General features: G+C 46.2%; 1 long non-coding RNA gene and 3 pseudogenes across 1 annotated transcript; all 4 read right to left on the bottom strand.

Annotated features, from left to right (window-relative positions):
• Window positions 1-15797: 15797 nt before the first annotated feature.
• On the bottom strand, window positions 15798-18453 carry LOC132807773 (uncharacterized). The gene is made up of 3 exons (XR_009642000.1): window positions 18331-18453; window positions 16562-16645; window positions 15798-16086 (listed from the first exon to the last, which is right to left on the bottom strand). It is a non-coding gene; the product is annotated as an uncharacterized LOC132807773 (long non-coding RNA).
• Window positions 18454-27352: 8899 nt separating this feature from the next.
• Window positions 27353-48523, bottom strand: LOC132807779 (gastrula zinc finger protein XlCGF26.1-like; annotated as a pseudogene).
• An 8200-nt stretch (window positions 48524-56723) lies between these two features.
• On the bottom strand, window positions 56724-86007 carry LOC132807778 (zinc finger protein 345-like; annotated as a pseudogene).
• A 6761-nt stretch (window positions 86008-92768) lies between these two features.
• On the bottom strand, window positions 92769-93897 carry LOC132807777 (gastrula zinc finger protein XlCGF8.2DB-like; annotated as a pseudogene).
• Window positions 93898-104103: the final 10206 nt, after the last annotated feature.

Below are 104103 nucleotides of genomic sequence, written 5' to 3'. Positions count from 1 at the left end.
CACACACACACACACACACAAGTTTGTGGGTTGAATTTGTACTTGCAGAATCGCATTTTATTTTGCACAAAAACGCATACTACGTAAGATTCTGTAATACCACGATAGAAATAGAATCCGTCTGACCTAACATTGGGACACAGACAGACTTTAACTTAACACCTTCAATGCATTATCTGATTGAGATGACACCTATTGTTAAAAGCTATCTTGAGAACGTAACTTTTGAAAAGTTCTGGGATTTACAGACGTAGGAATCAAAACTAACATGGTCATTCTAAAAGATGGTAGAGGTCAGCTGAAGTTGTTTAATATTACATCCCATGACACTGCAATCTGTTGCTATAAAGTCTGTGTGTTATGATTCTGCTCCACAACCAACCGATGATGAAGATGCCACGCTTAGAAAACTAGTGATTCCAAATAAACCTGTTGGACTAAAAACTGGCATTGTGTGAATTTTTAACTTTGAAAATCTGTCAGTAATGCCAACATCTCCGTACTGCGCATGCTACTCGGTGTCAGCAACCCAGTGCCGCATGTTCCACGGTGTCAGCAAAACATTACGCATACTCACGCAAAAGGCGGAAACACTCCGTGATCTTGTTTTGATGGACCAATGAGAAGCTCTGGAGGACCGGATGGCGACTGGTCCTCCTGCAATCACAGCAAACCCATTGTCTGGATGCGGAAGTAGGACCATGAACTTCTGAAGTTGCTGCTGCTGCTGCTCCTCTCTCTCTGAATGAAGATTGAGCTTCACCCAGACTGCAACTTCCTTCCTCTCTCCAACATCTGTGAGTACAGCACGCTCTTTTCTCAAACCCCTTTTCCATTCTTCAGGAACTGAACTGAGGGAAACGGAGTGAATCCAGGAGGGGAGAGACTCTGGGAAAGTTAGTCCAGGTCTTTTTTCAATGGAAAATACAGGAGAATTGACATTTCAGGCTCGAGCCTTGCATCAGAAATGATGTGGATGTACAAAGGAGTCTCTGCGTCCTTCTAATCCAGTCAGTGCAAGTTGTCAGACAAGTGCAGGAAGTAGTGAGCAAGGCAAGTGGGATATTAGCAAGAAGAATTGAGTTGAGAAGTGGGGACGCCTTCCTGCAGTTTGGGAGTAACTGAATATATCCAAGGCTGAGTTCATCTGATTTTCGAACAACAAAGAAGTGATGGTTATGGGGAGGCAAGACCAGTACAAAATCAGTTACAGAAACAGACCCTTCAGTCCAACTAATCCACGCTGACTATGTTCTCAAACTAAACTGGACCCACCTGCCTGTGTTTAACCTATATCCCTCTGAATCTTTTTATATTGGAGTCATAGAGATGTACAGCACAGAAACAAACCCTTCAGTTCAATTTGTCCATGCCTACCATTATTCTAATGTAGTTTATTTGCCAGCTGGGCCCCATATCCTTATCCCTTCTATTATAGACCAATCTAAATGCCTTTTTAAATTCTGTAATTATACCAGTCTCCACCACTTCCTCTGGCTGGTCATTTCATATATGCACTACTCTGTGTGAAAAGGCTCCCCTTAGAGGTTTCACCTACCTCCCAACTCCTTTACTCAGTGCTGTAACCGATAAAGGAAAGCATACCTTCAGGAACTGAACCTGCACTCCAAGGTCTCTTTGTTCAGCAACACTCCCAGGACCTTACCATAAAGTGTATATGTCCTGCTCTGATTTGCTTTTCCAAAATCCAGTGCTTCACATTTATTTAAAATCAACTTCATCATTCATGTACTAATCCAAATGTCTTTTAAATGTTCTAACTGTATCTGCATCCACCCCTTTGTCTGGAAATTCATTCCACACACAAACACTCTCTGGGGGCGGAATAAATGGAGACCGTCATGTCCTTTTAAAATCTTTCTCCTCTCTTTCTTTCAAAATTTGCTCCGTAGTCTGAACCCCCAGCCTAGAGAAAGGATTTTGGCCATTCACCTCATCTATACCCTCACGATTTTATAATCCTCCTCTGCTCCAGTGGAAAAATTTCCAGCCTATTAACCTGAATGTAGGTATATTCATGGCTGGTCACGGCAGCATCCGAGGAGCTGCCTGACCTCTGTGCTTTTCCAGCACCACTCTAATCTAGACTTGGTTTCCAGCATCTGCAGTCCTTGTTTTTTACCTTTAGATCATATCTACTTATGATCTGTTCAATGCTGGTGCAAACCCGACAGGCTAAATGGCCTATTCCTGCTCCCAATTTGCACACTCCTAGTCCAGGACAGCAAGAGACCATAAAACAGGAGCAGAAATTAGGCCTCTCAGCCCATCAGGGCTGCTCCACTATTAGGTTCTGGCTGATCAGTTTTCTCAATCCCATTCTCCCACTTTCTCTCTGTAACCCTCGATCCCCCTTGATACTCAAGAACCATCTATCTCCATCTGAAATCTACTCCGTGACCTGGCCTCCACAGCCTTCTGTAGCAATGAATTCCACATATTCACCACTCACCAGCTGAAAATGTTTCACCTTATCTTTGTTCTAAAAGATATTCCTTTTACTCGGATGCTGTGCCCTCAGGTCCTAGACTCTCCTACCAATAGGAACATCTTCCCCTGAACTCTGTCCAGGCCAGTCAGAATTCTGTCTGTTTCAATTTGATCTCCACCTTCCCCGAGTGAGGTCTGTTAATCAGGATGAACCACACCCTTCAGGATGAGTTACAGCAGGAATTAGGTTCAGCAAAGTCAGAATGGAGGAAGTGTGTGTGGGATGGAGATTCTCAGCTTTTAGGGGATGAGAGAGGAAACAAAGTTCAATATAAATTAGAATTGATCGGTGGGCTGATGGGCCAAGGAGTGGCAAATGAGTTTATTTAGATAAATGTGAGGTGTTTCATTTTGTAAGGCAAATCAGGGCACGACCTACATAGTTAAAGGGGAGTGTTGCTAAACAAAGTGTCCTTGCAGGTTCATAATTCCTTGAAAGTGGAATTGCAGGGAGACAGGATAAGAAGAAGGCATTTGGTACACTTTCCTTTATGGTCAGAGCATTGAGTACAGGGGTTGGGAGGTCATGTTAGGCCACTTTTAGAAAACTGTGTGCAATTCCAGTTGCCGCCCTCTGGAAGAATGTTGTGAAACTTAAAAGGATTCAGAAAAGCTTTACAAAGATGTAGGCAGAGTTGGAGGGTTTGAGCGATAGGAAGATGCTGAATATGCCAGGGATAATTTCCCTGGAGCATTGGAGGCTGATGGGTGGCCTTAAAGAAGTTTATAATGGGTATGGATAGATTGGACAAAAACTCCTTTCCCCATGGTAGGTGACTCCAAACCTAGAGGGCATAGGTTTCACGTGAAAGGGGAAAGATCTAAAACGGACCTGAGGGTCAACTTTTTCACACAGGGAGTAGTGCATGTTTGGAATGAGCTGCCAGAGGAAGGGGGAGGCTGCTACAATTACAATGTTTTAAAACGCATCTGGATGGTATGTGAATAAGAAGGATTTAGAGGGATACAGGCCAAATGCTGGCAAATGGGATTAGATGAGTTTAGGATATCTGGTCAGCAGGATGAGTTGGACCGAAGGCTGTGTTTCTGTGCTGTATGACTTTAATCATCCTGCGTGAAAGCAGAAGTGTTGTTGTGAAGATGGACTTTCAGAGCAGCTTTCAAAGATGTTTTGCCTTTACTGGAAGCAGAAAAGTTACAATGAAATATTTAATTGGTGAGACAGCAACTGAGTACATGAGTACTTCTAGGATTTTGGTGGAATGTGGGAATTATATTGCACTGTGGGGGTGAAGAGCTTTAAGGCTGACCAGCAGTAAGGACAGTGTGCTGATTGGGGTGCCCAGTGAAGGGCTAGGTGGAATTTTGAGTTAAACTGCTCATTCTGTCAGCCCCTTCGATGTTTTGTTTCCAATGCTGTCCATCAGGAGCGGTGAATGAGTAACTGGTATTGTTAGAAGCCTTACGGTTTCAGTACTGCAGGAATGGCATTGTTACATCAGCATGTAAAGGTTACAGGCAGCAGCGGGAGGATGGGCTGTATTCACTAGAAATGATTATGCGTATGTTTAGATAACATACATACAAGAGGGGGGGGGGGACTTGTCTTTTGATTTGCAGAAGGTGGGAGATTCTGGGAGCTGTGATCTGAGGCAAACACAACTGCGGTAAATCATAGAAGTCCTACAGTGTGGAAGCAGGCCACTCAGCCCATCAAGTCCATTCTGACCCCCTCAAAGAGCATCTGCTCCGCCCCCACCCATCAGGGAATCAAGGGTAGTCGGGATAATGCAAGTAAGAGAGCTGAGATGATGGATAGATCAGCCACGATTTTAATAAATGGTGAAGCAGCTCAACAGCCAGGCCAATGGCTACTCCTGCTTCTATTACGACAAAATACCCTGCATTTCCCATTGGCTAAGCCACCTAACCTGTACATCCCTGGGCACTATGGGCATTTAGTAAAGCCAATCCAAATCAAGTAGATAAGCAATGGAGTGATGTGGAAAATGGACATCAGAGAACAATAGAAAGGAACAAGGAGAATAAATGTACCAGCAATTAAAACTGGATTCAAAAGATTACAAACAATAAAACTAAAAGGTCAGTATCTGACTGTGTGCTTGTTATGAAGGGGTAGAGGTACTGTACCTTGAAGAGAGTAAAAAATCGAGCAGAACAAAGTGTTCTAAACAAGATGGGAATGTAATATTTGGTCAACACAAATAGAGCAACTGGGTTGCCATGAGGCACAAACAAATTTAAATTTGGCCAATCAGTTTAAAATTTTGCCCCAAAATACCAAAGTCCAATCAAGTTTGAATTAAGTATTTTGATAATATTAACACACAATAAAATGATCCGATGTTGGACTATAAAAACCGGGCATTTTTGTGAGTTTTAAATTCTCTGTTGGACGTAAAGAGTAAAGTTGTTAAATTTTTACTTTAAATATTTACCTTTGGGATAGTTCTTTGCCTCTCGAACGTTAACATATTACTGCATGGGTGAATTATCTCTATAACTGCTGGTTTAATTTAGCAGAGGGGGTTACCCGTGTCGTAATAGCGCTGCAACGTAACAAAAATGAATGAATTGACTACTCACATTGAAGAGAATAATTATGATCTGAGACTCCTTACAGAGACATAGCTTCAGGGTGACAAGGATTGGATCCTAAATATTGAGGGGAGATGTGGCATTCAAGTCGAATGGGAAGCTAGGTAAAGGTAGAGGGTGACACTGCTAATCAAAGCACTGACCACAGGGCAGTCTGGTGTCAGCTCAGATTTCAGTCCTAGTTTCTTTGTCCTTGGTTGATCTTCCTGTTCCCACACAGTTGTTGTCTGTCTCTCAGCTGTGCTTCATTTCTGCTGAAGCTTTAACCTCTTTGACACCTTCTGGAACAATAAATCATTCACTCAATCAAAGTCCAACCTACAATCTCCCAGCCTGTAAACCATCATCACACACAGTATCATCATACCAGAAAATATAACAGAAAAGGCGAAAAATTAGAATTAAATAGGTGCTTGTGTCTGTTCATTGGCAAGTAAACTAGAAATAGGGGTCTGCCAGGATTCTTATAGTGCCCTAATTGAAGAATTCTCTCTCCCTTACATCTAAGTATTTGTACCCAGCTGTGATTTATAACAATATTTACATCAACAGAAATAAAGCATCTGTTGTGCAATACAGTATGGAACGAGACTTTTTTCTCTCTCATGTGCGCGCAACACCCCCCCCCCCCCCCCACACACATGTCTATGGGGTGAATTTGTATTTGCAGATACATTGTGCATTTTTTGAGCAAAATGCAAATCTGCAGGCAGACAATACATAGAATATTTTATAATTCCACTTTGGAAATAGAATCAGTCTGACTCAAAAACTGGGATACAGACAGACTCTGGCCTCACACCTTTAATGCATTGTCTGAGTTGAGTTGTCATCTTTTCTAATAAGACCTTAAGTTATCTCAAGTAGGTGTCTTATCAGAAGTTCTGGATTTACATATTAATGACACGGCAACTCATTCTAAAAGATGAAAGACTTTACAATCCAGGGTTCTTCAATGTATAATTTCAGTGGCATGACTCTGTAATGTTTTGCTGTAAACTCAGTGTCTTATGATCTTATACTCCACAACCACCTGATGAAGGAGCAGCGCTCCAAAAGCTAGTGCTTCCAAATAAACCTGTTGGACTGGTGTCATGTGATTTTTATCTTTGCCCAGGTTAGGGTGAATTGGCCCTGCTAATTACCCACAGTGTTCAGGGTTTTGCAGGTGTGGGAGAATTGTTAGAAGCGATTTGATTCCATCTTCTCGTGACTGTCTGTGTGAATTTTGGTATGTTCTCCCCCTTCTGTCTGCGCGGGTTACCTCTGGGTGCTCCGGTTTCCTCCCACAGTCCAAACATCTGCAGTTTCAGATGGATTGGATTCTTATGGTACCTAACTTGAGGAATTCTCTCTCCCTTACATCTAACTATTAGTACCCAACTCTGATTTATAACAACATTTACAGAAATAAAGCATTTGTTATCAAAATAGACATAGAGACAAACAGCATAGACATCGACATTTGCTTTCTCTCATGCACGCACACATGCATACAAGTGTATAGGGTGAATTTGTATTTGCAGAATTATATTTAGAGATACATAGAACATTACAGCACAGTGCAGACCCTTTGGCCTTCAATATTGCATCGACCTGTGGGACCAATCTGAAGCTCATCTAACCGACACTATTCCATTCTCGTTCATATGCCTATCCAATGACCATTTTAATGCCCTTAAAGTTGGCGAGTCTACTACTATTGCAGGCAGTACGTTCCACACCTCTACTACTCTGAGTAAAGAAACTACCTCTGATCATCTGTCCTATATCTATCACCCTCAATTTAAAGTTATATCCCCTCGTGCTAGCCATTGCCACCCAAGGAAAAAGGCATTCACTGTCCAGCCTATCTAACTCTCTGATTATCTTCTGAGTCACTTAAGTCATCTTTCAACCTGCTCCCTAAAGAAAACAGCCGCACGCCCCTCAGCCTTTCCTCCTAAGACCTTCCCTCCATACCAGGTAACATCCTAGTAAATCTCCTCTGAACCTTTCCCAAAGCTTCCACATCCTTTCTATAATGCGGTGACCAGAACTGTACGCAATACTCCAAATCTGGCCGCACCAGAGTTTTGGACAGCTGCAGCATGATCTCATGGTTTCTAAACTCAATCCCTCTACCAACAAAAGCTAACACACCGTATGCCTTCTTAACAGCCCTATCAACCTGGGTAACTTTCAAGGATCTACGTACTTGGAAACAGAGATCTCTCTGCTCATCTACACTACCAAGAATCTGACCATTAGCCCAGTACTCTGCATTCCTGTTGCTCTTTCCAAAGTGAATCACCTCACACTTTTCCACATTAACTCCAACTCTCAGCCCAGCTCTGCAGCTTATCTATGTCCCTCTGTAACTGGCAACATCGTTAGTCAGTATCCACAACTCTACCGACTTTAGTATCATCCGCGAATTTACGAACCCACCTTCTATGCCCTCATCCAGGTCATTTATAAAGTGATGAAGAGCAGTGGACCCAAAACAGATCCTTGTGGTACCTCACTAGTAACTGAACTCCAGGATGAATATTTCCCATCAACCACCACCCTCTGTCTTCTTTCAGCTAGCCAATTTCTGATCCAAAAATTTGATTTTGTTCAAAAAATGCGCAATCTGCTGGCAGTCAATGCAGGCAGTACATGCATATAATATTTTGTAAATTTCACTTTGGAAACAGAACCTGTCAGATTCAAAATTGGGATACAGACTGACTGTGACCTCATACCTTTAATGCATTGTCTGAGCTGAGATGTCACCTTTTGTTACAAAACCTTAAGTTATCTCGAGAAGGTGATTTGTAAGAAGTTCTGAGATTTACATATTAATGATACTTACAACCCATTCTGAAAGATTAAAGACTGATGGTTTGCCACGTCTGTATGTTGAGTTTCTCTCTGGTGTTGGTGTCAATGCCTTGACCCCGTGCCTGGTCGTTTCTAAAGACGCTGTATTGAAGGTTTATCCTGAATTTATACAGTTTTTCTTTGCTTCCCAAAATCAGATCTGCTCACACTGAGCAGTATCCCAATGTTGTGAAAGATGTTAACTTTCAGGTAGAGTTATTCTAAAGAGATGTTTTTACTTTTTTGGCCCTGTAAGATCCTGAATTAGCACCCTTCAGGAGAATTAGAGTGGAGTGAGAATGGATTGGGGGGGGGGGTGGGGGGGGGGGTGGGATGGTGCTTTCAATTTTGTGGAATAACAAAAGAAAAGATTTGTTCTGCAGAAAAAGAATTGCTTGTTGTGAATTTCTACCTGGACTGATGTCAAAGTGAAGATTTGAGACCGCCCAGGGAATCCCTTGTGGACTCAGACCTGTAAAGCCTCTCTCTTGGTTCGTCCCGGAAATCGTACTGTTTGGAAGTCTGGAATAAAAACCTGTTATGGACAGTTTAGTATAATTTTAGTTATCCCCTTTATTCACTAATAGCATCACTGTGACAACATAACATTGATACCTATAAGCTAAACTAACTAGGTTCTAATAATCTAGGGAGTAGGTTACCAGCTGTCCAGATGCCCAGCAGGCGACTCCAATGTATTGATACAAAGTGGCTTCCTTTCTACAAAAGTTTGAAAAAGGAATTGCATGTTCTTAATTAGACAGATAACAGTGAAAGACAATAATTCATAAGGAAGAAAAGCTCATTGACAGATCTGTGAAGCTTGACTAATCACTCCTACAGGCCCGAAGCCATTCGCTAGGTGGGAAAAACAGCTGAGTTAGGCGCCTGCGAGCGAGATAAACTCCTCTCATAAAGAGGTCCCAGTCTCAGCTAATTGGAGAGTTCACAAGATAACCTCGCACAGCTCACATGTCAGATACAGTTGTTTTATAAAACGGCTTCTTAGTAAGGAGGGCAAATGTTCAATCATAAAATGGTTTCCCGACACATTGTGCAAGAATCTCTTCAATATTCAACCTAGAATAAATTTCTAAGCTGGGAGCAGACTCCTGCTTTTTAAGCCCTAAATCATTCTGTACCTGAGGCTGAGATGTTACCGTGAGGTTTCATTTCAACTGATTCATTCGTCTTCGAATGGAACATGCCTTCTTTTCAAGTTTGTGATTGAAATTCAAGTAAGACATAAGATCTGATTAGTTAGAATTGATAGTGAGGCAGTCTGTAAGGTCTGTAAAAACAGCAAGTAAGTTAAAGCTTTATCAATATTTCCTTTTAGAGAGTTTGCATTTCATAACCAGAATTGGCTACTCAAAAGCATCAAAAATTCTCAAAATGCAATTAAATTCAATCCATAGCAGCTAAGCACTAAGAGTTAATTTTCTACTGGATTCAACAGCCTCAGCACAAAACTGGTGTCCTTTTGAACTCTCAGGTCAGGGTTTTGTAACAGCAAAGATTTATTTTCTCTGTGACTGCCCTGCTTGCAAGGGGTATAAGAATCCATTATAACTGACAGCAACTGACCGTTAATTACAAAGCTTTTGATAGTACCAAGTTTCGTTTCAGGGTCAGAATCAAACACTCTCATTAATTTCACAAGGGGACGGCTGTGAATGTTATCACTTGGTGTCCTGTTCATACAGATTCACCAATGCTAAGGCAAACATTCTTAATTGTCTTACAGCATCCTGTTATCACTTGGTAAGCCCAGGTGTCCCTGTCTTTTGCATTCTTTAAGATTCCCCCTTTTTTGAGCCTTGCTGTCTATTTTCTAGTGCAATAAATGTGTTCTATAATTCAGCATTACATTTAGTCTAAATGTTTAAAGACAAGTTTTAAGGCTATAGACCGTCTCAGTGACAATGATGACTTTTGTAATCTCTTTTTACAGAGTATTTGATCTGAAAACTGAAGTTTAAAAATCAACAGATGAAGGGCTTATGCCCAAAACACCGACTCTCCTGCTCCTCAGATGCTGCCTGACCTGCTGTGCTTTTCCACACTTTTCAACTCGGACTCCCAAGCGTCTGCTGTCCTCAATTTCACGTCAATGTCTGACAGTCGTTCAGTCCATTGGGCCTGTAATGAGTTTTGACTAAGATTCTGTGAGAAGGAGCAAAGTTTTTTGGTCCCTGTTTCAGTCCGTTTTCAGCATCAGTGGGATGGAATGAGAGATCCTACTGTTACAGCGCACTGAGTGTGGAACCTAAAACAGTTATCCAGCCTGGAAAGAGGAATTCACGGTGGGGAGGGACTGTACACGTGTTTGTGTACCGCTGAAGCTTCAGCCATGGAGAAACCCGAGGAATCCCGCCCCGTGGAGAAATCTTGGAAGTGTGGAGACTGTGGGAAAGGCTTCCATGTCCCGTCTGTCCTGGATGCTCATCGGCGCAGTCACACTGGGGTCAGGCCATTCTCCTGCCCTGAGTGTGGAAGGGATTCAGCAGTTCCTACACCCTGCTGAGGCACCGACGGGTCCACACAGGGGAGAGGCCCTTCAGCTGCTCCGAGTGCGGGAAGGCCTTCAGCAATTCCTCTGACCTACTGAAGCACCAGCGTGTCCACACCGGGGAGAGACCATTCGCCTGCCCAGAGTGCGGGAAGGGGTTCAGCAGTTCCTCTGCCTTGCTGACCCACCAGAGGGTCCACACAGGGGAGAAGCCCTTCAGCTGCCCCAAGTGTGGGAAGGCCTTCACCCAGGCCTTTTCCCTGCTGAGGCACCAGAGTGTCCACACAGGGGAGAGGCCATTCACTTGCCCAGAGTGCGGGAAGGGGTTCAGCGATTCCTCTGCCCTGCTGACCCACCGGCGGGTCCACACTGGGGAGAGGCCTTTCAGCTGCCCTGAGTGTGGGAAGGCCTTCACCCATGCCTCCAACCTGCTGACCCACCGGTGGGTCCACACCAGGGAGAGGCCCTTCAGTTGCCCCGAGTGTGGTAAGGCCTTCAGCAATTTCTCCCACGTGGTGATCCACCGGCGGGTCCACTCCGGGGAGAGGCCATTCACTTGTCCTGAGTGCGGAAAGGCCTTCAGCAATTCCTCTGACTTACTGAAGCACCAGCGGGTTCACACCGGCGAGCGGCCCTTCAGCTGCCCTGTGTGTGGGAAGGCCTTCACCCAGTCCTGCAACTTGCAGAGGCACCAGCGGGGGCACCAGTGCTCCCAACAATCGGATTCTGCCGGTGAGGCTGCTGTGGGTCACCCCCAGGACTGAACCTCCTGCCCAGTCTGATAGTGGGAGAGTTGGTGGGCTTGTTTTGTTTTCTGCTGGACTGCACCCACTCCCAGTGGCTCAGTGGTGAGTAGCATTGCCTCCCAGTGCCAGGGACTCAGCTTTGATTCCACTATTGGGGCAACTATCTGTGTGGAGTTTGCACATTCTCCTCCTGTGCCTGTGTGGGTTTTCTCTGGGTGTTCCGGTTTCCTCCCACAGTCCAAAGGTGTGCAGGTAGGGTGGATTGGCGATGCTAAATTTTCCCAGTGTTCAGGGATGTGTAGGTGTGGTGTATTAGTCAGGGGAAATGTCAAGTAATAGGGTAGGGAAATGGGTTTGGGTGGGTTACTCTTCAGAGGGTCAGTTTGAACTTGTTGGGCTGAAGGGCCTGTGTCCACACTGTAGGGATTCTGTGATTCCATGAACTTTGATCCATTGGGCGCTGCTGCTCGTTGAGCCCAGGACTGCACGTTCCACTGAAACAATCTGCACAAACCTAAGCCTGCAAGGCCATTGGAGCAGAAGTTAGGCCATTCAGCCCATCGAGTCTGCTCTGCCGTTCGTTAGAGACAAAAGCAAACTGCAGATGCTGGAATCCAGAGTAGGCAAGCAGGAGGCTGGGAGAACACAGCAAGCCAGGCAGCACCAGCAGTGAAGTCAGTGTTTCAGGTATTAACCCAAATCATTGACTTCTCTACCAGAAATGATTTACGAGGATGTTGCCGAGAGGTTGAATAGACTGGGGCTGTTTCCCTGGAGTGTCAGAGGTTGAGGGGTGACCTTATATGGGCTTATAAAATCATGAGGGGTATGGATAGGGTAAATAATCTCCCTGGAGGTTGCACAGTCCAGAACCAGAGGGTTTATGGTGAGAGGGGAAAGTTTTAAATGGGATCTAAAGGGCAACCTTTTCATACAGAGGGTGATGCATGTATGGAATGAGCTGCCAGAAGTGGTGGAGGCTGGTACAATGGCAGCTTTTAATTGGCATCTGGATGGGGACATGAATAGGAATGGTTGAGAGGGATATAGGCCAAGTGCTGGAAACTGACCCTTTGGTCCAACTCATTCATGCTGACCAGATATCCGAAATTAATCGCGTCCCGTTTGCCAGCACTTGGCTTGTACCCCTCTAAACCCTTCCTGTTCATACACCCATCCAGGTGCCTATTGATGAGATTCCCTACAGCGTGGAAACAGGCCCTTCGGCCCAACAAGTTCTCACCGACCCTCCGAAGAGTAACCCACCCTAACACTACAGGCAACTTAACATGGCCAATTTCTCCGAACCTGCACATCTTTGGACTGTCGGAGGAAACCCGTGCAGACATGGGGAGAATGTGCAAACTCCACACACAGTTGCCAGAGGCTGGAATCGAACGTGGGAACCCTAGTGCTGTGAGGCAGCAGTGCTAACCACTGAGCCACCATGCCGCCCAAGGGTTTTGCATATTGCCACTGTCCCAGCATCCACTACTTCTTTTGGCAGCTCACTACATCCATACACCACCCTCTGCATGAAAACACAAGCAAAAGAAAACAGAATTTAGAATAGCATCCATTTATAAACCCGACCGTCACAACCTCCCCGCAACTTAAAAAGGAGCTGTTCAGATTTCCTGAAGCATTCTCATAAACACACCCCTACAGCAAAAAAGAACGGTCAGTTCAAACACAGGTTCTTACAGGAGAGACATTAGTGAGAGAGCTGAAAATGTGTTGCTGGAAAAGCGCAGCAGGTCAGGCAGCATCCAAGGAACAGGAGATTCGACGTTTCGGGCATAAGCCCTTCTTCAGGAATTGTAAGTGAGAAACAGTCAGCCAGAAACATTTGTTGAATCAGGGAACCTTTCTTCCCCCAGTAGCTTCAGACAGACTGCTCGCTAAAACTCAAACCAAATCAGGGTTAACAAAAAGGAGACCCGTCCTTTCATTGTCCAAGCGTTTTATAAAAAATGTTTCAAACCCTTTTCCCCGATTGTTGCCCCCCCCCGCCCCCCCGCCACCCTGGCTATCACCTGATTGCCTGCAGAATTTAACTGAGTTTCCATCGACAGTGCCCATCTCTGGAAGTGTCAAGGGGTTTGATGCAATTTTGTTCTTCCAATACTGCTGCTGCATCGTTCTGGAGCGAGAACATAGAACAATACAGCACAGTTCAGACCCTTCAGCCCTCGCTGTTGTACCAGCCTTTTATCCAACTTGAAGATGAGAAGAGCCTGCACACCCCTCAATTTACTGCCGTCCATGTGCTTGTTCAGCAGTCGCTTAAATGTCCTTAAATGTATCTGACTCTCATTCCAACCCTGGAAGTGCATTCCATGCACTCATCATTCTGAGTAAAAAACCTACCTCTGACATCTCCCCTAAACCTTCTTCCAATTAGCTTAAAATTATGCCCCGTCATGACAGACATTTCTGACCTGGGGAAAAAGTCTCTAGCTATTCATTCTATCTATGCCTCTCAACATCTTGTATACCTCTATAAAGTCACCTCTCATCCTTCTTTGTTCCAATGAGAAAGGCCCTAGCTCCCTCAACCTAAGACATACCCTCCATTCCAGGCAGCATCGAGGTAAATCTCCTCTGTGCCCTCTCTCAGCTTACACATCTTCCTGTTGTGGTTCTGTTCGCCGAGCTGGGAATGGGTGTTGCAGACGTTTCGTCCCCTGTCTAGGTGACATCCTCAGTGCTTGGGGCCTCCTGTGAAGCGCTTCTGTGATGTTTCCTCTGGAAATTTTCCCTACACATCTTCCATAAAATTAGGTGACTAAAAGTGAACACAATATTCCAAGTAAAAAATGAGGTCTGCAGATGCTGGAGATCACAGCTGCAAATGCTGGTCAAAGCACAGCAGGCCAGGCAGCATCTCAGGAATAGAGAATTCGACGTTTCGAGCATAAGCCCTTCATGTTTGCCAAGCAGGCTAAGATAAAAGGTTGGGAGGAGGGACTAGGGGGAGGGGCATGGAGGTGGGATAGGTGGAAGGAGGTCTGAGGGTGATAGGCCGGAGTGGGGTGGGGGCAGAGGTCAGGAAGAGGATTGCAGGTTATGAGGGCGGTGCTGCGTTGAGGGAACCGACTGAGACAAGGTGGAAACTGGAGAAATCTGAATTCATACCTTGTGGTTGGAGGGTTCCCAGGCGGAAGATGAGGCGCTCCTCCAGCCGTCGTGTTGTTGTGTTCTGCCGGTGGAGGAGTCCAAGGACCTGCATGTCCTCGGTGGAGTGGGAGGGAGAGTTAAAGTGTAGAGCCACGGGTTGATTGGGTTGGTTGGTTCGGGCGACCCGGAGGTGTTCTCTGAAGCGTTCCGATCTAACCAGTACTCCATACAGCTGCAACATAACCTTGCAGCTCTTAAGCTCAATCTCCCTGCTAATGAAAGCCAACATACTGTACACCTCTGTAACAACCTTATCAACCTGGGTGGCAACTTTGAGCGATCTATGGACTTGGACTCCAAGATCCCTCTGTTCCACCACACTGTCAAGAATCCTGCCTTTAACCCCATAGGTTGAACAAACAAAGGAGTTTGGTGAAATGAGAATCATTAGATAAATGCTATTGAGCGAACTGATAGTGCTATGGGCTGGCAAATCTCTGGGTACAGGTGGACTTCATCATAGAATTTTAAAAGGTGGCTAATGAGTTCATATTTGCATTAATGTTAATCTTCCAAGATTTATTAGATCAGGCAAATTTTCCTCAGACTGGAGAGTAACATATTTAATACTTCTGTTCTAGAAGGGAAAGATACATCATGGAAAATGAATCCCTTGAGTCAATGGCAATTAAACGTTTGTTTTTGAATCAATTAAGGAGATTATAACCACCATGTCAAAAAACTCGTGGTAATTGAAAAGAATCAGCATGCTAATATGAAAACAAAATGCTGTTTCACCAATTTATTCATAGAATTCCGAGAGTGCGGAAAGAGACCATTTGGCCGATCAAGTCCTGCACCAACCCTCAAGTGCATCCCACCCAGATCCAGACTGCCACCCTACTCCGGTAACCCTGCATTTAGCATGGCTAACTCACCTAGCTTGTACATCCAAGGACATTACACAATCCAGCATGGCTAATCCACCCAACCTACACATCTTTGGACTGTGGAGCCCCCAGTGGAAACTCACAAAGACAGACACAACATACAAACTCCAAACAGATAGTCGACTCAAGGCTGAAATCAAACAGGTGTCTCTGGCCGTGAGAGGGAGCCACTGTGCTACCATGCCGTCCTAAAGGAATTCTTTGAAAGAGTATGGAAATTGAAGCCTGTGGATATACTGAACTTGAATATCCTAAAGGTGTTTGACATGTTTTCACGAAAAGCAAATTGCACAGAGGAGCTCATGGTGTAAAGTATAGTTATAGAACATCAACTGACTGGCAGAAAACAGGATATGCAAAAATGGTTCTTTTGTCAAATTGGTTGTATATTTGAAAGTATGGTGGGGTTCCAACAGGCATCTCTGCTGGCTCCTCAACTTTCTACAATTATATAGATGACTTACAGGAGGGGATCAAAGGTATGTGGTTACATTTGCAGGAAACACAAAAATAGATTGAGAAGTACATTGTGGGGATGACATATCAAGGATGCAGATTGTTAGATTGGTTAAATAAATAAGCAAAACTCTTGCAAGTGGTGTACAATATGGTAAAATGCAATTTATTACCTATTTGGAGAACAACCGCATAATTCTGAGATGCAGAGGGATCCAGGGGCCTTGCAAAGTCACAAGTTAGAATGCAAGCGCAGCAAGTGATTAGAAAGGCCAATGACATAAATGTAAGGAGATTATGCCTCAGTTACAGAGCATTGGTGGGACTACATCTTGAACACGGTGCTCAGTTTTGATATCCTTACCTAAGGAAGAATGAAAATGCCTTAAAGGCAATTCACAGAAGGTAAACTGGATTGACACCCACAATGAACAGACTGTTTTATGGGAAATCATTAGTCAGGCAGGTCTGACTTTCAACCAGAGTTTGGAATAGCAAGGGGTGATTTGATTGAAGTTTCTATGAGCCTGAATGGTCTTCAAAAGATGGATGTTGAAGGATGTTTACTTACTGTTGTGAACGAACAATTAGATCACCCATTTATAGAGTCATAGAGATGTACAACATAGAAACAGATCCTTCGGTCCAACCCGGCCATGCTGACCAGATAACCCAACCCAATCTAGTCCCACCTGCCAGCACTCGGCCCATATCCCTCCAAACCATTCCTATTCATATACCCATCCAAATGCTGGGGGATTGAACATTACCAAGAATGACTATTGCAGTGGTCAGAGCTTGAACAGTTCATTTACAGAACAAGTCTAAACGGTCTTTACCCTGTAAAGGTGTTGTGTGCCAGTTTGATACCAGTTGTGCTGTGGGCTACCCTGGTAAGCCTTGCCCTATCCAAATAGGTCACACTGCAAAAGAGAAGATAGGGAAATGTTATCTTTCGGTTACAATTTGTTTCTTCAAAGTCACAATAGAATATTTGGCAGGGATGAAGTGGTCTGTTATGTGCTGACTTCAGCAAAAGACTTTTTGACCCCTAATGGCACCAATGTCTTCCCAATTATGGATGGGTGGAACTGTTCTGGGACAATAACCGCATCTCTTACTGAAAGACCCATCTATTGAACAGCCTCAAGGAAGTCACAAAGATAGGCAGGCCTCTTATTTGCAAGGTCCCTCCCTTACCTACACTAAACTTGGTTATTATTTTGAATAAAGTAAGTACTCCTCGTGCTGTAACTGTAGGAACATAGTCTCCCCTGAGTTTTGCACAGAATGGAAGCATCCAAAAGCTCTACAAAACAGGAATATCACACTTTGGGATATGCAGCTCTCAGTGACTTTTTTTTGTAGAAGGATTTTCAGGAGTTATTAGCCATCAAAACCGTATTGATATTATTTGTGGTCTCACCCTTTTGGGTAATGAGACAACTGCTGCTTTATTGAGATCAGGATTTAAAATTTGAATTTAGGCTGTTGTTAGGAGCAACAGGTGTATGTAGGTTTTTATTAACCACAAAATGGCATTTCAATTTTAAATAATATTTTAAAATAATATAACAAAATGGCTTCAGGTTATGATTTGACATTGAACTTGAATTGCTGCTTTGCTGAGTTGGTTGGATTTAGAAATAAAAGAGAACAATGGAGTTTGCATAATGTGAATCATAAGTAATTTGGTATTCGAACTAATCTTGAACTAGCAAGCATGGGATGATTTTGCACGTAAAACAATCTGTTTCCCAGGAAATATCATTGGACTAACCTGCTGTCAATCATGTCACCTTATTACATTTTATTGGTCTTTTCTTGTCATTAAGGCTGTGCTGTCTCAAAAATAAATAATGAGTAATTTTCAAAAGGAATTGTGTAATTTTGCCACGGAACATAAAGTTTTTAACCTGTGTTGCTGGACAAATCTGTGCTAGGCTGCCTTATTTCATTCAGCTCCCAGTGATTCTTTTGACCGATCTCGGGGGTCCAGACCTTCACCCTAACCTGCAGAACCCCGAACACTATGGATACACTTACCTCGGCCAGTCCACTCTAACCTGCACATCTCTGGACACTGGGGGTAAATTAGCATGGTCAACATACACTAACCAGACCATCCTTGGGCATTAATCAGTAATTTAGCATGGCTGAGCCCCCCTAACCTGCACATCACTACACTGTGTGGGGAATGAAGCTCGGCCAAGGCCGGGGCTGCCACGAGGTTGGAATTCTCTCCCGGAAATGACAGTTGATGGTGCCCTCACCAAGATGGCCGCCCGCGCTCCCCGCCCCAAAACAACATGCGCCTGACCCTCACAAAGATGGCGGCTGGTTGCCAGGCAACCCGAGAGCTCCTTCCCGGTGAAGTAAACACTGGGCCTGTGGGGCTTTTATTCGCGGCCTGCGGCCTCCCCCTAGGAGTTTATAAACTCCCCAGTCTCCCTCCTCCCGCGGTTCCCAATCCTACCCTGTCTCACTGTCTCCTCTCCCCGGGGGCAGGAGCCAGGTCTTGGCGCTCGGACCTGGCGACCTCCCCGGGATGTTTCTGAAACCTGGTCCTGTTCTGAAGAAGGATCCCGGACCCGAAACACGTCCTCACATTTCTCTCAACACGAGCTGCCGGACCTGCTCAGCTTTTCCAGCGGTTTCTGTTCTTGTTCCTTCAGCCGCCGGCGCCATTCCTCTCCCACACTCAGTCACACTGTCTTTGTCCGGCCGCGGGACCTACACTGCACATGCGCCAGCAAACAAGGGGCGGGGTCCAGACAACGTCGTCACCAACTGAGGGGGCGTGGTTGGGGGAGCCCTCCAAACAATCGGAGACAATGGGGGCGGGGCGATCGTTTTTCCGGCCCCCAGCCGCCAGAAAGGTGTTATTTAAAAAAGTTTCAAAGTAGTTTTTTAATAACTTTTCAGCCAGTTGTGAAATGTTATTCTAGACCTCTGGAAGGGTCAAACATTAGGAAAGTTTCAAACATAAACAAAGGGATAGTAAAAACGATAAATAAAAATAGGTAAGTTAACTTACAAAAGAAACCTCGCACTAAATATCAAAAAGGACAGCAAAAGCTTCTGTTGGTATGTTAATGGGAACAGAGTCGCTGAGCTAAGTGTGGTACCTTGGAAGATGAGAACTGTTAGTTCATTGGGGACACTGAAGTGGCAGAGATGATCTCAGTTTTTACGTTGGGAGACAACAGAACTATTCCTGTTAGAATTGGCAAGTCAGAGGCTGTAGAAAGGATAGAACTTAAACAATCAACATTGAGAGGGTAAAGGTACACAGCAAGCTATTTGGATTGAGGACAGACAAGTCGACTGGTGCTGATGGCCTACATCCTGGGTCCTGAAGGAAGTGGCAGTGGAGATAGTGAATTCATTAGTTACAAAATTCCAAAAATCTCTGAACATGGGAAAGATTCATTGCGTTTATTTAAGACTTGATATATATATGTTCTTGATTGTCAAGGGGATCAAAGGTTACGGGAAGAAAGCTGGAGAATGGAGTTGAGAAACATCTCAGCCATGATTGAATGGTGGAGCAGACTCGATGCACTGAATGGCCTAATTTCTGCTCCTGTGTCGTATGATCTTATGGTTCCATTGGTTTGGAAAAATGCTAATGTAACACTTGTATGCAAAATGGGAGGGAGGCCATATGTGGGAAATTGCAGACTAGTTCGTTGAACATTTGTTATAGAGTCATGGAGATGGAGGACCGGAAAATTTGTGGCTGTAAGAGCTGCTCCTTTTTTGAGGTATTTTGAGTTTTGGAGGCGATTTCCTTGAATTCCAGGAACAGCTATTAATGTTTTATATGTTGATGCATTGTTTTGGAACTTTGGAGTAAAAAAAATCAAGACAACAGCAATTTTAAAATGGAGAAAGACAGCCAAAGGCAGTGAGCACATGGTCTGTAAGGGAGAGAGAGAGAGAGAGAGAGAGAAAGAAACGTATATTACTAACGGACACAGCAGTGAATCTGCATAGTTACTGCCTCTGCTGTTTGAAATCATGTCTCTCTGAACATCTTGGAAAAATTTAAAAACAGCAAAATTCACAGCTGATCTTGGAGGAAAATGTGTAGGAGAGCTCACAGCACAGGAACAGATTAGTGCACACTTTTTAACGTGTAACCTTGCTGTAAGTCTGCAGTAGTGAATAGAGTGGGTTTTTTTCTCGATTATATGGTTAGAGATTTTAGAAGTTCACCAGCGAGTCCACAACAGGGGAATGGCCAATCACCTGCTCCAAGCACAGGAAGGGATTCATCAATTCCTCCAGCCTGCAGACGCACTAGCGGGTCCACACCAGGCACAGCATGCTCACCTACTCTCAGTGTGGGAAGGGCATCACCCCCTCCTCTAACCTACGGAGGCACCAGTGAGTTCATGTGCCAGCAAAGGGTGATTGAAGGAACAAGGGCTGAGTGCCATTATCGACTGGACTATCAACCCAGTTCTGGGGACTCCTCGGGACACCTGGGTTTGAATCCCGCCACAGCAGATGGCGGAATTGGAATTCAGTCAGAAATCTGGAGTTCAGAATCTAATGATGAAATCATTTTCTGGGGAAAGAAAACCATCTGATTCACTCATGTTAGAGTCTGTCTGCAACCCAATCTTGAGTCAGACTGGTTCTGTTTCCAAAGTAGGGATTTCAAAGTTTGTGAGAAGATTTGTAGCTCGGGTGCTCGTTGTTGTGGTTCTGTTCGCCGAGCTGGGAATTTGTGTTGCAGATGTTTCGTCCCCTGTCTAGGTGGCATCCTCAGTGCTCGGGAGCCTACAATGACGCACTTCTGTGATGTTTCCTCCGGCATTTATAGTGACAACCAGAAGCGGCAGATACAAATCACTATAAATGCCTGAGGAAACATCACAGAAGCGCTTCACAGGAGGCTCCCAAGCACTGAGGATGTCACCTAGACAGGGGACGAAACGTCTGCAACACAAATTCCCAGCTCAGCAAACAGAACCACAACAATTAGGGATTTATAACATGTCACATGAATTGACTGCCTGAAGATTGTGTGCTTTTTGGGCAAAATATAATGTATCTGCAAATAAAATTCTGCAATTGCAATTTCACCCCAGAAACTGATTGGTGTGCATGTTAGTGTGTGTGTATGTGCAAAGAGCATGTGTTTGCATACGACCGTGCTTGGTAACGTATGTGAGTAATGGGGTACAAGCCTGTGTGAGTGGGATCACTTGTAGTGTGACATGAAACCAAGGTCCCTGTTGAGGCAATCCTCATGGGTTCCGAACTTGGCTATCAGTTATACAACACACATTGGAGAGGGCAGGGTGGGGCTTGTCTTACAATTTGCAGAAGGTGGGATGCCCTCGATGCTGTGATCCAGGGCAAACACATCCTAGAGGACATTCGTTCAGAGAGATGGAGCTGGAAGCCAGGCTGCACACATGTTGAGGGTAAAGTGGGAAAGTTAACCAGGCACTTTATTCTGGGAGATGGTCATTCCCCTCTGGAGAGAGCCTTTTGTTTGCATCAGTGGATAGGGTCAGGAGGGTGTAAGTGCAGGTCTGGCAGGTAAAGGGGATCTGATAGAGGGCTGCAGGTGGGAGGAGCTAACTGGTTGGGCTGTGGGAGTAAAAACAACATTGGGGAGGGGGAGGTGGTGGTAAGGGACAGAACAGTGACAGGGATGGTCTCCGTTCTCTGCAGTTGTCAGGAGGAGCACAGATGGCATTGGTGTCTGTTTGGTGCCAGGATTCAGGAACCGATGTGCTCAGGGCTGGAGGAGTGGGAAAGGGAGGTTGCAGTGGGTGTGGTTCAACAATGTCAGGAGGAGAGAGCCTCTGCTGAGGGCACATGAGAAGTTACAAACTACTGGGACAAAGCAGAACATCAAAGCTCTGGGTGGCTCAGTGGTTCGTACGACTGCCTGACAATGTCAGGGACCTGGATTCGGTTCCACTCTTGAGCAGCTGTCTGTGTGGACTTTAACACGTTCTCATTCTTCTGTCTGCGTGAGTTAACTCTGGGTGCTCCAGTTTCTTCTCACAGTCTATATATCTGCAGTTCAAGGTGGATCGGCCGTGCTGAAGTGTCCACATATGTGCAACTGAGGGTCGGTTAACCATGGGGAACTGTAGGAAAAATGGGTGGGTCTGGCTGGGATACTGTTTGGAAGGTCAGTCTGAATTTTATGGGCCAAATGGCCTGTCGGGATTATATGATTCTACTGCGTTAGCCAAGCATCTATTGAGAAACGATTGCCTCAGGTCTGCTGTGGGTGGAGTGGGTTCCAATTCATGAGACACTGACACCAGTTCTGAGGAAGGTGGGATTTGTGCTGTCAGTCCCCCAACCATTTGGTCCCCATCCACTCTCTCTCCTCACACTCTGTACTCACCAATTCTCTGTCCTCAGCCTTCTTCTCTCTCTTCCCCTCATTTTCTGCACCCGACCCTCTGTCCCCTGTAATTTTCTCTCTCTCTCTCTCTCTCGCTCTACCCCACTCTCCTGTCCATTGTCTCCCCCCTCTACCCGCTCCCCTGTCCATTCTCTCCCCCTCTCTACCCCACTCCCCCGTCCATTCTCTCCTCCTCTCTACCCCGCTCCCCTGTCCATTCTCTTCCCCCTTCTACCATTCCCCCATGCTTTCTCATGCACTCTTTGATTGCTGTATCTCTTTCTCAGGAAAGGGAGAGAATCAGTAGTGATGACTCTACCTGGAAGACAGGGGTGTGCAAGAAATGGCTGATCTTTAAAATTAAGAACAGCTAAAATATATTAAGTGTTTTTAAAAGCTGCAGTCATGTTTCTGAAACTTGCACTGAAATAGACGCATAGAGTCATACAGCACAGAAACAGATCCTTTAGTCCAACTCGCCCATGCCCTCCAGATATCCTAAATTAATCTCGTGACCCATTTGACAGCATTTCGCCCATATCTCTCTCACACCTTCCTATTCATATACCCACCCTGATGCCTTTCAAATGCTGTCATTGTACCAGCCTCCACCACTTCCTCTGGGCAGCTCATTCCATACACACACCATGAAAGTTACCCCTGAGGTCCCTTTTAAATCTTTCCCCTCTCACCCTAAACATATGCCGTCTAGTTTTGGACTCCTCTATCCTGAGGTAAAGACATACAAAGCCGGACGAAATTCAAAAGGAATAAACTGTCGAGCCACAGGGAAAAATAAAATTGTGGCTGCAGCTTTTTTTCTCCTATTCAAATCAGTCGGTAACGCCAGTACCTCCACAGAGCATACTGCGCATGTGCTGCAGTGTCAGCAAAAGCACTGCGCATGTGCTGCGGTGTCAACAAAAGCACTGAGCATGCTCGTCGCTGTCCGCGGAAACGGCGCTTGACTTTCTTCTGAAGGACCAATGGTGAGAGCCGGAGGACCGGAAGGAGCCTGGTCCTCCTGCCAATCAGAACCGCCTCTTTGTCTGAATGCGGAAGTTGGGCCGTGAGTTTCTGAAGTTGCTGTTGTTCCTCTCTCTCTTTGAATGAACTTCACCCCAGACTGCAACTCTGCCCAATATCTGTGGGTACCGCACTCTCTTTTCACCCACTTTTTCATTTCTCTTTCGTTCTGGGATTCAGTTGCTGATTTGCACGAACTGAAGGGAAAGGGAGTGAATCCAGGGAGGGGACAGACTCTGGAAAAGTTGGTCCAGGTCTGTGTCTCCGTTGGCAAACGCACAGCAAATGCAGTACCACAATGTAAAGTTAAAGCCTATTGCTTTTTAAAAAAAATGCAGAAAGGAGGTGCATGGTTTAAATGATAATATATCGGTATGTGGAGAAAGTGAGGACTGGAGATCAGAGTCAAGTGTGGCTGGAAAACACAGCAGGTCAGGCAGCATCCGAGGAGCAGGAGAGTCAATGTTTTGGGCACGAGCCCTTCATCAGGAATGATGTGTGGATGTACAAAGGGGGCTCAGTGTCCTCCTACACCAGTCACTGCCAGTTGTCAAGACAGGTGCAGCAAGTAATCAGCAAGGCAAGTAGCATATTAGCAAGAGGAATTGAGTTCAAAAATGGGGATGACTTCCTGCAATTGTGGGGTGGGGGTGGGGGGGGGGGGGGGGGGGAAGGGGGGGTGTCATTGAATATATTCAAGACTGAGGTCATCTGACTTTTGAACAACAAAAAAGTGGATGGTTATAGGGGAAGGCAAGAAAATGGTTTTGAGACCATTACAGAATCATACAGCACAGAAGTAGACCCTTCAGTCCAACTAGTCCATGCTATGTTTGCATACTAAACTAATCCCATCTGCCAGTGTTTGGCCCATATCCCTCTGTCACAAAGCTGGTCCTTATTCTAAAAGCTGGTCCTTCTTCTCAATGATCCTACCAATGGAAACATCTTCCCAACATCCACCCTGTCCAGGCCAATCAGTATTCTGTATGTTTCAATGAGATCCCCCAAGCGTGGGCTGTAAATCAGCGTAAACCAGACCCTTCAGGATACAGCACGGACTAGGTTCAGCAAAGTGAGGATGGAGGGAGAATGTGTGGGATGGAGTTTTCAGCGTTTAGGAAATAAGAGTTCTGGTCTCCTTCCGATCGGAAAGATGTCATGAAACTTGAAAGGCTTCAGAAAAGATTTACAAGGATGTTGCCAGGGTTGGAGGATTTGAGCTATAGGGGGAGGTTGAATAAGCTGGTGCTGTTTTCCCTGGATGTTGGAGGCTGAGGGGTGACCATATAGAGGTTTATAAAATCATAAGCGGCATGGATAGGATGAACAGACAAAGTCTTTTCCCTGGGGTGGGGGAGTCCAGAACCAGAGGGCAAAGGTTTAGGGTGAGAGGGGAAAGATGTAAAAGAAACCTAAGAGGCAACTTTTTCACTCTAGTTTGTGTATGGAATGATCTGCCAGAGGATGTGGTGGAGGCTGGTACAATTGCAACGTTTAAAAGGCATCTGGATGGGTATATGAATAGGAAGGGTTTGGAGGGATATGGGCCGGGTGCTGGCAGGTGGGACTAGATTGGGTTGGGATATCTAGTCGGGTTGGACCGAAGGGTCTGTTTCCATGCTGTACATCTGTATGACTATGATGTTTCATTTTCATATCATTATTCAGCTTCATTTCCAAGTCATTGTAACCAAATGAAGTTTTCCTCAATACACACTTAAGGCTGTCTGGCTGCCCGATGTGTCCTGGATAATATGTGATCAGCAGGCATCCGGCAATCTACAGGAGTTGTCTTTTTTTTAGATTATTTACAGTGTGGAAAGAGGCCCTTCGGCCCAACAAGTTCACACCAACCCACCAAAGCGCAACCCACCCAGACCTATTCTCCCACATTTACCCCTACACCCAACACTACGGGCAATTTAGCATGGCCAATTCACCTAACCTGCACATTTTTGGACTGTGGGAGGAAACCGGAGCACCTGGAGGAAACCCATGCAGACATGGGGAGAATGACTGCGTGGAGTTTGCACAGTCGCCTAAGGCAGGAATCGAACCCGGGTCTCTGGCACTGTGAGGTAGCAGTGCTAACCACCGTGCTGCCCACATTATATTTATTTGACTGTACTGACCGCGATCACTTATTTTGTGAATTTTGTTGCAGGAAGACATGGGGAAAGAAATCTGAAACCAAATATCACATCAACCTCTGATGGAGCCACTTGATTCATTGGGAAAGGAATCAAGGAAATCATACTAAACATCATCTTCACTATCCTATCTAACTGCAACTCTGAAGGAATTATGAATCTGTACTCCAAGGTCTCTTTGTTCAGCAGCACTCCCTAGGACCTTACCATTAAGTCCTGCTCTGATTGCATTTTTGAAAAAACCAGCACCTCGCATTTATCTGAATTAAACTCCATCTGCCACTCCTCAGCCCATTGGCCCATCTGATCAAGATTCTGTTTTAATCAAAAGTAAACTTCTTCACTGTCCACTATACCTCCAATTTTGGTGTCCTCTGCAAACTTACTCTACCTATGTTCACAGCCAAACCACTTATATAAAAGAAGAAAAGTAATGGACCCAGCACCAATCCTCGTAGCACACACTGGTCACAGGCCTCCTGTCTGAAAAGCACCCCTCCACCACCACCATTCCCTGTCTTCTACCTTTGAGCTAGAACTTTGAAAAAAATAATTGAGGTCAAAATGCCTCCCCTCGTTGTGGTTCTGTTCGCCAAGCTGGGAATTCATGTTGCAGACGTTTCGTCCCCTGTCTAGGTGACATCCTCAGCGCTTGGGAGCCTCCTGTGAAGTGCATCTGTGATCTTTCTGCCGGCATTTATAGTGATTTGTATCTGCCACTTCCAGTTGTCAGTTCCAGCTGTCAGCTGCAGTGGACAGATACAAATCACTATAAATGCCGGAGGAAACATCACAGAAGCGCTTCACAGGAGGCTCCCAAGCACTGAGGATGTCACCTAGACAGGGGATGAAATATCTGCAACACAAATTCCCAGCTCGGCGAACAGAACCACAACAACGAACACCCGAGCTACAAATCTTCTCCCAAACTTTGAATGCCTCTCCTCCTCTTCTCCTGCTCACAGTACGCTGGCTGTAGCCAGCCAGCTGAGAGTCAGTCCTCAATGGAGGAGATTCCAATCTCCTGGGGTTTTTTTTTTAAAAACTGAGGTGGCTAAATCTCTTGGTTAAACTTTTTTTAAAATCCCCTCACTAACACTACTGCGATAGTGCTCATTTTTTCCCCAGCACCCATGTTGTGTGTGGGGAGGTGTGAGATAGCAGACACATTCAATTTTGCTCAAAGCACACAATCTGCAGGCAGTCAATCCATTAATATTTTATACGTTCCAACTTTGGAAGTAGAACCAGTCTGACTCAACATTAGGAGACAGGCAGGCTCTAACCTCACACCTTTAATACATTCTCTGAGCTGAAATGTCACTTTCAAATTACATTGAGAACGTTCCTTATAAGTCATTCTGGGATTTACATAGTAATGAACTGAAACCTGCAACCCATTCTAAAAGATGAAAGACTTGATAGCAATCTAGATTTGTTCCATTCAGTTGTATGACACTGTAATTTTTTAGTTCAAATTCTATGTCATGATCCTGCTCCACAACTACCTGATGAAGGAACAGCACTCTGAAAGCTAGTCCTTCCAAATAATATCAGATTATATTCCAATACCTTTGTCTGATTTTTACCTTTGTTTCTCATGAACACAGCCCACACGTTCTCCCGCAGGCAGTAACCTTTACAATGCTGATGAAATGATGCAGTACCTGCAGAGATGAAAAACTTAACAGTTTTAATTTTAATTCTGTGTCTTATGATCCTGCTCCACAGCTACCCGATGAAGGAGCGGTGCCCCAAAAGCTAATACTTCCAAATAAACCTGTTGGACTGTAACCTGGTGTTGTGAGACTTTTAATCTTTGTTTCGAGCCCACACCTCCCACTGCTGCCAGTAAACCTTACAATGCTGGTGAAACAATGAATCCGCACTCCTGAAAAATTTACAATTTCTCACAATTCTGCCACTCATTCACTTCTGATCCAGGACATTGGAAACTTAGTGCTGGAGGTTGAAAGAAATTAGCAGCTTTAAAGCAAAAAGCAGCTTTCAATGAGTGTCTGAGTCAGACGGTGAATTCCGGTAACGTTTATTGCAACCCTGCTTCATTACAGTTTCAATTTTTCCCAGAAAAAAAAAGTGCACGAAAAGTAGCGTTTTTTTAAATAAAAAGCTCAAGGTCAAAGTGCACACACTCCCCATCCCCCACTTACTTTACTATTGGTCAGCACCAAATTATCCCTTTGGAACTGGATCCCTGGTACAGCCTTCACCTGGAGGAAGTATTGCCTCACTCAGCAGTTTCAGCCTACACCCTGTGTACAAGTTAGTTTCTCCAGCTCATATACAGGAGGGGGATGCAATCAAGAGTCAACCACACTGCTGTGGCTCTGGAGTCAGGGGTAGGCCAGACCAGGTAAAGGACGCAGCTGGAATAACCGAGTGATTCCTTTCCTGCAAAGGTAGCTTCATTCTCTAAAAAAGGACATGAGTGAATAAGGTGGGGTTTTTCTTCCCCTGAAAATGGTTTCATCATTTGATTCTGAACTCCAGATTTCAATTGCGCCATCTACCACGGTGGGATTCAAACCTGGGAGACCCCAGAACGGGGTTGATAGTCTAGTCAAAAATGGTACTTATCTGTCACTCCTTCAATTTCCCTGTGATGGCACGTGAACTCGTTGATGTCTCTGGAGGTCGGAGGAGCAGGTGAAGCCCTTCCTGCACTTGGAGCAGGTGAATGGCCTCTCCCCAGTGTGGATCCGCTGGTGGGTCAGCAGGTGGGAAGAGTTGGTAAATCCCTTCCCACACTCGGGGCAGGTGAATGGCCTCTCCCCTGTGTGGACCCGCTTATGCTGCCGCAAATTGCTCATATGATTGAATCCTTTCCCGCACACAGAGCAGGTGAATGGCCTTTCCCCTGTGTGGATCCGCTGGTGGTTCAGCAAGCTGGAAGAATCAATGAATCCCTTCCCACACTCGGGGCAGGGGAACGGCCTCTCCCCCGTGTGGACCCGCTCGTGCTTCCTCAAGTTGCTCACACGACGGAAAGCCTTCCCGCACTCTGAGCAACCGAACGGCCTCTCCCCAGTGTGGACCCGCTGGTGGGTCAGCAGTGCAGATGAATGCGTGAACCCCTTCCTGCACACCAAGCAGGTGAAGGGCTTCTCTCCCGTGTGGACCCACTGGTGCGCCCGCAGGTTGGAAGAATTTGTGAATCCCTTCCCACACACTGAGCAGATGAACGGCTTCTCCCCGCTGTGAACACGTCTGTGAATTTCCAGCACTGAGGGGGAAGGGAATCCTTTCCCACAGTCCCCACATTTCCACGGTTTCCCCATGGGGAGAGTATTCCTTGTGTCACCTGGGTTTGAAATTACAAACAGAACTGGTACACAGTCTGTCCCCACCGTGAGGGGTGTGATTTTGATTCCCCCAAGCTGAGGAAATGGTTTGAAGCACTTTTTCCACAGTCAGCCCACTGAATCTCCCTCACTCGGGTGTCTTAGTATTCTTCCTGCCACACTAGTGTCCTGCAAAAATAAACTCACAAAATAAGTGATCACGGTCAGTACAGTTAAATAAAGATACATTGATGGCGATTCCTGTAGATTTCCAGGTGCCTGCTGATCACATTATCCAGGTCACAGAAACCTGAAAACCCTCATGCAGCCAGATAGCCTTAAGAGTGTATGGAGGAAAACTTCACTCAGGGGACAATGACCTAGAACAAGCTGCCGACAAAGGTGCTGGATCAAGATATGAAAATAAAATGCCAAGACTGCTTGCAGAAAGAAAGCCAGTGAAGTTGCTGAATGAGTAAGGTGGGGGATGGGTCCCAGGGAAACAGTGAGGAAAGAGACTAACCCGAGAATCGTACAGTTGGGAAAGGGAGTGAATCAAACAGTCAGGGCAGGAAGGAATAATGCAGAGAACAATGTAGGACTGAAGTTATACTGCATTTACGTCAAAGCAAGAGACCTAACAGGGAAGGCAGATGAAATCAGGGTTTATGGTCAGAAACATGGGACTGGGACATCATAGCAACTACAGAAATGAGGCTCAGGGATGGACAGCTCAATGTTCCAGGATACAAATGCCATAGGAAAGATACGGGGGGGGAGGGGGGTGCAAGAGAGGTGGGGAGTGGTGTTTTGATAAGGGATAGTATTGAGGGAGGATATTCCTGGGAATACATCCAGGGGAGTTATTTGGGTGGAACTGAGAAATAAGAAAGGGATGATCACCTTATGGGATTGTAATATAAACCTCTAATAATCAGCAGGAAATTGAGAAACAAAGTTTAAGGAGATTTCAGTTATCTGTAAGAATACTAGGATGGTTATGGTAGGGGATTTTAACTTTCCAAACATTGACTAGGACTGCCAGCGTTCAGGGTTTAGATCAAGAGGAATTTGTTAAGCACGGACAAGACAATTTTCTGAGGCAGTATGTGGATGTTCCTACTAGAGAAGTTGCAAAACCTGACCTACTTTTGGGAAATAAGGCAGGGCAGGTGACTGAGGTGTCAGTGCTGGACCACTTTGGGAAAGGGACAGACCGGATCTCAAAGTAAATTGGAGGGAGGTTAATTTTGATGGTATTGGGCAAAAACTTTCAAAAGTTGATTGGGAGGCAGATGTTCACAGGTAAAGGGAAGGCTGGAAAATGTGAAGCCTTCAAATATGAGATAATAAGAGTCCAGAGACAGTATGTTCCTGTTAGGGTGAAAGAAAAGGCTGGTAGGTGTAGGGAATGCTGGATGACTAGAGAAATTGAGGAGTTGGCTAACAACAAGAAGGAAGCATATGACAAGTATGGACAGGACAAATTGAATGAATCCTTAGAACAGTATAAAGGCGGTAGGGGTATGCTTAAGAGGGAAATCAGGAGGGCAAGAAGGGGACATGAGATAGCTTTGGCAAATAGGGTTAAGGAGAATTAGAAGGGTTTTTATAAATTAAGGACAAAAGGGTAATTGGGAGAGAATACAGCCCCTCAAAGATCAACAAGGGCAGCCTATGTGTGGAGCCGGAGTAGATGAGGAAAATACTAAATGAGTATCAGTGTTTACTGTGAAGGAGGACATGGAAGATATAGAATGTGGGGACATAGATGGTGACGTCTTGAAAAATGTCCACATTACAGAGGAGGTAGAGCTGGATGTCTTGAAACACAAAAGTAGATAAATCCCCAGAAGCTAGGCAAGTGACTCTTGGGCCCCTTGCTGAGATATTTGTATCATCCTTAGTCACAGGTGAGGTGTTGGAAGACTGGAGAGTGGCTAACGTGGTGCCATTATTTAAGAACAGTGGTAAGGAAAAGCCAGGGAACTATAGACCAGCGAGCCGACATCAGTGATAGGCAAGTTGTTGGAGGGAATCCCGAGAAACAGGATTTGCATGTATTTGGAAAGGCAAGGACTAATTAGGGATAGTCAGCATGGCTTTGTGCTTAGGAAATCAATCAAACAAAGTTCCTCATGGAAGATTCGTTAGCAAGGTTAGGGAGAACTAGTCAACCGGATACTGAACTGGCTTGAAGGTAAAAGAAAGAGGGTGGTGGTGGAGAGTTCCTTTTCAGACTGGAGCCTGTGACCAGTGGTGTGCCACAAGGATCGGTGCTGAATCCACTACTTTTTGTCATTTATAAAAATGATTTGGATGTGAACATAGTAGGTTTTGTTAATAAGTTTGCAGATGACACCAAAATTGGAGATTCAGTGGACAGCGAGGAAGGTTGCCTCTGATTAAAATAGGATCTTGGGCTGAGGAGTGGCAGATGGAGTTTAATTCAGATAAATGAGAGGTGCTGCATTTTGGAATTGCAAATCAGATCAGGACTTATTCAATCTCAATGTCATGGAGATATACAGCTTGGAAACAGACCCTTCGGTCCAACTTGCCCATGCTGACCAGATATCCAGAATTAATCTAGCTGCATTTACCAGCCCATCTCTCTCTCTCGACCTTTCCTATTCAAACACCCATCCAGAGGCATTGTAAATGTTATCATTGTACCAGCCTCCATAACTTCCTCTGACAGCTCAATCAATACACGCACCACACTCTGCATGGAACTTTACATCATTCCCCCCTCATTCTCAACCTCTGCCCTCTACTTCTGGACTCCCCTACCCCAGGAAAGAGACCTTGTCTATTTACCCTATCCATGCCCCTCATGAATTTACAGTAAGATCACCCCTCAGCCTCCAACACTCCAGGGAAAACAGCCCAATCTATTCAGCCCCTTCCTGTAGCTCAAACTCTCCAACCCTGGAAACATCCTTGTAAAGCTTTTCTGAACCGTTCCATCCTTGATATTCAAATACTAGTTTTACACAGAGGGTGGTTCATGTGTGGAATGAACTTCCTGAGGCAGTGGTGGATGCCGGTAGAGTTTAAAGACATTTATTTCAGTATATGAATAAGAAAAGGTTTTGAGGGATACAGTCGAAGAGCAGGCAGGAGAGACTGGTTTAATGTGGGATTATGGTTGGCATGGATTGGTTGGACTGAAGGTCTGTTTCCATGCTGTATGACTATGGCAGGCTTTTAGTTCTTGACAGTGGAGTCACAGGTAGACAGGATAATGAAGGTGGTGTTTGGTACACTTCACAGGACATTGGTTAGGCCACTTTTGTAGGATTGCACACAATTCTGTTACCAGTGATCCCACCCTGACACGCCATGCACCAGAGATAATGACTAAAATTGACTGGGACACAATAAAATCATAAGACCCCTACAATGCACAAAAAGGCTATTTGGTCCATTGAATGCATTGGGTATAGGAGTTGGGAGGTCATGATGCAGCTGTACAGGACATTGTTTAGGCCACTTTTGGAATATTGCATTCGATTCCAGTCTCCCTGTTATTGGGTAGGAAGGATGTTGTGAAACTTGAAAGGGTGCAGGACAGATTGATAAGGACGTCACCAGTGTTGGAGGGTTTGTGGTATAAAGAGAGAGGCTGAATAGTATGGGGCTGTTTCCCTGGAGCATCAGAGGCAGAGGGACAACCTTGTCAAGGTTTATAAAATCATGTGGGGCATGAATGGAATAAATAGGGAAGCACATTTCCCCAGGGTGGGGGTGTCCAAAACCAGAGGGCATAGGTTTAGGGTGGGAGGGGAAGATTTAAAAGTGACCCAAGGGTCAATGTTTTCACACAGAGGGTGGTGCGTTTATGCACTGAGCTGCCAGAGGAAGTGGTCAGTACAATTACATTTAAAAGGCATCTAGATGGGTATGTGAATAGGAAGGCTTTGGAGGGATAACAGTCAAATGCTGGCAAATGGACCTAGATTTACATAGGATATCTTGTCTGCAAGGATGTGTTGGATCACAAAGTCTATTTCCGTGCTGTATGTTTCCATGTCTATTTGATAACACGTGCTTTATTTCTGTTGATGCAAATATTTTTATCAACCATGCCTGGGTGGTAATACTTAGTCATAGAGATGTACAGCATGGAAACAGACCCTTCGGTCCAACCTGTCCATGCCGACCAGACATCCCAACACAAGCTAGTCCCACCTGCCAGTACCTGGCATAGATGTAAGGGAGCGAGAATTCCTCAATTAGGGCACTATAACAACCCTGGGAGACACCAATTTCTGGTTTACGTCCTAATGAACAAACATTAAGTACAAGCACCTGTTTATACTCAATTGTGTTTCATTTTTCTTGTTTTATTCCCTGCTATGATGATTCTCTCTGTCTGGATGGTTGACAGGCTGGGAGATTGTGGGTTGGGCCTTGATTGACTGAATGTTTTATTGTTCCGGAAGGTGTAAAAGGTTTCAGCAGAAACCCTGCAGAGCTGAGAACAGACCGACATTTTACTCTGTGGAAACAGGGAAGTCAACAGACGACAGAGAAATCAGGACCTGAAATCCGAGCTGACACCAGACTACCATGTTATCAGTGCTTTGATTGGCAGTGTCTCTACCTTTACCTAGCTTCTCATTTGACTAGAATGCCACGTATCCCTTCAATATTCAGGATCAAATCCTTGGTACCCTGAAGCCATGTCTCTGTAAGGAGTCTTGGATCATAATTATTGTGTTCGATGTGTGCAGTCTATTCATTCACTTTTGTTATGATGCAGCACACCTTCAGACACAGTCTTCAGTTTCAATTTTTGTGATCTTTAGAATCCAGCTTTGATCGCTGGTACATTTACTCTCCTTGTCCCTTTCTGTCATTCTCTGATGTTCATTTTCACATCACAACATTGTTCACCTGCCTTGATTTGGACTGGCCATGCTAAATTGCCCAGGGATGTGCAGGTTAGCTGGGTTACCCATGGGAAATGCGGGGTTATAGTTTCATAGTAATAGAAACAGGAGTAGGCCATTTGGCCTGTCGAGCCTGCTCTGTCATTCATTAAGATCACGGCTGATCTATCCATCATCTCAGCTCCTCCTACCTGCATTATCCCAACTACCCTTAAATCCCCACCATGCAAATACCTACTCACCTGTGTCTTGAATATTCCTAGTGAAGCTGTCTCTACCGATTCCATAGGCAGAGAATTTCATGGAGTCACTATAGTGAATATAGCCCAGACCTCTCACTGCTGCCGGTAATGATTAGATTAGACTACTTACAATGTGGAAACAGGCCCTTTGGCCCAACAAGTCCACACTGACCCTCCAAAGAGCAATACAATGCTGATGAAACAATGTAATTCTTGCAGTACTGAAACCCGTGAGGCTTCTAACGATACCAGTTACTGACTCACTGCTCCTTCTGATATACAGCATTGAAAATACAATGTCGAAGGCTGAATGAAATGAGCAGTTTAACTCAAAAATCCACCTAACCCTTCACTAGGCTCCCCGCTCAGCACACTTTACTTACTGCTGGTAAACCTTAAACCACTTCATCCCCACAGTGCAATGATTTCCCACTTTCCACCAGAATCCTGGATGCACTCAGTTGTTGTCTCACAATTGAAAGATTTCATTGTAACTTCTGCTTCCAGTCAAGGCAAAACATCTTTGAAAGCTGCTCTCAAAGTTCAGTCTTCACAATCACACTTCTGCTTTCATGGAAGATGATTAGAGTCATACAGCACAGAAACTGAGCCCTCAGTCCATCTCATCCGTGCCAGCCAGATATCCTAAATTAATCTAGTCCCATTTGCCAGCATTTGGCCTGTATCCCTCTAAATCCTTCTCATTCACATACCCATCTTTTAAATGTTGTAATTGTAGCAGCCTCCATCACTTTCTCTGGCAGCTCATTCCAAACATGCACTACCCTCTGTGAGAAAAAGTTGCCCCTCGGGTCCATTTTAAATCTTCCCCCCCTTCACGTGAAACTTATGCCTTTCAGTTTTGGATTCCCCTGCCATGGGGAAAAGATTTTGGCTATTCACCCTATCCATACCCCTTATAAGATTCTGTAAGGTCACCCCTCAGCCTCAGATGCTGCAGGAAAATTATCCCTGGCCTATTCAGCATCTCCCTTTAGCTCTAACCCTCCAACTCTGCCAACATCCTTGTAAATTTTGTCTGAACTCTTTCAAGTTTCACAACATTGTTCCATAGGAGGGGACCCAGAATTGCGCACACTATTCCAAAAGTGGCCTAACCAATGTCCTGTGCGGCCATGACAATGACCTCCCACCTCCTATACTCAATGCTCTGACCAGTAAAGGAAAACGTCCAAATGCCTTCTTCACTATCCTGTCTCCCTGCAATTCCACTTTTAAGGAACTAGAACCTGCAAGGTCTCTTTGTTCAGCAACACTCCCCATTAACTGTGTAAGTCATGCCCTGAGTTGCCTTACAAAATGCAACACTTCATATTTATCTAAATTAAACTCATTCTGCCACTCCTTGGCCCATCAGCCCATCCTATCAATTCTAATTTATATTGAATTTTCTTTCTCCCCTCACCCCTGAAAAGCTGAAAAATCTCCATCCAACACACACTCCGTCCATTCTGACTTTGCTGAACGTAATTCCTGCTGTACCTCATCCTGAAGGGTCTGGTTCATGCTGATCAACAGGCCCACACTCGGGAGGGGGTGGGTGGAATCTAGTTGAAACAGACAGAATACTGAACGGCCTAGACAGAGTGCACATGGGGAAGATGTTTCCATTGGTAGGAGAGACTAGCACCTGAGGGCACAGCATTAGAATAAAAGGAAGACCTTTTAGAACAAAGATAAAGAGAAATCATTTCAGCCAGAGAGTGGTGAACATGTGGAAGTCACTGCTACAGAATGCTGTGGACGCTCGTCACTGAGTATGTTTAAGACGGAGGTAGATAGGTTCTTGAGTATCATGGGGGAAATCATGGGTCACGGGGAGAAAGTGGGAGAATGGGATTGAGAAGCTTACTAGCCATGATTTAATGGCAGAGCAGCCCCATTGGGCTGAGACATCTAATTTATTCTCTGTGTTTTATGGTCTCTTGCTTTCCTGGACACAGAGAGAAAGAATTGGGAGCAGGAACAGGCTGTTTAGTCTGTCGAGCCTGCACCAACATAAGTGGATAGGAAGATACCTACATCGAGGTGGATAAGCTGGAAATATTTCCACTGGAGCAGAGGAGGTTGAGAGGTGACCTTATCGAGGATTATAAAATCATGAGGGGTATAGATAAGGTGAATGGCAGATATCTTTTCCCTTGGTGGGGGTTCAATATTAGGCAGCAAATTTGAAGGTGAGAGGATAAAGATTTTAAAAAGGCATAACAGGTACTTTAATTTTTAAAGCACAAAGTGGTTTGTGTGTGAAATGCATGTCCAGACGAAGGGGTGGATGCAGGTACAGTTAGAACATTTAAAAGACATTAGGATAAGTACATGAATGAAGTTGAATTCAGATAAATGTGAGGTGCTGCATTTTGGAAAAACAAATCAGAGCAGGACTTATACACTTTATGGTAAGGTCCTGGGGAGCGTTGCTGAACAAAGAGACCTTGGAGTGCAGTTCATAGTTCCTTGAAGGTAAACCCACAGATAGATAGGACAGTGAAGGCAGTATTTGGTATGCTGTCCTTTATTGGTTAGAGCATTGAGTAAAGGTGTTGAGAGGTGATGTTGCATCTGTACAGGACATTGGTGAGGCCACATTTGAAATATTGCGTGCAACTCTGGTCTTCTTACCATCGGAAGGATGTTGTGAAACTTGAAAGGGTTCAGAAAAGATTCACCAGGATGTTACCAGGTTTGAAAGATTTGAGCTCTTGGGGGAGGCTAAATGGGCTGGGGCTGTTTTCCTTGGAGTGTCAGAGGCTGAGGGGTGACCTTACAGAGGGGCATGGAGAGGACAAATAGAAGAAGTCTTCTCTGTGAGGTGGGGAGTCCAGAACTAAAAGTTTAGAGTGAGGGGGAAAGACATGAGACACCTAAGGGGAGCTTTTTCACAAGAGAGTGGTGCATGTATGGAATGACCAGCCAGAGGAAGTGGTGGAGGCTGGTATAATTACAGCATGTAAAAGGCATCTGGATTAGTCTATAAATAGGAAGAGTTTAAAGGGGTATGGACCAAGTGCTGGTAAATAGGACTAGATTAGGATAATTGATCAGCATGGACTAGTTGGACTGAAGGGTCTGTTTCTGTAACCAATCTATACTGGTCTTAAAACCATTTTTTTTGCCTTCCCCATAACCATCCACTTCTTTGTTGTTCAAAAATCAGATGAACTCAGTCTTGGACACATTCAATGACGTCCTGGCTGCAGGAAGGCGTCCCCACCTCTCAGCTCAATTCCTCTTGCTAATACACCACTTGCCTTGCTGATTGCTTGCTGCATCTGTCTGACAACTGGCAGTGACTGGTGCAGAATGACATCTACATCTGTACATTTACACATCATTTCTGATAAAAGGTTCCTGCATTTGCCCTGGTGTTTTTCAATTGAGACACAGAACTGAACTAACTTTCCCATAATCTGTCCCCTCCCTGGATTCACTCCATTTCGCTTCCGTTTCTGCAAGTCAACAGCTGAACCCGGAATGGAAAATGGGGTGAGAAAAGAGAGCACAATACTCACAGATGTTGGACAGAGGAAGAAGGTTGCAGTCTGCCCTGAAGCTCAATCTTAACTCAGAGAGAGAGAGAGAAGCAGCACCAACCCCAGAAGCACATGATCCTACTTCCGCATCCAGTCTATGGGTTTTCTGTGATTGGCAGGAGGACCAGTCCCCATCCGGTCCTCCAGAGCGTCCCATTGGTTCACCAAAACAAGACCGTGGGGCGTTTCCCCGTGCCGCATGAGCAACACGCGGAGTGGTTGCTGACACCGAGGAGCATGCGCAGTATGGAGATGCTGGTTATTACTGACAGAGTTTCAGAGTTATAAATCACACAGTGCCAAGTTATAGTCCAACCGTTTATTTACTTATTTCCGATTTATTTGGAATCACTAGCTTTCGAAGCGCTGCTTCTTCATCGGGTGGTTGTGGAGCAGACTCATAATACACAGACTCTTGAGCAACAGGATTGCAGAGTCATGGGATGTAATATTAAACAAATTTAGCTGACCTCTGTCATCTTTTAGAATGACCATGTTCGTTTTGATTCCTTCGTATGTAAATCCCAAAACTTTTTAAAAGTTATGTTCTCAAGATAGGTTTTCACAATAGGTGTCATCTCAATCAGATAATGCATTGAAGGTGTTAAGTTAAAGTCTGTCTGTGTCCCAATGTTACGTCAGACTGATTCTATTTCTAAAGTGGGAGGTACAGCGTTTTTGAGCAAAATAAAATGTAATTCTGCAAGTACAAATTCAACCCACAAACATAAATGTGTGTGTGTACAGGCGAAACCAAGTGATTGTGTCTGTGTCTGTGTGCGAGTGTAATGGGGTATAAGGCTGTGAGAGGATGTGTGTGTGTGAGCATTTGAGAGAGAGTGGATGTGTATGAGAGAGGGTCTGCATGAGTGTGTTGGGCTGGGGGAGCATGTGTTTGTGTGAATGCGTGCTTGTGTGCGTGTATGTGTGGGGGAGTGTTTAGTGTCGTGGGGTCACCTGTAGTGTGACATGAACCCAAAGTCCTGGTTGAGGCCATCCCCATAGGTACCAAACTTGGCTATCAGCCTCTGCCCTGCCACTTTCCATTGTTGCCTGTCCTGAAGTTTGCCTTGGAGGATGGTCACCCGAAGGTCCGAGGCTGAATGTCCCGGACGGCTGTAGTGTTCCCCGACTGGGAGGGAACATTCCTGGCTGATGATTGTGCAGTGTTCATTCATCCGTTACTGTAGCCTCCACTCGGTCTCGCCAAGATACCATGCCTCAGGGCATCATTGCCTGCAGCGTATGAGACAAACAATGCTGGCTGAGTCACGTGAGTACCTGCCATACTCATGGTGGGTGGTGTCCCCACGTGTAATGGTGTCAATCGTATCGTCACTCTAACACGTCTTGCATCGTCTGCCATGGCAGGGTTGTATCATGTTGCCCTGAAGACCAAGCAGGTTGTTGTGAACAATGATCTGTTTAAGGTTTGGCAGTTGTTTGAAGTCGAGAAGTGGAGGTATGGGGAAGGACTTGGCGAGGTGCTCATCCGCATCTGTACTATGTTGCAGGCTGCAAAGAACATGACAGAGTGTTTCGGCTCCCAAATAGGACTGGACAACAAAGAGAACCATATTGGTTGCAGCTCATATCTGTCTCCTAAGGAGATCATGACAGTTTCTCGCTGTGGCACATTGGAACTGGCAGTTGATGAGTTGAGCATTGTATCCCGTTCTTATGAGAGCATGCTTGTGTACTTCCAAGTGTCTGTCATGTTCCTCTTCACCTGAACAGATCCTGTGTATGTGAAGGGCTTGTCCATAGAGGATGGCTATTTAATATGTTTCACTAGCGAAGTGTAGCACTGTCAGGTTATCCGTGGGTTTGTGATACAGAGAAGTGCTGAGATACCCATCCTTGATAGAGACGCATGTGTCCAAAAATGAGACAGATATGAAAGAGTAGTCCATGGTGAGTGTGATGGTGGGATGAAACTTGTTAATAACAGTGTCGTTAGTTCAGTGACTCTCGCCATGGGTCCAGAGGAAGAAAGATCATCAATATATCTGGGGTATAGTGTTGGTTGGAGGTCCTGTGCAGCAAAGAAAGACATAAGACTATGGGGTAAATTTGCATTTGCAGAATTATATTTGTAGATACATTCTATTTTGCTCAAAAAGTGCACAATCTGCAGGCAATCACTCCATGTAATATTTTATCAATTCCTACTTTGGAAATAGAACCAGTCTGACTCAAGGCAGGCTCAAACCTCACACCTTTCATGCATTGTCTGAGCTGAGATGTCACCTCTTTTTATAAAACCTTCAGTTATCTCGAGACTGTGACTTAAAAGAAGTTCTGGGATTTATATATTAATGAACTGAAATCTGAAACCCATTCTAAAGATGAAACACTTCAAAGCAATCTAGGTTTGTTCAATATAACATTCAATGTCCTTTTGCTACAAATACTCTGTCTTATGATTCTGCTCCACAGCTACCCAATGAAGGAGCAGCGCTCCAAAAGCTAGTGCTTCCAAATAAACCTGTTGGACTATAACTTGGTGTTGTGTGATTTTTAACTTTGTTTCTAATAAAAACAGCCCACACCTCCCACCGGTGTGAGTAAACTTTACAATGCTGAGGAAATGATGAACCTGCAGTCCTGAAAAATGAACAATTTCGAATAATACGAGCTACACATTGACTGCTCCTTCAATTAGAAACCTCACACTGGAGATTGAAAGAAACAAGCAGCTTTCAAAGAAAAACCTGCTGGATCTCATAGCCTTCCATGTCTGAGTCCTTCGGTAAGTTCAGGTAACCTTTATCGTGGCAAAAGTGAGGATTGCAGATGCTAGAGATCAGAGTTTAGGTTAGAGTGGTGCTAGGAAAGCACAGCAGGTCAGGCAGCATCAGAGGAGCATGAAAATCGACATTTCGGGCAAAAGCCCTTCATCAGGAATCAGCTTTTGCCTGGAATGTCGATTTTCCTGCTCCTCAGATGCTGCCTAACTTTTATTGTGACCCACTTTGTTACAGCTTCAGATCTCCCCAGCAAATAGGCATAGAAAATGTAGTTTATTTGCATTTTTAACAGCTCAAGGTCAAAGCGTACACATTCCCCTACACCCCACTTTCTTCACTGTTGGTCAGCTGAGTTGTCCCTTTGTAATTGGATCCTTGGTACAGCCGTAACCCGGAGGAAGTATTGCTTCACTCAGCAATTGCAACCCATACCTTGTCTCCAAGTAAGATTCTCCCCGCTCATTTGCCGTGGGGCTGTCGCGAGTCAACCAGACTGCTGTGGGTCTGGAGTCACGTGTAGACCAGACCAGGTAAAGCCTGCAGCTGGACGACTGAGTGATTCCTTTCCCACAACAGCAGTTTCCTTCCCTAAAACATGAGTGAATCAGATAGGGATGTTTTTCTCATCATGGGGTTCTGAACTCCAGGTTTCTGACTGACTTCCAACTCCACCGTCTGCTATTCAAACCCAGGAGTCCCCAGAACTGAGTTATTAATGCAGTCGATAATGGCATTCGGCTGAAGCTCCTTCAATGGCAGGTGAACTCACTGGTGTCTCTGTAGGTGGGAGGAGGGGGTGAAGCCCTTCCAGCACGGTGAGCAAGTGAATGGCCTCTCTCCGGTGTGGACCCGCTGGTGGGCCAGCAGTGTAGATGACCGAGTGAACTCCCTCCCGCACATGGAGCACTTCTACGGCATCTCTTCCACATGGACCCGCTGGTGCGTCTGCAGATGGCCCGTCTCACTAAATCCCTGTCTGCACACGGAGCGGGTGAACAGCCTCTCCCCTTTCCTCCATGTGAACGCGTCTGTGGGGTTCCAACATCGATAGGAAAGGGCATCTTCTCCCACAGTACCAACATTTCCACATGGGGGGAAGCTTTCCTTGTGTCACTCTGTGTTTCAAATTACAAACGGAAAGGGTACACAGTCTCTCCCCACCGTGAGGGGTGAGATTTTGATCCTCCAAGCTGAGTAAATGGTATGAAGCACTTTCCACAGTTAGCGCATTGAATCTCCCTCACTCAGGTGTCTCAGTATTCTTCCTGCCACACCAGTGTCCAAAATCTCTCAAGCAAACAAAAGCAAACATGTCTTCTCGATGTGAATGGCTGCTGATATTAAAGTCCCAGTGAATCAAGTGGCTCTGTCAGAAGTTGATGTGTCTTTTGGTTTCAGATTTCTTCCCCATGTCTTCCTGCAAATAAAATCACAAAATAATTGATCACGGTCAGTCCAGTCAAATGAACATAACATCGGTGACAATTCCTGTAGATTGCCAGATACCTGCTGATCATATATTATCCATGACACAAAAACCCGAAAACCCTCACGCAGCCAGGTAGCGTGAAGTATATATTAAGAGGAAAACTTCATTTAGGTGACAATGACCTGGAACAACCTTCCTACAAGGGGCTGGAAATGGAGCCGAGTCAAGGTTTTGAAAATGACATGTCAAGTGCTTCAGAAAAGAAAGCCAGTAAAGTTGCTGAATGACTTCCTGCTGACCAATAAATACAATACAAGGATAAGGAATGTAATTAAATAAAAATAAATATATGATATGACCTATTAAATAAAAATTATTACAAGAAATACAGGATGTAATTCCATTACAACATTAGAAGGTGAACATTCATAGCCATGCAGCCTGTACAACAGTGAATATCAGATATACACTATATGAAGCAATCATAAAATCCCTGCAGTGCAGAAAAAGGCCATTTGGCCCATTGAATCCATTGGGTGTAGGAGTTGGGAGGTCACAGTGCAGCTGTCTAGGACACTGGTTAGGCCGCTTTTGAAATATTGCATTCGATTCTGGTTTCCCTGCTATAGGACATGAAGGATGTTGTAAAACTTGAAAGGGTGAAGGACAGATTGATAAGGATGTCGCCAGTGTTGGTTAATTTGTGGTATAAGGAGAGGCTGAATAGGATGGGGCTGTTGCCCCTGGAGTGTCGGGGCTGAGGGTGACCGGGTAGAGGTTCATACAATCCTGAAGGGTGGGTAGAGTAAATAGGCCAGAGTGGTGGTGGAGGCTGGTACAATTACAGCATTTAAAAGGCACCTGGATGGGTGTGTGAATAGGAAGGGTTTGGAGGGATATGGGCTAAATGCTGGCAAATGGGTCACTAGACTTATATAGGATAGCATGGATGTGTTGGATCAAAAAGTCTATTTCCGTGTTGTATATTTCTATGTCTATTAGATAACAGACGTTTTATTTCTGTTGATGAAAGTATTGTTATAAGTCATAGCTGGGTACTAATACTTAGATGTAAGGGAGTGGGAATTCCACAAGTAGGGCATGATAAGAATCCTGGGAGACTCCAATTCTGGTTTACTATCTAATGAACAACCTTTAAGCATGAGCACCAAATGTGCATTTATGTCTAATTTTCTTTCATTTTTCTTGTTTTATCCCCTGCTATTGTTAAAGTACAGATTTGACATGGCCTAGGGAAGCCCTTATGGACTCAAACCCGTAAGCCTCTCTTTCTTGGTTCGTCCCAAAGATCATACTCTTTGGAGGTCTGGAATAAAAACCTCTTACAGACAGTTTAGTTTAATCTTAGTCATCCCCTTTATTCACTCGTAGCATCACTGTTACAATGTAACACTGATACCCAAACGCTGAACTAACTAGGTTCTAATAACCTAGCAGTGTAGGGTAGCAGCTCTTCAAGTGCCCCAGCAGGCGACTCCAATGTACTGATACAAAGTGGCTTCCTTTATACAAAAGTTTACAAAAACATTGCATGTTCTTAATTAGACAGATAACAGTGAAAGACAATAATTCATAAGGAAGAGAAGTTAATTGACAGATCTGTGTGTGCTTGACTGATCACTCCTACAGGCCTTGAGCTGTCCATCAGGTGGGAGAAACCTACCCAGCTGAGTTAGGTGTCTGGTGCCGAGATAAGTTCCTATAAAGAAGTGCCAGTCTAAACTAAGTGGGAGATGTCATAAGGTAACCTTGCACAGCTCGCATGTCTGATACAATAATTTTTTATTTCAAAAATATATTCATAAAATAATTTGATGGTTTGTACAGTTGGTCATGCCATACATATGTAAACATTTACATACAAAGATCAGAATTTATCATTTTTATATACAGGTCTGTACATTTTTCAATCATATGCCCATATATTGAGCTGAGGTGTCAGCAGAGTCCAAATGACTGCATGGGCCCCCCTGTTCTTCATTAGGCAGGCAGACGTTACACAGTGGTCTTTCCCCACCGTGCCTTAGTGGCAGTTGCCCCAAGCTTCAGCGCGTCCCTCAACACGTAGTCCTGGACCTTGGAATGTGCCAGTCTGCAACACTCAGTCTGGGTCAACTCCTTCAGCTGGAAGATCAACAGGTTTCAGACCACCCAGAGAGCGTCCTTCACCAAGTTGATGATCCTCCAGGCACAGTTGATATTTGTCTCGGTGTGCGTCCCGGGGAACAGGCCGTAGAGCACGGAGTCCCGCGTCACGGCGCTGCTCGGAACGAACCTCGACAAACACCACTTGCATTCCTCTCCAGACTTCATCTGCGTAGGCACATTCCAGAAGGAGGTGTGTGACAGTCTCGTCCCCCCTGCAGCCGCTTCGAGGGCAGCGTGCGGTGCGGCAGAGAGTCCGGGCGTGCATAAAGGATCTCACAGGTAGAACCCTTCTCACCACCAGCCAAGCCATGTCTTGGTGCTTGTTGGAAAGTTCTGGCGATGAGGCATTCTGCCAAATGGCTTTGACAGTCTGCTCAGGGAACCACTCGATAGGATCCGCCCTCTCCTTTTCCAAAGGGTCTCAGGGACACTACGTGCTGACCACTTCCTGATGGACTTGTGGTCAAAGGTGTTTTTCTTCATAAACTTCTCCACGAAGGACAGGTGATACGGAACGGTCCAACTACTCGGAGCGTTCCGCGGCAGCGAGGCCAGGCCCATCCTTCGCAACACCGGGGACAGGTAGAACCTCAGTACGTAGTGACACTTGGTGTTTGCGTACCAGGGATCCACACACAGCTTGATGCAGCCACACACAAAGGTGGCCATCAGGGTGAGGGTGGCATTGGGTGTATTTTTTCCCCCGTTGCCCAGATCTTTGTACAGCGAGTCCCTTCAGACCCAGTCCATCTTTGATCTCCATATAAACTGGAAGATGGCCCGGGTGACTGCAGCTGCACAGATTCTGGGAATAGGCCAGATCTGTGCCATGTATAATAGCAATGACAGTGCCTCACACCTGATGACCAGGTTTTTTTCCGTGATGGAGAGCGACCGTAGCTTCCATCTGCCCAGTTTCTGCCTCACTTTGCTGATACGCTCCTCCCAAGACTTGGCACGCGCCCCAGCCCCCCCGAAACAAATACCCAGCACCTTCAGGTGGTCGGTCCTGACGGTGAAGGGGATCGAGCATTGGTCGGCCCAGTTCCTGAAGAGCATGGCCTCGCTCTTGCCTCGGTTTACCTTGGCCCTCGAGGCCCATTCGAACTGGTCACAAATGGACATGAGTCTGCGCACGGACAGCGGATCTGAGCAGAAAATGGCAACGTCATCCATGTACAGGGAGGCCTTAACCTGCAGGCCCCCGCTACTAGGAATAGTCAACCCTCTCAGGCTTGCATCCTTCCTGATAGACTTGGCAAATGGCTCTATGCAGCACACAAACAAGGCAGGAGAGAGAGGGCAGCCCTGCCTGACTCCAGATCGGACTGGGAAGCTATCTGATTCCCACCCATTGATTGAGACTGCACTGATGATGTTGGTGTAGAGCAGTCTGATCCAATTGCAGATTCCCTCCCCAAAGCCCATTTTGGAGAGAACATCTTTCATATACCTGTGTGATATCCTGTCAAAGGCTTTCTCCTGGTCCAGGCTGATCAGGCAAGTGTCCAACCCTCTGTCCTGCTTGTAGGCGATCGTATTCCTGAGGAGTGCGATACTCTCAGTGATCTTCCTGCCTGGCACAGCACAGGTTTGGTCAGGGTGAATCACCGACCCCAGAGCAGACCTGACCCGGTTGGCGATTACCTTTGACAGGATTTTGTAATCCGCATTCAACAGTGAAATTGGTCTCCAATTTTTGAATTCCTCCCTCTCCCCCTTCCGCTTGTAGATGAAGGTGATGATGCCTTTCCTCATGGATTCACTCATGGTACCTGCTCGAAGCATACTGACATACACCTCCGCAGGTCCTGGCCAATCAAGTCCCACAGAGCGGAATAGAGCTCGACCGGTAAGCCGTAGCTTCCGGGAGTTTTATTCTTTTCGAAGGACTCAAGGGCCTTGGTCAGCTCGTCCAGAGAGTTCAGGTTACCTTCATTGCAACCCAACTTTGTTACAGCTCCAGATCACCTCAGCAAAAAGGTGTTGAAAAAGTAGCTGCTTTTTAAACAGCTCAAGATCAAAGCCCAACCCCCCACTTTCTTTACTATTGGTCACCACTGACTTGTCCCTTTGTAATTGGATCTTTGTTACAGCCTTAACCTGGAGGAAGTATTGCCTCACTCAGCGATTTCAACCCATACCCTGTCTCCAAGTAAGTTTCTCCCTGCCCATCTGCCGGGAGGGAAAGAAGTGGGAGGAAGCAGGTGGAGTCAACTACACTGCTGTAGGGCTGCAGTCACGTGTAGGCCAGACCAGGGAAAGGATGCAGCTGGGACGACTGAGAGAACAACAACAGCAGTTTCCTTCCCTAAAAAGGACGTGACTGAATCAGAATGGGGCTTCCCCCCACCCCACCCAATGGTTTCATTGTTCGATTCTGACCTCCAGATTTCTGACCGAATTCCAAATCCGCGATCTGCTGCGGTGGGATTCAAACCTGGGAGTTCCAGAACTGGGTTGATAGCCCAGTCCATAATGGCACTCGGCAGTCGCTCCTTCAATCCCCCTGTGATGGCACATGAACTCCTTGGTGCCTCCGCAGGGTGGCTGCCCGGGTAAAGCCCTTCCCACACTCGGGGCAGCTGAAGGACCTCTCCCCCGTGTGGACCCGCCGGTGCTTCACCAGGGCGGAGGAATCGCTGAAGGCCTTCCCACATTCGGGACAGCTGAAGGGCTTCTCCCCCGTGTGGACACGCTGGTGCTTCAGCAGGTCGGAGGAATTGCTAAAGGCCTTCCCACACTCGGGGCAGGGAAATGGCCTCTTCCCCGTGTGGACCCGTTGGTGCTTCAGTAGGGTGGAGGAATCGCTGAAGGCATTTCCGCACTTGGGACAGCTGAAGGGCTTCTCCCCGGTGTGGACCCGCTGGTGCGTGCGCAAGTTGCCCTTCTGAGTGAATCCAATCCCTTCCCACACTCAGGGCAGCAGAAAGGCTTCTCACCGATGTGGATCCGCTGGTGGATCAGCAGGACGGACATCTGGGTAAAGCCCTTCCCACACTCGGGGCAGCTGAAGGGCCTCTCCCCTGTGTGGACCCGCTGGTGCTTCAGCAGGGTGGAGGAATTGCTGAAGAGCTTGCCGCACTCTGTGCAGGGGAACGGCCTCTCCTGTATGTGGACCCACTTGTGGGTCTGAAGGGAAGAGGAATCGTTGAAGGCCTTCCCACACTCGGGGCAGCTGAAAGGCTTCTCCCCAGTGTGGACCCGCTGGTGCATCCGCAACTTGCCCTCCTGAGTGAATCCCTTCCTGCACTCGGAACAAGTGAATGGCCTCTCCCCAGTGTGGACCCGCCAGTGGGTCAGGAGGGTGGAGGAGGTGCTGAAGGCCTTCCCACACACAGTGCAGGAGAACGGCCTCTCCCCCGTGTGGACCCGTCGATGGGTCTGCAGGTCAGAAGAATAGCTGAAGTCCTTCCCACAATCAGGGCAGCTGAAGGGCCTCTCCCCTGTGTGGACCCACCGGTGCCTCATAAGGGCAGAGGAATTGCTGAAGGCCTTCCCACACCTGGGGCAGATGAATGGCCTCTCTCCGGTGTGACTGCGCCGATGAATCTCCAGGGCAGATGGAGCACGGAAGCCTTTCCCGCAGTCACCACACTTCCACGATTCCTCCACGGGGTGGGATTCCTCAGGTTTCTCCATGGCCGCAGCTTCAGCTGTACACAAATGCGTGTAGAGCCCCTCCTCACCGTGAATTCCTCTTTCCAGGCTGTAGAGCTGTTTCTGGCTTCACACTCAAGTGCACTGCAACAGTAGGGTCTCTCATCCAGTCCCACTGATGCTGAAAACGTACTTAAACAGGAACCAAAAAACTTTGCTCCTTCTCACAGAATCACAGTAAAAAATTATTACAGTCTCGATGGATTGAATGACTGTCAGACATTGACGACAAAGTGAGGATTGTAGTTACTGGACAGTCGGTGCTGAAACGTGCGGTGCTGGAAAAGCACAGCTGGTCAGGCAGCATCCGAAGAGCAGGAAAGTTGACGTTTCAGGCATAAGCCCTTCTTCAGTTAATTTTGAAACTTTTGTCCTCAGATCGTCAAATACTCTGTAAAAAGAGATTACAAAAGTCATCAGCGTCAGTCCAGGGTAGAAATTCAGAACAAGCAACTCTACTTTTGGGGGAACATTCGTTTCCTTCGTTATTCCGCAAAATTGAAAGCACCATCTCACTCTCTCCCTCCCTCTCCCCCTCTGTTCTCACATTAACGTCCCTGGGAAGTGGGAGGGGGGAAAGCATTAACACCGACACCAGAGAGAAACTGAACATACAGACGTGGCAAATGTTAGTAGAAAGCCAGAGTCATAGAGATAAACAGCACAGAAACAGACCCTTCGGTTAATCTCTTCCACGCCAACCAGATACTCAAAATCAATCTAGTCCCATTTGCCAGCACTTGGTCCATATCCCTCTGAAACCCTTCCTATTCAAACACCCATCCCGATGCCTTTTAAATGCCGTAATTGTACCAGCATCCACCATTTCCTCTGGCAGCTCATTCCTTACACGCATCATACTCTGCATGAAAAAGTTGCCCCTTAGATCCCTTTTAAGTCTTCCCCCCAACCCCGCCTTAAACCTATTACCCCCTAGCCCTGTACTTCCCATCCCAAGGAAAAGACCTTGTCTATTTGACCCTATCCATGCCCCTCATGCTTTTATAAAAAGTCTGTAATGTTACCCTTCAGACTCTGGCGCGATGGGGAAGACAGCCCCATCCCATCCCTCCGTCCCTCCTCACCTGGGTAATTCAGACACAGACCTGAGTTTGCAGAGTCTGCCCCCCGCCCTGGAATCACTCCAGTTGCTACAAGTGAACAGACTTGACCCCCACTCCCTCCCGGGATGAAGAGTTGCCCAGAGGGAGGGAGTTTCACTCTGAAACTGACAGGGCCACTTCCGCGTTGTGACGTCATAGATGAAGCGAGGGGGCGGGGAAAGGCCGACAACAGCTCCGCGCACTGCGCCTGCGCAGCCCTGCAGTTTGCAACTGGGTAATCCCTTCCTTTCAGAGAATTCCCAGAGTGTGGAAGCAGGCCACTCGGCCCAAGGAGTCCATACCGACCCTCCGACGGGTAACCCACCTACACCCATCCTCCTACCACCCTGAATAATGCACCTAACGTGCACATCCCTCAACACTACGGGTAATTTAGCTTGGTCAATCCAACCTAACCTGGACAAAGTTAAAAATCAAACACCCAACAGGTTTATTTGGAAGGACTGGTGTTAACAGCGCGGCTCCTTCATCAGGTGATTGTGGAGAATAAGATCACAAGGCACAGAATTCATGGAAAAAACATTACAGCATCCTGCCATTGAAATTACATATTGAACAGACCGGGATTAAGTCTTTCATCGTTTCGAATGGGTTGCAGGTATCAATAATATGTAAATCCTAGAACATCCTGCCAATTACGTGTGTGCATGCATGCATGAGGGAGAAAAAAGTCTCTCTCTGTGCTGTATATCTCTGTGTCTATATGATAACAGATGCTTTATTTAGGTTGGTGTAAATATTGTTGTAAATAATAGCTAATAGTTAGATGTAAGGGAGAGAGTATTCCTCAAGTAGGGCACTATAAGAATCCTGGAAAAGCTCTATTTCTGGTTTACTTCCCAATGAACAAACATTTGGGGGCAGCATGGTGGCTCAGTGGTTAGTACTGCTACCTCACAGCACTAGGGACCCGGGTTCAATTCCCGCCTCAGGGAGTTTGCACATTCTCCCCGGGTCTGAGCGGATTTCCACCGAGTGCTCCAGTTTCTCCCACAGGCCAAAAATGTGCAGGTCAGGTGAATTGGTCATGCTAAATTTAGATTAGATAACTTACAGTGTGGAAACAGGTCCTTCAGTCCAACAAATCCACCACCGAAGCACAACCCATCCAGACCCATTCTCCTACATTTACCCCTTCTCCTAACACTACGGGCAATTTAGCATGGCCAATTCACCTGACCTGCACATTTTTGGACTGTAGGAGGAAACCGGAGCACCCGGAGGCATCCCACGCAGATACGAGGAGAATGTGCAAACTCCCTGAGGCGGGAATCGAACCTGGGTCTCTGGCGCTGTCAGGCAGCAGTGCTATCCACTGTGCTACCGTGCCACCCACGATGCCCATACTGTTAGGTGCATTAGGTAGGGGTAAATGTAGAGAAATGGATCTGGGTTGGTTACTCTTCGGAGGATCAGTTTGAATTTTTTGGGTGGAAGGGCCTGTTTCCATACTATAGGAATCTAATCTAATTAAGCAGAAGCACCTATATATTTTTAACTTTGTTTCATTTTTCTTGTTTGATTCCATGCAATGACTACACACTTGTGTCTGATTGGTTTGAGAGATTGGGAGACTGTTGGTTGGGTCTCAATTGACTGAATGTTTTATTGTTCCAGAAGTGTAAAGGGGTGGGGGTGGGGGTGGGGGTGGGGGTGGATGGGGTCAAAGCTTCAGCAGAAATCCAGCAGAGCTGAGAGCAGACCCACATCTTACTCTGTTGGAACAGGAAAATCAACAGAAGACAGAGAAACCAGGACCTGCAATCCAAGCTGACACCAGATTCCCCTGTGATCTGTGCTTTCATTAGCACCTCTCCCATTATCCTGCTTTCCATTTGACGACCCCCTCAATGTTCAGAATCAATCCTTGTCATCCTGAAGCAATGTCTCTGTGAGGAATCTCAGATCATAATTATTCTCTTCAATGTGTGCAGTTGATTCATTCGCTTTTGTTACAATGCAGCACACATTCAGACACACCGTTTTTATTTTCAATTTTTGTGATCTTTAGAATCCAGTTTTGATTGCTGGTATATTTACTCTCGTTGTCCCTTTCTATCATTCTCTGATGTTAATTCTCCAGATCACGACATTGCTCACTGGCCTTGATTTGGATTGGCCGTGCTAAATTGCCCATAGATTGACTACTCTCCAGGAAAAGCATCTACCATCAGAAATGACTGGATAGGGTAGGCCTCATCCCCACAGTTCAATGAATTTCCACTTTCCAGGATGTATTCACTCACTCAGTTGCTGTCTCACAAATGAAAGATTTCATTGCAACTTCTTCTGTTCTCAGTCAAGGCAAAACATCTTTGAAAGCTGCTCTGAAAGTCCAGTCTTCACAACCACACTTCTGCTTTCACCAAAGACGATTACAGTCATACAGCACGGAAACAGACCCTTCGACCCAACTCATCTGTGCCAACAAGTCGTCCTAAATTAATCTAAATCATTTGCCAGCATTTTGCCCATATCCCCCTAAACCCTTCCTCTTCATATTCCCATCCAGATACCTTTTAAATTTTGTAGGAATTGTATCAGCCTCTACCACCCTCTGTGAAAAAGTTGCTCCTCAGGTCCCTTTTAAATCATTCCCTCTCACCGCAAACATATGCTACCTAGTTTTGAACTCCCCTAACCTGGGTACTCACCCTATCCTGCCCCTTATAAACATCTATAAGGTCACCCCTCAACCTCCAATGCTCCACGGAAAATATCCCTGGCCTATTTAGCCTCTTCCTGTGTCTCAAACACTCCAACATTGGCAACAGCCTTGAAAATCCTTTCTGAACCCTTTCAAAGTTTCACAACATCTTTCCTGTAGTAGGGAGACCAGAACTGAACACAGTGTTCTAAAAGTGGTCTAACCAATGTCCTGTACAGCCACTCCATGACCTCCTAAGACTCACTTTCAAGGAACTATGAACCTGCACTCCAAGGTCTCTCTGTTCTGTGACACTCCCCTTCACTGTGTCAGTCCTGCCTGGATTGCTTGACCAAAATGCAACACTTCACATTTCTCTAAATTAAACTCCATCTGCCACTCCTCAGTCCATTGGCCCATCCGATCAATTCTAATTTACAGCAAACTCTTTTTCCTCTCTAATTCCCTGGAAGCTGAAAATCTCCATCCCACACAATCTCCCTCCATTCTCACTTTGTTGAACCTAATCCTGCTGCATCCCATCCTGAAGGGTCTGGTTCATGCTGATTAACAGGTGTCACAAAGCTAGTTCCTTTTTTGGACTAAAAGCTTTTCCCTGGCTCAAGGAGACACTGTCCATGACTTTTTTCAGAGAGGTAATAAACCGGCCAGGTTCTGATCAGTCTGGTTTGAACAGAAATGAAAAGAATTTTGAGACGCCTTTTGTTTATATGTAAACAGATGTGACTTCAGGCCAAATTGGTCATGTTTTAGAAGTGACCTGCATAAAGAAAGGGGTTTTAGTTTTAGTTCAGTCTTGAACTGGTTGCAAGTTCAACAGGGAGCTGTGTGGAAACTCTCTCTCTCTTTTCTGTCTCTCAACTTCAACCTATAAGCATGTGTTCCATTTATACTGGTTTTCGAAGGGAGTTGGCTTATTGGGACTGTTGTGTATATTCAGAACAGCATAACTGAGTCTAGTTGGATAGGCTGAGTTCTTTATTCTGAGCTTTGTGTTGCATTGTGTAATTTTGAGAATAAATTTTTGTCTGTTTTAAAATCTAGTAGTCAACTGAGCTCACTTACTCCAGATAATTTTCACTGTACACTTACCAAATCAAATTACAAAGTTATGGTCTGGGGCTGCCTGCTTAAGAATGTTTTGAGTGGTCTGGCTTAGTCCATAACACAGGCCCACACTCTCACTCAGGGGAGATTTAATGGAAACATACAGAACATTGAAAGGCCTAAACAAAGTGGGCATTGGGAAGATGTTTCCATTAGTGGGAGAGACCAGGAGCTGAAAGGGACTAGAAAAGGGAAGACCTTTTAGAAGGGAGATAAGGAGAAACTTTTCAGCCTGAGAGTGGTGAATCCATGGAATTCATTGCCACATGAGGCTGTGGAGGCCAGGTCACGGAGGATTCTTGAGTATCAAGGGTTATGGGAAGGAAGTGGGAGAATGGGGTTGAGAAACATATCAGCCACGATTGTGTGGTATGAGCAGACCTGATGGGCTGAATGGCCTACTTTCTGCTCCTCTGTCTTATGGTCTCTTGCTGTCTTGGACACAGAGTGAGAGAATTGGGAGCAGGAGTAGGCCATTTGGTCTTTTGAGCATGCACCAGCACCGAACAGATCATAACTGGATATGAATATACCTACATCTAGGTGGATAGGCTGGGACATTTTTCACTGAAGCACAGGAAGTTGAGAGGTTACCTATAAAGTTTATAAAACCAAGAGGGGTGTCAATGAGGTGAGTGGCTGGTGCTGTTTCCTTCAGGTGGGGATTTCAAGATTAGGGAGCAAACTTTTAAGGAGAGAAGAAAGATTTTAAAAAAAGACATAAGGAACACCTTTTTTTTGAAAGAGAGTGGTTTGTGTGTGGAATCAATGTCCTGAGGAAGTGATGGATATAGGTACAGTAATAACATTTAAAAGACATTTGGATAAGTACATGAGTAGGAAAGGTTCAAAGGGATATGAGCCAAACTATGTCGGACGAGTTTAGTTTATAAATATAGCCAGCATGGACTAGCTGGACTGAAGTGTCTGTTTCTGTGCTGTATGACTCTGTAACTGTTCTATACTGGTCTTAAAACCATTATTTTTGCCTTCCCCCATCACCATCCACTTCTTTGTTGTTCAGAAATCAGATGAATGCAGGCTTGAATATATTCAATGACTGCCTGATCACAGAAAGCCATCCCAACTTCTGAATTCCTGCTAATATACCACTTGCCTTGCTGATTGCTTGCTACACCCTGTCTGACAACTGGCAGTGACTGGTGTGGAAGGACGCTGAGACCCCATTGTACATCCACACATCATTCCTGACGAAGGGCTCGTGACCAAATCACCAACACTCCTGCTCCTCGGATGCTGCCTGCCCTGCTGTGCTTTTCCAGCACCACACTTTTCGACTCTAATCTCCAGCATGTGCAGCCCTCACTTTCTCCACAGCCCAGTATATAACCATTTAAACAATGACCTTTTTTCTGCATTTCTTCCACAGCAAAGGCAAAATCATCACGTTGTGTTAATGCGTTTGCCAATGGAGACAGACCTGGACCAACGTTTGCAGAGTCTGTTCCCCCAACCCCCGATTCACCCCATTTCCTTTCAGTTGCTGCAAGTCAACAATTGAAGCTCAGAATTTAGAAAAGAAACTGAAAATATAGTAAGAAAAGAGAGTGCCGTACTCACAGATGTTGGACAGAGGAAGGAGGTTGCAATCTGGAGTGAAGTTCAATCTTTAGTGGGTGGCACAGTGGTTAGCACTGCTGCCTCACAGCGCCAGAGACCCGGGTTCAATTCCCGACTCAGGCGACTGACTGTGTGGAGTTTGCACATTCTCCCCGTGTCTGCGTGGGTTTGCTCCGGGTGCTCCGGTTTCCTCCCACAGTCACAAAGATGTGCGGGTCAGGTGAATTGGCCAAGCTAAATTGGGGTAATGTAGGGGTATGGGTGGGTTGCGCTTCGGCGGGTCGGTGTGGACTTGTTGGGCCGAAGGGCCTGTTTCCACACTGTAAGTCTAATCTAATTTATTCAGAGAGACGAGCAACTTCCGAAGCTCATGTTCCAACTTCCGCATTCAGACAATAGGGGCGCTCTGATTGGCAGGAGGACCAGTCTCTTTCCGGTCCTCCAGCGCTTCCTATTGGTTCATCAAAAGAAGGGCGCGAGCCGTGTGCGCAGACACCGAGCAGCTGATGCAGTTTTTTTGCTTGACTCCGAGGAGCATGCGCAGTGCTTGCTGACAGAGAGGCTGGAGATCCTGGGAGCTGGTATTACTGACAGGTTTGAAGTGTCCAAATGCCAGGAGGAGAAAAAAAGGCTGGAGCCACTTTCTTTTCCCCATCTGTGGCTCGACTTCTTAGTCCTACTGCATTTTGTCTGGATGCTCAAATTTTGTATATCTTTTCCCCAGGGTCGGGGTCCTAAGGCTTAGGGCAAAGGTTTAGGGTAAATGGGGAAAAATTTGAGGGACCTCGGATTAGAAATAAAAACAGTGTGAAAGTTCATTGGCCTCAAGAAATGCCCTCCCTTACACCCCAACAAGAATAGATTGTTCACAGCTCTATTGATCACTCAGTGGGAAGAATGTTGAGAAACTTGAAAGGGTTGAGAAACGACTTATAAGGATGTTGTTAGGGTTGGAGCTCCAGGGAGAGGCTGAATAGGCTGGGCCTGTTTTCCCTGGAGTATTGGAGGCTGAGGGGGTAACCTTATAGAGGTTTATAAAATCATGAGGGGCATAGATAATGTAAATAGACAAGGTATTTCCCCTGGGGTGGGGAGGTCCAGAAGTAGAAGACATTAGTTTTAGGGTGAGTGGGGAAAACTTAGTGTCCTATGGGGCAACTTGTTTCATGCAGAGAGTGGTGCGTGTATTGAATGAGCTGCCAGAGGAAGTGGTACAATTACAACATTTATAAGGCATCTGGATGGGACATGAACAGGAAGGTTTACAGGGATATGGGCAAAGTACTGGCAAATGAGACTAGATTAATTTAGGATATCTGGTCAGTCGGGACCGAAGGCTTTGTTTCTGTGCTCTACAATTCTATGATTCTTTTTCGACATAGTCAGAGCCAATTTCACAAGACTAGAAATAGGCCATTCACCCATGACAGCCTGTCCTCAACTGTGGCCTAACTGCACATATTTCAATGCAAGTTTCAAAAGATGTCTGCAGCTTTTTAATGAAATTGAACATGCTTTACTAATGTTTCTGAATATATCATTTTAGCTATTCTTAATTTTAAAAATAAGCCATTTCCCAGGTAGAGTCGTCACCATCCATTCTCTCTCCCTCTTCTTATCGGTTCCTGAATTCTGGCACCAGACAGACAATAATATCATCTGGCCTCCTGCTGGCAACTGCAGAGAACAGAGACAATCCCTGACCCAATCAGAAGACTGTCCTGAGGGGAATGACCATCTCCCAGAATAAAGTGTCCGGTTAAGATCCCCCCACCCACCACCACCACCGTGTCTGCAGCCTGGCTTCCAGCTGACTCTATCTGAGCCGGAGGTCCTCCAGTATGTGTTTACCCTGGATGATAGCATGCAGAGCCTCCCACCCTCTGTGAGACAAGTGCCACTCTGTCCTCTCCGATGTGTGTTGTGTCACTGCTTAACTGTTTTCAGTGGCTGAGCAGAGGTTGATGGCTAAGTTCAGAACCCATGAGAATAACCTTGGGTGACCCCACTACACCCTACATTCTCTCACACTCACACAGACCCTCTCTCATACACATGGTCTCTCTCAGACACACACAAATCCACCAATGCACACACCTGCTTACAGGCTCGTATTCCATCATACGCACATGCAAAAACACACACGACTCTCTCATGCACGCACACACATACAAGTCCATGGGACAAATCTGCGTTTGCGGTGTTATATTTGCAGATAGATTCAATGTGTGCTTTTTGTGGAAACATCGGCAGGCAGTTAATGAAGGCAATCAATCCATGTCATATTTTATCAACTCATACTTTGGAAATGGAACCAGTCTGATTCAAGATTGGGATACAGACAGACCGAACCTCACACCTTTCATGCATTGTCTGAGCTGAGATGTCACCTTTTTTTTTATATAAAACCTTAAGTCATCTCGAGAACATGAATTAAAAGTAGTTCTGGGATTTACATATTAATGAACAGAAACCTACAACCCATTCTAAAAGATGGAAGACTTAACAGCAATCAAGGTTTGTTCAATATATCCTATCAGTTGCATGAAACTGATCTTTTGCTATAAAATCTGTGTCTTAGGATCCTGCTCCACAGCTACCTGATGAAGGAGCAGCGCTCTGAAAGCTAGTGCTTCCAAATAAACCTGTTGGACTATAACCTGGTGTTGTGAGATTTTAACTTTGTGCACACCAGTCCAACACTGACACCTCCACAACGTTTCTGGTGAACACAGCCCACACTTCCACCAGGAAACTTTACAATGCTGATAAAACAACGCAGTACCTGCATTCCTAAAAAATTTACAATTTCTAATGATACTAGCTACTCATTCACTGCTCCATCTGATACATGGCATTGGAAACTCCGTGCAGGAGGCTGAAAGAAATGAACAGCTTTAAAACAAAAACCTCTTGGATCTCAAAGCTTTCAATGAGAGTCTGAGCCCAGCAGCAAGTTCAGGTAACCCTTTATTATGACCCAACTTTGTTACAGCTTCACATCCCCCAGCAAAAAGGTGTAGAAAAAGTTTTTTTTTTAAAACAGCTCAAGGTCAAAGCACACACACTTCTCCCCCCGCCCCCTCACCCCCACTTTCTTTACTATTTGTCAGCACAGAGTTGTCCTTTTGTAATTGGATCCTTGGCATAGCCATAAACTAGAAGTATTGCCTCATGCACCAATTTAAACCCATACCTTGTCTCCAAGTAGGTTTCTCCCCCCTCATCGGCTGGAGTTGGGGTGGGGGGTGGGGGGGGTCAGCATGCAGAATAGTCAACCAGACTGCTGTGGGTCTGGAGTCACGTGTAGGCCAGCCCGGGTAAAGGATGCACGGGGACGAGCGAGTGAATCCGTTCCCACAACAGCAGTTTCCTTCCCTAAAAAGGTTGTGAGTGAATCAGATGGGGGTTCCCCCTCCCCTCCCTGACAATTGTTTCGTTGTTAGATTCTGAACTCCAGATTTCTAACCGAATTCCAATTCCGCCATCTGCCTTGGCAGCTCCCGGAACTGGGTTGATAGTCCAGTCGATAAAGGCACTCAGCCGTCGCTGCTTTAAACCCCCTGCGATGGCATGTGAACTCTCTGGTGTCTCTGCAGGTGGGAGGAGCGGCTAAAGCAGGTGAATGGCCTCTCCCCTGTGTGGACCCGCTGGTGCCTCAGCAGGTCAGAGGCCTGGGTAAAGCCCTTCCTGCACTCTGGGCAGCTGAAGGGCCTCTCCCCCGTGTGGAACCGCTGGTGCTTCAGCCTGTCGGAGGAACTGTTGAAGGCCTTCCTGCACTCTGTGCAGGGGAACGGCCTCTCTCCCGTGTGGACCCGCTGGTGGGTCAGCAGGGTGAAGGAATTGCTGAAGCCCTTCCCACATTCGGTGCAGATGAACAGCCTCTCCCCAGTGTGGAGCTGCCGGTGGGCCAACAGGGTGGAGGCCTGGGTAAAGCCCTTCCCGCATGTGGAGCACCTGAAGGGCTGCTCCCCCGTGTGGACTCGCCGGTGCCTCACCAGGTCGGAGCAATTGCTGAAGGCCTTCCCACACTCTGTGCAGGGGAATGGCCTCTCCCCGGTGTGACTGCGATGATGAATCTCCAGAGCAGATGGGAAACGGAAGCCTTTCCCACAGTCACCACACTTCCACGGTTTCTCCATGGGGCAGGATTCCTTGGGTTTCTCTATGGCGGAAGCTTCATCCGCACACAACACGTGTAGAGCTCCTCCCCTCCATGAATTCCTCTTCCCAGGCCTTATAACTGTTTCAGGCTCCACACTCAGTGCACTCCAACAGTAGGGTCTCTCATCCAGTCCCACTGATGCTGAAAACGGACTGAAACAGGAACCAAAAAGCTTTGCTCCTTCTCACAGAATCAGTCAAAAATCGTTGCTGTCCCGATGGATTGAGTGACTGTCAGACATTGACGTCCAAGTGAGGAATGCAGACGCTGGAGAGTCAGTGTTGAAAAGTGCGATGCTGAAAAAACACAGCAAGTCAGGCAGCACCTGAGGAACAGGAGAGTCAACATTTTGGGCATAAGTCCTTCATCTGTTGATTTTGAAACTTCCGTCTTCAGATCTTCAAATACTCTGTAAAAGGAGATTAGAAAATTCATTCCTGTCAGTCCAGAATAAAAATTCAGAACAAGCAATTTGTTTGTGTTGTTATTCCACAAAATTGAAAGCACTATCCCACTCTCTCTCTCTCCTGCCCTTCGCTCTAACTCATTCTCCTGAAGGTGTTGATTCAGGATCTTATAGGGGCAGAAAAGCAAAAACGTCAAGACTGACATCTGAGTTTTGGATAACTCCACCTGAAATTTAATATCTTTCACAACACTGGGATATTGCTGAGAGTGAGCAGGTCTGACTTTGGAAAGCAAAATAATGCCAATGCAGGTTCTTGAAGAACAACCAGGCACAAAGTGGTTAACATTCCCAGGAAATGGGGGGTGGGGGGAAGCAAAATGAACCATCAAAGCATTGACACCGCCACCAGAAAGACTGAACATACAGACATGACAAACATTCGTGGAAAGCCAGAGTCATTGAGATGTACAGCACAGAAACAGACACTTCGGTCAAATTCTTCTGTGCCCAACCAGATATCCAAAATTAATCTCGTCCCATTTGCCAGCGTTTTGCCCATATCCCTTTGAACCCTTCCTTTTCACACACTCATGCTGATGACTTTTAAATGTTGTCACTGTACCAGCCTTCACCACTTCCTTTGGCAGCTCATTCCATACATGCACCATCCTCTGTGTGAAAATGTTGCCCCTTAGGTCTCTTTGCCGTCTCCCTCCCCCTGCCCTCACCTTAAATCTATTATCCTCGAGTTCTGGACTCCCCATCCCAAGGAAAAGACCTCATCTATTTACCCAATCCATGCCCCTCATGATTTTAAAAAAAGTCTATCAGGTTACCCCTCACACTCTGACGCACTAGGGAAAACAGCAACACCCTATCCTTCCAACCCTCATTACCCGGGTAATTAAGGCACATATCTGAGTTTGCAGAGTCTGCTCCCTCCCTGGGTTCACTCCAGTTGCTACAAGTAAACAAATTTCCTCCCCCCGCACTCCACCCATCCCTCCCCTCTCCTCCCATACACCATTTCCTCCCTCCTCCCCCCACGCTGCTTCTCCCCTCTCCCCCCCACCTCCCTTCCTGAACAGTGAACAAAAATCCCTTCACATCAGAGAACCCTCACTGTTCTAACAAGTCCACACCAACCTCCGAATGGCAACCTCACCACACCCATTCCCCTACTCCTATTGCTCTACATTTACCCTCTGACTAATACATCTAACCTGCACATCCCTGGGCACTATGGGTAATTTGGCCTGGCCAATCAAACCTTACCTGGACAAAGTTAAAAATCACACAACACCAGGTTATTGTCCAACGGGTTTATTTGGAAGCACTAGCGTTTGGAGCGCTGCTCCTTCATCAAGTGGTTGTGGAGTAAGATCATAAGACACAGAATTTCTGGGAAAACATTACAGTGTCCTGGTATTGAAATGATATATTCACAACCCTGGATCATTAAGTCTTTCATCTTTTACAATGGAGAGCAGATATCATTAATATGTAAATCCCAGAACTTCCTGTAAGGCACCTTCCCAGGATAACTTTGAGGCTTTATAACAAAAGGAGACACCTCAGCTCAAACAATGCATTAAAGGTGTGAGGTCAGAATCTGTCTGTATCCCAGTCTCGAGTCAGACTGGTTCTATTTCCAATGTGAAATTTACAAAATATTAGATGTATTAACTGTCTGCAGATTGTGGAAAATAGAATGCATATGCAAATATCATTCTGCAAACACAAATTCACCCCCATGGACTTGTGCAGGTGTGTGTGTGCATGACAGAGAGAAAAAGTCTGTTTCCATGCTGTATATCTCTATGTCAATTTGACAACAGATACTTTTTGTTCTGTTGGTATAAATATTGTTGTAAGTCATCATAGGTACTAATAGCTCGATGTAAGGGTGAGAGAATTCCTCAAATAAGGCACTGTAGGAATCCTGGGAGAGTAGTATTTCTGGATTACTACCTATTGAACAATATTAAGCACAAGCACCTACTTATTTCTAATTTTGGTTCACATTTCTTGTTTTATTCCCTGCTATGAATACACTCAGTGTCTGGATGGTTAACAGGCTGGGAGATTGGGGGTCTGGATTGACTTATTGTTCCAGAAGGTGTGTTAAAAAAAAGGGATCAAAACATCATGAGAAATCAGGACCTGAAACCTGAGCGGACACCAGATTACCCTGTGATCAGTGCTTTGATTACCTGTGCTAACCCTCTACCTTTATCTTGCTTCCCATTTGATCACCTTCTCAATATTGAGGATCCAATTCTTGTCATCCTGGAGCCATATCTCTGTAAGGAGTCCCATATTTTAATGATTCCCTTCAATGTGTGCAGTCAATTCATTTGCTTTTGCTGCAATGCAGCACACAATCAGACATACCATTTTTAATTTCAATTTCTGTGATCTTTAGAATCCAGTTATGATTGCTGGTACATTTACTCTCCATGTCTTTCTGTCATTCTCGGATGTTCATTTTCCACATCACTGTATTGCTTACTGGCCTTGATTTGGAATGGCCATGCTAAATTGCTCATAGTGTCCAAAGATGTGCAGGTTAGGTGGGTTAGCCATGGGAAATGCTGGGTTAGAGTTTCATAGTAATAGAAGCAGGAGTAGGTCATTTGGCCCGTTGAGCCTGCTTCACCATTCATTTAGATCATGACTGATCTCTCCATTGTCTCAGCTTCTCCTCCCTGCATTGTCCCAACGACCCTTAATACCTTTACCATGCAAAAACCCATCTAACTGTGTCCTGAATATACTTAATTACGCTGCCTCTACTGCTTCCCTGGGCAGAGAATTACATATATTCACTATTCTCTGGGAAAAGCAGTTCTTCCTCATCTCTATCCTAAATCTACTCCAACTAATCTTGAGGTCTGGTCTCACCCACCAGCAGAAATGACTGGATAGGGTAGGGTTTCATCCCCACAGTGCAATGAAATCCCACTTTCCACCAAAATCTCAGATGTACTCACTCACTCAGGTGCTGTCTCATAAATGAAAGATTTCATTGTAACTTCTTCTGCTCCCAGTAAGGACAAAACATCTTTGAAGGCTGCTCTGAAAGTCCAGTCTTCACAATGACACTTCTGGTTTCACCAAAGACCCAGAGAGTCATACAGCACAGAAACAGACCCTTCAGTCCAACTCGTATGTGCCGCCCAGATATCCTAACTTAATCTAGTCCCATTTACCAGCTTCCTATTCTTGTACCCATCCAGATGCCTTTTAAATACTGTAATTGTATCAGGCTCCACCCTTCCTACGACAGCTCATTCAATACATGCACCACCTTCTGCATGAAACAAGTTGCCCTTCATGTCCCTTTTAAATCATTCCCCTCTCACCTCAAACATATGCTCTCTAGTTTTGCATTCACCCTATCCACGCCCCTTATAAACATTTATAAGGTCACCCCTATACGTCTGATGCTCCAGGAAAATATCCCTGACCGATTCAGCCTCTCTCTGTAGATCAAACCCTCCAACTCTGGCAACAGCCTTTTAAGACTTTTCTGACCCCTTTCAAAGTTTCACACCATATTTCCTGTAGCAGGGAGACCAGAACTGAACGCAGTATTTTAAAAGGGGCCGAACCAATGTCCTGTACAGTCACAACATGACCCCCCAACTCTAATACTCAATGCTCTGACTAATAAAGGAAAGCATACAAAATACCTTCTTCACTATTCTGGCTACCTGAGACTGCACTTTCAAGGAACAATGAACCTGCACTCCAATGTCTCTTTGTTCTGAAACACTCCCTTAACTGTCCTGCCTGGATTGCCTTACCAAAATGCAAACATCACATTTCCCTAAATTAATCTCCATCTGCCACTCCCTGGCCCATGGTCCCATCCAATCAATTCTAATTTATAGCAAACTCTCTGTAATTCTTATTCCCTGGAAGCTCAAAATCTCCATCCCACACACTCCCACCATTCTCACTTTGTTGAACCTAATCCCAGCTGTACCTCATCCTGAAGGGTCTGGTTCATGCTGATTAACAGGGCCACACTCAGGGGAATCTAATTGAAACAAACAGAATACTCAATGGCCTGGACGAGTTGATGTTGGGAAGATGTTTCCATTGGAAGGAGAGACTAGCGGCCGAGGGCACAGCCTTAGAGTAGAGTAAAGGGAAGACCTTTCAGAACGGAGATTAGGAGAAATTTCTTTAGCCATGGAGTGGTGAACTGATGGAATTCATTGCCACAGAAGGCTGTGGAGGCCAGCTAACTGAGGATATTTAACACTGAGACAGAAACAGTTCTTGAGTATCAAGGGGATCGAGGGTTAGAGAGAGAAAACAGGAGAATGGGGCTGAGACACTTATCAGCCGCGATTGAATGGTCTGGGCAGACCCAGTGGGCTGAATGGCTTAATTTCTGCTCTTATGGATAAGGACATGAATAGGAAAGGTTCAGAGATATATAGGCCAAACAATGTAGGACTAGTTTAGTTTATGAATATAGTCAGCATGAAATCAAGTATCTGTTTCTGTGCTGTATGATTCTGTAACTGTTCTTATAACCATCTTTTCTGTTCCCTCATAATCATCCACTTCATTGTTGTTCAAAAATCAGATGAACTCAGCCTTGAATATATTCAATGATCCCCTAACCGCAGGAAGGGCCCACCCAACCTCTGAACTCAATTCCTCTTGCTAATACACTACTTGCATCTGTCTGACAACTGGTATTGACTGGTGGAGAAAGACACTGAAACCTCTTTGTACATCCACATAACATTCCTGATGAACGGCTCGTGTCCAAAACGTCGACTCTCCTGGTCCTTGGATGCTGTTTGACCCGCTGTTCTTTTCCAGGGCCACACTTGTCAACTTTGATCTCCAGCATCTGCACTCCTCACTTTCTCCATATCCCAACATATCACCATTCAAACAATGCACCTCCTTTCTGCTTTTGTTTTCCCACAGCAAAGGTTACATTATCACATTGTGGTCATGCATTTACCACGTGTTTGCCAACTGAGACACAGATCTGCACCAACATTTCTAGACAAAAAAGTGAGTACTGCTGATGCCAGAGATTAGAGTCGAGAGTGTGATGCTGGAAAAGCACGCAGGTCAGGCAGCATCCGAGGAGCAGGAAAATTCCTGATGAAGGACTTTTGCCTGAAACGTCGGTTTTCCTGCTCCTCGGATGCTGCCTGACCTGCTATGCTTTTCCAGCACCACACTCTCGACCAATATTTCTACACTCTGTCCCCCTCCCTGAATTCACTCCCTTTCCTTTCAGTTGTTGCAAGTCAACAATTGAACGCCAGAATGAAAAAAAAAGTGGAACAGATGGCGAGGAAAGAGAGTGCTGTACTCACAGTTTTGTTGGACAGAGGAAGAAAGTTGCAGTTTGGGGTAAAGCACAATCTTCATTCAGAGACACAGGAGCAGCAGCTGCTTCAGAAGGTCATTGTCCAACTTCCGCATTCAGACAATAGCGGTGCTCTGATTGGCAGGAGGACTAGACACCTTCCGGTCCTCCCGTGTTCCCTATTGGTCCATCAAAAGTAGGTCATGAGTTGTTTGTGCGTACAGCCAGGAGCGTGCACAGTCTTTTGCTGACACCAGCGGACATGCGCAGTGCTTGCTGACACCGTGGGACATGCGCAGTGCTTGCTGACACCGTGGGACATGCGCATTATGCTGTTCAGAGATGCTTATGTTACTGACAGGTTTGAAGTGTCCAAATGCCGATCGGAGGGAAAAAAAAGTAGAACCACAATTCTCTCCTTCCCCTTCCCTCTCCCCACCCCCCCCCCCGGTGGCTTGACATTGTATTCCTTTTGCATTTTGGCTGGCTGCTCAACTTTTGTATATCTTTTCCCTCGGTTAGGGGAGTCACAAACTGGAGGACATAGGTTTAGGTTGAGTGGGGAAAGATGAGGGATGAAAAAGTGTTGCTGGAAAAGCGCAGCAGGTCAGGCAGTATCCAAGAAGCAGGAGAATCGACGTTTCGGGCATGAGCCCTTCTTCAGGAATCATGAGGGAAAAATCTTCAGGGAAAGATGAGGGACCAAAGGATTAGAAAAGACGTGTGGCATTTAATTTGCCTCAAGAAATGCCAGAACTAGAGGACATTAGTTTAAGGTGAGTGGGGAAAGGTTTAAAACGGACCTAAGGGGTCACTTGTTTCACGCAGAGGATGGTAAATGTATTGAATGAGCTGCCGGAGTGGAGGCTGGTACAATTACAACTTTTAATAGGCATCTGGATGGGTGTACGAATAGGAAGGTTTAAAGGGGTTTGGGCCAAGTGTTGGCAAATAGGAATAGAATAATTTAGGATAGCTGGTCGACACAGACCAAACTGTTTCATTCCATGCTCCATGACTCTATTTCTACATAGGCAGAACCAATTTCACAATATTAGAATAGGAAACTCACCCCTTTCTGGATTATTGGTGCTGGAAGAGCACAGCAGTTCAGGCAACAGTAAAATCGACATTTCGGGCAAAAGCCCTTCATCAGGAATAAAGGCAGAGAGCCCAAAGGGTGGAGAGATAAGCTAGAGGAAGGTGGAGGTGTGGAGAAAGTAGCAAATAGTGCAATAGGTGAGTCGGGGAGGGGATGAAGGTGATAGGTCAGGGAGGAGGGTGGAGTTGATAGGTGGAAAAGAAGATTGGCAGGTAGGACAAGTCATGGGGACAGTGCTGAGCTGGAAGTTTGGAACTAGAGTAAGGTGGCTGAAGGGGAAATGAGGAAACTGTTGAAGTCCACATTAATGTCCTGGGGTTGAAGTGTTCCGAGGCGGAAGATGAAGCGTTTTCCTCCAGGCATCTGGTGGTGAGGGAGCGGTGGTGAAGGAGGCCCAGGACCTCCATGTCCTCGGCAGAGTGGGAGGGGGAGTTGAAATGTTGGGCCACATGGCGGTGTGGTTGATTGGTGCAGGTGTCCCAGAGATGTTCCCCAAAGCGCTCTGCTAGGAGGCGCCCAGCCTCCCCAATGTAGAGGAGACCACATTGGGAGCAACGGATACAATAAATGATATTGGTGGATGTGCAGGTAAAACTTTGATGGATGTGGAAGGGGCCTTTAGCGCCTTGAATGGAGGTGAGGGTACAGGTTTTACAGTTCCTGCGGTGGCAGGGAAAGGTGCCAGGATGGGAGGGTGGGTTGTAGGGGGGCATGGACCTGACCAGGTAGTCACGGAGGGAACGGTCTTTGCGGAAGGCCTAAAGGGGTGGGGAGGGAAATATATCCCTGGTGGTGGGGTCTGTTTGGAGGTGGCGGAAATGTCGGCGGATGATTTGGTTTATACGAAGGTTTGTAGGGTGGAAGGTGAGCACCAGGGGCGTTCTGTCCTTGTTACGGTTGGAGGGGTGGGGTCTGAGGGCGGAGGTGCGGGATGTGGACGAGATGCATTGGAGGGCATCTTTAACCATGTGGGAAGGGAAATTGCGGTCTCTAAAGAAGGAGGCCATCTGGTGTGTTTTGTGGTGGAACTGGTCCTCTTAGGAGCAGATATGGCGGTGGCGGAGGAATTGGGAATATGGGATGGCGTTTTTGCAAGAGGTAGGGTGGGAAGAGATGTAATCCAGGTAGCTGTGGAAGTCGGTGAGTTTGTAGAAAAAAATGTCAGTGTCAGGTCGGTCATCATTAATGGAGATGGAGAGGTCCAGGAAGGGGAGGGAGGTGTCAGAGGTGGTCCAGATAAATTTAAGGTTAGGGTGGAATGTGTTGGTGAAGTTCATGAATTGCTCAACCTCCTCGCGGGAGCACGAGATGGTGCCAATGTTTCTCAACCTCCTCACAGCCTGTCCTCAACTGTGGCTAAATTTTACAAATTTCAACACAAGTTTCAGAAAGATGTCTGCAGCTTTTTTTTTAAAAAATAGAATTGAACATGCTATTCTCAATGTTAAAGATCAGCCATTTCTCGTGCATCCCCATCTCCCAGGTAGAGTCATCACCATCTGTCTCTCTCTCTTCTTAGAAGGGCTTGATACAGCGATCAAAGAGGGATGGAGGCACGAGAAATAACAGGTGGTGGGGAAAGAGAATGGTTGAGGGTGTCAAGAGAGACAAAATGGACAAGGGGACAGAAGGAGAATGGACAGAGGGCAGTGACACTACAAATCCCACCTTCCCCAGGACCACAGTAATCATTTCTCAATATACAAAATGGCTAAAGCAGTAGAATCACATAATCCCTGCAGGCCATTCAGCCCATTCATCTCACACTGTCCTTCCAAACAGCATCCCATCAAACCAACCCACTTACCATACAACCCTGCAGTTCCCCATGGCTTACGCACCCAAAAATGCATATCCCTGGACACTTCAGCACAGCTGATCCACCCTAAACTGCAGATCTTTAGAGTGTGGGAGGAAACCGGAGCACCTGGAGGAAACCCACGCAGACACAAGGGGGACAGTGTGCCAAAGTCGCCTGTGGCTGGAATCAAACCCAGCCCTGTGAGGCAGCAGTACTAACCACTGAGCCACCATGCCACCCAGAGCTTTGATGTTCTGCTTTATCTTTATAGCTTCTGACTTCTCATGCGCCCTCAGCAGAGGCTCTGCCGTCCTGAGATTTGTGGACCACACCCACTGCAGCCTCCCTTTCCCACTTCTCCAGTCCTGAGCACGACAGTTCCTGAACCTGGTGCCAGACAGACACCGATGCCATCTAGCCTCCTACTGCTAACTTCAGAGAAAGACGACAATCACCTGTCAATATTCTGCCCCTTACCCCCAGCGCCCCCCCACCACTCAGCCAGTTAGCTCCTCCCCCTGCCTCCCAATCTCAGATCCCCTTTACCTGTGTGATTCACACTCCCACCCTTCTGACCCTGTCCACTGACCTAATCAGAAGGCTCTGTCCAGAGGGGAATGACCATCTCCTGGAATAAAGGGTCCGGTTACCTTTCCCCGTGACGTGTCTGCAGCCTGGCTTCCAACTCCATCTCTCTGAGCCAAAGGTCATCCAGCATGTGTTTACCCTGAATCACAGCATCCAGAACCTCCCACCTTCTGCAAAGTGAAAGACAAGTCTCACCCTGCCCTCTCCAATGTGTGTGTGTGTAGATTAGATTTGATTCTCTACCATATGGAAACAGGCCCTTTGGCCCAAAATATCCACACTGACCCTCCAAAGAGTAACCCACCCAGACCTGTTCCCCTACCTTATATTTACCCCTGACTAATGCACCCAACACTATGTGGAATGTAGCATGGCCAATTCACCTGACCTGCACATCTTTTGGATTGTGGGAGGAAACTGGAGCACCTGGAGGAAACCCATGCAGACATGGGGAGAATGTGCCAACTGCACATAGACAGTTGCCTGAGGTGGAATCGAACCCGGATCCCTGGTGCTGCGAGGCAGCACTGCTAACCACTGAACCACCATGCCACCCAATAACTGCTGAATTGTTTCTACTGGCCAAGAAGAGGCATTTGCCAAGTTTGGAACCCATGAGGACGGTCTCAACCGGGACCTTGGGTGATCACACTACACTTAACACTGTCTCTCACTCCCACACGCACACATACACACCCAGTCACGCAGACCCTCTCTCACACACATACACCTCGCACACTCAAATCCATGCACACACCCTCTCACAGGCTTATACTCCATTGCATCGACACACTTTCTCAAGCATGCACATGCAAACACACACTCTCTCTCTCTCTCTCTCTCTCTCTCTCATGCGCACACACAAACCTATGCAGTGAATTTGCATTTGCACATACATTGTGCTATTTGAGCAAAACACAATCTGCAGGCAGTCAATCTATGTAATATTTTATAAATTCCTACTTTGGAAATAGAACATGTGTGACTCAGGACTGGGATACAGACAGACTTGAACCTCACACCTTTCTTGCATTGTCTGAGCTGAGATGTCACCTAATTTTATAAAATCTTAAGTCATCGGGAGAATGTGACTTAAAAGTAGTTTTGGGATACACATGTTAATGAACCGAAACCTGTAACCCATTCTAAAAGATGAAAGACTGAATTGCAACTGGACTTGTTCATGAAATCTTATCAACTGCATAACACTGTAATGTTTTGCGATAAATTCTATGTCTTATGATCCTGCTCAACAGCTACCCGATGAAGGAGCAGTGCTCCAAAAGCTATTGCTTCCAAATAAATCTGTTGTGACTATAACCTGGAGTTGTGTAGATTTTAACTTTATCCACCTCAGTCCAACACCAGCAACTCCACATCATTTCTAATTAACACAGCCCACACCTCCTGGTGCTGCCAGTAAACTTTACAATGCCGATAAAATGACACAGTACCTGCACTCCTGAAATATTTGCAATTTCCAACAATACCAGCTACTCATTCACTGCTCCATCTGATACACGACATTGGAAAATTAGTGCAGGAGGCTGAAAGAGAGCAACAGGTTTAAAACAAAAACCATTTGAAGCTCAAAGCCTTCAATGAGAATCTGAGCCTGGCGGTAAGTTCAGGTAACCCTTTATTGTGACCCAACTTTGTTACAGCTTCAGATTCCCCTCAGCAAAAAGGCGTAGAAAAAGTAGCTTTTCATTTAAAAATAGCTCAAGGTTAAAGCGCACACACTCCCTTTCTTAACCTGTACGAAGTATTGCCTCACTCAGCAATTTCAACGTATACTCTGTATCCAAGTAGGTTTCTCCCTGTTCATTTGCTGGTGAGAGGGAGGGGCCCAGTGGGGGAGAGAATTGGGATGGGGGAAGAGGATGGGGATGGGGGGGGGGGGGGGGTGGAGGGTGGATTCAACCATAGGCCAGACAGGGTAAAGGATGCAGCTGGGATGACTGAGTGAATCCTTTCCCACAACGGTAGTTTCCTTCCCGATAAACGACGTGAGTGAATCAGATGGGGGTTTTCTCCCACCCCCTTCACCCCAACTCCCCCCAAAAATGGCTTCATCATTAGGCTTGGAACTCCAGATTACTCACTGAATTCCAATTTTACCATCTGCCATGGCAGGATTCGAACCCAGGAGACACCGGAACTGGGTTAATACTCCAGTCGATAATGGCACTCAGCCGTCACTCCTTCAATGCCCCTGCTATGGTACGTGAACTTGCTGGTGCCTCTGCAGGTGGGAGGAGCAGGTGAACACCTTACTGCACCTGGGACAACTAAAGGGCCTCTCCCCCATGTGGATCCGCTGGTGGGTCTGGAGGTTGGAGGCCCGAGCAAAGCCCTTCCCGCACTCGGGGCACCTGAAGGGCCTCTCCCCGGTGTGGGACCGCTGGTGTCTTAGCCGGGCAGAGGCCTGGGTAAAGCACTTCCCGCATTCACAGCAGCTGAAGGGCCTCTCCCCCGTGTGGACCCGCTGGTGGGTCTGAAGGGTGGAGGAGTCGCTGAAGCCTTTACCGCACTCTGGGCAGCTGAAGGGCCGCTCCCCTGTGTGGAGCCGCTGGTGGATCAGCAGGATATGGCCTGGGTAAAGGCTTTCCTGCACTCGGAGCAACTGAAGGGCCTTTCCCCTGTGTGGACCCGCCAGTGGGTCAGCAGGTGGGAGGAATCACTGAAGGCCTTCCTGCACTCGGGGCAGGAGAGTGGCCTCTCCCCCTTGTGGATTCGCTGGTGCCTCAGCAGGGCGAAGGAATTGCTGAAGGCCTTCCCACACTCAGGGCAGCTGAAAGGCCTCTCCCCCGTGTGGACCTGCCGGTGGGTCAGCACGGTGGATGCCTGGGTAAACCCTTCCTGCACTCGGGGCAGCTGAAGGGCCTCTCACCGGTGTGACTGCGCCGATGAGTCTCCAGAGCAGACGGGGCACAGAAGCCTTTACCACAGTCGCCACAGTTCCACGGTTTCTTCACAGTGCGGGACTCCTCGGGTTTCTCCATGGCCGAAGCTTCAGCTGCACAAAACGTGGGTACAGCCCCACCCTGCCGTGAATTCCTCTTTCTAGGCCGTATAACTGTTTCAGGATCCATACTCACTGCGCTGCAACGTAGGGTCTCTCATCCAGTCCCACCGATTCTGAAAATGTACTCGAACAGGAAGTAAACACTTTGCTCCCTCTCACAGAATCACAGTCAAAAATCATTGCAGTCCCGATGTCCCAGTGTCACTGTCAGACATTGATGTGAAAGTGAGGATTGCAGATGCTGGAGAGTCAAGAGTTCAAAAGTGTGACGCTGGAAAAGCACTGTAGGTCAGGCAGCATCCGAGGATCAGAAGCGTCAATGCTTCGGGCATGAGGCCTTCATCTGTCGATTTTGAAACTTCCTTCTTCAGATCTTCAAATAATCTGTAAAAAGAGATTACAAAAGTCATCACACAGTTCAGGGTAACAATTCTGAACAAGCAATTCTACTTTCTGCAGATTATACTTTTCTTTTGTTATTCTACAAAATTGAAAGCACCATCCCACTCTCTCTCCCCCTCTGTTCTCACTCCACTCTAATTCTCCTCAAGGTGCTGATTCAGGATCTTACAGATGCAACCAACAGAGTCATAGAGATGTACAGCATGGAAACAGACCAAACCCAGGGAAAAGACTTTGTCTATTTATCATATACATGCCCCTCATAAATTTGTAAACCTCTGTACGGTTACCCCTCAGACTCCAACGCTCCAGGGAAAACAGCTCCAGTCTGTTCAGCCTCTCCCTATAGCTCAAATCCTCCAACCCTGGCAACATCCTTGTAAATCGTTTCTGAACCCTTTCAAGTTTCACAACATCTTTTCATTGAAAGGAGACCAGAACTGCACGCAATAGTCCAACAGTGGCCTAACTGATGTTCTGTACAGCCGCCACATGACCTCCCAAGAGTTCAAAATTAACATGAAAGAAGTCTTCGATAAGCCTTTGGTACTTAAAGTTTGACAAGGCACTCATGAAATGCATCCAACAATCTTGAAGGAAGGAACGACAGAAATTGTGGAAGCCATAATTTATCAGTCTCCCATGGACTTGGAGATGGTGCTAGAAGACTGGAGAACTGAAAACATTACAGCCTGGTTTAAGAAAGGTTGTAAAGCTAATCTCAGCAATTATAGAGTCAGAGAGTTGTACAGCATGGAAACAGACCCTTCGGTCCAACCTGTTCATGCCGACCAGATATCCCAACCCTATCTAGTCCCACCTGCCAGTTTAAATTTGGTGGAGAAGCTTCCAGTAATACTTATTCTGGTCAAAATTAGTAGCCACATGGAGAAAGGTGGATTGAGTAGGAAGTGTCTGCATGGGATTTCTGACGGGACACTGCATTTAACTAACTTGTTGGAGATTTGTGAAGACGTTACAGGCTTGATAAGGATAACACTTCAGCTCTCCTCTTTGTTGTCCATCCTGCTGTCTTGGGGAGCCTGGTACCACTATAACCTTGACATTATTCTGAATGGCATGCGTTTGAGGTGATAAAAGCACCAAAGTGTGACTTCAGATTACTTGGCTACATTGGTGTCTCGGTTTTGCTATCCTATCTCTCCCATAAAGGCTGACACCGACTGTGAGCAGGAGTCTGCTGGGCACCACCTTCATTAATCAAAAGGGAAAGAGCTATTGATTCAGCACCTCAGTAAATTTTTAAACAGTCTTAGGTCCTATGCACATGTTGGGATGCATGCAAGGAGATGTTTATATTTTGCTTCTGTACTTAGAATTCATAAATTGAAGCCAATGTACATTTTAAAAATATTCAAGATTAAAAGTACAGAGGAGATCAATATTATACAACAATCCAACAACCCCGTCCCAAGACAACATGTGCCTGACCCTCACAAAGCTGGCGGCTGGTTGCCGGGCAACCCGAGAGCTCCTTCCCCGGTGAAGTAAACACTGGGCCTGTGGGGCTTTTATTCGCGGCCTGCGGCCTCCCCCTAGGAGTTTATAAACTCCCCAGTCTCCCTCCTCCCGCGGTTCCCAATCCTACCCTGTCTCACTGTCTCCTCTCCCCGGGGGCAGGAGCCAGGTCTTGGCGCTCGGACCTGGCGACCTCCCCGGGATGTTTCTGAAACCTGGTCCTGTTCTGAAGAAGGATCCCCGGACCCGAAACACGTCCTCACATTTCTCTCAACACGAGCTGCCGGACCTGCTCAGCTTTTCCAGCGGTTTCTGTTCTTGTTCCTTCAGCCGCCGGCGCCATTCCTCTCCCACACTCAGTCACACTGTCTTTGTCCGGCCGCGGGACCTACACTGCACATGCGCCAACACGCAGGGGGCGTGGTCTAGGCAGCGTCGTCACCAACTGAGGGGGCGTGGCCATGGGAGTCCTCCGACCAATAGGGGACAATGGGGGTTGGTTTTCCCCGCCCCCAGCCTCCTGAAAGGTGGGTTTCTTTTTAATTTCCAGCCTGTTCAGGAATGTTACTCCAGACCTTTGGAAAGCTGAAACATCGGGAAACTTCCAGACACAAACAAAGGGATTTTAAAAATGAATAGAAATAGGTCAGGTAAATTACGAAAGAAGGTAAAAACAATGGCTGCAGATGCTGGAAACCAGATTCGTATTGGAACAAGCAAGTCAAAGGCTGTAGAAAAGGTAGAACTTAAACAATCAGCGTCGATAGGTACACCATAAAGATTGAGGGCAAACAAATCCCCTGAGGCTGATGGCCTACATCCTAGGGTACTAAAGGAAGTGGAAGTGGAGATTGTGGATTCATTAGTTATAATATTCCGAAATTCCCCAGACATGAGAAAGATTCATTGAGTTTATTTAGTACAGAGATAGGTAGGTTCTTGATTGTCAAGGTGATCAAAGGTTATGGGGAGAAAGGACTTGAGAAACGTTTCAGCCATGATTGAATGACTTAGTTTCTGCTCCTATATCTTATGGTTCCAGTGGATTGGAAAAATACTAATGTAATGCCTGTATTCAGAAAGGGAGGCAGGCAATATGTGGGAAATTGCAGACCAGTTAGTTTAACATCTGTGGTTGAGAAGGTGTTAGACTCAATTATCAAGGAAGCAATATCAGGACGTTTGAAAAGTCAAAACTCTATCCATCAGAGTCAGCATGGTTTTATGATGGGCAAATCAGATTTGACTAAGTTCTTCATAGATGTAACAAGTGGATAATAGGGATCCTGTAGTTGTAATATATCTGGCTTTTCAGAAGGTATTTGCTAAAGTGCCACTCAAAGCATTATTCGCAAGGTTAGATCATATGCAATATGGGCTGATTTATCAGCTTGGATAGGTGACTGGCTGAAGGGCAGAAGACAGACAGTCTGAATTGATGGCTTTTTTTCTGGATGGCAAGGTGTAACTAGTGAGGTGCCACAGGGTTGGGTCCTTGGACCCCAGCTATTTACAATCTACATTAGTGACATGGATACAGGGATAAAAGGCTCATTTGCCAAATTTGTAGATGACACAAAGAGGCGCGATGGTAAATTGCAATGAGGAAATACAAACCTTTCAAATAGATCTAGAGAGGTTAGGAGAGTGGGTCAAAATGTGGCAGATGGGGTTTAAGGTGGTTAAGTGTGAGGTCATGCATTTTGGTCAAAAAAAACATCAAAGCAACCTATTATCTAATAGAGGGTTTGGGATGATCTGGTGCAGAGAGATCTGGGTATCCTCATTAATGAGTCACATAAAACTAGCTTGCAGGTACAGTAGATAATAAAGAAAGTGAATGCAGCATTCACTTTTATCGCGAAAGGAATAGAACATAAAGGGAAGGAAGTGTTGCTGCAACCAAACATAGCATTGCTGAAACTGCACCTGGAGGATTGTGCCCAGTTTTAAACTCATTTCCCCTTATATGGTTATGGTAGGGGATTTAACTTTCCAACCATAGACTGGGACTGCCATCGGTTTAATGGTTTAGATGGAGAGGAATTTGTTGAGCGTGTTCAAGAAAGATTTCTGATTTAGTATGTGGATATACCTATGGAGAAGGTGCAAAACTTGACCTACTCTTGGGAAATAAGGCAGGACAGCTGACTGAGGTGTCAGTGGGGCTGCACTTTGGGGCCAGCGACCATAATTCTATTAATTTTAAAATAGTGAAGGAAAAGGATAAATCAAATCTAAAAGTTGAAATTCTAAATTAGAGAATGTCTCATTTTGACAGTGTTAGGCAAGAACTTTCAAAAGCTGTTGGGGAGGTAAAGAGACGGCTGGAAAATGGAAGCCTTCAGAAATGAGATAACGAGAGTCCAGACACAGTATATTCCTGTTAGGGTGAAAGGAATGTCTGGTAGGTGTAGGGAATGTTGGATGACTGGAGAAATTGAGTGTTTGGTAAAGAAAAAGAAGGAAGCATAGGTCAGGTATTGACAGGATAGATTGAGTGAATCCTTAGAATATAAAGGTAGTAGGAATGTACTTAAAAGGGAAATCTGGAGGACAAAAACTGGACATGAGATAACTTTGGCAAATAGGGTTAAGGAGAATCCAAAGAGTTTTTACAAATGCATTAAGGACAAAAGGGTCACTAGGGACAGAATAGGGCACATCAACGATGAGTAAGGCAGCCAATGTGTGGAACTGCAGGAGATGGGGAAGATATTAATCGAGTGTTTTGCATCAATGTTTACTCTGGAGAAGGACATGAAAATATAGAATGTAGGGGAAATAGATTATAACATTTAAAAAATGTCCATATCACAGCGGAGGTGGTGCTGGATGTCATGAATTACGAAGGTGGATAAATCTCCAGGACCTGATCAGGTGTACCCGAGAACTCTGTGGGAGGCTACGGGAAGTGATTGTCGGGCCCCTTGCTGAAATATTTGTATCATTGATAGTCACAGGTAAGGTACCGGAAAATATTAACGTGGTACCACTATTTAAGAAAAGGTGATAAGGAAAAGCCAGGGAACCTGACATTGGTGGTGGACAGGTTGTTGGAGTGAAACCTGAGAGACAGGATTTACACACATTTGGAAAGGCAAGGACTGATTAGGGATAGTCGGCATGGCTTTGTGCATGGGAAATCATGTCTGACAAACTTGATTTGTTACTTCTTCAAAGCACTCAAAGAAGATTGATGAGAGCAGAGCAAAGGACATGATCTATATGGACTTCAGTAAGCTGTTTGACAAGGTTCCTCTAGGGAGACTGGTTAGCAAGGTTAGACCTTATGGAATACAGAAAGAAATAGCCATTTGGATACAGAACTGGCTCGAAGTTAGAAGGTGGTGGTGGAGGCTTGTTTTTCAAACTGGAGGCTTATGACCAGTGGAGTGCCACAACGATCGGTGCTAGGTCCACTACTTTCTGTATTTTTTTTATGCAAATGACTTGGATGTGAACATAGGATGTATAGTTAGTAGGTTTGCTGATGACACCAAAATTGGAAGTGTTGTGAACAACGAGGAAGGTTACTTCAGATTACAATGGGATCTTGATCAGATGTACCAATGGACTGAAGAGTGGCTGATGGAGTTTAATTTAGATAAATGCGAGGTGCTGCATTTTGGAAAAACAAATCAGAGCAGCACATCTACACTTAATGGTAAGGCTCAAGGGAGAGTTGTTGAACAAAGAGACCTTGGAGTGCAGGTTCACAGTTTCTTGAAAGTGAAGTTGCAGGTAGATAGGATCGTGAAGGTGGTGTTTGGTATACTTTCCTTTATTGGTCAGAGTATTGAGTATAGGATTTGAGAGGTCATGTCGTGGCTGTACAGGAGAATGTTTAGGCCACTTTTGGAATAAGTGTACAATTCTGGCATCCTTCCTCTTGGAAGGATGTTGTGAAACTTGAAAGGCTTCAGAAAAGATTTACAAGGATGTTGTCAGGGTGGAGGATTTGAGCTACAGGGAGAAGTTGACTCGGCTGAGGCTGTTCTCCCTGGAGTGGAGGTGGCTGAGGGGTGACCTGAAAGGTTTATAAAATCATGAAAATCACAGATAGAGCGAATAGCCAAGGTCTTTTCCCCCCAAGATGGAGGAGTCCAAAACTAGAAGGCATAAGTTTCAGATGAGAGGGGACAAGAATTAAAAAGGAACTAAGGGGCAACGTTTTCACGCAGAAGGTAGACCGTGTATGGAATGAGCAGCCAGAGGTAGTGGTGGAGATGGGTACAATTACAACATTTAAAAGGTGTCTAGATGAATAGTTAGGATTTAAAGGAATATGGAGCAAATGCTGGAACTTGGGACTGGGCCAAATTGGAACATCTGGTCGGCATGGATGAGTTGAACTGAAGTGTCTGTTTCTGTGCGGTGTGACTCCAGAAGTCTATAACTGCTATGACCGAAACTAGACCTTTTTAACTGATAATCTTCCTGCTGGATTTTTTTAGTGCACCCAGTTTCAGTCGATTTCTGGGAGGTAAAATTGGCATATGTCCTGTATCCTGGAAATTCTGAAAAATAAAAATAAATAATTCTCCCTGTGAATGGTACAATCCACACCCCGTGATGTGAATGGTACAATCCTCCCCTTCCCTTTCCCTCCTCCACACACCTCCACCTTTGAATGATACAATCGTGCCCCTCTGAATGGTATAATCCTTTACTCCCCCACAGACTTTACCACATTGGTCACAGAAGGGGCAAATGGAATACATTCTCCTGACCTGTCCCAGCATTCTCAGCATTGACCCCTTTGGAACTCCAAAGACCCCTTTATGCCAACTCTTTGCCTTCTGCCAGTCAGCCAATCCTCGATCCGTGCCAGTACCTTGCTCCTACACCAGGGACTCATCTTATTTAGCAGCCTCCTGCACGGCACCTTGTCAAAGGCCTTCTGGAAATCCAAATCGCTCACGTCCACTGGCTCTCCCTTTGTCTAACTTACTCATTACATGCTTAAAGAATCCTAATAGATTTGTCAGACATGACCTCCTCTTGTCAAAGCCATGCAGACTCGGGCCTGTTTTAACATGCACCTCCACATACTTCCCACTCTCACCCTTCATAAACCTGTTAAATTTACCCATTTTTACCATAAATACGTTGTTCCACTCTTTAAAATGAATTCAAGTTTAAAGATTTCATATTATGTATGTACACTACCTTTGCCCCTCGTAATATTTTATCCTTCTGAAGAAGACCTTCTAAAAAGATTAGCACAAGGTATGAAACTGACTGTGTGACTGCATCAAGTAAAGGAGATGGTAAGAATGAGAAAGGAGTGGCTAAATATCTAAACCTACCCATGCAATGGTCAAGAAGGCACAACAACGCCTTTTCTTCCTCAAGATGCTTAAGAAATTCGGCACATCCATAATGACACTCACCAACATTTACAGATACACCATAGAAAGCCATGTATCTGGTTGCATCTTGCCCTGCTACGGCAACTGCTCTGCCCAGGACCAGAAGAAACTACAGAAGGTTGTGTGCACAGCACAATCCATCACGGAAGCCAACCTCCCATCCATGGAATCCATCTGCACTTCTCGTTGTCGTGGAAAGGCTGCCAACCTCAAAGACCCCTCCCACCCTGGGAATGATCTCCTGCACCATCCTCTGTCAGGCAGAAGATACAGAAGCTTGAACACTGTACCAACAGGTTCAAGAATAGCTTCTTCCCTGCCATTATTAGACTGCTGAATGGAGCTCTCCAATTTGAAATCTAATGTTGACCTTGCTTCTGCGCAGCCCCTGTGCAGCTGTAACCCTGTACGCCTCACTCTGTCTAAGCGCAGTATGACCTGCATGTCCTCGTTTGCTCAGATCTGACTGTACAGCTGATAAAACAAAACTTTTGACTCTACTTAGGTACATAGCACAGTACAGGCCCTTCGACACTCGATGCAGTACTGGCCCTTTATCCTACTCTAGGATCAGACTGACCTACATACCATTTATTGTACTAACTTTCATGTACCTATCCAAGAGTCAATTAAATGTCCCTAATGTATCTGACTCTACTACCACTGTTGACAGTGCATTTCACACAGCCACCACTATCTGAGTAGAGAACCTACTCTGACATCTCCCCAAAACCTTCCTCCAATTACCTTAATATTATGCAGAGTGTGGGGTGCTGGAAAACCATAGCAGGTCAGGCAGCAGCCAAGGAGCAGGAGAATTGACGTTTTGGGCATAAGCCCTTCATCAGGAACGAGGCTTGTGGGCTGGGGGTGCTGAGAGATAAATGGAAAGTGGGTGAGGTTGGGGGAGAAGGTAGCTGAGAATGCCATAGTTAGATGAAGGTGTGTGTGTGTTGGGGGGTGGTGGAGTAGGGGGGCAGATATATAGGACAAATGATGGACAGGTCAGAAGGGCAGCGCCGAGTTGGAGGCTTGGGACTGAGATAAAGTGGGGGAGGTGAGGAAACTGTTCAAATCCACATTTGGCCAGTGTGGTTGCAGGATCGCAAGGCAGAATATGAGGCGGTCCTCCTTCAGGCATCGGGTAATAACGGTTTGGCGATGGATAGGTTGGAGAAGTGGGTGGAGCTGATAGATTGAAAAGTTGATGGACAGGTCAAGAGGGCGGTGCTGAGTTGAAGGCATGGGACTTGGATAAAGTGGGGGGGGTGGGGGAAGAGGAATGATGTCTAGCATCTGCAGTCCTCATTTTCTCCTCAAAATTATAGACATTTGTAAGGGGCATGGATAGGGTGAATACCCAAGGTCTTTCCCCAGGTCGGGGAGTCCAGCACTGAAGGGGCATAGGTTGAAGGTGAGTGGGGAAAGGGACCTGAGGGGCCATATTGTCACGCAGGGGGTGGTGTGTGTATGGTATGACCTGCCAGCAGAAGTGGTGGAGGCTGGTACAATGACAACATTTAAAAGGCATCTGGATGGGGATATGAAAAGGAAGGGTATAGATGAACATAGGCCAAATGCTAGCAAATGGGTCACTAGATTCATTTAAGATATGGACTGAGGGGTTTGTTTCCGGCTCTACAACTCGATGACTATGTCTACATAGTTGAAACCAATTTCACAAAATGAGGAATAGGCCATTCACCCCTTCCAGCCTGTCCTGAGCTGTGGCCTAACTGCACGTATTCCAGTGCAAGTTTCAGAAAGATTTCAGCAGCTCTTTTAAAAAATTGAAGTGCGTTTAGACTTCAATGATGTTTCTGAATATATCATTTTAGCTATTCTCAATTTTAAAGATAAGACCTTCCCAGTGCTGCCAGTAACCTTTACAATGTTGATGAAACGATGCAGTACCTGTACTCCTTAAAAATTTACAATTTCTAACGATACAAGCTCCTCATTCACTGCTCCAGCTGATACACGACATTAGAAACTTAGTGCAGGAGGCTGGAAGAAATGAGCAGCTTTAAATCAAAGACCATCTGGAGCTCAAAGCTTTTAATGAGAGTCTGAGCCCGGCAGTAAGTTCAGGTAATCTTTATTGTGACCCAACTTTGTTACAGCTTCAGATCCCCCCCAGCAAAAAGGGGGAGAGAAAGCAGCTGCTTTTTAAACAACTCAAGGTCAAAGTGCACACACTCCCCCTCCTCCACCCCACCCCACTTTCTTTACTATCGGTCAGCACAGAGTTGTCCCTTTGTAATTGGATCCTTGGTACAGCCTTAACCCGTGGGGCCAGGAACAGGGCAGTGTGGAGTGAAACAGACTGCTGTGGGTCTGGAGTCATGTGTAGGCCAGACCGGGTAAAGGATGCAGCTGGGACGACTGAGTGAATCCTTTCCCACAACGGCAGTTTCTTTCCCTAAAAAAAAAGCAACCCCTCCCCCACAGAAAATGGTTTCATCATTAGGTTCTGACCGTATTCCAATTCTGCCGCGGTGGGATTCAAACCCAACAGATCCCAGAACTGGGTTGATAGTCCAGTCGATAATGGCACTCGGCAGTCGCTTTGTCACTCCCCCTGCGATGGCACGTGAAGTCGCTGGTGGCTCCGGAGGTGGGCGGAGCGGGTGAAGGCCTTCCCACACTCAGGGCAGCTGAAGGGCTTCTCCCCCGTGTGGACTCGCCAATGGGTCAGCAGGGAGGAGGAATCGCTGAAGGCCTTTCCGCACTCGGGACAGCAGAAGGGCCTCTCCCCTGTATGGACTCGCCGGTGGGTCAGCAGGGAGGAAGAATAGCTGAAGGCCTTCCCGCACTCGGGGCAGCTGAAGGGCTTCTCCCCCATGTGGACCCGCTGGTGCCTCAGCAGGGAGTAGGAATAGCTGAAGGCCTTCCCGCAATCAGAACAGCTGAAGGGCCTCTCCCCTGTGTGGACCTGCTGGTGGGTCAGCAAAGTGGAGGAACGGCTGAAGGCCTTCCCACACTCAGGGCAGCTGAAGGGGGTCTCTCCCGTGTGGACCCGCTGGTGCCTCAGCAGGGATGAGGAATTGCTGAAGGCCTTCCTGCACTCGTGACAGCTGAAGGGCCTCTCTCCCGTATGGACTCGCCGGTGGGTCAGTAGGGAGGATGAATCGCTGAAGGCCTTCCCACACTCAGGGCAGCTGAAAGGCCTCTCCCCCGTGTGGATCCGCTGGTGCCTAAGCAGGGCAGAGACCTGGGTAAAGCCCTTCCTGCACTTGGGACAGGAGAACGGCCTCTCCCCGGTGTGGGTGCGCCGATGAATCTCCAGGTCAGACGGAGTACGGAAGCCTTTCTCACAGTTACCACACTTCCACGGTTTCTCCATGTCCGAAGCTTCAGCCACAAACAAACGCATGTACTGCCCCTCACTGCTGGGAATTCCTTTTTCCAGGCCGTATAACTGTATCAGACTCCACACTCAGTGCGCAGCAACAGTAGGGTCTCTCATCCAGTCCCACTGACAATGAAAATGTCCTGAAATAGGAACCAAAAAGGTTTGCTCCTTCTCACAGAATTGTAATCAAAAATCGTGGCTGTCCCAATCGATTGAGTGACTGTCAGATATTGATGTGAAAGTGAAGACCGCAGACAGGGGAGAGTCAGTGTTGAAAAGTGTGGTGCTGGAAAAGCACAGCAGGTCGGGCAGCATCCGAGGAGCAGGAGAGTCAACATTTCAGGCATAAGGCCTTCATCTGTTCATTTTGAAACTTCTGTCTTCAGATCTTCAAATACTCTGGAAAAAGAGATTACAAAAGTCATCTACCCTGCACTGAGTGAAATTCAGAACAAGCTATTCTACTTTCTGTGGAACATTGTTTTCTTTTGTTATTCCACAAAATTGAAAGGAACATCCTTTTCTTTCTTGTTCTCTCTCTCTCTCGCTCTCTCTCTCTCTGCTCTAACCAATTCTCCTGAAGGTGCTGATTCAGGATCAGAACAGCAAACACGTCAAGACTTACACCTTGGATAACTCCACCTGAAAGTTAACATCTTTCACAACACTGGGATACTGCTGAGAGTGAGCAGGTCTGATTTTGGGAAGCAAAACAAAATGTGTCAATTCAGGATAAATCGGGATTGGTTATCGAGGAATAACCAGACACATCAAGGCATTAACACAGGCACCAGAGAGAAACTGAACAGAAGAGATGTGACAAACGTTAGTAGAAAGCCAGAGTCATTAAGATATGCCGCAGAGTAACAGAATCTTTGGTCCAATTAGTCTATGCTGACCAGATATTGTAAATCAATTTAGTCCCATTTGCCAGCACTTGGCGCATATCCCTTGGCCAATTCCCCCTACCTTGCACATCCCTGGACACTATGTGTAAGTTAGCATGGCTATCCCACACAAACCTGCACCTCCTTGGGCACGATGGGTATTTTAATACGGCCAATCCCCCCTCACCTGCACAACCCTGGGCATTATGCATAATTTAACATGGTCAATCCACCCTAACCTGGGCAAAGTTAAAAATCACACAAACCTGGGTTATAGTCCAACAGGTTTATTTGGAAGGACCATCGTTTGGAGCACTGCTCTTTCATCAGGTGGTTGTGGAGAATAAGACCATAAGGCACAGAATTTATGGAAAGACATTTGCGCCCTGCCACTGAAATGTTATATTGAACAAATCTGGATTGTTAAGTCTTTCATCTTTTAGAATGGATTGCAGGTATCATTAATATGTAAATCCCAGAACTTCCTGTAAGGCACCTTCTCAAGATAACATAAGGCTTTATAACAAAAGGTGGCATCTCAGCTCAGACAATGCATTAAAGGTATGAGGTCAGAGCATGGAAACAGACCCTTTGGTCAAACCCGTCTGTGCCAAACAGCTATCTGAAGTTAATCTAGTCCCATTTGCCAACATATGGCTCTTATGGTTCTAAACCATTCCTATTCATGTACCCAGCCAGATGCATTTTAAATATAATTGTACCAGCCTCACCACTTCCTCTGGCAGCTCGTTCCAAACATGCACAACCCTCTGCGTGAAAAAGTTGCCCGTCAGGGCCCTTTTAAATCATTCCCCTTTCACCTCAAACATATGCCCTCTAGTTTTGGACTCTCCTACCTTGGGGAAAAAGACCTTGGATATTCACCCTATCCATGCCCGTTATAAACCTCTATAAGGCTGCCCCTCAGCCTCAGATGCTCCAGGGAAAATATCCTGGACCTACTCAGCCTTTCCATGTAGTTCAAACCCTCCAAGTCTAGCAACATTCTCGCAAATCTTTTCCGACCCCTCTCAAAGTTTCACACGTTCTTTCCAAAAGCAGGGAGACCAGAAATGGACGCACTATTCCAAAAGTCGCCTTACCAATATACAGCCACAACATGACCTCCCAATGCCTATACACAATGCTCTGACTAATAAAGGAAAGCATACCAAACACATTCTTCACTATCCTGTCTACCTGAGAGTCCATTTTCAAGGAACTATGAACCTGCACTCCAAGGTCTCTTTGTTCTGCAACACTCCCCTTCACTGTACCAGTCCTGTCTGGATTGCTTGACCAAAATGCAAAACCTCACATTTCTCTAAATTAAACTCCACCTGCCACTCCTTGGCCCATTGGTCCATCCGATCAATTCTAATTTACAGTGAATTCTGCTTCCTCTCTTATTCTCTAGAAGTTAAAATCTCCATCCCACACACTCTCCCTCCTTTCTCACTTTGTAGAACCTAATCCCTGCTGTATCTCATCCTGAAGGGTCTGGTTCATGCTGTTTAACAGGCCCACACTCAGGGGAGATCTAATTGAAACATACAGAATACTGAATGGCCTGGACAGAGTGGATGTTGGGAAGATCTTTCCATTGGGAAGAGAGACTGGACTCGAGACACAGTCTTAGAGTAAAGGGAAGACCCTTTATATTGGAGATAAGGACAAACGTCTTCAGCCAGAGAGTAATGAATCTATGGAATTAACTGCCACTGAAGGCTGTGAAGGCCAGGTCACTGAGAATATTTAAGACTGAGATAGATAGGTCCTTGAGTATCAAGGGGATCCAGGGTTACAGAGAAAAAGCAGGAGAATGCAGATAAGAAACTTAACAGCCACGATTGAATGGTATGAGCAAACCCAATGGGCTGAATGGCCTAATTGCTGTTCCTATATCTGATGGTCTCTTGCTGTCCTGGACACAACTGCATGAATCCAAGTAAGATTCTATTAATCCATTTTTTAAGATTAGAATCAGTCTAACCATTGTGGTACAGACAGCCTCACACAGGGAAACTCACACCTTCAATACATTATCTGGGACAACATGACAGCAATTGGGAATGGAACTTTTAAAAAAAGTTTTGCTATTTACATATGAAAGAACTGAAACCAACATGGTTATTCTAAAAGAGGAGAGACTTAACAAATAACCCAGCTCTTTTTCAATATATAATTTCAGTTACATCCCACTGTAAACTTTTGCTAAATTCAGTGTCTTACAATCTTATTCTTCACAACCACCTGATGAAGGAGCAGCAGTTTGAAAGCTAGTGCTTCCAAATAAACCTGTTGGACCATAACCCTGTGATTTTGATTTTTAAACTTCGAACACAGAGTGTGAGAATTGGGAGCAGGAGTCGGCCATTTGGTCTTTCGAGCCTGAACCAGCATTGAACAGACCATAACTGGATATGAATCTTCCTACATCTCGGTGATAAGCTGGGACTTTCTTCACTGGAGCACAGGAGGTTGAGAAGTGACCTTATAGAGGTTTATAAAATCATGAGAAGTATACATGCGGTGAATGGCAGGTGTCATTTCCCTCAGGTGGGGGTTTCAGGATTAGGCAGCAAATTTGGAAAGGAGAGAGGAGAAAGGTTTTGAAAAGACTTGAGACAGCTTTTTTTCAAATATAGTGGTTCATGTGTGGAATGAATATCCAGAGGAAGTGATGTTACTTTCAAAAGATATTCGGTTAAATACATGAATAGGAAAGGTTCGGAGGGATATGGGCCAAACACTGGCAGGTGGGACTAGATTAGTTTGTGAATATATTCAGCATGGACTAGTTGGACTGAGTGGTCTGTTTCTTTGCTGTATGCCTCTAACTGTTCTGTACTTGTCTTAAAAACATTTTCTTGCTTTCCCCCATAAACATCCACTTCTTTGTTGCTCAAAACTCAGATGAACTCAGCCTTGAATATATTCAATGACCTCTAACTGCAGGAAGACATCCCCACTTCTGAACACAATCCCTCTTGTTAATATACCACTTGCCTTGCTGATTGCTTGCTGCACCTGTCTGACAACTGGCAGTGACTGGTGTAGAAAGACACTGAGACCCCTTTCTACATCCACATATCATTCCCTATTCCCTTGTGCCCGAAACATCGACTATCCTGCCTCTCGGATGCTGTCTGGCCTGCTGTGCTTTTCTAGCGCCACACTTACTGACTCTAATCACCAGCATCTGCAGATCTCACTTTCTCCACATCTCAGTTTATCACCATTTAAATAATACACTTCCTTTCTGCTCTTTTTCACAACTTCACATTGTTGTACTCTTTCTCACATATTTTCCAATTGTGATCTTCTCTACATTGGGGAGACTGAGCATAAACTTGGGAACGGTTGCTGAGCGTCGCAGGCGGGTCCACAGTCACTACCCATTTTAATTCCCCTTCCCACTCCCTTTCTGAAAAGACTATCTTAGGCCTTCTCCATTGCCACAATGAACCAAACAGCAAATTGGAGGAACAACACCTCAAATTCCGACTGGGTAGCATATAGCCCAAAGAACTCAACATTGAGCTCTCCAGTCTCAAACCTCACTTCCCATCCCCGCCCCACCCCTTGACTCCCTTCTCAACCCCTCCCCCTCATTTCCGCTCCTCCCTGTCACAAACCAGATTTATTCCTCCCATTCGCTGCAAATGTGTTGCTGGTCAAAGCACAGCAGGCCAGGCAGCATCTCAGGAATAGAGAATTCGACGTTTCGAGCATAAGCCCTTCATCCTGATGAAGGGCTTATGCTCGAAACGTCGAATTCTCTATTCCTGAGATGCTGCCTGGCCTGCTGTGCTTTGACCAGCAACACATTTGCAGCTGTGATCTCCAGCATCTGCAGACCTCATTTTTTACTCTTATTCCTCCCATTCACCAACCAGGTCAGACCTTTCACCTATCCCCACTTCACCACCCTGCCCCCAGGACACCCTTTATCTGCACCCATCCCCAATCCTGAAGAAGGGTTACACCTGAAACGTCGACTTCTCCACCTCCTGATGTTACCTGGTTTGTTCTGTTCTTCCAGCCTCCTGCCTGTCTATTTTGCCAATTGCGACACAGACGTGGAGCAACGTTTCCAGAGTCTGTCCCCACCTTTCAGTTGCTGCAAGTCAACAACTGAACCCCAGAATGAAAAAAAAATTGGAAAAGGTGGTGAGAAAAGAGAGTGCCGTACTCACAGATGTTGGACAGAGGAAGGAGATTGCAGTCTGGGGTGAACCTCAATCTTCACTCGGAGAAACAGGAGCTCATGGTCCAACTTCCGCATTCAGACAATGGGGTGGCTCTGATTGGCAGGAAGACTAGACTCCTTCCGGTCCTCCAGTACTCCCTATTGGTCAATCAAAAGAAGATCGCGCGCCTTTTTGTGCGGACAGCGACGAGCATGCCCAGTGTTTTGCTGACACCCGGTGAGCATGCGCATGGCGTTGCTGACACCGGCAAACATGCGCTGTATGCTCTATCGGGATGCTGGTGTTACTGACAGATTTTAAGTGCCCAAATGCCAACAGGAAAAAAAAAGGGGGAGAGCCACAATATTTTTTCCCAGTGTTCGACATTTTATTGCTTTTGCATTTTGTCTCGCTGCTCAACCTTTGTATGTCTTTTCCCCTTGTTGAGAGAGTCTCCGCGTGAGCGGACTGTGGGCAGCGCTTTAACCTGTTATACAGACTGAAGAAACATTACACTATTCGCAGGAGGGAGTGACTGTACACGTTTCCCGAGTGTGATCACACTTTCAATTGTTCATCGGAAACACAGCCAAAAAGTCACCAGAACTGCGGAGAAGTTGTGGAAATGTGGGGTCTGAGGGAAGGGATTCCATTCCCCGTGGGCACTGGAGATTCATCAGCTCAGTTGCAGTGCGGAGAGGCCGTTCTTCAAAAAATTATTACATTATTTCCCATTGACAAAAACACATTCACGCTGCCTGATTACCTTGAACTTATACAAGTGCCCTGTCGTAATACCTTTGATAATAGCTTTGAACATTTTCCCCATCACATATGTTAAGTTAAATGGTCTGCAGTTTCCTGTTCTCGGTCTGCTTTTTTGAAGAAAGGATTTTTCCAATTTAAAGAAACCATCCCTGAAACTAATGAGGTTTGGAAAATTAAAATCAATACATGCGGGTAAGTGGAGTTGAAATGCCCATCAGCCATGATTGAATGGCGGAGTGGACTCGATGGGCCGAATGGCCTTACTTCCACTCCTATGTCTTATGGTCTTATTTCACTTGCTACTTTCTCTTTAAGAATCTAGGATGAATTCCTTCAAATACCCAGGACTTATCAGCTCTTAGTTCCAACAGTTTACTCAGTACTACTTCCCTGGTAATTGTAATTTTCTTCAGTTCCTCCCTCCCTTTCAATTCCTGATTTACAGCTCGTTCTAGGGTGTTACTTGTATCCTCGCCAGTGAAGTCAGATTCAAACTCTTCAATTCACCTGCCATCTCTTTATCCTCCGTTACTGAATCCCCATACTCAATTTTCTGCACAACCAACACTTATTTTGATAACATTTTTTAAGAAAAGCTGAAAAAAAACTTTCCAACCTGTTTTTATCATTTTTTAGCTAACTTTCTAACTCTAATTGCCGTGCTACTGCCTGCATTATTTCTGATATTTTGCCACAGCTCTCAACTCTAGCATCAACCTGTCTGCTTATTCTATTGAACTGACCTTGGTTAAGTGTTGCAAAACACACAAGGGCAAATCTTTCCTCTCCAGAAAGTCTTAGTACTTAACATGATAAAATTCACTTTGAAATACTGTTCATCCAAATTTTATCAAGCACGTACTACAGATTCAACATCCCACAATGACACCCAGTTTTGTTATGATCTTTAATTCTGAAGAGACATTTGAATACCCAGTGATTAACTGAAAGAATTCTTCATTAAGTTCACATTTTTAAACAAATAAAAGTTACCAATTAACTGGAGTAACTTAGCAGAATGGGATGTATGGCCTTAAATTGTAAATCTAGTTTTCTTTACATCCCTGCAAGAGTTCCCATGAATCTTTACAAGAGTCTTGATAGTTCATTCACTTTCTGGGAATAGTGCAAAGGATGCAACATCTCGCTAGGATTCACTTGAATCCTTCTCAGGATTCCAAGTATTCCTGGTAATTGTATGTGGGAAAAGATCTGCCACCCTGGCAACCCACAATAGGCCCACAAAAGCAAAATTGGCCAAACTGTACTAAAATACCCAGAATGCCTCAGCACGGACCAAGCAGGCTGACAAGTGAAACTAGACAGCATTTGCAGACAAGGGAATACCGGTACACTTCAAACACCCACTAACAATGAGAATACCACAGGTATCCCAAAGCCCCGAGGGCAGCTTCACAACCCAGCAACACCAAAGCCACACAAAGGACAGGTCAGACAGAGAGGCATCAGCAAGAGCATTGCTCCCAGGACAGGACAATGGAAGCAACTCACCGCTTCAGAGGAGACATTAGCACCTCCCTGCGAAGAGGAATGGAAGCTCCTGATCCATCGATACTGTCAGAATGTTGCTTTGTGTAGAGAATTAGGACATTTCTCTGATAACTGTTTTATGATTAGCATCATTGTATCTAGATTACTCCATTTCTAGCAGCAACATTTCACTGCCACCCAGACAATTGGCTATGAGGTTGCTTTACTATCCAAAGCCATCCTGTCCCTACAACGTCGCCCTGCCCCCACTCACTCTGACCACCATTACAGATGACCACGACTGTTTAGACATTGTCCAGCAGGTCATCGCCTCATGCCCTGACCTCTCTGAAACACCTCTAGACAACTCTGACCTCATTCTCTATACGTATGGCTCATCCTTCAGGCCCTCAGACCACTGCACACTGGCAGGATATGCCATCTGCACTCCTTTCACAGTTCTAGAGTCAGCTGCACTGCCAAATGGCACATCTGCACAAACTGCAGAGCTGTTTGCACTCACTAGGGCTTGTGTCATTGCTAAAGGACACACAGCAAACATTTATCCTGACTCCAGATATGCCTTTGGAGTCATCCATGATTTTGGCACATTCTGGAAACAGAGAGTCTTCATCACATCAGCAGGGAGGCCGCTACAACACGCTGCGCTGATTTCTAACCTTCTGGAAGCAGCCCTGTTACCCTCAGCCCTAGCAATGATCAAATGCCATGCCCATACCTCTACCACTGACCCAGTCACCCTCGGGAATGCCTCAGCTGACACAGCAGCCCGGAAGTCGCACTGCACCCCACCATCTACATCCTGCAGGCCCCAGAATAGTGAAGGCCCCAGTATTCCCTGAGCCCATGGAGGCTGTGCAAGCTACCCAAGAAACTGCTCCAAAGCAGAAAAAGGACAGTTGGGCCTGCATTGGGGCCACACAATCTCCTTCCCTCAACCTGCTAATGCACCCTGATGGCCGCATCATTTGCCCAAGTGCCCACCTACACACACTGGCCCGAGCAGCCCACAGCATTGGCCACACGGGCAAGAGGGGCATGATACACACTGTAACACAGTCCTGGTATGCACCAGGATTCACTGCTGCTACCCAAGCCCTGATATCACAGTGCCTCATCTACCTGCAGAACAATGCAGGGAAGCCAGTTGCCAAGTACCTGCCAGTTCCTGAGGGGCCTTTCAGCCACTTACTGATGGACTTCACACACGTCCCAAAAACAGGGTTACAAGTACATCCTGGTCAGAGACATGTTCTCCAAATGGGTGGAAGCATTTCCCACAAGAAAGGATGATGCATGTATGGTAGTAAAATGCCTCCTAAATGATGTCACCCCCAGATCTGGAGTTCCCAGCAGCATAGAGACGGAGAGGGGGACTCACTCACGGCTCGGCTTGTGACCGGCATTAGCGAGGCACTAGGGATACCACGGCAACACCCCATTCTCTACCAAGCCCAGTCGTCACGCATGGTCGAGCAGATGAATGGCAGACCAAAACCACCCAGAAAACAGGACTGACCTGGTCAGACGCCTTGCCACTTGCCCTCTGTGCTACACATGCACAGCCAAACTGAACAGTTGTGCTCACCCCTTTTCAAGGACTTATGGGGCAGCCTATGCTCACTGTCACCAGAGCCCTGACACTCACCACAGACACAGCCCTGCTTCTGACACAAGAGGCCCCACTAGAGTATGTCCAGGCCCTTAGCAGGAGCATTAGTGCTCACACAACCAGATCAGGGCTGCGTTGCCCACACCCCAATCAGTGCCCATTCATCTGTTCTGACCCGGGGACTATGTTATGATAAAATCACCAGAAAAAGGATTCTCTCTCCCCTCGGTGGAAAGGCCTGTGCCTGATGACAACCCGGACTGCTGTGAAACTGGAAGGATGGCCCGAATGGACACATGCCACCCGCTGCAAGAGGGCTCCACAACCTCTGAACAGGGACCACACAGAGGAAGGCACCACTCCGACCACCCAGGATGGATCCAGCTGCTCGCGGCAGCCATCACCATCTGATCTGTCTGACCATCACACTGTGGCTTGCTGGTAAACAGGGCCAAGGGGCAGCACATTTTATAACCCACTGTAATTTGCAGGCCAACACCTTCCTCAAAATGGCCCATGGGTATGCTCAGCGATTTAATCAGACCCACTGCTGGGTCTGCACTAGATCCCTGTCCACTCTCACAGGGGGCATTCCCTTCGCCTCAATCCCCTTCAATATCTCTGACATGGCGGAATGGTGGCTGGAATCAGACAGGTCCCCGGAGGTTACCACACTCAAAATACCACCAGCAATGACCAAATATGGGGACAACAGCCCAGCCCGCTGGAGGTCTGCGGGTTACCACCTGGACAAATATAAAGAGTGGTTTTACCCGGCCTACAACCTCTCCCATGAGCCCCCAGCCCTGACCATTGCTGACAACAGCCCACACAGGCCACCTGCAGGTTCCATCTGTTTGAGATACACACAGCCACCCGGATGGGAAGCTGGCTGGAGCCGGTGCATTGACTCCCTGCTCCTAACTCCCGCAGCAAGCTGATCCACTGCAGAAGGCAGCATTTTAAACCGACAGGTCCTCCACAGGATCACCCAGAATACCACCTTCCTCACCAGCTGGACAGGGCCCCAGACACTCCATCTCCAGACCGACAACAGCACCTATTTTATCTGTGGCCACAAAGCCAACCCCTGGCTGCTGTTACCCTGGACTGCGAGCAACAATGTTGGGTATGCAGTACCATTCATTTATCACTCCCAGTCCCCTCCCTTCCCAAAGCCCATGCCACGCAGCAGACTTGCCCTCGCTGCCATCGAAGCAGCTCTCTACCTGATGTCACCCCACTCTGCAACCTTACAGTTACAGGTAGAAGCCCACAAACTCGCTGTCACAGTACAGGAGGTGGCAAACTCCACAGCAGACGCATTCGCCCAGCTGAATGTGGAGGCTGTTGCCATCTGTACAGTGGCTCTGCAGAACAGGATGGCCCTGGACTACCTACTCGATGTGAAAGAGGGCATGCGCAGAGCCTGACGGCAGGGACTGATAGCCCTCATCGCTATCATTGCCGGGCTTAGAGTGCTAGCCATGGCTATCCGACTGTGCTGTTCATGCCTATGTACAATTCTGTTACCCTCTGCCCCCCTCACCACTCAGCTCGCACAGATCCATTGGGAGAACATCCCTGCCCCTAAAATAGCTTCTCCTGGACCAGACTCGGACACTGAGAGCTATCTGTCTGATACCGCGACCCCCACCTGACAATCCCCCTGACTCCGGCTACATTGCCCCTTCTCGTCCCTCCCCTAAGCAAAACAAAAAGAAATGGGGGGGTGGGGGGAGAGATTGTGGAAAAAGATCTGCCACTCTGCCAACCCACAAAAGCAAAATTGGCCAAACTGTACCTAAAACACCCAGAATGCCCATGCAGGCTCACAAGCCAAACCAGACAGCACACACGGACAAAGGAATACACTTCAACCTCACTAACAATGACAGAGCACCACAGGTATCTCAAAGCCCCAAGGGCAGTTTCACAACCCAACAATACCAAAGCCACACAAACAGCAGGTCAGACAGAGAGGCACCAGCAAGGATTTCTAGTGAAGGCAGCCCACACCTCCCAGTGCTGCCAGTAACCTTTACAATGCTGATGAAATGACACAGTACCTGCACTCATGAAAAATTTACAATTTCTAACGATACCAGCTACTTATTCACTGCTCCACTACATTGGAAGCTTAGTGCAGGAGGTTGAAATGAAATGAGCAGCTTTAAAACAAAAACCTCTTGGAGCTCAAAGCTTTCAATGACATTCTGAGCCCAGCAGTAAGTGGGCTGCCTTCACTAGAAATGATGTGGAGGAGCCAGAGATGGACTGGGGTGGATCAAGTTAAAAAAATCACACATCAGGTTATAGTGGTTTATTTGGAAGCACTAGCTTTCGGAGCGCTGCTCCTTCACCAGGAAGCTGTGGAGCAGGATCATAAGACAGAATTTATAGTAAAAGATCACAGTATAGTGCAACTGATCGGATATATTGAACAAACCTAGATTGTTGTTAAGTCTTTTGTCTTTTAGAATAGGTTGCAAGTTTTAGTTCATTAATGTGTAAATCCCAGAAAGTCTTTGAAGTTAGATGACTTAAGGTTTTATATAAATAGGTTTCTTCTCAGTTCAAACAATGAAATGTGTGAGGTTTGAGTCTGTCTGTATCCCAATCTTGAATCAGACTGGTTCTATTTTTAAAGTAGGAATTTACAAATATTACATGGATCAACTGCCTGCAGGTTGTGTGCTTTTTGATCAAAGTTGAATGTATCTGCAAATGCAAATTCACCCCATAGACCTTTATTGAGACCCAACTTTATTACAGCTTCAGATCCCCCCAGCAAAAAGACATAGAAAAAGTAGCTTATTTTTTTAAAAAACAGTTCAAGTTCAAAGCGTACACAGTCCCCCCATCCCCAACTGGCTTTACTATTGGTCAGCTCCGAGTTATCCCTTTGTAATTGGATCCTTGGTACAGCCTTAACCCGGGAAGTATTGCCTTACTCAGCAATTTCAACCCAGACCCCGTCTCCAAGTAAGTTTCTCCCTGTTCATTTCCGCAGGTGGGGGAGTTAACCACACTGCTGTGGGTCTGGAGTCACATGTAGGCCACCCGGGTAAAGGATGCAGCTGGGACAACTGAGGGAATCCTTTCCTGCAACGGCAGTTTCATTTCCTAAAAAGGGCATGAGTGAATCAGATGGGGGTTCTCACGCCCCTGCCCCCAATAAAATGGTTTCATCGTTAGATTCCGAACTCCAGACTTGTGATCGAATTCCAATTCCACCATCTGCCACGACGGGATTCAAACCCAGGGGTCCAGTCGATAATGGGACTCTGCCATTGCTCCTTCAATTCCCCTGCCATGGCATGTGAACTCGCTGGTGCCTCTGCAGGTGGGAAGAGCGGGTGAATCCCTTCCCACACAGACAGCAGGTGAATGGCCACTTCCCACTGTGGACCCGCTGGTGGGCCAGCAGGGTGGAGGACTGTGTAAAGCCCTTCCCACACTCAGGGCAGCTGAAGGGTCTCTCCCCAGTGTGGACCCGCTGGTGCTTCAGTCTGTCGGATGAATTGCTGAAGGCTTTCCCGCACTCTGGGCAGGTGAAGGGCCTCTCCCGGTGTGGACCCGCTGGTGGGTCAGCAAGGTGGAGGCGTGGGCAAAGCTCTTCCCGCACTCGAGGCAGCTGAAGGGCTTCTCCCCTGTGTGGACCCGCTGATGCTTTAGCTTGTCGGAGGAATTGCTGAAGGCCTTCCCACACTCAGGGCAGCTGAAGGGCTTCTCCCCCGTGTGGACCCGTTGGTGCTTTAGCCTGTCGGAGGAATTGCTGAAGGCCTTCCCACACTCAGGGCAGCTGAAAGGCTTCTCCCCAATGTGCCCCCGCTTATGCCTCAGCAGGGCAGAGGAATTGCTGAAGGCCTTCCCGCACTTGGAGCAAAGAAACGGCCTCTCCCCAGTGTGGACCCGCCGGTGGGTTAGCAGACTGGAGGCCTGGGTAAAGCCCTTCCCACATTTGGGACAGCTGAAGGGTCTCTCCCCCGTGTGGACCCGTTGGTGCTTCAGCAGGTCAGAGGAATTGCTGAAGGTCTTACCACACTCTGTGCAGAGGAACGGCCTCACCCCGGTGTGACTGCGCCGATGAGTCTCCAGGGCAGACGGGAAATGGAAACTTTTCCCACAGTCACCACACTTACATGGTTTCTCTACGGGGCAGGATCCCTCAGGTTTCTCCATGGCCAAAACTTCAGCTGCACACAAACATGTGTCGAGCCCCTCCCTGCCGTAAATTCCTCTTTCCAGGTCGTATAACTATTTCTGGCTCCACACTCAGTGGACTGCAACAGTACGGTCTCTCATCCAGTCCCACTGATTCTGAAAACATATAGAAACAGGAACCAAACAGCTTTGCTCCTTCTCACGGAATCACAGTCGAAAATTGTTGTGTTCCCAATGGATTGAGTGACTGTCAGACATTGATGTCAAAGTGAGGACTGCAGACACTGGACACTCAGTGTCGAAAAGTGCGGCGCTGGAAAAGCGCAGCAGGTCAGGCAGCATCTGAAGAGCAGGAGAGTCAATATTTCAAGCTTAAGCCCTTCATCTGTTGACTTTGAAACTTCTGTCTTCAGATCTTCAAATACTCTGTAAAAAAAGATTTCAAAAGTCATCACTGTCAGTCCAGGGTAGAAATTCAGAACAAGCAACTCTACTTTCTGCAGAACATTCTTTTCTTTTGTTATTCCACAAAATTGAAAGCATCATCCCTCTCTCACTCTCTCTCTCCTTCTGTTCTCACTCCACTCTAATCCTCCTGAAGGTGCTGATTCAGGATCTTACAGGAGCAGAAAAGCAAAAATGTCAAGACTGACATCTCTCTGAATTTTGGATAGCTCCACCTGAAAATTAGTTTCTTTCCCAACATTGGAATACTGCTGAGAGTGAGCAGGTCTGATTTTGGGAAGCAAAAACTGTCAATTCAGGATGAACCTACAATGCAGCTTCTTGAAGAACAATGAGACACGAAATGGTTAACGTCCCCAGGAAGGGGAAGAAAATGAGACATCAAGGTATTGACACCGACACCAGAGAGAAAGTGAACATGCGGACCAGATATCCAGAATCAATCTAGGCCTATTTGCCAGCACTTGGCCTATATTTCTTTAACCCCTTCCTATTCATATACCCATCCAGATGGCCTTTAAATGTTGTGATTGTACCAGCCTCCACCACTTCCTCCAGCAGCTTGTTCCTTACACACACAGCCCTCTGAATGAAAAAGTTGCCCCTTACGTCCCTTTTAAACCTTCTCTTCCCCATCCCACCCTTAAGCTATTACCCTTACATTCTGGAGTATCCCATCTCAAGGAAAAGACCTTGATTTATTTACCCTATCCATGCCCCTCATGATTTTATCAACTTCAGCCCCCAGCGCACAAGGGGAAAACAGCCTCAGTCTGCTTGACCTCTCCCTATCACTCAAACCCTGGCAACATTCTTGTAAGTCCTTTCTGAACCCTTTCAAGTTTCACAATATCCTTCTGATAGGAGTGAGACCAGAACTGCATACAACATTCCAAAAGTGGCCATGGTTCTGCTGAACAATGGCAATTTAATTCCAATATATTTATTTCTTCATGAGAAGGGAATAAATGGCCATGTAGCTGTAAGAGGTCTCCTGCAGAAGAGTGTAGAACTGAGTGAGAGAACTTTCCATTAAAATGGAGAGGAACAGAGGTGATTCTGTGACTGGGGACTTAAATCTAAAGCAAGGAAATTACAACAGCAGAGGCACAAACAGGCCACAACAAATGAGGGAACATTATTGAAAGAAATGACAAACATTTAAAGAGCACCTGGAGGAACTGCAACGGTTGTCCATTCCTGTCTGAAAAAATAAAACACAGAAGGTGGCACAGCCACGGCTAACAAGGGACATGATGGATAGGACTAGACCCTAAGGAGTGGCGTACAAATTGACTAAAAATAAAGTAGCAGATCTGAAGACTGGCAGCAGTTCAGGTTTCAACAAAAGGATTGATCAAAAGGGGAAAATGGGGTATGTGAAGACAAAAAAAGATTAGAGAAAACAATAACAACTAGAACAGGCAAAGTTCTCATGTGGAACAAAGAGATGGCAGACCAATTAACCACATATGTTGCTTCTATGATCACAAAGGAGGACACAGGTAACATCCCCAAAATGTTGGGGAACACATGGCCCACTGAGAGCAGGACTGAAGGAAATGAGTAGTCATGGGGAAATGGTGTTGGGGAAATTGATGGGATTAAAAGTTTACAAACCCGGTGCTGGTAACCCACACCCCTAACTATGGTCCAAGGTCATGCAATTGGCAAATCTTGAGCTAATCTTAGCAGAACTACTTAATGGTAAGGTCCTACGGAGTGTTGCTGAACAAAGTGACCTTGGAGTGCAGGTTCATAGCTCCGTGAAAGTAGAGTCGCAAATAGATAGGATAGTGAAGAAGGTGTTTGGTATGCTTTCCTTTATTGGTCAGAGTATTGAGTACAGGAGTTGGGAGGTCATGTTGCGGCTGTACATGACATGGTTAGGTCACTTCTGGAATATTGCATGCAATTCTGGTCTCCTTCCTATCAGAAGATGTATGAACCTTGAAAGGGTTCAGAAAAGATTTACAAGGATTATGCCAGGGTTGAGGGATTTGAGCTATAGGGAGAAGTTAAACAGGCTGGCGGTTTTCCATGGAGAGTTGGACGCTAAGAGGTGACCTTATAAAGGTTCATCAAATGATGAGGTGCATGGATAGAATAAATAGACAAAGTCTCCTCCCTGGGGTGGGGGAGTTGATAACTACAGAACATAGGTTTAGGATGGGATGGGAAAATTTTAAAGGAGACCTAAGGGGCAACTTTTTCACACAGAGAGTGGTAAGTGTATGGAATGAGCTGCGGAGGAAGTGGAGGAGGCTAGTGCAATTGCAACATCTAAAAGGCATCTGGATGGGTATATGAACAGGAAGGGTTTGGAGGGATATGGGCCGGGTGCTGGCTCAAGTTATCCCTCCTCCTGAAGAGAATTTCAAATCCATCTTCATCATGACTTTCCTCCACTCCTGGTGTTCTCTTTTCCCAGTCTACAAACTGAAAATAACATCACACATCAATGCTCTCCTGGTCACTGCGATCTTGGAAGGACCCAGTTTCTGTTCCAGCGCCACAAATGATCAGATTCATTCACCTCAAATTCACAGCCGTATCATTCCAGATCTCTCTCTCTCTCCCTCCCACTCCCTTTTCCTGTGTTAATGACACACAGACCAGGCTCAGGGCCAGGTCTCTCAGAGTGAAATGAGGACATTCTAGTTGAATGACACCAACTGTCATTTCTCTCCCGGAAGTGACGGTTGATGGTGCCCTCACCAAGATGGCCGCCCGCGCTCCCCGCCCCAAGTCAACATGCGCCTTATCCTTACAATGATGGCGCCCTGTTGCCCGGGCAACACGAGAGCTCCTTCCCGGTGAAGTAAACACTGGGCCTGTGGGGCTTTTATTCGCGGCCTGCGGCCTCCCCCTAGGAGTTTATAAACTCCCCAGTCTCCCTCCTCCCGCGGTTCCCAATCCTACCCTGTCTCACTGTCTCCTCTCCCCGGGGGCAGGAGCCAGGTCTTGGCGCTCGGACCTGGCGACCTCCCCGGGATGTTTCTGAAACCTGGTCCTGTTCTGAAGAAGGATCCCCGGACCCGAAACACGTCCTCACATTTCTCTCAACACGAGCTGCCGGACCTGCTCAGCTTTTCCAGCGGTTTCTGTTCTTGTTCCTTCAGCCGCCGGCGCCATTCCTCTCCCACACTCAGTAACGTTGCTTCACCGCACGCATGCGCACTGCCAGGGCCCCATAGAGAGGTTTCTCCATCGCATGGCATCGTGGGAATGGAAGGTGCCATTAATGTCATGAAATCCAGTATCCCATATGCCTTCTTAACTGTCGCAGTCACTTGTTAATGAAGTACACGTCAGGGGGAAAATGTTTAATCGATTTTAGATTTATATATTGAGTGGAACACTACAGCTGTTGAACTCTAAACTCTAGTTCCAATTCGCTCTTTCTCTGTTCTCAAATAAGCACCGAATCAATGCTCTCCATCGGACCCTTCTTAACATTGATTTTTTTTAGTTTGCAGATTCCAACCCTCTGTTTCAATAATTTATTAAAATCTACTTCTAGTACATGGGCGTCACTGGCTGGCCAGCATTTGGTTCTCCTTGAGAATGTGGTGGTGAGCTGCCTTTTTGAACCGTTGTAGTCCACATCCTGTATGGTGACCCACAACGTCTTGAGAGAAGGAATTCCAGGATTTGGACCAGTGACACTGAAGGAACAGTAATACAGTTCCAAGTCAAGATGGTGAGTGGCTTGGAGGGGTACTTGCAAGAGTTTGTGTTCCCATGTATCTGTTCTCCTGGTTCTTCTATATGGAAGTGGTTGTTAGTTTGAAAGGCAACTTGTAAGGTGCTTTGGTAAATTTTTGCAGTGCGTCTTGTAGATACTACACACTACTGCTTCTGCACAGTGGATATGGTACCAATCAAGCAGGCAACATTGACCTGGACGGTATGAAGCGTTTCAAATACAATTGAAGCTGGAATCCCATCCAAGCTAGTGGGGAGTAATGGAATACTCTGCTGACTTGTGGCTTGTAAAAGTTGGAACACGTTTTGGAGAGTCAGGAGATGAGTTACTCACTGCAATATTTCTGGCCTCTGACCTGCTCTTGTAGCCACTCTGTATGTATGGATCATTTAGTTGAGTTTCTATTCAATTGTAAACCCCAAGGATGTTGATCGTGGGGTATTTAGTGACAGTAACAGTGTTGATATCACAGGTCAGTGGTCAGATTATCTCTTTTGGAGATGAGTCATTGTGTGACATTTGCGTGGCATTATGTTACTTGCCACTCACCACCCATTGGATTTGGTTAAGATCTTGTAGCATTTCTAACAGAACTGCTTCAGTTTGTGAGGAGTTGTTTATAGTGCTGAACATCTGCAATTATTGTGACATCGCCACTTCTGAACTTATGATGGAGGAAGGTCATTGATGAAGATGGTTCGGCCTACGAACTCCTGCAAAGTTGTCCAGAAGCCGCGATGACTGACCTTTACAAACCATAGTCATTCTTGCATAGGTATCTTAACAATTAAGACATAGAAAACTAATTGAAGGAATAGGTATGAGACGACCCTCTTCAGGGTGTCTCCAGTGCAGGTTTTCTGTTCTCGAAACAATCTGATAAATGTTGACATTCGTCAGCCTTTTGATCTTGGCAGTTTCCTTTCTCTCCAACATTTGTTTCACGTTAGCAAGCTGAATTCTTCTGCATTTTTCAGGAAAATGTTTTCCAGAAGGTAACATTCTTAATATCTGTGTAATATTCCATGGGAAAACTGTCTATAGTCCACCAGTTGGGAGAGAATTTCTCTGAAAAGGCTTGTCAAATGCCCTGCTTCCACGAGACCCGTGTTCCCAAAGTTGAAGTACTTTTAACAGCCCCTTTATATTTTCCAGAATTCCCATGATAGGGGACATGTGCCACTTGTACCCACCACAAATCTCCTGAAACTGGGTGCACTACAAAAGTCCAGCAGGAAGATTATCAGTAAAAAGGTGAGGTTTCAATCATAGATTTATAGACATCTAGACACACTGCACGGAAACAGATCCTTTGGTTCAACTCATCCATGCTGACCAGATGTCCCAAGCTGACCCAGTCCCAAGTTCCAGCCTTTGGCCCATATCCCTCCCAGGTGCCTTTTAAATATTGTAATTGTACCCATCTCCACCACTTCCTTGGCAGCTTGTTCCACACACACACACCACCCTCTGCATAAAAAGATTGTCTTTTTGCTACCCATAGCACTCCTCTCCGTTCCCCACCACCCTCGGCACCCCCTGTCAATCCACAGCTCCTCCTGTCCATTCCCACCCTACCACCCACAGTGCCCCATGTCCATTTCCCTCTCCCCACCCTCTGCCCCCCCCATCCATCCTCTCTCTCTCCCTCACCCTCCACTCTCCATCTCTCTGTTCCCTGTCTATTCTCTCTCTCCACCAACTCTCTGCTGCCCATTCTTCCACCGCCCCCACCCTCTCCTTGCCACTCATTCCCTCTTTCCAAACACCCTCTGTCCCCCGTCCATTCTCTGTCTGTCCTCGTATTCTGCACCCCACACCATTCTCTCTCCTCCTCTCTCCCCAACACTCTATCCCCACACTCTCCTCTCAGACCCTACCCGCATTCTCTGGATCCCCATGCTCTGCTCTGCAGGCCTTTCTCAACCCCCCCCAAAGTCCTTCTATTCTCCCTCACCCTCTACCCTCCTGTCCATTCTCTCTCTCTGATCTCCACAGCTACACCCAGCCCCCGTCCATTCTCTCTCTATTCTCCCCAGTCCCCATCCATTCTATTTCTGTCCTCCCCAGCCCCATCCTCTAGCCCCCATCAATGAGAGGAAGGAATCTGGTTGGTGGCAGGGAGAAGGAGGAGCTAGAAAGATAGGGAGCTTATTTGAAGTTGAGTTCCCCAATGTTGAGTCCTCCCAACTCTACGCAGCCTGGACAGAAGACGAAATGTTGTTCCTCCAATTTGCAGTTTGATTCATTGTGGTAAGGGAGGAGGCCAAAGATGGTTATGTCAGAAAGGGACTGGGAAGGGGAATTAAAATGGCTGGTGACTGGGAGGTCCAGCCGACCTCTGTGGGCCCAGGTATGATGCTCGGTGAACTGTTCCCCAAGCCTCCCCAATGTAGATAAGTCCACAATTGACAAACACATGGCAAATGTAGTACCACAATGTAAAAGTATAGCATCTGTTGTGAAAAAAAAGCAGAAAGGAGGGTGTATTGTTTAAATGGTGATGTATTGGGATGTGGAGCAAGTGAGGACTGCAGATGCTGGAGATCAGAGTCAAAGTGTGGCACTGGAAAAGCACTGCAGGTCAGGCAGCATTCAACGAGTAGGAGAGTTGATGTTTTGGGCATAAGCCCTTCATCAGGAATGATGTGTGAATGTAACGTTGAAACGTTGTTACGGTACCTGCATCCTTCCTCTGGACATTTATTCCACACACAAACCACGCTCTGTGTTTTTTAAAAAAAAAAACTGGTGCCCCTCATGTCTTTTTGAAATCTTTCTCCACTTACCGTCAAACTTTGCTCCCTAATCCTAAACCACCTTAGAGAAAGGAGACCCACCGTTCACCTCATCTATACCCTTCATGATTTTATAAACCTCTATAAGGTCACGTCGCAACCTGCTGTGTTCCAGTGAAAAAGTCCCAGCCTATCCACTTAGATGTAGTTAGATTCACATCCAGTTATGATCTGTTCAATGCTGGTGCAGGCTCGAAAGACCAAATGGCCGTCTTCTGTTCCCAGTTCTCTTACTGTGTCCAGGACAGCAAGAGACGAGAAGACATAGGAGCAGAAAGTAGCCATTCAGCCCATCAAGTCTGCTCATACCATTCAATTGTGGCTCATAGGTTTCTCAATCCCATTCTCTTGCTTTCTCTCCATAACCCTCAATCCCCTTCGTACTCAAGAACATATGTCTCAGTCTTAAATATACTCAGTGACCTCGCCTCTGCAACCTTCTGTGGCAATGAATTCCATAGATTCACCACTATATGGTTGAAGAGTTTTATGTTTATCTATGTTCTAAAAGGCCTTCTATTTACTCTGAGGCTATGCCCTCGGGCCCGAGTCTCTCCTACCAACATAAACATCGTCCCAACATCCACTGTGTCCAGGCCATTCAGTATTCTGTGTTTCAATTAGATCTCTCCTGAGTGTGGGCCTGTTGGTCAGCATGAAGCAGACCTTCAGGATGAGGTACAGCAGGGATTAGGTTCAGCAAATGGAAAGAGAGTATGTGGGATGGAGTTTCAGCTTCTACGGAATAAGAGAGGAAAGAGAGTTCATTATAAATTAGAATTGTTCAGGTGGGCCAATGGGTCAAGGAGTGGCAGATGGAGTTTAATTTAGAGAAATGAGAGGTGTTGCATTTTGCAGCTGTATAAGACATTGTTTCAGCCACTTTTGGAATACTGTGTTCAGTTCTGGTCTCCTGCTATAGCAAAAAGATTGTGAAACTTTGGAAGTGGTTGGGAAGATTTACAAGGCTGTTGCCATGCTTGTGACCTACAGCGAGAGGCTGAAGAGGCTAGGGATATTTTCCATGGAGAATTGGAGGCTGTGGGGTGATCTTATAGATGTTTATGAGGGGCATGGATAGGGTAAATACCCAAGCACTTTTCCCCAGGGTAGGGGTGTCCAAAACTAGAGGGCATATGTTTGAGGTGAGAGGGGAATGATTTAAAAGGGACGTGGCCGGCAAGGTTTTCATGCAGAGGATGGTGCATGTGTGTAACAAACTACCAGATAATGACAACATTAAAAGGCATCTGGATAGGTACATGAATAGGAAGGATTTAGAGGGTTATGGGCCAAATGTGACTAGGTTAACTTAGGATATTTGGTTTGCATGACAAACTGGGCCGAAGGGTCTGTTTCCATGCTTTATAACTCTAATCAGCTTTGCTGAAAGCAGAAGAGTCAGAGCACTTTCAGAGCAGCTTTCAAAGATGTTTTGCCCTTACTGGGAGCAATAGACAATAGGTGCGGGAGTAGGGCATTCTGCCCTTCGAGCCTGCACCACCATTCAATATGATCATGGCTGATCATCCTTAATCAGTATCCTGTTCCTGCCTTATCTCCATAACCCTTGATTCCATTATCCTTGAGAGCTCTATCCAACTCTTTCTGAAGTGAATCCAGAGACTGGGCCTCCACTGCCTACTGGGGCACAGCATTCCACACAGCCACCACTCTCTGGGTGAAGATGTTTCTCCTCATCTCTGTCCTAAATGGTCTACCCTGTATTTTTAAGCTGCGTCCTCTGGTTCGGCACTCACCCATCAGTGGAAACAGGTTTTCTGCCTCCAGAGTGTCAATCCTTTAATACTCTTATATGTCTCAATCAGATCCCATCTCAGTCTTCTAAACGCAGGGGTATACAAGCTCAGTCGCTCCAGTCTTTCAGTGAAAGGTAGTCCCGCCATTCCAGGAATTGACTTTGTGAACCTATGCTGCACTCCTCAATAGCCAGAATGTTTTTCCTCAAATTTGGAGACCAGAACTGCACACAGTACTCCAGGTGTGGTCTCACCAGGGCCCTGTACAGCTGCAGAAGAACCTCTTTGCTTCTATACTCAATCCTCTTGTTATGAAGACCAGCATGCTATTAGCCTTCTTCACTACCTGCTGTACCTGCATGCTTACCTTCATTGACTGGTGTACAAGAACACCCAGATCTCTTTGTACTGCCCCTTTACCATTTAGGTCATAATCTGCCTTCCTGTTCTTGCCACCAAAGTGGATAACCATACATTTATCCACATTAAACTGCATCTGCTATGCATCTGACCACTCACCTAACCTGTCCAGGTCACCCTGCAATCTCCTAACATCCTCATCACATTTCACCCTGCCACCCAGCTTAGTATTATCAGCAAATTTGCTAATGTTATTATTAACACCATCTTCTATATCATTAATATATTATGAAAAGCTGCAGTCCCAGCACTGATCCCTGCGGTACCCCACTGGTCACTGCCTGCCATTCCAAAATGGAACCGTTTTTCACTACTCTGTTTCCTGTTAGCCAACCAACTTTCAATCCAAGTTCGTACTTTGCCCCCAATACCATGTGCCCTAATTTTGCTCACTAACCTCCTATGTGGGACTTGATCAAAAGCTTTCTGAAAGTCCAGGTACACTACATCTAATGGATCTCCCTCGTCCATCTTCAGAGTTACATCCTCAAAAAATTCCAGAAGATTAGTCAAGCGTGATTTCCCCTTCATAAATCCATGCTGACTCTGTTACTACTATCCAGATGTGTCGTAATTTCATCCTTTACAATAGACTCTAGCATCTTTCCACTGAGGTCAGATTAACTGTTCTATAATTTCCTGCTTTCTCTCTCCCACCTTTCTTAAAACGTGGTACAACATTAGCCACCCTCCAATCCGCAGGAACTGATCCCAAATCTATCGAACTCTGGAACATAATCACCAACGCATCCACGATTGCTCGAGCCAGCTCCTTCAGTCCCCTGGGATGTAGACCATCAGGGCCCAGGGACCTATCAACCTTCAGACCTAACAGTCTCTCCAACACCAATTCCTGGCAAATATAAATTCCCTTAAGATCAGTTCCTTCAGCCACTGTTACCTCAGGGAGATTGCTTATGTCTTCCCAGTGAACACAGATCTGAAGTACCAATTCAATTCTTCTGCCATTTCTTTGTTCCCCATTATA

This window comes from Hemiscyllium ocellatum (genome assembly GCF_020745735.1).
Source record: "Hemiscyllium ocellatum isolate sHemOce1 chromosome 27 unlocalized genomic scaffold, sHemOce1.pat.X.cur. SUPER_27_unloc_23, whole genome shotgun sequence".
NCBI classification, from domain to species: Eukaryota; Metazoa; Chordata; class Chondrichthyes; order Orectolobiformes; family Hemiscylliidae; genus Hemiscyllium; species Hemiscyllium ocellatum.
Note: the sequence above shows the minus strand (reverse complement) of the source record. Positions and strands in the feature narration are given on the sequence as shown.